At 35.8% G+C, this 121,032-nt stretch overlaps 1 protein-coding gene and 2 non-coding genes across 7 annotated transcripts; 1 reads left to right on the top strand and 2 right to left on the bottom strand.

The window, feature by feature from the left end:
• Window positions 1–599: 599 nt before the first annotated feature.
• On the bottom strand, window positions 600–8,273 carry LOC113185976 (uncharacterized). The gene is made up of 3 exons (XR_013343338.1): window positions 8,090–8,273; window positions 7,212–7,320; window positions 600–818 (listed from the first exon to the last, which is right to left on the bottom strand). It is a non-coding gene; the product is annotated as an uncharacterized LOC113185976 (transcript).
• Window positions 8,274–12,885: 4,612 nt separating this feature from the next.
• Window positions 12,886–113,451, top strand: Bdp1 (BDP1 general transcription factor IIIB subunit). 5 transcript variants are annotated; one of them, XM_026393231.2, is made up of 39 exons: window positions 12,886–13,277; window positions 17,383–17,659; window positions 19,033–19,142; window positions 20,610–20,669; window positions 23,265–23,393; window positions 26,245–26,378; window positions 27,838–27,932; window positions 32,663–32,717; window positions 34,676–34,819; window positions 39,215–39,484; window positions 41,615–41,762; window positions 47,179–47,334; window positions 48,531–48,690; window positions 51,451–51,542; window positions 52,496–52,697; window positions 53,479–53,618; window positions 59,950–61,393; window positions 62,401–62,579; window positions 63,227–63,449; window positions 66,068–66,246; window positions 67,178–67,388; window positions 69,049–69,188; window positions 73,520–73,718; window positions 74,771–74,964; window positions 75,935–76,310; window positions 80,839–80,961; window positions 86,424–86,460; window positions 88,708–88,800; window positions 90,588–90,816; window positions 91,220–91,380; window positions 93,459–93,609; window positions 93,830–94,010; window positions 96,983–97,046; window positions 97,457–97,637; window positions 98,556–98,760; window positions 102,989–103,025; window positions 104,597–104,864; window positions 106,340–106,589; window positions 110,543–113,451. In XM_026393231.2, the coding sequence occupies exons 1-39, from the start codon at window positions 13,066–13,068 to the stop codon at window positions 110,672–110,674; spliced, it is 7,641 nt and encodes a 2,546-aa protein (XP_026249016.2). In that variant the 5' UTR covers window positions 12,886–13,065; the 3' UTR covers window positions 110,675–113,451. The 5 variants fall into 5 exon arrangements, with proteins under 5 accessions (XP_026249016.2, XP_026249017.2, XP_026249018.2 ...); XM_026393232.2 differs by having other exon boundaries at window positions 23,262–23,393; window positions 63,230–63,449; XM_026393233.2 differs by having other exon boundaries at window positions 23,262–23,393; window positions 90,651–90,816.
• Window positions 40,079–40,186, bottom strand: LOC113185984 (U6 spliceosomal RNA). Its single transcript, XR_003301203.1, has one exon. It is a non-coding gene; the product is annotated as a U6 spliceosomal RNA (small nuclear RNA).
• Window positions 113,452–121,032: the final 7,581 nt, after the last annotated feature.

Raw genomic sequence — 121,032 nt, 5'->3', positions numbered from 1 at the left:
GAATATAAACGAGAGGCCTCAGCATGAGTTCTACTTATGGCTTTAAATTTTTTTATGAATTGTAACTTATTCATACAAAAACCAGTTGATTACTAAGCAAAATTATTAGTATTGTTTTTTGGTAATGGGATTAAACCCAGGGGCACTTAACCAATGAGCTGCATGCCCAGCCGCCCCCACCCCCCCCTTTTATGTTTTATTTAGAGACAGGGTCTCACTAAGTTGCTAAGACTGGCTTTGAACTCACGATCATCCTGCCTTAGCCTCCTGAGTAGCTGGAATTACAGGCATGTGCCACCATGTCCAGTACAAAGGAATCTTAAATTCAAATTATACAATCAATATTTCTGTGTGGATTTGGGGGTGGAACCCAGGGCCTTGTGCGTGCTAGGAAAGCACTCTACCACTGAGCTATATCTCCAGCCCTATACAATAAAATTAAATTTACAGATCTAATTTTAGAGTTATATAAGGGATGCAACTGAGTCACATTACTTAGCTACTAAATTACATAAATTTCATGGCTGATAAAAAAATAATGTTCACCAATATGTTACATGCATGGTTAGTACTTTATTCTTTGAAGAACAGTGCTAAAACATCACACCAAGGCTGAAAAGTAAAGTTTAAAATAGACAGTTTTATAAAGATAAGTTATATGTAATGAATGTTCACTCTTAAGAAATCTTAGAGCGTATGATGCACCCAGTTGGCTGTAGCACCCAGGTCTTCCAAAGGCCATTCATCATTTTTCTCTTGTTTGCATAGACTTCTTCTCATTAGCTGCCTTCTGCTTTTGTTGCATGATCTCAGAGTCCCTATAATGGGAGAAAAGGCTGTTAATTTGTCACAGAAAAACTAATTTTTGTTTTCTATACATAACTCATTCAGTACTTTAGAAGACTATTTATTTTGGGGACTAGGGATTAAATCCAGGAGTGCTTAACCACTGAGCCACATCCCCCATCCTTACCAGGGAATGAACTCAGGAGCACTCGACCACTGAGCTACATCCCAACCTTGTTTTGTATTTTATTTAGAGACAGGGTTTGAGTTGCTTAGCACCTATTTTTGTTGAGGCTGACTTTGAACTCTCGATCCTCCTGCCTCAGCCTATTGAGCTGCTGGGATAACAGTCATGCACCACTGTGCCCAGCAGAAGACAATTTTAAAAAGTAGATATAAATATGCATGGTTTTGTTTTTTATAGATGATAACAGAATGGAAAGGCAAAGACTAGAAAGCCTTTGCAGTCAGATCTTATTTTGAATACCAGTCCTACTGTTATCATAACCTTGAGCAAATAATCTCAAAGTTCTTTCAGAATTGGAGAAATTTTGTATACAAAGGTTGTTCTGAGAAACAGTTATGAATATATTTAAAAGTGTCTGATGTTAGACAGTTATATGCAGAAATAATGGCAATTACTCTAGGTTGTTAAGATTAATTCACTCTAATTTTCTTCCTGAAAGAGGAACTCAGGAAGTCTCCTAGACATCTTAACTAGTACCTAGGATCTGTACACAGATGTTATGAAACAATTCAGTTTCTTACAAGCCAGGAGCCCAATAGCTAGTAATTAAAACTGGCTTACTCTTAAGAAAAGCCAGATATTCAGGGTGCTTTCTTAACCCTTTATCTCTAACTGAACTTCCATATGTTATATTAACTGTGAACTCTAACCAGACTATCTGGACTAGGTGATTCATGAGTTCATGGGATCCTTATTTTACTTTTAAAAAAATTTATGGGCTGGTGCTGTAGTTCAGTGTTACGGAGTTTGCCTAGCATGTGCAAGGCCTGGGTTCAATCCCCAGTACTATAAGAAAAAACAAAAAGAAAAAAATTTTGCATTTTGGCACTGGACATTTAATTTAGGGCCTTGCACATGCTAATCAAAGTCTCCACCACTAAGCTACACCCCTAGCTGCATATTGTAAAAATATACTAATGACTATATATTTAACACCCACTATGTGTCAAGCACTACTGGCTCGGCCTAAATCTGAGTTATTGTCTCCATGTTTCAGATATTTTTTTTTTTTTTTTGAGAGAGAGAGAGAGAGAGAGAGAGAGAGAGAGAGAATTTTAATATTTATTTTTTAGTTATCGGCAGACACAACATCTTTGTTGGTATGTGTTGCTGAGGATCGAACCCAGGCCGCACGCATGCCAGGCGAGCGCGCTACCGCTTGAGCCACATCCCCAGCCCATGTTTCAGATATTTTAAAAAAAAGCTTAGCACTGGGCTGGAGATGTGGCTCAGCGGTAGCGGGCTCGCCTGGCATGCGTGCGGCCTGGGTTTGATCCTCAGCACCACATACCAACAAAGATGTTGTGTCCGCCGAGAACTAAAAAATAAATATTAAAAATTCTCTCTCTCTCTCTCTCTCTCTCCTCTCTCACTCTCTCTTTAAAAAAAAAAAGCTTAGCACTGAATGATTTTTCTTCAAATCATATAAATACCAATGTCTGTCCAATTTCAAAGTCTAGGCTTTTCTTTGTTATTGCAAAGATTTAGAATTACATTTTAATTGAGGATTGAATACCCTTGTCTATGACTAAGACATTTATGCAAAGCCAACAGTAAAAATAAAGAAGGAAAAACAAGACAGCTACAAAGAAAAAAATATAGAACAACAGAACAGTCATATAGTTACTTTTGTTTGAAACTGAGCTCTGTTGTGCTTGCTATATAACCTTAGTAATGTTACTGCAGTCCAAAGCTTTAGTTTCCTATCCTACACACTGGTGTGAATACTATTTTTCTGGTTGGGTCCTTTAGTCACAGCAATGAAAAAGCTGACTAAAACATAAATTGGTACCAAGAAGTGGGATTGTTTTGTGACTATCCTGACTATGCGGTTCAGAAGCTTTTGGGATCTTTTTGAAATTGGCGGGAGGAATTTTGAGATGTTTGGTAGTGCAAGCTGGAAATGCTTTAGATTGTTGTAAATGGAGCTTAGTGGCCAATTCTGGTGGGAGCTCAGAAGACAATGCCAATAGGACCATGGGCTCAAGAGGATTCAGAAGAGGACTCTATTGGAATCTGGAGTAGAGGCCATTCTGACTGAGAAGTTATCTGCATTTTGCCCATGTCCTGAGACTTTGAGACTGATTTTTTAGAAGTAATGGACTTCTTAATCTGGTGGAAGAAATGTCTAGACACCATAGCATTCAGGAGGTGGCATGGATATTACTGGTGGCTTTTAGCCAAATTTATTGTGATAATCAGGAGCAGAAAGCAGAGAAGAAAGATTTGAAACACTTGGACTTGAAAGGCAGGAGTAAAACCTGGGCTAAGGAAGTTGCAGTTGTTAAAGACATTGCTGCTACTAAAGAAATCCTGAAGACTTTGCCCAGAGACAATAAGAAAGAATGCTTGAGAGAATCTCAGGACCTGGTAAGACCACACCCACATATCCCAAAGCCACACCCCCAATGCCCACCTCCTCCAGACATACCCTACCACCTTCAGTTACTCCTCACATAGGGATTAATTCACTAATTGAGTTAAGGCTCTCACAACCCAGTCATTTCTCCTCTGAACCTTCTTGCACTGTCTCACATGTGAGCTTTTGGGCTCAAGAGAATAAAAGTGAAAATTCTCTTGAGAAAAGAGCAGTGGGGTTCTTTCTTGCACAAAGAGGCCTAAGAAGTTTTTTTCAACATGCTCAAGTCTCCTCTGAGACTCAGGGCAAGCTTGCATTGTGCGTTCCTGTAAAATTAAAATCAATTTACAAATATCCAATATATAAAGGTACAGAGGCTACCCAGGCACTCAGAGGCTGCTAAAGCTGTGGTCCCTGGAGGCTTTATTACTGCTTAAGATGCAGCAGAACTTGGCATCAACCATGTGGTGCTGATTCTACATGAATGCAAGATGCTGGAGTTATAAGGTCTTGAGGCTTCCACCAAGATTTCAAAGGAAAGCCTGGGAGGTCAGGTAAGCTGCAGCAGGGTCAGAGTCCCTGCCAGCAGCCCTGAGAGGGCAAAGTGTGGAGAGGTGAGGAGGAAGCCTAAGCTGCAGTGGAGACCTCCAAGATTAAGAAATGCCAGTAAGGGGCTGGGGATGTGGCTCAGCGGTAGCGCGCTCGCCTGGCATGCGTGCGGCCCGGGTTCGATCCTCAGCACCACATACCAACAAAGATGTTGTGTCCGCCGAGAACTAAAAAATAAATATTAAAATTCTCTCTCTCTCTCTCTCTCTCTCACTCTCTCTTTAAAAAAAAAAAAGAAATGCCAGTAATGTGGGACATTGTCCTAGGAAAGCTGCAGGAATCAAATAGAGACAAGCCAAAAGAAAAGCCAGTTGGGCTGTAACCAACAAGGCCATGGGGCAGAGCTACAGAAGCCCGGTGAACAGAATATCACCATGTCATATGCCCCAGATGCTGGACATGGAGCTATAGGACTTGTTTTCCCAGCTGGACTTCAGTCTTGCTTTTGGTCCTAGCCCTTCTTTCTATATCTCCCCCTTTTTTAAAAAAATTAGATACTTGTAAAATTGCTGGTAATTTTATAGGAACTCACAATGCAAGTTTGCTCTGAGTCTCAAAGGAGACTTTGAACTTGAACTTTTGGAAAATCTTGGAATTGTTGAGACTATGGGGACTCTTGGGAATGGACAGAATGGAGCTTTTGTGGGCCAGGAGTGGAATGTTATGATTTGGATGTGAGGTGTCCCCCAAAAGCTTACATGTGAAACAATGCAAGAAGGTTCAGAGGAGCTGGGTATGGTGGCACATGCTTGTAATCCCAGCGACTTGGGAGGCTGACGCAGGAGGATCATGAGTTCAACATCAGCCTCAGCAAAAGCAAGGCACCAAGTGACTCAGTGAGACCCTGTTTCTCAATAAAATATACAAAATAGGGCTGGGGATGTGGTTTAGTGGCCATATGCTCCTGAGTTCAATCCCCGATACCCTAAAAATAAATATATAAAAATAAAAGGGAAAAAAAGGAAAGTTCAGAGAAATGATTGGGTTGTGAGAGTCTTAACTCAATCAGTGAATTGATCCCCTGATAGGGATTAACCCAAGGCAGGTAGGGTGTGGCTGGAGGAGGTAGGCATTGGCGGTGTGGCTTTGGGAAATATATTTGTATCTGACAAGTGGAGATCTCTCTCTGCTTTTCTTATTTTTTAAATATTTTTTAGTTGCTGATGGACCTTTATTTTATTTGTATGTGGTGCTGAGACTCAAACCCAGTGTGTCACAAATGCCAGGCAAGTGCTCCTCCACCAATCTACAACTCCAGCTGTCTCTCTGCTTCCTGATCATCACATGAGCCACTTCGCTCTGCCACACTCCTCTGCCATGATGTTCAGCCTTACCTCAAGCCCTGAGGAATGGAGCTGGCCTTCTATGGACTAAGACCTCTGAAACCATGAGCCCTCAAATAAAAGTTTTCCTCCTCTATAGTTGTTCTGTCAGATCTTTTAGTCACAGCAGTGAAAAAGCTGATTAAAACAATTATCTTGAAAAAGGCTATGATGCGGGGCTGGGGTTGTAGCTCAGCAGAATCGCACTTGCCTGGAATGTGTGAGGCACTGGGTTCAATTCTCAGCACCACATATAAATAAATGAAATAACCATCTATCAACAACTAAAAAATTTTTAAAAAAAGAAAAAGAAAAGAGTTATTATGAATAGAGATAACACATACAGAACAGCTAGCACAGAGCTTTATAAGGAGTAGCTTTATAAGTAGTTTTATAAGGAGTACTCAGTAAATAATTGCTATTTCTGAACCAAGCTCGAATAAGTTCTGCAGTAAAAAGACTATTTCAGGGTCACTTATGTATACCACTTTTACCCCAAAGTGGGTAAAAAGAAATTTAAGGCAAAGCTCATTGCTTAAATAACAATTGTCACTAGAAGAAAGTGTAAAGTGATAGTGAAGGATTTTGACCAACAATTGAATCTTAACTGCAGCTACACAATGGAACTATTTTTTAGTCAGGTTTAATTTATAACTTAGGTAAAATAAATATTACCAGCATGCTTTTAATGACCATCACCAGGCTAATTAAATCAGAATTGGGGCTGTTAATCCCAGTGGTGTGGGTGGCTGAGGCAAGATGATAGCAAGTTCAAGGCCAGCCTCAGTAACTTAGTGAGACCCTATCTCAAAATAAAAAACAATAAAAAGGGCTGGGGATGCGGCTCCGTGGTTAAGCGCATCAGTACCAAAAAGAAAAAAAATCAAACTGAATACAGGGGCAGCTGTGATGCCCATGTGCAGGACTGAGAACCACCCCAAGTCACAATGAAGCACATTTAGTCAGTTAGTCACTGACCTCCAAGTTCCATAGAAACAATAAAATTTGATTTTAGAATATGGGGTTGGGGGTATACCTCAGGGGTACTAAGAGACCTAATTTCAATCTTCAATCTTCTGCATGCACCAAGAAAAATAAAAAGATTTGAGAGTAAAATTAACCTTTGGTTAGTTTAGTTTTTTTTTCTTTTAAAAAACATGAATGCATTCATTTTTCACCTAACCTCTCACTAAAGTATTTCTGTGGCTATTCTGTATTACTTGCCATATAGTTTTTTTGCAGTGTTAGGAATTAGACCTTAGGGCCTCAAGCATACTAGGCAAGCGTTCTACCACAGAGCTACAGCTCCAGTACCCCTCACTTTTTTTTGGTGGTACAGTGGATGGAACCTAGGGTCTTACACATGCTAAACAGGTGATCTACCTCTGCGCTCTGTCCTCAGCACTATTTGTCATTAAAGGTCATATATCATCAAGCTGTTTACATGCATTCTCTTCAACCCAATGGCTCTTCAGGAGTCAGTGTAGCTACATGTACTTTTTTGTTACTGCCTCCAGGACAGTTATTACTGTAATCGAGTCACTTGTCACCCAGACTAGTCTGGATAGGCCCACTGCTTTAAAGATGTATCCCTAGCATTTAACTGCTTTGTGTATGGAAGATGTTCTATTATTTTGCTGAATAAAACTATTATAGTTGTGGAGAAGCTGTGTGAGATTCTCTTCAAATCAAATGAGAGCATCAGAGCTTTAAATTCTTTGTCCACAGGTGGGGATGATGATTACTCCACAAGGTTTCAATATGCTTGGCACAAAATGGATATTCATAACTGTTATCCCCTTCTGTGCTTAAAAAATGCTTTCCATTTCCTGAAATGTGGCTTTAATAAAAATTTCAGTGACTTGAAAACTCTATGAGTTCCACTCACCTCTGCTTTCTCTGAGAGGCAGTCAAGCTATCCTCTTTTCTTTTTCCCTTGCTAATTTCCTGGGTTTTCTTCATATTTTTCTGGCGGGCAAGTTCTCGCTGATTTCCACCTACAAAGATAAATAGTCATGCTCTTTTCCCATCTTCAAAATTATTAATAATTGCATTTAAGAGCTTTTATTTAAAGGAGTCGGAAGTTTGCTTTTTAATGAATAAGCAAGCAGAACACTGCACAGAGGTGCTCCCAGATTTGACGAGGAAGCTTAAACGTAAACACCTAACAACTTAAGAGTATTATCGTATCAGTCTAGGTGTTCACTAGCTATAAATACCCGAGCTTTTAAAACAGGCACTGCAATGGTATGTCTATACGGGCCAGAATTCCAAAATAAGTTCTAGCATCTGAAGGGTGTGGGTGGATAAAGACACACACGAGATCCCACCTAGCTCAAGTTTAGCCCGTCACAATTGGATTGTTAAAGCTAGCAAAGGCAGATGCTCATAAAACAGCACCTGTGAGGGCCAAACAAAAGAACTAGGGAGAACACCCAGTCCGGACTCCCACCCAATCCTCATCAGGCCTTCAGACTTCAGGTAGCAGCAGCTATGGACCGCCTCCAGACTAGCACCCTTCCTGGGGTGGCAGTCGCCCCACGCCTCCTGGAGGTGTGTTCTTTACCAGGCAAACTCGCAGCTGAGGGCAAGGCGCCGGTACCACCTGGAGCCAACTGACCATCCCTCTGCCGAGGGCAGCCCTAGTCCCCGTCCGCGTGAACCCAAGGGGATTCACTCGGCAGCCCCCGCTCCCCTCTGCCCCGGTGTCGGGCTAGGTACTGGGCTCCCTCGCCCGCCGCTTCCCTCACCCGTCTGCACACTTACGGGCCATGCCGACCACCGGACGGAACCTGGAAAAGAGCGACTCGGAAAAGCAACGGCTCCCTCGCACGCTCAGCTATCGTCGCCACCCGTGGATCTGAAAAACTGAGCCCGCGCCCGCCCTCCGCGGGGCAACGCCTCCGCTCAGTCCGCTAGCCGCCCAGCCCCGCTGAGCCCTGACAACAGCCGCCGGCGTGGCTGGCGAGCTACTGCGCGTGCGCGCCTGGGGGGTGGGCGGTCGCTCCCCGAGGGCGGGGTCGCAGCTCTGGAGCTTCCACTGCACCCGGCCCGGGGGCTCCTGGCGTTTGCAGGTGTCGGAGAAGCAGGTCCCGTGTCTAAGAGAGGCTTAGGTGTGTGTGGATTTCCCACGCACTGGGGCTTAATCAGCCGTTTTTGACAACAAGGGACAATAAACACTACAAAATCTTAATTTTCGACAAAGAAGGTTAGCTTTCATTCAGATCCCCTTGCAGAGGCGAAAAGGGGAGGAAGGCGATTGAACAATTAAAGGGTTAACTGCTGATGACAGTGTGGACCATTTCTGTTTTCCTTCCTTATTCTAGCAAGAACCCTGCAAAGTAGGCTTCATTGTTCTCATTTTACAGAACAGGCTGATTTAACAAGAAGGGATTTATAGAAGTGAGAATCAAATTTAACATGAACTCTAAACTCTGTACATTTCTCATTTTATCCCAGTGCCCTTGTCGCAGTCAATAGGGCTTTAGGAATTTTAGGTTACAGGCTCTCTGCTTGGATTGTGAGGTGGGAAGAAGAGGGCAGAATTTAGAATAGCTCAGAATAACCTCAGCCTACGCAAAAACTGGGGACCATCTGCCTTAGCTAGAAACAAACATGTAAGCCTTCCACAAGGCTGGGATGTAGCTTAGTGGTAGGATGCTTGCCTGGCATGTGTGAGAGACTGGGTTCAACTCCCAGCGACAGCCACACACAAAAAAGAAGAAATGTTTGTGTGTTTTGTTTGACTGATCCGTATTTTCTTACCTATTCCATTGTTACAAAAAGAGACTATCCGGACACCCTAAATCTGGTCAGTGTTTTTTAAAACGGTTTCATTTTGTACAATTATAATGTAGTTTCCCCCCCCCCCCATATGGAAAGAAAAAAGGGGTTTTAAAAATTTTTTGTTTTTATTTTTGGATGATTTCAAATATATACAGAAGCGTGGAAAATACTATAATGCACCCCCCAAGTACATTTGACCAAACTTCAACAATTGCTATCTTATAAAATTGCTTATGTTCTTTCTTTATTTTTTATTTATGGTACTGGGAATTTAACTCAGGGGCACTTTTTCACAGAGTCACATCTCCATCCCTTTTTGAGACAGGGTTTTTCTAAGGTCCTTAGAGTCATGTTAAGGTGCTGAGGCTGCCTGGAACTTGTCGTCCTCCTGCCTCCTCCAGAGTCACTGGAATCACAGGCATGCACTTCTGCACTTTACAAAATTGCCTATGTTAGAGAAGGCAGGAGAAAGTGGCTCTGGAAATGCAACCTCTGGGTTGAAAATCCAGCTTTGTCAGTTAGTAGCTCTGTTAACCTGGGAACTCATTGTGTTAAAGCGTCCTTTACCTGTAAAATGTAAGGTACAATGGTACCTCCCTCATTGATTGATTAATATTTTAAGTATTTGGTGAAGCATCAGCATATCGTAGCATTCAATATGTTAGCTATTTTTTCATTGTTCTGTCAACCTTAGCTTTGCATACTTATCACTGTTCCCATGCTCCTCCTGACCCTCTCCTTAATACTGCTTGTAGATCTATTTAGTGAATCTCCTCCTCCTCCTCCTTTTTTTGCATTTCTGGAGATGTGAACTTTTCTTGAGTAACTTAAGCAGAAGGAAAAGATTAACTTCGTGGCCCACCTATTATAAAGAGATCATCTAAAGAGGGAGGGATGGAATGAATTTTGGGTTGGAAAGTGGGAAAGAGTTGTTTTTGTACAGGGCATGGTGGTATAAGCCTGTAATCCCAGTGTGTTGGGAAATTGAGGCAGAAGGATTGAAAGCTCAATGGATTCAATACGCAATAATAGTTTAAAAAGCTTGTTTTTGTTTGTGTTTTCAATTTATAATGATTGATTTTTTTCTTTGCAGCTGAAATTATAGTATTTGAGTTGGAGGGGTATGCATGATGTACATCATATACACAAGATATGTGTGTCTTCCAGAGAAAACTGGAGATTCTTTCTTTCTTTCTTTCTTTCTTTCTTTCTTTCTTTCTTTCTTTCTTTCTTTCTTTCTTTCTTTTCTTTTCTTTTCTTTTTCTTTTTTGGTACTAGGGATTTAATTCAGGAGTTCTTTACTACTGAGATGCATCCCTAACCTTTTTTATTTTCTATTTTGAGACATGGTCTCACTAAGTTGCTGATGCTGGTCTTGAACTTGCGACCCTTCTGTCTCAACCTCCTGAGTCCCTGGGATTATAGGTGTAAGATTTTAAAATACTAATGACACTAAGAATTTACTCCACAAATTTGGGTGTGTTACAAATGTCTTATGACTGTGTTTAATAGTAAAAATTTAATCTGACTTTACTGCCATATCTTTACTAGTAGAAAACTAAATCTAAGTCATTATTGATTTCTTTACCTATAAAATTATTGGAATGCTCTAGATTCTTGGTGGAACATAACATTTGAAAGAAGGCCTTGTGTCTTCAGTTTGCATCAGAACATTCTGTCCAAATCTGTATAGTCCTACCAATGGCTCTAAGATCCCGAGACATCTTTTCTTTGGCAAGATTTTTTTTTTTTTGTACTGGGGACTGAACCCAGGGGTGCTTTACCACTGAGTTACACCCCAGCCCTTTATATTTTTTATTTTGGAACAGTGTCTCAATACATTGCTCAGGGCCTCACTAAATTGCTGAGGTTGACCTGGAACTTGCAATCCTCCTGCCTCAGCCTTCCAAGTTGCTGTGATTACAAATGTGGGCCACTATGTCCATCTGGCAAGGTATTCCTTTTCAATTTTTGGGCTTTTAAAAATTTTTTTGGTGCAGGCAACTGAACCCAGGGCCTTGTGCAGGCTAAGCACTGAGTTTCTTTAAATGCATCTTAGGGAGGGAAAAAAAGTACAAAAAAACCTCAAGAAAAACAAAAAACTAAAAAAAATCAATCTGAGATCATGGTTTTTATCTCCAGAGTACTGGAGAGGGCCCACAGAACTTACAGACCTCCACTTTCTTCCCATTCTTAAAGTAATCTCTTAGTTCATCTCTACTTTCAGCCTTGCCTTCATATTTTCAAAAGCACTTGCTTCTTTTCTTTCTCCCTCTGGATGACCTATTTTTTTCAGCCAGTACAGGATTTTGTTTCTTTGATGTTTTGTTACTAATGTCAGGGGATGTTCTAATGGAATTCCCCTCTCCTTTCAAGAAGGAATTAGGCTTTTGTTGTTTTCATAAGTCAGGGGATTTGTATCACAGGTTCAAACATTGCTTCATACCTACAGGGTGAGCCTTATCTCTGGTTATTTTGCCTCCTACCATAAAGGCCCCTCATTACTCTCTATTATTATTTAAATTTATTTCATGACATTGAATGTGAGTATACACATATATACCACACTTTGGCACCAGGGGTTGAACCCAGGGATGTTGAACCCAGGGGCACGGAACCACTAAGCCACATCACCAGCCCTTTTCTATATTTTATTTGACAGGGTCTTGATGAATTGCTGGGACTGGCTTTGAACTAGTGATTCTCCTGGGATTACAGGTGTGTGCCACAGCACTGGGCTAAGCAACCCAGTGATACTTTGGCTCTAAATAAAATATAGAATAGGTTTGGGGATGTGGCTTGTGGTTAAGTGCTCCTAGGTTCAATTCCTGGTACCAAAACAAAAACAAAAACAAAAACAACAAAAATTTTTTTTTGTTGTATTTCTTCCCCAGCCAAGAACATTTTATTACTGTATTGCTATCTCTTGAAGCAGATTAAGAATACTCATGCTGACTTGCAGAGTTTCGATTACAATAATTTTTGAATGGGCAATACATTCGAAAGTACACAAGGGAGTATAGTGAACTGTCTTCCCAGGATGCTTAGCAGAAACCTGGTTCCTCTCCTAGGGTGCAAGTGTAATCACGCCTTCACAACAGAATTTCTAATCTATATTCTATTCAATTTTGATTTTCTTGAAAGCTGGAAAACAATTTTTAAATTTTATTTACTTATGTTTTGGTATTGGGCTTTGAACCCAGCGGCCAATTTGCGATCCAGTTGCCTCAGCCTTGCCTCAGAGTTGCTGGGATTACAGGACTAAGCCACCGCGCCAGGCTTCAATTTAGAATTTCTGAGCCTTGGGGATCCCCATATACTGGTGTGCAGGCGCCGCTCTCATATGCTTAAGTGCTCTTGGAGACCCTTTAAAAATAAATTGGCCAGTTATTTTACTAGTTTCCATTAAGCCTTTCGTTGAGGGGGCTGAGGGGGTAGCCTAGCGGTAGATTGCATGTTCAGCAAGCGGAAAGCCCTGGGTTCGATTCCCAGCCCCGGGAGGGGAAAATTGAAGGCTTTGAGCTGTGGAGTCGACTCGGCCTCCTCTCTCTCTTTTCAACAACTCCTAAGGACGCCTGAAGAAGGAATAGCATACATCTTAGTTTCTCAAATTCCGGTTCACAGGTAACCCAAGCTGTCGGTAGTTGCCATGGCTCCCGGCGCCCTGAGTCTGACGTCAGTCAGCTGCGCTGCCTGGTGACGCAATCAGTTCCGGCGCCCTCTGAGGGCGGGGGAGCAGCGAGGAGGGAGAAACTTAGCTCTTAGTGTGGCAGGGTCATGAAGAAGAGGCGGTGGTGGGAGAGAGGTGGCGGCGGCGGGGGCGCGAAACTGCGGTAGCCGCCCGCGGGGCCGGTGGTGTGGCTTTGTGGGGAGGGCGTAGGTCCTCTCGGGCAGCGGCCGGGGCTCGGGGCTTAGCGCGGCCGTGGAGCCGCCTCCCCGGGCCCCCTGGCTCCGCCATGTTCCGCAGGGCACGCCTTAGCGTGAAGCCGAATGTCAGGCCTGGTGTAAGCGCCAGGGGCTCTACCGCTCCCAATCCCCAGCGCGGCCAGGAGTCTCCCAGGCCCTCGGAGCCTACGGCGGAGTCCGCTCCGAAGCCAGTGGAGCCCACAGATGTGCCCGCGGTGGATTCCGGGGCAGCAGAGCCCCAAGAAAAGGCTCCTAGGAGCAGGTAAGCGCTTGCAGAGGGAAAATGAAGCTGAGCACATGAACATTATTAGAGGAGTACTCCCTTGCTTTCAGAGTCTGGATGAACCCACTCTAAACTGCAGTTTGTCCCTCTGACCTTTCGTCAGGATCTGTATGTTCACGAGGAGACCTGGTCTTCCAGTTGGTGGTGATGGGAATCCAGTATAGCAATCTGAAGGGAGAATAGCCATGCTGTCACTTGAGAATTTAATTATCGTAGTTTTAAAGTTTTTTTTTTTTTTTTTGCAAGGAGAGTGGTTTAAAAATTTTTTAAAAATACTTATTTTTAAAAAGGAGATCGCCAGTATTGCTTTTTTGTTTCTCTCGGTGTTGGTGATCGAACTCAGGGCCTCGCACATGCTAGGCAAGCGCTCTGCCACTGAGCTATGTTCCCAGATTGTTCTGCTTCTGCTGACTTGTGTCAAGGAAAGAAGTTTCTGTTGCTTGCTTTGGGTTTGAGGGATGCACTTTATCAAGAATCATGGCTTTAGCGTCGTGTACCGCATTTGGATTAAGGACTCTTTTACTTAATTTAACAATTTAAGTAGACTTTTCCTAGACAAAATTTATTTTGCTAAATAAGGATAATATTATCTTCTTTGGGGGCGTTATTTTGGAGATTCGAGATAACTTACTTGCACAGCACAGGCCAGAATAGTTTCCCTACAAAAGTTCTTAAGTTTTGCTTTTTCGTTTTGTTTTTTTTCGTACCGGGGATAGAACTAGGCGGCACTGGATCACTGAGCCACATCCCCAGCCCTGTTTTGTGTCACTGAGTTGCCTAGTGCCTCACTTTTACTGAGGCTGGCTTTGAACTCGCTGTCCTCCTGATTGCAGGTGTGCCCAGGCACTGGCCAAAGTTCTTAGTTTTAAGAAAGGGTGACAGTGGAAAGTAATTAAATTAAAAACCTGCCAGGTTAATAAGGTGGTCTCTGTTTTTATATTGTATGTAGGAGGAAACAGTAAAAAACCAGCCCTGTTAAGTGCCAGTGAGTTGGTACAAATTTTGTTTATATTGTGACAAAAAGGTGAACATTTTCTTTTGTGGGAGCACAACTTACTCTAGTAAGCTGGTGCTAGTTATAGGGTGTTTATTTTGATAGTTCGTTGATGCTCAGTTATTTCCAAGTTTTTTTACATGAATCTGATTTAAAATTTCTCCTTAAAATGGAGATACAATACCTCTTACTGCTAAATTAATATTAAGTTTTGAGAGATTTGATTAACAGTGTAGGAATGCATGATGACTAATAATTTAATAAATTATTGTTATATGTCTCAGACTGTAGTCCTGAGACATTCATGCTCTAGAGTATTTAATTGATTTCTTAGAATTTAAATTAAGGAGTATATTTTGTTTTTGAACTGCATTTTTTTGTGTGTGGGCGTTTTTGCTAGATGTAAAAATTGATAGGGTGTATATGCATTCAACATAGTTGGGCAAAATGCACATGATGCATATATCATTTCTATAAGGGCTGAGATAAGATTTTTGGGGGGGAGTGGGCAGCAGTTGGGAGTGGGCACCAGGTCCTTGAACATGCTGGGCAGGCACTCTGCTACCAGTTACCTCTTCAGCCTGAGATAAGAATTTAAACTGGAAACTTTCTGGAAAGGTTATTCCATTGGTTAAGGCATTTTGCATTTTTATATAAAAACCAATTATAAAATATGAAAAAAGTTTTTTGTTTTTTTTCTTCTCTTATTTTGTGGTTGTGGGGATCAAGACCAGGGCCTCACATATGCTGGGGCAAGCACTCTTACCTGAGCTACATCCCTGGCCCCTTTTTTCTTTTTAATATTAAGAAATTAATTGTTACATAATAATTATACATATTTATAGGGTACAGTGTGATGTTTCAGTACATGTATACAATGTGTAATGATCAGATCAGGGAAATTGGTGTATCCATTACTTCAAAAGTGTTTCTTTGTCTTTGGAACATTTCAAATTCTCTCTACTAGCTATTTTGAGATATAAAATTATTTGTTATTAACCCTACAATTGTATTATCACCTGACTGTGTTATAGTATATTAGAAGTTATTCATTCTATCCAACTTTCACCCTGTTCTCTTTTCTTGATTTGATTTGTTTTTAGGCCATTCTTGAATTATTTATGTCTATCTGTACCATATCTAATATGTATTTTGAAGTGACTGAATATTTTGGCTGTGTAAGTAGAGTTGTACTTGAAAAAGAATAAATGATTCCTGCTCCAAATAGCATTTGGTTTGAGTCTGGTGCAGTGGCATACACCTGTAATCCTAGCAGCTCAGGAGGCTGAGGCAGGAGGATTGCAAGTTCAAGTCCAGCTTCAGCAACTTAGCAAGGCAATAAGCAACTTAATGAGATTCTGTCTCAAAAACATAAAAAGGACCAGAGATGTGGCTCAGTGGTTAAGCACCCCTGGGTTCAATCCCTGGTACAAAAAAAAAAAAAAAAACAAACAAACAAACAAAAAAAACTAACAAAAAAGGAATTTGGTTTGGCTAATGAGGTTAAATGTATGTCTTCAAATACTGCAATACAAATATTTTATAAGTTTGAAGTTTTGTGTATTTGCTTTGACTGATCTCATGTTGATATAGTGCCAATAATTTAGACCAATTTAGGGAGATGTCAAAGTGATGTATAGACTGTATTTGAAAAGAAACCTCTGTCTGCCATGCACGAGGCCTTGGGTTCCATCCCAGCATCATATGTAAAACAGAAACATAAAACAAAAAAGTTAAGTCTTAAAACAAAACCCTCAGTTATTCAAAGTAGGTTGATTAAGTTTGTTCTGTAAAAACTTAGGTTTTTGTTTGCTTTGAGGAAACTAGCATATAATTATGTTGTCTGCCGAGCTTAGGTACATAATATTTGAAAAGATTAACAGTATTCATTAGAATTTATATAAGTTAAAAAGATTTTAAACAAAACTTATAGTAATCAGCATAAATCTTAAGTCATTGGACATGCTAGTGTGAACCCAGGGTCTTGCACATTCACTGCCACTGAATTGTACCCCTAGACCCCCATTAATTCTTTTTTTTAAAATTATTGTTGGTTGTTCAAAACATTACATAGTTCTTGATATATCATATTTCACACTTTGATTCAAGTGGGTTATGAACTCCCATTTTTACCCCGTATACAGATTGCAGAATCACATCAGTTACACTTCCATTGATTTACATATTGCCATACTAGTGTCTGTTGTATTCTGCTGCCTTTCCTATCCTCTACCATCCCCCCTCCCCTCCCCTCCCCTCACCTCTTCTCTCTGTACCCCCTCTACTGTAATTCATTTCTCCCCTTTGTATTATTTTTCCCTTTCCCCTCACTTCCTCTTGTATGTAATTTTGTATAACCCTGAGGGTCTCCTTCCATTTCCATGCAATTTCCCTTCTCTCTCCCTTTCCCTCCCACCTCTCATCCCTGTTTAATGTTAATCTTCTTCTCATGCTCTTCGTCCCTACTCTGTTCTTAGTTACTCTCCTTATATCAAAGAAGACATTTGGCATTTGTTTTTTAGGGATTGGCTAGCTTCACTTAGCATAATCTGCTCTAATGCCATCCATTTCCCTGCAAATTCTATGATTTTGTCATTTTTTAATGCAGAGTAATACTCCATTGTGTATAAATGCCACATTTTTTTTATCCATTCGTCTATTGAAGGGCATCTAGGTTGGTTCCACAGTCTTGCTATTGTGAATTGTGCTGCTATGAACATCGATGTAGCAGTGTCCCTGTAGCATGCTCTTTTTAGGTCTTTAGGGAATAGACCAAGAAGGGGAATAGCTGGGTCAAATGGTGGTTCCATTCCCAGCTTTCCAAGAAATCTCCATACTGCTTTCCAAATTGGCTGCACCAATTTGCAGTCCCACCAACAATGAACAAGTGTACCCTTTTCCCCACATCCTCGCCAGCATTTGTTGTTGTTTGACTTCATAATGGCTGCCAATCTTTTTTTAATAATGAGACTTTAGTGTTTTGTCCTAGGTTTTAAAACTAGGACATACGAAAGAAGATTCATGGTGTTCGTTTTTCTTTTCTTTCTTTCTTTCTTTCTTTCTCTTTTTCTCTCTTTTAAATTTCAACAGTGATGAGAAGATTGGTGGTGAAAATAATGTTGAAGAATCCAGCAAATTGTTCTCTACCGTTTCACAGAGAAGAAAGCGAGTATCAAGTACTTCTAGTTTGGTTAAGCCTAGTGTCAGTGTTCCTTCACAGTCTCATCCCTTATCTACAGTTAATCAAGATGCTCCACAGCCAAACCCCATTCCAACAAAAGAGAAACAGCCATGCTCAGACAGATACCGAATATATAAAGCCCAGAAACTGAGGGAAATGTTAAAAGAAGAATTGAGAAAAGAGAAGGTAAGGGAGGAAAATCCCAATTTCAATGTTGCTTGCTAGATTTCTGTTTTTAGGTTAGTATGGCATCATTTGGAAGAAAAATAAGCATCTCTAGTAAAACCAAAATAACATCCCTTATGCGTCTGTAGCAAAACCAAAATAACATCTCCCTTTGTTAATAGATGATTGAGAAGTATGTTGAACTTCATAGTCAACTAATAAAAATTTTTATGTACTTCATTTAATTATGTTTTTTATTTTTTTCCATTTTTTTATTGGTGCATTATAGTTGTATGTAATGATAGGATTTGTTATATATCTATATATGTACAACATAATTTGGCCAGTATCATTCCTCTTTGTTTTTAGTGAGGGCAACAAGTAAAACTTTTATAAGAACATATATAGATACATAGGCATATTTGTAAAATAAACCTTGAATCGGATTTTTCATATAAAGATATCCATGTGACATGCTGTATATTTATTTTTGTTAAGACAAAGGTATTTGAATTAAGATAAACATGGTTGAGCAATATGAATTGGTAATTTTCTGTGTGGAAAATTACAAATGGGAAATATTTGTGCAATGCATATAGTAGAGTCCATGTTCTTTATAATCTTGAAAACTAATTTTTTTTTTTTTTTCCCTTGGAAGGACATGGTAATAGTGGTGAAGCATGCTGGCTCTGGAGTTAGATACTTAGGCTTTGAGTCTTAGCTATGTGATGTTGGGCAGTTTAATTGATCTTTCTATGTCTATTTCCTCATCTGTAAAATAGGACCAATAATAGCATCTACCTCATTGAAGGATTGTGAACATTAAATGAATTAATACATGTGAAACATATTTAAACTTAAGTCTAGAAAATAGTAAGTGCTGGTATGGTGGTGCATGCCTGTAATCCCAGCTATTTGGAAGGCCGAGGTGGGAGGATTGTGAGTTTGAGTCCAACCTGGGCATCACAGTGAGACCCCATCTTTTAAAAAAAAAAAATTCTGTTGAAAATATTAAATGTCCACCAAATGTCAGCATTTTTTTTTTTCCCCCCTCTGTACTAGAGATTGAATCCAGGGCCTCATGCATGATAGATAGGCAAGCATTCTACTGCAAAGCTACACCCAGCTCCAGTGAGCAGGATTTTGTACATTGAACTTTCATCCAGTCCCAATCACTTTAGATTTTAAAAACTAAAAACTATTATGGGTAATGTGCTACAATTTTTTTAATATTCAGCTCATAATTTTTCCCTAAAATTAGATATAATCAGAATAGGAATAATATTAAAACTCTTGGAATGAATGTAATAGTGGTCCATATATTTGAGTGTAGTACATTTGAAATTCTTCTATATTTATAAAATAAAAGTGGATCTGTGTGTTTGTATATATAGAAACAATGGAAAAACAAATATGCTATAAATGAAAGTCAGAGACCAGCAGATCGTTCAAAAATGACTATGAGAGACTTCATATATTACCTGCCAGATAATAATCCAATGACGTAAGTAAAATTTATTTGTTTTAGTTTCTTTGTAGTGATTTAAGTACCACATTTAGAGTATAATTTCTTGTTTTCTAAAAGCATGTTGAAAAAATTTGTAGCACATATGTTATACTGTGACTGAAGATTTTATGATAACTATCAGTGATCTTTTTTTCTTTTTGTGGCACTGGAGATTGAACTCTTGACTTCACACTTAAGCATCACTGAGCTACATCCCCAACCCTTTTTTTTGTTTGGAGACAGGGTCTTGGAAAAGTTGCCCACGTTGGCCTTGAACTTGATATCCTCCTGTGTCAGCCTTTAGAGTCACTGGGATTATAGTCCCATACCTCTTGCCTGTTTTATTTCTTTCCTCCCCTCCCCTCCCCTCATGCTGGGAAAAATCTATATAAAAAATCTGTATCTCAACCATAAGAGTAAAGATCCTAAAAGAAAGTTTTCTGATATACAAAAAAAAAGAAATCAAAGTAGTTGAAGTTAAATCTGAAAAATCTTTGAATGTATAAATAATGACAAAGAAGACACCCTTCCCTTCCCCTCCCCTTTCCTTGTGTGGGGATTGAATCCAGGGCCTTGCTTGTATATACTGCTGAGCTATACCCCCAGCTGTGATTGCAATTAACTGTTTTCTGGGGATGGCAAATGATACTTTTTATCGATGATATGAAAAATAAGTTTCCTTTGTTATATTAATTAACAGGATGTAGTAAAACCAGTTAGGCAACTTTTCTATAATCAAGGTTGCAATTTCTCTTTATTATGTACTATAACCTAATCTAAAGGAGCTATCTAAGATTTTAAGCAGTACATTGATTAAATTCAATGGTAGTTTGATTAGCAAATCTTTCAAGAATAAGGCTTCAAAATCTTGGTTGGGGTTGGGGACAGAAGTCTTCTAAATAAATCTGGTCATTGTTGTTGATAGTTTAGCTGATAGAGGTAGCATATTTTTTAGTAGGACCTTTTGGGGTTCACCAGGTGTTTGATCCAGTTGAAGGAAGGACCGGAAACCTGGATTTTGAGTTGCTTGACATACACACATTGAAGACAAACTATGTAGGTATTTTTATGTCTTGGGATTGGGAGCCTCCCTTTATTAAGGAATCAGGAATTACTAAGAGCATGAACCTAACAGATTATTTGTACTTGATTACAAATTTTTGACTGAAAAATTTTTTTTCTCCCTCCGTTCCTCCCTCTTTCCCTTTTCTTAATTTTCCTTCTTTTCCCTTTCCTGTTTTCTGTGTTGAGGATTGAACTCAGGGATTTAAGCATACTAAATACACACTGAGCTAAAACCCCAGCTGTGACTGAAAAATTGTTAAACTGTGCCATTATTAATGAAGTACTATGGTTTATTATATCTTTGAAAAAACACATAGAAGTTAATTTTCTTCTTGCTTACAGATAGAATTGGCAAGACAAATTCAGTCATTAAAAAGTATTGTTATTTGTGTTTAATAGTTCTTCACTAGAACAAGAAAAGAAAACTGAAAAGTCATTGACTCCCATCCAGTCAAGAGAGTAAGTATTCCATCTTATTCTTTTTTGAATGTATTCTATTATGGGAATATCTTTTCAAAAAAATGAAATGATTTTGAGGTCTGTGTCCAGATTTTTCTTTTCAGTCTTCTAATTAAATAAGCAGTTAATACAAAAATAGAGAAAGTTCTCTAAAGGAAAGTTTTTTTAAAAAGAAATGATTGAACCCAGGGGCACTTTACTACTGGGCTAAATCCCCAGCCCTTTTTTAATTTTTATTTTGAGATAGGGTCTCCCTAAGTTGCTTAGGGGCTTGCTAAATCGCTGAGGCTAGCCTTAAACTTGAAATCCTCCCACCTCAGCTTCCCGAGATGCTGGGATTATAGATGTGCATCACCATGCCTGGCTCCAGCCCTTTTTGTTTTTTATTTTGAGATAGGGTCTTGCTGAGTTGTTTAGGACCTTGCTAAGTTGCTGAAGTTGGCCTCAAACTTGTGATACTCCTCCCTCAGCCTTCCTATGCTTGGCTTGACTGGATCTTTGTATTTATTTTTTGTGGTGCAGGGGATGGAACCCAGGGCCATGTGTGTTCTGGGCAGATGCTTTGCTACTGAACTATACTACTAGCCTTGTTTGAATTTTTAAAATAGACTCACCTATGAATAAAAGTAACTTTTATTTAAATGAGCTTGAAAATCCCACACTATTTGTGTAATACATATATAACTGGTCAGTTATGCACATATAACTGACCAGTATTATGATGTTCAGTTAAAGCTGTTAGAATAAGAAAGCTTTTTTTTTATTGTTGTTTTAGAAAAATAGTTTTTGCATGATACAGAACTCAAAAGGAACAAAAGTGAATATTGTAAAAATTCTTCTACCTCTGATCAAGCCTAGCTTCTTTTTCTTTTATTTTTTTTTAATATTTATTTTTTAGTTTTCGGCGGACACAACATCTTTGTTTGTATGTGGTGCTGAGGATTGAATCCGGGCCGCACGCATGCCAGGCGAGCTTGCTACCGCTTGAGCCACATCCCCAGCCCCTTTTTAAATTTTTTTTATACATCAAAGTTAGCATTCTATATACACTGTCCTGCAGTAGGTTTAGTTTGATTTTTTTTTTTTTTTTTTTTGTACCAGGGATTGAACTCAGGAGCACTTGACCATTGAGCCACATCCCCATTCCTATTTTGTATTTTATTTAGAGACAGGGTCTCACTGAATTGCTTAGCGCCTTGCTTTTGCTGAGGCTAGCTTTGAACTAGTGATCTTCCTGTCTCAGCCTCCCAAGCTGCTAGGATTACAGGAGTGTGCCACCATGCCTGGCAATAGGTTTAGTTTTGATGACACTATATGTAGTCTGTATAAGCACAAGCTCCCTATGCTTTTTACATTCAAAACTATCATGTTAGTTTATTCTGAAGAAATTCCACCAAAAGACCTTTTTAGGAAGTTATTGGTATTTTCTTTCTTTCTTTCTTTTTTTTTTTTGTGGGGCTGGGGATCAAACACAAGGCCTAATCACATGTTATGCCAAGCACTCTGCTACTGAGCTACCTCCCAGCCCAAGTAGCTGTATATTTTAAAGTGAAGGATTGTTGAAATTTAGCAGAAACATTAAAACAGTTTCAGAGCTATCATTTCAAGGGTTAAGTAAGCTTATTATTTTGCCTAGGATGCATACTGTTTTAAAGCACATTTCTGAAGCTTTAAAAATAGTTTATGCTTCACAGGTTTATAATTTATGTTGACTTCAATAAAACATATCCAATAGTGTAGTAGATTGGAAAGTGTGTGGAATTTGGAATCCTTATTTGAAAAACTAAAAGTTAGAAGGAAGGTAATCTGCTGTGCTATTGCACAGTAGGGTAGCTATAGAAAACTAATAGTCATGTACTGTATATTTCAAAAAGCTTTAAGAAGGATTCTTTTTTTTGAGATAAGGTTTTGCCATGTTGCCCTGGCTGGCCTTGAACTCTTCATCCTTCTATCTGAGCCTCCTGAGTAGATGGGATTATAAGCATATGCCACCTATCACACTTGCCTAGAAGGATTTGAAATTTTTCAACATAAAGAAATGATAAATGTTTTTGTTTAACCTGATTTAGACATTGCATATACACATATTGAAACATTATGTAGATGGTACCCCATTAAGATGTACAATTTTCATGTTTTTCTGTATCAGCTAAAATTAAAATCTAATAAAAATATATACATACACATAGCTTTCTAAAAAAAAAAAAAAAGCCTATTTGGCTTTTTGTTCTATCCTTACTGTCCTTACTGTTGTGTAATCTAGAGCGTAAGTTTTCTATTTTCTCTAAGGCTTAAGTGAGTATGAAAATACTAAAGAGTTAATTAAATGTTCTGGAACCAAGTGCTAAGTAACTGTAAGGATTATTATTGTTAATTCCATAATAACCGGATGGTTTGTGTTAATACTGTGTTGAAGTTGAAAAGATGAGCATTTATTTCTCTTTAATTAATCAATTAATGTATTTAATTTTGTTGCTGGGAATTAAACCCAGAGCCCTGGGCCTGCTAAGCATGTGTACTACTACTGAGTCACACTTCTGTCCCAGGAAATACTTCTCTAAGCTATGTGAATTAACTTATCTTTACATTTAGTAGGCAGGAAAATAAGAGCACGCTTGATGTTGAAGATAATGAAGAAATGCAAGAAGAGACAGATGATGGGCCATTGCTGGTTCCTCGAGTAAAAGTGGCAGAGGATGGTTCTATTATTTTGGATGAAGAAAGGTAAGTTGAGATTTGTTGTGGTTTCACCAGAAAAAAGCATGCTTTATTTAAGGAGAGGGATCCTATTTCTGAATCTGTCATTATCACTTATACCGCAGTGTTTATACTTATATCCTGAATGCTATAATCAGAAAAGTGGGTTACATTAATTCAAAACTTGTAGCTTTTTTTGTTTGTTTCTTTTGTTTTGAGAGGAGGGCCTTCTAAATTGCTCAGGTTGACCTCAAACTCGGAATCCTCCTGCCCCAGCTTGCTCAGTAGCTGGGATTATAGGCATGTGCACCCTGCCCAGTTCATTTTTAGCAATTTTTATGTGTTTTGTATGAGATGATACTGTTGTTCTGTCATACATTAGTCTTAACACCATTGTTTTACTATCCTTACTGGTAATTGAGCTGAGCTGCTAAACTAATTATATGCTGTTCTCCACTGAGAATAGATTTCTAGAATTAACTTAATCTTGAAGTCAGTATTCAAGTTTTCATGTAATTAATTAATACCATATTCTGGTATACGATGATAAATAATGGATATACAATGAGACAGGTTTGACATTTTGGGAGTTTTGTTAAGGTGAGATTTTGTTTACTCTCCACTTTCACAGTTATAAAATTAAATTTCTCAGTTTGGCATTGCAGGATTCAGCTTTCTTTCTAAAGTGTATTTTTTAAAGAGGATATGCTATATTAATAAGTTAGTAAATATGAAAAAATGAAAAGTTTCTTGCCTAATTTATAAAAATAATTTTTTTCCCTCTCCCCGGTATTGGGAATTTAACCCAGATACCTTCTACCACTGAGCTCTTTTTAAATTTTTTATTGTTTTTGGTACTGGGGATTGAATGCAGTATATCTACCACTGAGCTATGTTCCCAGTCCTTTTTATTTTTGAAACAGGGTCTTGCTTAGTTGTGTAGGGCTTTGTTAAGTTGCTGAGGCTGACTGTGAACTTGCATCTTCCTGTTTCAGTTTCCCAAATAGCTGAAATTATAGGCTTGCGTTATTGCTTTTGGTTTAGTAAAAAATTTTATAGCATTTAAATTTGGGTGGTGTGATGGTTTTTGTAATCCCAGCAACTCTGGAAACTAAGGCAGGAGGATCACAAGTTTGAACCCAACCTCAGTAACTTAGTGAGACCCTGTCTCAAAAAATAAAAAGGCCCAGCCATGTTCCTAGGTGCATGTTTGTAATCCCAGCATCTCAGGAGGCTGAGACAGGAGGATCGTGAATTCAAAGCCAGCCTCAGCAATGGTGAGTCACTAACCAACTCAGTAAGACCCTGTCTTGAAATAAAATACAAAATAGGGCTGGGGATGTGCCTCAGTGGTTGAGTGCCCCTGAGTTCAATCCCCAGTACCAAAAAAAAAAAAAAAAAAAAAGAAAGAAAGGCCCAGCAGCTTGGGAGGCTGAGTCAGGAGGATCAAAACCAGCCTCAACAAATTAGTGTGGCCCTAATCAACTCAGCGAGACCCTGTGCAAATAAAATACAAAATAGGGCTGGGGATGTGGCTCAGGGGTTGAGTGCCTCTGAGTTCAATACTGGGTACCCTCTGAAAAAAATTTAAAAAAATAAAAAGGACCAGAGTGTGCATGTGTGAATATGTAACAACAAGTCCCATCACTATGTATAGCTATAATGCACCAGTGAAAAAGTGTGGGGGGAAAAATGGCTCGAAATGTAGCTCAGTAGTAAAGCATCCCAGATTTAATCCCCACTACTTTAAAAAAAAAAAACAAACCAAAACAAAACCCCAACCAAAAAACACCAATAATAAAACTATGATGATGATGGGGCCAGGGTATCGGCTCAGTGGTAGAACACTTGCCCAGCATGTGTGAGGCCTTGGGTTCCATCCCTAACATCATATAAAAATAAACAGATAAAATAAAGGTATTTTATCCATCTATAAGTAAAAAATACTAATAATAGTAAAAAAAAAAAAAGGAGTGGATTGTCTAAAAAAAAAAACTGTGCTGATGAAACATGAATGTAATAGTGCTAGTAATAATAGTAATAATTTTGTTTGCTTTTTTCCATTAGTTTGTGATGGTGAGTTTACTGGTTGATAAAGAGTTAACTGCTTTGTATTTAACTGCTTTGTTTGCACGCATGTAAAATATAAAATGCTTGTATTTATCAATATTCTCATAATGCCTAGCATAATAAATATGTATAGCCTATAAGAGGCATACAGAAGGCAACAAAAAATATTTTTTAGGTGCCTCAAAAATACTGAGCCACATCTCCAGCCCTTTTTATTTTTTTCTTTTGAGATATCGTCTTGCTAAATTGCTTGGGCATTGCTAAGTTGCTGAAGCTAGTTTTTAACTGATGATCCTCCTGCCTCAGCCTCCCAAGCCATTGGGATTACAGGTGTGTGACCCTATAGCTAGCCTTTTTTATTTTTTTCCTTCTCTGATACTGGAGATTGAATCCAGGGTTACTCTGCCATGGGATATATCCCTAGTTATTTTATATTGGAATAGGATCTCACTAAATTGTGGCCTCGAAGTAGTGATCCTTTTACTTTAGGTTACTGAGTTGTTGGAATTACAGGTGTGTGCTACCATGCCTAGCTTAGTTGCCCCAAAGTTATTTTCTCAATTTTATATTATTATTGTGGATTTTGAAAACAGATCGGTACTTATTTATACTTCTTGGTAATCACATTATAAATAACAATTCGTTAGTCGGTAAGTATGTGTGTCTGAATATCTATGTATTTCAAATTATTGTCATTTTTGTTCAAATGCATAGTATACTTCTAAAGTATAGCTGTTTAAATCTCATCTACTATTTGTCTTTTTACTTGTTTTTATTTTGACTCTGTTTGAAAATGTGTTTCTTTCAGTTTAACTGTAGAAGTTTTAAGGACAAAAGGCCCCTGTGTTGTTGAGGAAAATGATCCTATATTTGAGCGTGGTTCTACAACTACATATTCCAGCTTTAGAAAAAATTATTATTCTAAGCCATGGTCCAATAAAGGTAACAAATTTTCATTAAAAATTGTTTAAGTTACTTACTTGAAATAAACTATATTTCTGGCTTAAATCAAATCTCTCTCTTAAGCGAAGTGAAATGTAAACTACCATGTTGTTTTCTGTCTAGCAAATTTTATTGACACCTCCCACCTGCTCCTACTGTGGAACAACATCCCTGGGTTTGTTTTTTTAATATGTTTATTTTTGAGTTGTAGTTGGACACAATACCTTTATTTCACTTATTTATTTTTATGTGGTGCTGAGGATTGAACCCAGGGTCTCGCACATTCGAGGCCAGTGCTCTACCGTTGAGCAACAATCCCAACCCTTCCTGATTTTAAATTAGAAATCTTTTGAAGAATTAGTTCTTTGGTCATTTTGTCTGAAATCTTCCTGTGTCAAATTCTACTACAAAGAAATACCATTATCAACATTTCTAATGGTCATGATATCCTACTTAAGATAAGTTATCTAGTAAAGATTCTATTTTTTTCCCCCTCCTGTGTGCTAGGGAGTTGAACCAAGGACTTCATGCGTGCTAGGCATGCTACCACTGAACTATATCCCCAGCCCCCTAAAGTTATTATAGATAAAAATTAGGCTGTTAAAGTATATAGTACCTATTGCATGGTGATGCTTATTATTTACTTTTTATTATATAAACAATAGAGTTTTGGGAAGAAATTCAAACATGACAGAAGGTTATAGAGCAGAAGGAAAGAGTCTTTACTTCCTTTCTCTGACTACCTTATTCCTATTCTCCTGAGATGACTTGTATCAAGTTTCTCATGTATTTTTTTTTTTTTTAAGTTACTTTTTTATGTAGGACTTAGGACATCTTAGTTGCACACATACCCATTTCTGGCTATGACTTGACAGTTTTCTTCAAGGTGTTTTGAATGAGACCAGAGAACAATGTCTTATTAAAAAATTCTGGCTGGGTGCAGTGGAGCATGACTATACTTCCAGAGACTTGGGAAGCTGAAATGGGAGGATTGCAAATTCAAGGCCAGCCTCAGCAACCTAGCAAGGCCCTAAGCAACTTAGGGAGACCCTGTCTCAAAATAAAAAATAAGGGCTGGAGTTGTAGCTCAGTGGTAGAACGTTTGCTTAGCATGTGTGATGAACTGGGTTTGAGCCTCAATACCACATAAAAATAAATAAAGTCACTGTAAAACAAAATAAAAAAGGCTGGGAATGTGGCTCAGTGTTAAAGCACCCATGGATTCAAGCCTCTGTGCCAAAAAAAAAAAAAAAAAAAATTCTGGCTGGTTTGGTATGAGCATAAAAATTTCTTATTCTACCCCCCATTTTAATGTTTCAAGATATTTGTTTAGATATTCTATGACTCTTTTTTCAATAAGAAAGTACTGTGGAATTTATTTTTAACTCATAATATGTGCTATGTAAGATTTCTTTCCTCTGAAAATACTTTTTAATGATTCTCTATCTAATTTTTACAGAAACAGATATGTTCTTTTTAGCCATCAGCATGGTAGGAACTGACTTTTCGATGATTGGACAACTGTTTCCTCACAGAGCAAGGATAGAAATTAAGGTAAAGTAAACTCATAATATTTGTTGATTAGAAAAACTCAAAAATTGCTAAATTTTTTTTAACTTTGATTTTATTCATAATTCTTGATTTTCACAGTGATGTTTATGTTACATTTTCCCTTTATCGCCTGAGAAGTAAAGCAATATTTCTCAATTCTATCATTGGTAAAATCTTTTTTTAATATTACTCTACTTAATTTGATCAAGTCTCTCATGTATTTGATCAAGTTTCTCATGGACTTGAGGGTGTACCAGTAAAGTTACTGAAATTAATTAAGAGTTGGACAGTGAATGAAAAGAGAAGATAAATATATAAGAACACCATTTTGGGGGGTAATGGAAGGGATTTAATTTAACACCTTGTGCATACTGGGCAAGAGCTCTACCATTGAGCTCTATCCCTATCCTTAAGAGTAGCCTTTGGAACACAAAATATATTACTAAATTTTCTAAGACAGCATAAAGAAAAGAATGGCATTGTTAGCAGTAGCAGTGATGTCAATTATAGCTGTAACATTCCTGGGAGGACTTTTTCTTCATACATGTTTCCTGAATTGGAGAGCCTCTGCATGCTATTACTCTGTTGCTGTAGTACATTACCCAGTCATAGTCTTTGACCTTCATTTCCCACCCTATTATATTCATTACATTAATAAAAAATTGCCAATAGGAAAGATCATTTTTCCCTCTAGAACCAGATTAGACATTGATTGGTTGCCTGGGCACATTATGTAAAGTGCATTGTACAATATGATGAAATATCCTTCCTCGCTGCATTACTGCATTTCTTCAAGAGATCAGAAACTGCTTATTCTGTTTTTTTTTTTGTATCAGAAATTGAAGCCAGTGGTACTTAACCACTGAGCCATATGCCCACCCCTTTTTATTCTTTATTTTGAGACAGGATCTCAGTAGGTTGCTTATGACCTTGCTAAATTGCTAAATTACAATTGAACTTGTAATCCTCCTGTCTCAGGCTCCCAAGTCCCTGGGATTACAGGCATGTGCCACCATGCCCAGCTCATTTTGAGATTTTTTTCAAATTTTGTTCATGAGAAGAATATTGGTTAATGGTTTGTCTTTTTTTTTTTGTTTGTTTGTTTGTTTGTTTCTTTTTTTTTCTGAAATGCTGGGGATTGAATTCAGGGCCTTCTACATGCTAAGTGTGTGCTCTACTTCTGAGTCATATCTCTAGCCCTTGTAATTTTTTTTATATATATATTTTTCAGTTGTAGTTGAACACAGTACTTTATTTATTTACTTGCTTACTTATTTATGTGGTGCTGAGGATCGAACCCAGGGCTTCACCTGTGCTAGGCGAGCACTCTATTGCTGAGCCACAACCCCATTCCCCCTTGTAATTTTTTTTTTAATGTCTTTGTTTTATTTTGGTATAAGGATTATAGAAAATGTGTTGGAAAATGTTCCCTTGTCTGCTTTCTGAAAGAATTTAAGATTAATATTATTTCTCCTTTAACATTTGATAGAATTCACTAGTAAAATCATCTAATCAGGTGATTTTCTTTGGAGGAAGACTTTAGATTATAAATTCAATTTTTAAAGTATCATTTAGGGCATTCCGATTTTCAGTTTCAACTGGGCACAATGGCATGTGCCTGTCTTCCCATATTTAGGAGACTGAGGCAGGAGAATTGATTTTGCCTAGGAGTTTACAATTAGACCCTATCCTTAAAAAAAAGAAAAGTTTCAATTTCTTGTAACAGTTTTAATGCTACAGGCATCAGATTTCATGCTATCTCATTACTTATTTATCTTTATTTTTCCTTTTAGTACTGGGGATTGAACCCAGAGTCACTTAATCACTGAGCCATATCCTCAGCCCTTTTTTATTTTTTATTTTAAGATAAGATCTTGCTAAGTTTCTTAGGGCTTTGTTAAGTTGCCAGGGTTGGCTTTGAACTTGAAATCCTTGGTTCATCCTCTTGAGCTGCTGGGATTACAGGTGTGCACCACTAGGCCTGGCTCATTATCATTTTTAATGTTTGTAGGATCTATGGTAATAACCTTGTTTGAAAGTTTGTTTTCTCTCCCTCCTCCCCCTTATCCATATTATAAGTCTTTGCAATCAGTCTATTTGTGTTAATGTCAGGGTTAACTTTTTCTTTCCTTTGATGGTACTGGGGTTTGAAACTTGGATCTCCAACATGTGAGGCAAGTGCTTTGCCACTGAGCTATATCCTGGCTTTTTTTTTTTATTACAAGAAATTTAACTCCAGTGCACTCAACCACTGAGCCACATCCCCAGCCCTATTTTATATTTTATTTAGAGACAGGGTCTCACTGAATTGTTAAGTGCCTCACTTTTGTTGAGGCTGGCTTTGAACTCATGATCCTCCTGCCTCAGCTTCCCATGCTACTGGGATTACAGGCATGCATCACCATGCCCAGCTTCTATCTCAGTTTTTAAATTCCTTTTTTCTATTTTCTTTTGGGTTAATCAAATCTATTTTATCTGTTATATCATTTTTCTCTTTTTACTTTATACTTCACAGATAATAACCTTTTTTTGTACAAGGTATTGAATTCAGGGGTGCTTAGTCACTGAGCTAGAATCCCAACCCTTTTTATTTTTTATTTTTGAAACAGGGTTTTAAGGCTTACCTTAGCTTGCCATCCTTCTGTCTCAGCCTCAGCCTCCTGAGTCTCTGGGATTACTAGTGTGTGCTACCATGCCCAACAACTTTTTAATTTTTTTTTAATCAGAGCATTATAGTTATACATAGTAGTTGAGTTCATTCTGACAAAAATTGTATATACATAGAATTTGTTTTTAGTTCCTGTTCTCTTTCTTCTCCTGTTCCCTCCCCCTATCCTCCTTCCTGTAGTCTGCAGGTCTTCCTTTTGCTTATCTATTTTATTTAGTTTTAACTGGTTCTTTCTACTTAAATATAAGGGTGAAATTCCCTTGGTATATGTTCACATAGTACTATTTTTTAAAGTTCCTTCCACATTTCCTCCCTCTTCCCCTCACTTCTCCCTCCCTCTTTCCTTCTTCTACTCTACTGATCATCTTTAAATCTTTATGATATTTGATCTTCCTCTCCTTCATTCTCTTCTTTTGCTCTAGCTTGCACATATGATAGAAACATTTGATCTTTGATTTTCTGAGGTTGGCTTACACAAATAATAACCTCTTGCTGGGTGCTGTAGCACATACCTCTAATCCTAGTTATTTTGGAGGCTGAAGCAGGGGTTTACAAGTTTGAGACTATCCTGGATAACTTAGTGAGACCCTATTTCAAAGTAAAATAATAATTTAAAAAAGGACTGGAATACAGCTCAGTGATAAAGCCTTCTTGCCTTTAATCTCCAGTACCAAAAAACAAAAACAAAAAACCCTCTCACAAATGTACTTTTATTTGTTGCCAATCCCTGTACTATGATCTTTAAAGTCCTTTTTTACTTCTACATGCCTTATAAACCCCATCTTATAATGAATTTAATGATTCTACAGTATACTTTTTGTTGGGTGTGTTGAACCCTAATGCTTTAGGAGGCTACAATAAGAGGATTGCAACTGGGTTGTTTGGGCAGGTTAGCAGGACCCTGTCTCAAAATAAAAAAAAGGACAGAGGATGTACTCAATGTTAATAGAGCACTTGCCCGGCATGTGGCATGTGTGAGGTCCTGGCTTCTGTTCCTAGTACTGCCAAAAAAAAAAAAAAAAAAGGGAGTCTTTAGTTTTTAAGAAATTTGAATAGAAAAACTAACTTTGTCTTCAATATATTGAGTACATATTTACCTTTCCTAGTGCTTTTCTTTTTCTTTGTTTTGGTATTAGGGATTAATCCTGCTCCCAGGGGAGCAGGATTAAACTCAGGGGTACTTGACCACTTAGCTATATCCCCAGCCCTTTTTATTTTGAGACAGAGTCTCACTAAGTTTCTTAGGGCCTCAATAAATTTCAGAGGCTGGCTTTGAACTTGTAATCCTCCTGTCACAACCTCCCTAGTTGCTGGGATTACAATCATGCTCCTGCCTGGCTCTGGTGATTTTCATTTTTTCCTGTAGTTCTGAATGAATACTCTGCCTTTTTTTTTTTTTTTAATATTTCTAGTTGTAGCTGGACACAATACCTTTATTTTCTTTCTTTATTTTTCATGTGGTGCTGAGGATTGAACCCAGTGCCTCACACATGCTAAGCAAGTGCTCTACCACTGAGTTACAATCCCGGCCCAGTACTCTGCTATTGAAAAAATTTCTCTGCTTTCAGTTACCAAAATGTTCTTATTTCAACCCTGTTGGTTTTTGTCTTGTTTTTTTTTTTTTTTTTGTGATGCTAGGGATAAAAGCCTGAGTCTTGAGCATTCTAGATAAGCACTCTGCCCTGAGCTATATTCTAAGCTCTGCCTCAGCCTCCTCTTCCTCCTCTCTTTCTCCTCTTCCTCCTTACTATTATTATTACTATTATTTTACTATTGGGGATTTAACCCAGGGACACTCAGCTCCTGATCCATATCCCTCATTCTTTTATTTTTTAATTTGAGAAATAACAATAAGGAGGAGGAGCAGGATCAGAAACTTAGTATAAACCTTTCATCCTCATTTTAAAAAAGTGAACCTTAACTTGCCTTTTAGTGAAGGCATATTCAATTAGTAGAGAATAGTATGTTATTCATAACAGTTTTATTTTAATGTTTGCTAATTTTCAAAATAACCTTTACTCATTTAATGGGTGAAAATTACTGTAAGTTTTGTTTCTCTTAACAGAATAAATTTAAACGTGAAGAAAAGACAAATGGATGGAGAATAGACAAAGCATTTCGTAAGTATTTCTGACCTCTTTTACAAAATATCATTTGAAGAGGCTAAAAAATAATCCTCTTTGGCTGTAGGTATAATCAAAATTACTCTAAGATTTCATCTCACTTCTGTCAGAATGGCAATCATCAAGAATATAAGCAACAATAAATGTTGGTGAGGGCTGGGATTGTGGCTTAGCCTTAGAGTGCTTGCCTAGCACATAGAAGGCCCTGGGTTCGACCCTCAGCACCCCATAAAAATAAATAAATAAAGATATTAAAAAAAATGTTGTTGAGGATGTGGTGAAAAAGGTACACTCATACATTGCTGGTGGGATTGCAGATTGGTGCAACCACTATGGAAAGCAGTATGAAGATTCCTTAGAAAACTGGGAATGGAACCACCATTTGACCCAGCTATCCCACTTCTTGGTTTATACCCAAAGGACTTAAAATCAGCATACTATAGTGATGAAGTTATATCAATGTTTATAGCAGCTCAATTCACAATAGCTAGAACCAACCTAGGTGTCCCTCAATAGATGAATAAAGAAAATGTGGTGTATATACTCAATAGAATATTACTCAGCTTTAAAGAAGAGTGAAATTATGGCATTTGCCAGTAAATGGTTAGATTTGGAGAATATCATGCTAAATGAAATAAGCCAATCTCACAAAACGAAAGGCTGAATGTTTTCTCTAATATGCAGATGCTAATTCACAATAGGGTGGGGACACTAAGGAAGAATAGTATTACCTTAGATTAAGTAAAGGGAAGTGATGGGAGGGGAGAGGAGAGGATGTGAGGATAGGAAAAATAGTAGAATGAAATAGATATTATTACTGTATGTATATATGTGACTGCAACCAATATGATTCTGCAACGTGTACACTCAGAAAAATGAGAAATCATATCCCATCTATGTATGATAAATCCAAGTGCATAAATACATTCTAATGTCATGTATAATTAATTAAAACAAATTAAAAAATTAAAAATCAATTTATAGCTGGGTTGTTGGCACAAGCCTGTAATCCCAGAGGTTTGGGAATCTGAGGCAGGAAGATTGTGAGTTTAAAGCCAGCCTCAGCAAAAGCAAGGTGCTAAGCAACTCAGTGAGACCCTGTCTCTAAATTAAAAAAATTCAAAATAGGGCAGGGGATGTGACTCATTGGTTGAGTGCCCCTGAGTTCAATCCCTGGTTATCCTCCCCGTCCCCCCAAAAATGTCAATTTATAGCTGGGCATGGTGGCACATGCCTGTAATTCCAGTGGCTGGGGCGGCGAATGAAGGGGGGCTGAGGCAGGAGGATGGCAAGTTTGAGTCCAGTCTCAGCAACTGAGCAAGGCTCTAAGCCACTTAGTGAGACCTGTCTCAAAATTAACAATAAAAGAACTGGGATGTGGCTCAGTGGTTAGATGCTACTGGGTTCAGTTTCTGCTGTCCAAAAAAAGAAGAACCAGACATGTTTACACATAGTTAAAAGTGTAGTCCAAATTTTGACAAATAATATGTATGTAATCACCATCCCAAACATGTATGGACCTTTTTTTTTTTTTTTAAGATGGAACTTTTTATTGCTTAACAAGGTCAGTTGGTTCCCTTTCAATCAATTGAATTCTGTCCTTGACCACAAGTAACCACTCTTCATTTGAATCACCATGGGTTAGTTTAGAATGTTCCAGAATATTTTATTCATGGAATCCTACAGTATGTACTGTTTTGTGCTTGGTTTCTTTTACTCCCTGTTTTTGAAATTAACTCATTTTGTTGCTTATATTACTAATTCTTTTTTTAAATTTTTAAACTAATAGTTTTTCCTTTCTACATGGTCTGTTATGTACTTGTTTATCCATTATTTTTCTGGTAAATAAACTTGCTTTTGCTAATGTGCTATTTTAAAAACCAGAAATTCTTCTTCTTTTTTTTTAAAAATAAATACTTGAAAGTTCTTTTCCATTTTTTTTTTTTTTTAAACAGAGGAAAAGCGTCCTTTTGACTTCGATTTTTTTGCTCATTTGCTTCAGAAAGTTCTTGCTGAGGAAGAGAAAAGAAAACAAAAATCCAGTAAAAGTCAGAATTTAAAGGAGAAGAAATCCTCCAAACCACGGAAAAATGTAAAAGGTATTAACTTTATAAGAAAGTGTTCAGTTTTACTTATTAATAATGAACTTTCAATATTGTCTCTCAGGAATTGAGAATTTAGGTATAGCTCAGGTAGTTGAGATCATGAGGGAATCCAGTTGGACAGACTTAGTTTTTCTTTACTCAGCCAGTTGAGTGGGTCAAAACAGCAGTTCCTTATAAAATTTTATAATTGTCATGATTGGGCTATTTGACATCATTCTGGCAGTTAACAAATTTTTCTGGTTAATCAAAGAGCATCAGAGATTTTTAAGTGTCATGTTCTGTGTTTGGTTATTTATTATTATTGTTCTGCAAAACAAATATGTTATAAAATTATGATATTTAAAAGGTGGAACTCAGGGCTGGGGTTGTGTCTCAGTGTAGAGCATTTGCCTGGAATGTGTGAGGCCCTGGGTTTGCTCCTTAGCACCATAAATAAATAAATAAATAAAGGTTAATTGACAACTAAAAATATATATATATATATATAAAAAAGGTAGAACTCTAATATTTTGGGGGTTGTGACTATCTTGTATTCTTTGAGCATAGTTTAATTTCTGAAGGTTGACAGTGACTTGTACCAGGAAGAAAATTGCATTTGTGTGGGTATTTCTATTTTTAGGCTTTTATTTTATTAAACCTTTCAACTCTGGACTCTTAAGAATGATGTTCAGCGATAATCACATAATTTAAAAAAGCTTGAAACACATCCCAGGCCCCTTTCCATTGTTTTAATCACTGAAAAACAGCTCCAAAGATCCTACATAACTTTTTCCTATGCTTTCAGAATTTAAGATGGGGCAGAGGTAGGATTCAAGGTAGAATTGTGAGAGCCTGTGGTGGAGGTCTGCAAGACCACCACCACATTTTGTTATTGGTTATGAGGACAAACAGTTTTCAGCACCCTATGTCTGACATATACCAAAATTCCAGACTACCAAAAGGAAGAGAGTTCATCATAAACCATATTATTTGTACAAACAGTTTAGGCACAGCAAGCCACTCTTATCAGTTAGAGTAATAGAAACCTTCCCCAAACCATCGTCCTGGACATGGCCCAATAGCCAACTCCTAAGCAGACCTTTCAGAAGATGACAGTGAAACCTGTTGTATTAACTCTTCTCTGTACAAAGCCAATCTACAGTTTCTTTTTCTAGAGTATGGTACCTCTATCTTTGATAACTGAAGTTACTTTATTCTTCTGGTAGCACTAAGGTTGAATGTAAGGTCTTGTGCATGCTAGGCAAGTGCTCTACCACTGAGGCATACCCTCAAGACTTTTTTTTTTTTTTTTTTAAGTTTATTTTGAGACAGGGTCTTGCTTAGTTTCCCAGGCTGACCTTTGAATTTGTGATCTCCTCCTGCCTCAGTCTCCTAAGTAGCTGGGGTTACAGGTGTATGCCACTGTGCCCAGCTCATATTTCATTTATTAGCCAAAGAAATGTTTTTAAACTTACTATATTTAGCTTTAGGAGATTAAGATGTATTAATTCTTCTTTGATTTTCATGTAAATAGCACGCATAACTCACTATATCTTATTTAATGTAAGAATTTTAAAGATACATTATTATAACTCAAAATTTAAAAATTTGTGGTTATTTTGACTGAATAAATCAAGTGAATCAATCAAGTGTTTTTTCTCAATTTTGAAATCTTCTTTTCACTTTTTTTTTCTTTTTTACAGTCTGGGTTTTTTTCTTTTTTTTTTTTTTGGTACCAGAGAATTAACCCAGAGGCGCTTTACCACTGAGCCATATCTCCCACTCTTTTTTTTTTCTTTAAATATTTATTTTTTAGTTTCAGGTGGACACAATATCTTTATTTTATTTTAATGTGGTGCTGAGAATCGAACCCAGTGCCTCACACATGCTAGGTGAGCACACTGCCACTTGAGCCATATCCCCAGCCCCTCTCCCACTCTTTTTCTTTTCTTTTTCTTTTTTTTTTTTTAGACAGTGTCTTGCTAAATTGCTTAGGGCCTTGCTAAGTTGTTGAAGCTGGCTTTGAATTTGCAATTATTCTGCCTCAGCCTTCCGAGTCTGTGGGATTATAGGCATACACCACCATGCCTGTTTTATTTTCACTTTTTTAAAAATGTAAGTGTATGAAATTGAACTTTATTATATTTTGGGATTGGATATTTTTAAAGAAAATATCTGATCAACCATGGTTTTGAAGTTAAATTTGCTCTTGGTTTGGGTATCTGTTTTGTGCTGCTGTAACAGAATACCTGAGTCTGAGTAATTCATAGAGAACCGAAATATATTTCTCATAGCTCAAGAGGCTGAGAAGCTCAAGATTAAGGCACCTGTCATCTGGCAAGGGCCTTCTTGCTCCTTCATCACATGGTAGAAGGTCAAAGAGAGAAAGCAAGAGGGGAATGAACTTGGCTCCTCTCAATACTGGTTATTAATTTTTCTGTGAGGACAGCACTCTTGGTCTAATCACCTCATAAAGATGCCAACTCATGAATTGTTACAGTGACAATTAAATTTCAACTTGAGTTTTTTGAGGATATTTAAACCAAACATACTATTTTCATGGTGATCTCTATTATTTTTTTCATTTTAATCTTTTGAAATAATTAAATAATTCATGTTTTCACATATTTTATGCAGTTGACTATTAATATGTCTACTGCATAAAATTACTAGTAGGTAGGGTACTAGCAATTATTTTCAAATATTTGTTAAAAATATTTTTCTTTGAATTGGGGGTAGTGGCACACTCCTATATCCCAATGGCTTGGGAGACTGAGGCAGGAGGATTGCAAGTTCAAAGCCAGTTTTAGCAACTTAGTAAGGCCCTAAGCAACTTTAAAAGACCCTAATCTCAAAAAAATAAATAAATAAATAAAAGGTGTGCATGTGGGGGACCTTGTGTTATTTACACACAGACACACACACATATGCACACATATTTGTTGTTGTTTGTTGAAAAACAGAGAAAAAGGAAAAAATATGTGGAGGATTGGTCTCACAAAAATCAAAGTAATATCAGCTATAGAGTATAGGAAAGCGATCTGGAAGAGGGAGGGGAGGAGGGAAAGAGAAAATACTGGGTAATGATATTGGCCAAATTATATTTTTATTTTGTGTGTATGAATATGTAACAACAAATTCAACCATTCTATACAATCAATACACTAATAAAAAATATGAAAAAAGCACAAATGAGTGAAGATTAAATTCTTTTTTAATTTAAAACACCTGCCTACTACCATGGGCAAGATTCTAGTTCAATCCCTAGCATTACAAAAGCAAAAAATACTCCCCCCTTCAAAAGAAAAATCCATATAGATTTTTCCAGGCATGGTGGCACACTTGGACCTGTAGTCCAAGCAATATGTAAGGCTAAAGCAGGAGGCTCCCAAGTTTGAGAATTATCTCAGCAATTTAGCAAGACCCTGTCCCAAAATTAAAAATAAAAAAGGCTAGGAATGTAGTTGAGTGGTAGAGTTTGATTGAACTAGGGGGATTGAACTAAGGGGCACTCAACCACTGAGCCACATCCCCTGCTCCATTTTGTATTTTATTTAGAGACAGGGTCTCACTGAGTTGCTTAGTGCCCTGCCACTGCTGAGGCTGGCTTTGAACTTGTGATCTTCCTGTCTCAGCTTCCTAAGCCACTAGGATTACAGGTGTGCACCAGCCTACCTCGCTGAATTTTAAATTTTTAACACTCTCTCCCACCTGTTATAAACATTTTTCTGTTCATATGTATGTGCTTATCTAAAGATGTATTTTTATTAATAAAAATGGAATTAGAAATATACACATATTTCTGTCATTTGTTTTTTTTTAAATACAACAGTATGTTTTGAAATCTTTCACTTTACTGTATATGAACCCATCTTGTTATTGCTTTTGTGGATTATTTCGTGTTTATGTGGTGCTAGGGTTTGAACCCAGGGCCTTGTGCATGCTGAGTATGTACTTTATCATTGAGCTACATTCTACATGGATTTTTTTTTTTTTTGGTAGTGGGGATTGAATCCAGTGGTACTATACCACTGAACTGCATTCCTAGCCTTTTTTATTTTTAATTTTGGGAACCGGGTCTTACTAAATTACTGAGATTATTCTCAAACTTGGGATCTTCCTGCTTCAGCTTTCCCTATTGCTTGGACTACAGGTATCTGCCACCATGTCTGGCCGTATTCTACCTGTGTTCTTTTACTGAACTATGCCCCCAGCCCATCTCTGCATGGATTTTTAAATCATGAATGTATTGTAACTTATTGATTATTCCCTTTTGAATATTTTAGTTTTGTTCAATGTTTTGTTCATAAATAGTATTATAGAGGATATCCTTGAGTATTTATTTTCTCTACCTTTAATATTTTTTTTGTAGGTTGTTTATATATTTATCACTGTTTCACTTATTTTCAGTGAGAAAAGTTATTAGTGAAGGAGTAAATGATGATCCCGATGAGTCTGGGAGTACTAAAATTTCAGATACTCAGGAGGATGCTCAGACAGTTGAAGAAGAGTCTCTGACTTTATCAGGACAAGATTTAGAACAAGTTGTATTAGAACAAGACCGAAATGAAAAGAAAAAGAGAAGGAAGAATCAAGATGATGCTAATGAACAGGAAGTAAAAACTCTTTTAGGAAATGTCAGTGTTCATTCAGTCCCTTTTAAAGAAGAAAAACACAAGAGTAAGTTTCTTATGCATTTTAATAGCCTTATATTACTTTAAGATGTACAATAATGTGGTATATAACAAGTACTTTTCTTTTGGATAGATTGAACAATGCTATTTATGTGTGTATGTATGTATGTATTTATTTGGTACTGGGAATTGAAGCCAGAGGCCCTTTATCACTGACCCATGTCCTTAGTCTCTCTTATTGAGACAGGGTCTCACTAAGTGTCCTAGGGCCTCACTAAGTTGCTGAGATTAGCCTTGAATTCATAATTCTTCTTCTTCAGCCTCCCTAATTGCTGGGATTGTAGGTATATGCTATTGTACCTGGTTTGTTAACTGATCTGTACTGATAGTACTGTGTTAGGTATTTTTTTTTAAGTTGTAGATGAACACAATATCTTCATTTTTATTTATTTATTTTTATGTGGTGCTGAGGATGGAACCCAGGGCCTCACACATACAAGGTAAGCACTCTTGCCACTGAGCTACAACTCCAGCCCCCAGCCTTTTGTAATATATATATATATTTTTTTTTGAGTGCTCTATTGCTAAGCCACAACCCCAGCCCCTGTGTTAAGCATTTTTATCTTTTAAAATTTATTTTTCAAATACAGAATGCTTTACAAATTTGCATGTCATTCATGTGTAGGGATGATGATAATATTCTTTATATTGTTCCTGTTTTTAGTATATGTGCTATCAAAGCAAGCACCCTTTTATTTTTAATTAAATGAAAAAAATTTATTGTTTAAAAAAAAAAAAAGAGAAAAGCAGTCAGGCATGGTGGCACATACCTGTAATCCAGAGACTCAGGAGATTGTGCTTAGCATCTGGAGGCTCTGGGTTTAATCCCCAACATGAAAAAATAAAAGCACATAATCAAGTAAAGACAGGAAGAAAAAGTTGTAGCAGACCAGAACAACGTTTTATAGAATTTAAATATCATGCAGTTCATCTTCACTAATATGATTTTAATAAATTAATTCTGGTAGTTAAAGTAGTATGATTTTATAAGCCTAACAACATTATGCTTTTTTGTTGATGTTACAAGAGACATTGCTTATAAAGCAGGAAAGATTACTGATTAAGAAATCAGATTTTAGAAGTTAAACAGACTGTTTTTTAATGCTAATTCTTGTATTTTTATTTTAGCTCTTGACATTGGACTATCATTAATATATCTGAACTCAGTTCAACAATGATACCTTTTAATAGGATTTTTGAGTATTCAGTGAGATAATACATCTGATAGACTTGCGTTCTTGCTTTTTAGTAAGTAAATGGTAGCTGTTACCTTATTATTAATTATTACACTTCTGAAGGAACAAAAGAACAACCAAGTCCACTTTTAGCTTCCCAACAAGACATAATAAAGCAAGTCACTAACCACTTAAAATTTAAGAAAGATGCTGGGTATAGTGGTGTATGCCTGTAATCCCAGTAACTCAGGAGGCTGAGGTAGGAAGATCCCAGGTTTAAGGCCAGAGGCTGAGGTAGGAAGATCCCAGGTTTAAGGCCAGCAGCAGCAATTTGACAAGGCCATAAGATACTTGAAACGCAGTCCTTTTTATCTGATTTTGTGTCTCAAAAAAAAAAAAAATATATATATATATATATAAAATTGGCTGGAAATATGGCTCAGTGGTTAAGAGGTCCTGGGTTTAGGCCCTGGTACAAAAAAAAAAAAAATTCCCAGAAAGATAAGGGAAAATGCTACAAACTTCCCAGGAACTTGGGCTGATATTCAAAACACAAACCATTGTAAGTGGATTAAATTTTCATTATGTTCTAAAATAAGATCGTGTCTTACAAATAAGAAGTTGAATGTTGATTGAATTGTTTTATGGGTAAAAAAGAGTCTTACATGTAAATATTTTTGTAGTTTTAAAAAGGAAGGTGTTTGGGCTGGCGTTATGGCTCAGTGGTGGAATGCTTACCTATCATGCATGAAGCACTGAGTTCTATCCTCAGCACCACATAAAAATAAAATAAAGGTATTATTGTGTCTACCTATAACTAAAATATATATGTATGTATATTAATACCTCTGTATATTAATATTTATATATATATATATGAAAGAAGGTGTTTGTGTTTTTGCTGTAATTTTTTTAGAATATCATGCACTTTATATTCATAGATAAAAGTCCATCTTCAAGGCCTGAAGTAAATGAAGGTGAAAGCAATAAGGAACAGAAGCTTCCCTGTGCACAGAACAGAGATGACATTGTGAGTTTAGCGTCTGGTGAAAAAGTTGAGAAGAGAGCTGACCCTGTCCTTTCAGAAAGGTATTTTCTATATCGTCACTGGCTTTATCTCATCTTTTGATGAGAGAGTAGTGTTGAATTCTCTAACTGTAATTGGAGATTTGTATTTCTCTTTTTCATTCATTCATTCATTCATTCATTCATTCATTCATTTATTTATTAATTAAAATGGTATTGGGAATTGAATCTGGAGGCACTCTACCAGTGAACTGTGTGAACTATATCCCCAGCCCTTTTTATCTGATTGATTGATTGATTTTTAGAGAGAGAGAGATAATTTTTTCTTTTAGTTTTCGGTGGACACAACATCTTTATTTTATTTTTATGTGGTGCTGAGGATTGAACCCAGCGCCCCGCGCATGCCAGGCTAGCACACTACCGCTTGAGCCATATCCCCAGCCCCACTTTTTATCGGATTTTCACACAGGGTCTGGCTGGTCTGAGAAAGATTCTGAGGCTGTTCTCAAATTACAGTCCTCCCTCAGCTTCCCAAGTTGCTTCGATTACAGATGTGTGCCAGTGTACCCAGCATAGTTCTGTTTGTTTTTATGTCATTTATTTGAAGCTTTGTTGTTAGTTGCATAAATACTGTATCATCTTGCTGAAATCTCTTATTATATACTGTCTTCTGCTGCCCCGCCCCCCTTTCCTCTCTCTTTTTCAGTACTAGGGGATTGAACTAAGGGATATTCTACCACTGAACTACACCTCCAGCCTCCCCGACTTTTTTTTTTTCCCCAGGAGGTAGCCAGAAGTTGCTGTTTTATTTTCCTAGGTTAAAGACATTTACTTAGAATGAAATGGGTTTCTAAATAAACACTTTCATTCTAAATGAGTGTACCTAGGAAGAAAAAGCTATTAAGTCATCAATGTACCTTCCCCACTCCCTTTTTTTTTTCCTTTTCTTTCTTTCTTTCTTTTTTTTTAAAGAGAGAGAGAGAGGATTTTTTTTTAATATTTATATTTTAGTTCTTGGTGGACACAACATCTTTATTTTATTTTTATGTGGTGCTGAGGATTGAACCCAGCACCCTGCGCATGCCAGGCAAGCAAGCTACCACTTGAGCCACATCCCCGGCCCATTTTTTTTTTCTTTTTATGAAATCATTTATTCTAATTTGTTACACACAATGGCAGAATGCAATTCATTTCATATTACACATATAGAGCACAATTTTTCAAGTCACTGATTATACACAAAGTGTTTTCACACCATTTGTGTCTACCTACATGTACTTAGGGTAATGATGTCTAAGTCATTATACCATCATTCCTACCTTCTTTCCTCCTCCCTTCTCCTCCCTCCCCTTGTCCTTTTCTTTTTTCTTATTTTTTTTTCAATTGTACATGGACACAATACCTTTGATTATTTATCTTACGTGGTGTTGAGGATCTAACCCAGGGTGTCACACATGCTAGTCGAGCGCTGTACCACTGAGCCACAACCCCAGCCCACCTCAGCTCTTTTTATTTAATTTTTTAAACATTTTGAGACATGCTCATATGAAGTTGCCAAAGTTAACTTTGAACTTGTGATCCTCCTTCCTCAGCCTCAAGAGTAGTGAATTATAGGCATGCAGCACTGTGCCTGGTATCGGCTGATTCAGATCTTTTTTCTGACAATACTTTTGCCTTCTTTTGGTTAGTGTCTGCATGGGTTTATACGTGTGTGTGTGTGTGTGTGTGTGTGTGTGTGTGTGTGTGTGTGTGTACACGCTGGGGATCAAACCCAGGGCCCTACGCTCTCTTATTGTTTTCTATAAAGATTTTCTTTTTGGGACTGGGGATACAGATCATTGGCATTGGTAGAAGATTTTCTCTTTAGTTTCATCAGACTGAATGTGATGTTTCCTATCTTGTGTGTTCTAAAATGTAGTTTATTTTTGAGGGGGTGGGTGTCAAACCTACAGCCTTGTACAGTCTGGGCAAGTGCTGTTACCACTAAGTTACATCCCTTGCCCCTCTTAAGAAATTTTTAAGTGTATAATGCAGTACTGTTAATTATAAGAACAGTATAGTATAGCAGACTTATGACATTTTTTTCATCTTGCATTCTTGAAACTCGATTCATTGGATGGCAACTCCCTGTTTTCTCCTCATCCCAGCCTTGGGCAACCACCAATCTATTTTGTTTCCATGAGTTTGATTGCTTTAGAGACCTAATAAAAGTGGAATTATGGTGTGATTTTAACTTCTATGATTGCCTTATTTCACTTAGTTTACAAGCTTACTTTACTTAGTTTTCAAGGTTTATCTGTGTTGTGCATATGGCAGAATTTTCTTTTTATGCCTGAATAATATTCAGTTGTATGTATGTACCAACATTTTCTTTATCCACTTATTAGTTAATAAATATTTTGGGTTGTTTCCATCTCTTAACTAGTGAGTTATGCAGTGAAAATAAAAGTGCAAAAAAGTTTGTCTTTTTTTTTTTTGAGATCCTGATTTAATTAAAAGAACTCCAGAACTGGGATTGATGGATCATATGGTAATTCTCCTTTTTTTTTTTTTTTTTTTTTTTTATTGGTCTCAGGGATGCTTAAACACTGAGCCACATCCCTAGCCCTTTTTGGTTTTGTATTTTGAGACAATGTCTTGCTAAGTTACTTAGGGGTTTGCTAAGTTTCTGGGCCTGGCCTCAAACTTGTGAACCTCCTGTCTCAACCTCCTGAGTCACTGGGATTATAGGCATGTGCCATTGAGCCTGATTAATTTTAGTGTTTTGAAGAACTCTCCATACTGTTTCCAGTACCTGGTATTCCAGTTTATGTTCCTACCAACACTTTTATTATTAAGGGTTCATTTTTATATATCCTGTGACTATTTTTTTAAAATCTTTTATTGAGTTTTTTTTGTAAATAGCGTCCTAACAGGTAGCCAGTGATACCTTGTTTTGATTTTCATTTTTCTGATGATTAGTAATATTGTACCCCTTTTCATATACCTTTTAGCTATTGGTGTTCTTCTTTGGATAAATGTCTGTTAAATTCTTTGCCCATTTTAAAATTTGATTATTTTTAGCTTTGTTCTTTTTCAAGATTTCTTTTTTAAAAAATGTATTCTGCTTGGATTCTCTGATCTTTTTGGAATTGTGATTTGAGTTCTTTTCATATTCTTAGTTATTATCTTTTTCTCTGCTGTGGTTTAAAAATATATATACACACATATGTATATACTAATTTATTTATATATATATAATATGTATATATGTATATATGTGTGTGTATGTATATGTGTGTGTGTATATATTAGATATATTAACCTTTTTTTGTTGTTGTACCAGGATTGAACCCAGGGCATTTAATCATTGAGGCATATCCCCAGTCCTTTTTTATATTTTATTTAGAGACAGGGTCTCACTGAATTGCTTAGGGCCTTGCTAAGTTGCTGAGACTGGCTTTGAATTCATGATCCTCCTGCCTCAGCCTCCCAAGCCCCTGGGATTATCATTAAGAGTTCTCCCTCTCTCTCTATATATATTTTTTTTTGCCAGCTATTATACTTAAACCTCCCAGTCAATAGCTTGCCTTTTACTTTACTTATAGAGTCTTTGTTAACAGAAGTTATTTTTTTCCAAGTGTTAAGAAACCCTTAACATCACAAAGATATTTTCCCACACTACTTTTCCTGGCTGTGTGAACCCATTTTTAAACATATAGTTCAGTAGCATTAATTACACTTACATTTTTGTGTACCAATCACCATTTCTAAAACCTTTTTGTATTTTCAAACCAAAATTCTAAGTTGTGCAGTAATTTCCATCTACCCTAAACCCTAGTAATCTCTAATCTGCTTTTCCTCTTTATGAATCTACCTGTTCTAGAAACTTCTACACTACATTTCAGTGTAATCATACACTATTTCTCAGTTGTTTGTTGTTGGTTGACAGTTTATACCTCATTTTTTTTTTTTTTGAGGTATTGGGGATTGAACCCTAGGTTTCGAATATGCTAAGAAAGCACTTTACCAGTGAGCTATACCCCTAGCTCTCAGTTTATAATTTAAAGTGTGACTTCAAAGATAAAACTAATTTCAGAAATTATGCACAAAACCATACCTATGACTTATTCTGTTATAGAACAAAACAACAATCTTGTAATAACTGTTAAAATCCCAACAAGTTTTGGAAAACAGTAAATTGATTGAAAAATTGTCTGCAAAAGCTATGAGTTATGAATGGTAAAGAAAGTTTTGAAAAACAGCTGTGGAGAGGGAATATATTAAGGCTTATTCTAAAGCTAGAGTAAAGCACTGTGATACTAATAACAGGCATAGACAGATTTACTCAGTGGAACTGAATGTCTAATGTAGGAAAAGACATTTGGGAATCTTTTATGGCAGAGGTTGCTTTAGAAATGAGTGGGCAAAGATTAAACTAACTATTCATTAGGTGGTGCTGAGATATGAAAAAGATAATATTATATCCCTATTTTGCCCTGTCAGATTTTAACTTCCTGATGAGTTAAGGACTACACATATAAGAAAATATCTTTAAAGGTTTTAGAAGAAATGTGGGAAATATCTTTGCGATGTTAAGGATTCCTTAACACTTGGGAAAGAATAACTTCTATTAACAAAGACTCCATAAGTAAAGTAAAAGGCAAGCTATTGATTGGGATGTTTAGGTATAATAACTGGCCAATAAAAATATATAGAGAACTCTTATTTATTTTTTTTAAAGATTGATGTGATTTTTTTATACTTTTATTTTAGATAAAAATATTTATTTTTATGTGGTGCTGAGGATCAAACGCAGCACCTCGCACATGCTAGGCAAGTGCTCTACCACTGAGCCACAGCCTCAGCCCCTTTAGAGAACCCTTAATGAACTCTTAATAATACATCAGGAAAAGAGAAACATCTAGTAGAAAAAATAAGCAAAAAAATAAATAAAAAGACTAAATATGTGTTGAAACAGTGCTAGGTAATATGTGACTATCAGTTATATTATTGTTAGTTGATATATTTCATAATAAAAAATAATCTTTGCTTTCCATAGTAGTGTTAACTGCAATTTGTGCTTATGGAAACTGTGTCCTCCTTTTATATGACTTTTGGTTAACAGTACCATGCAAAGCAAGGACTGCCTATATAAAATTTTAATGAAAACTAATTCCTAAATATCATTATAATTTTACACACACATTTGATTTGTGAATCCCTTTGAATTATAGTTTTTGATTTTGACACTTCTTGAGTTCTCCCAAGCCTATTGGTGGTATGTGGTGGTTACTTTCTCTGAAGGTACAGGTCTTTATAACATTATTCAAGAAGTATCATAGAAAAGCCAGCATAGCTTGTGCTTATTCCATAATGAGGGATAATTTCCCAAAGTATTGGTGTTATCTATTAAAAAATTTTTAAATAGTATGAAATAATGTATTACTAGAATTTTTTTTTTTTTTTTTTTTTTGCTAATGTGTCTTCATTTCCTTAGTAATCAACAAGATACCATGCCAGTAGCAACTGAGTTTTCAGAATTAAGCACTTCAGATTTGCCTCCATCAGAAGTTGGAATTAGAACATCATGTGAGGTGAATAATGCTGAGAGTAGTACAGGAGAAAGAAATGTTGACCTGAAGAATAAATCACTGTAAGTATTTTATATGATAGGATTTTTCTTTTCTTCATATTTTAATAAGGTTCTCAAGTTTTAAAATTTTTTTTCCTGTCTTAGTAATTGAATCCAGGGCTTACAAGTGCTAGGCAAAGCTCTACTATTGAGCCAACCCCCAACCCTTAATAGCATTCTTAAATTATAGCATCATTTTATTTAGGAATTACAAGGGATCATTAACATAGACCATTTATTTTATAATTTAACTGTGGTCTTGTTAGTGCTATATCAGGGTTTTTTACTTTACATTCCATTATACAAATTTTCATATTTGATGTGTGAGCTTTCAGCAAGGTGGTAATTTAGCAGTGAACTTCTAAAATAGTTCAGAGGATTAAATATTTGCTATGAGATTTTACTTGTAGTGGTTTGAGTTATTTTTATTTTTTTCAAAAATAGTAGCTTTGTTTTTTAAATCAGAAGTTGAACCCAGGACAATCTACTTCTGAGGTAAGTCTCCACCCTTTTTATTTTGAGACAAGCTCTGGCTAAGTTTCCCAGACTAGCTTTAAACTTGGAAACTTCCTGCCTAACATCTCCAATTGCTGGTGTTACAGGCATGGACCACAATGCAATAGGTACATTCATATGGTTCAGACATTAACTGCTATGAAATGGCTGGGCCGTGGTGATGGCACATGCCTATAATCTTACTAGCTCCAGAGTTTGAGGCAGGAGGATTGCAAGTTCAAAGTCAGCCTTAGCAACTCATCCATATTACTTCTATGGTTTAATTTAAATCTTTGATCTACTTCGCATATATTGTCAGCACAGTATAAGAGATGATGCTTGTTTTATTTTTTTTCCTCAATGTTATTCAGTTTTTTCATCATTTATTTAATTTTATCTAGTATATTTTTTAAACACTGTATTTTGTATTTCATTTTTTCCTCACTGTTTTGAGATGCTACCTTTATTATGTGTTAAAATATACATTTTAGAATCAGTGTTTGGAATTTGTTTCATTTATCTGTTTATTCATATGTTAATACCACTACCTGCATTAATTATTGATGCTCAGCAGTATGTTTGTCACATCTAATAGAACAAGTTAGTCTCTCAATTTTCTTTGCCATTTCTATAGTAAGTAAACTTTCAAAGAAATTCTTTCTGGTTCAGAATTTTACTTGAACATAACTGCGTGTTGCTTACAGTTTAAGTAATTTTTTTAGGGAGACGGATCCGGCAGAAAACGTAAAACCAATTTTGAGAGGTCGACTCCAGAAACCTAAACCGAATCTATCAAGAGCAGTTGGGAAGAAATCAACTCGTTCACAAAACAAAACAGATGCAGAGAGCAAGAGTTCATGTTCAGAAACTTCAGTCGAGAAGGTATGACATAGGAGACATACTGGAATTAAAATTATAAAATAAAATTTTTTCCTAAGAAATTGGTAATAAAAATATTCACCTTGTGGGCTGGGATGTAGCTCAGTGGCAAAGTGTCTGCCTTGCATTCTCAAAGCCCTGGGTTCGACCCCCAGTTCCAAAAAAGACAAAAAAAAAAAAATCACCCTGTAATTACAGATGACTGTTACTGATATTAAAACCAATAAAATAACTTACACATCAACATTAGTTAGGTTTGTTTCTATCTTATTAGTCTCCAGTTTACATATTTTTTTAATTATATATTTTTTAGTTGTTGATGGAGCTTGCTTTATTTATTTATTTATAGGTAAGCACACTACCACTGAGCTACAACAGCAGCCCTTTGATATATTTTCTTTTTTAAAAAATTCTTTTTAGTTGTTGATAGAACTTTATTTATTGACATGTGGTGCTGAGACTTGAACTCAGTGCCTCACACATGCTAGGCAAGTGCTCCACCACTGAGCTACAACCCCAACCCCTCTTTTATATATTTTCTTTAGAGCTAGGGGACTTATCATTTGAAACATCCTCAGTAATGATAAATCTTTTGTTTACTTACATAAAAACTTTAAAAAAAATATTTCTTAAACCATCTATACATTATACCCATAGTACTTTTATCTGAATATAGGCAGTCACATTCCTATTTGTACTTTATGAACTTTCTCTGTGTATGAAAACATTTCTCTAGTGCCTAGCCATGATATGTACAATAGTTAAAACATTTTTTCTCTGGAGCTATTCATATATATATTCTTGGGTCTGATTGAAATAATGTATTGGGCTGAATATGGTAGCACACTCCTATAATCCCAATGAAGGCTGAGGCTGGAGGATTGTGAGTTCAAAGCCAGCCTCAGCAACTGAGCAAGGCTCTAAGCAACTGAGTGAGACTCTGTCTTTAAATAAAATATAAAAAGAGCTGGAATGTGCCTCAGTGGTTAGGTGCTCCTAGGTTCAATCCCCGGTACCACAAAAATAAATAAATAACCAAAAATGCATTGGATTAACATTATTGAGTTACCTGATCATTTCTCTAATGGATTATATGATTGTTTTGTTTTACTTTAATTTTTAAAAATAAAAGTAAGCAATTTTGTAAGTAGGGTTTTCTCTTCTTCTTCCTTCTTCCTTCTTCCTTCTTTCTTCTTTCTTCTTCTTCTTCCTTTTTGTTTTTGGTACCAGGTATTGAACCCAGGGGCACTTAAGCACTGAGCCACATCCCCAGCCCTATTTTGTGTTTTATTTAGAGACAGGGTCTCACTGAGTTGCTTAGCGCCTTGCCATTGCTGAGGCTGGTTTTTACCTTGTGATCCTCCTGCCTCAAGCTCTGAGCCGCTGGGATTGCAGGCATGGTGCTACTGCACCCAGCGTAAGTAGAGTTTTCTTAAAGAAACGATATTTTTATGGGTCATGGGGATTATATTATTGGTTCAAATTAAAATATTTTTATGGTTCTTATGCATTGTCAAAGAATCTATTTACATTGCTGTTAGCATTGAGTGAATGTTCCTGTTTCCTTCTGTCTGAGAATTATATTAGAAAAATTTAATTTTGGCTAAATCGCTTTTTAAAACATTGGCCAGCTTTCTTTCTTCAGTACTGGGAATTAAATCCAGGGCCTTGAACCACCAAGCTACATTCCCAGCCCTTTTTATTTTGAGACAGGTTTTTTGTAAGTTATACAGGCTGGCTTCAAACTTGTAATCCTTCTACCTAGCTTCCCAAGTAGCTGAGGTCGTAGGTGTGTGCCACCATGCCTGGCCATTGATCAGTTTTGATTAGTTATTTTCTTTCTTAAGTGAAGTATCTTTCTTAGCTTTTTTGTGGGGGGAGGGGAGATGTGTGTTTTTTGTACAGCTATCTTATCCTAATCTTAATAATAGGATTTTATTCTAGAAAATTTGGAAAATACAGGTTGATTTAAAAATCAAAACAAAAATAAGTTGTAATTTCATTATCCAGATGCAACCAGTCTTTTCACAATTATCATCCTAGGTTTTCTTTTATAAAATTGAGTAGTGATATGAGTTTAATTTTATATCTTTTGGTATTTTAACATTTCACAAATGTTTTTTTTTTTTTTCATATCATTAAACTTCTGAAAAACATGTTTTTGCTGGGCATGGTGGCACACACCTGTAATCTCAGCTACTTGGGAGGCTGAGGCAGGAGGATTGGAGGTTCAAGGACAGCCTCCCTAAGCAGCTGATGGAGACCCTATCTCAAAATAAAAAATAAAAAAAGGGCTAGGGAAGTGGTTCAGTGGTAATATTCCCTGGGTTCAAACCTCGGTACAAGGCAAAAATGAAAACATGGTTTTTAGTGATACTCTTACAGTGGTGTGTAACCGAACTTATTTAATTATTTTCTCATTTTTGGAAAATTTGTCTGTCTGCAGTGTTTGCTATTTTATTTAATGTTCCATTGAACAATCTAGTTTGTAGATATTTTTCCATTTATTTTCTTAAAAGTCTTCACAAGATATTACTGAGTCAAAGAATATGAACATTTTTAGGACTCTTCAAATTGAAAAGGGCTATTAATGAATGAGATTATTTGTTTTATAATATTCTCATTTGCATTTAGGATTATTAGAAAATCTTTCCTGGTGTAAATACAAAAAATGCAATTTCATTGTTTTAATTTTCATTTGTTTCTAACACAGTTTGAACTTTTTAATAATAAGTAGATTAACTGTAAAAATTAAATTCACAGAATCACATGGAAAAAAATGAAGTGAATACAGGTGACTGTTTTGAAATGGAGAATACAGAAAGAGAGAACCTAGAAGCTGAAACTGTATCTAAGTAAGTACTTAGAAAGTAATATAAAAGTAGTTAACTTTTAGGAATGATTCTAATCACTTGTTTTCTGCTTGATAAACTCTATTAGTATTTTCATCTAATTTAAGTCTATTTTCAACTGTAGGTGGTGATGAAACATTTTAATAATGTTTTCTATGCTTCACATCATAAATACAAATTATGGCTTGGACCCATTGAATTAGCAATTACATTTGTAATTTTCACAATGTATTGTTAAATATAGGAATGGTTAAGATAATACTTCTGGAAAATTTTATAGTAAGGGATTTCAGAAGGGAATATTTAACTTAATGTGGAGAACCATAACAACTCCACTCCAATGTGACTTTAACCAGTAGATTCTGGGCTATTTCAGGTGGTCCAATTTATACTATAATTTGGGACTAATATCCTGGAATTGTATAATATATAGTAGTATTCTGTATGAGGCATACTATTATCACTTCCTTGATTGATGTAGATTTTTCCAGTTTTTTTTTTTTTTCCTTCTTTTTTTGTGATGCTGGAGATTGAATCCAGGACCTGACGTAAGCTTCAAAAGTGCTCAACCACTGGGCTACCTCTCCATCCCTTTTTTATTTGATTTTGAGACAGCGTTTTACCAAGTTGCCCATGCTACCCTTGAAGTTGCCATCCTTCCTTCTGCTTCACCTTTCCAAGTAGTGAGGATTACAGGTGTACACTACCATACCTGGCTGACCAATTTTGTAATGAAAAATTGAATTAAAAATCTTTTTTGTAGTCAGGCTTCCAGGATTATATCTGTTCAAAAGAGTAGGGAGTAGATGTATGAATAACCTTGAAGATATTCTTGAGGATACCTGTGAATTATTTTATATTCTGAATGGTTTTCTCATTAATATCATGGAAAAGGAAATACTAAAAAACAAGCAGTTTGTGACTTCAAAATAAACATTGATTTTATTTTTTTGTAGTTCTAGTTTGAGTGACAAATCTTGTCTGCATGAAGATAATCAACCAAAGGCTTTTAGACCTACACGACCAATAAGGGGCCGATTACCAAGGCCAAAGCCAAATATAGGGAAAGCTGCAGAAAGAAAAGAAATTCTTGGATCACAGGAAAAAGTTGGGGCTGATAGGGAGAATAATGAAAATGAGTCCTGTGTTGATAGAGAAGTAAGTACTTTGATTTTTTTTTCATATTGTGTTAAGTAAGTACATAGTCTTAACATAAATCTCTCATTCCTTTTAAAAACAACAAATGGCTAAATAGTTTGTGTTGCATTGATTATTAAGTTTATCGTCAAAATTTCATAGATACCAGTTTTGCTAACTGTAAAGCCATTTTAGATTTTGATCATTGACATGATTTGTAATTTGCTTTCACATTCCCTCATATTTGGACTTGCTTTTTCCCTATTACTCAACGAATTTCTGAATTACCCTTTCCATTTGAAAAGATAGTTGAATGAGTAACTTTTAGTATTGGCTCAAATAGAATAAGATGTTGAAAGTTTCCCTCAAAACCATAATTCCAGGAACAAAGATCATGAATTTTAGATTATTTACATAGTCTTTATAAGAAGGTTGGTATAATGTAAGATTTGGATTTCATCTGTTGTAATTTATCTGGTTGTAATGCAATTATAATAAATATAAAGATTCAGAAAGAGAGACACCATGAAATAATTCTCACAGATCAGTCTAAAATAGTTACTTGCTTTATGATTTGGCAGAAAAGAATGGGAGCTTTGAGATAAGGTAAAAGTTGTGGCTTATGAAATTTTTCTGAGATACCTAAAGAAAATACATTTAAAAAGAACCCTTTGAATTTCATTTTATAGTTTTGAAGTTTTTTTCATTTTTCTCATATAACACAAAATATTCAGTGCAATTTTTAAAAATTATCTTTGATTGTGAAAACTAAAATGTTAAAAAATTTTTCTTTGTTATTAAGATTCCTCAACAAATAGAAGATCAGTCATGTAAAAATTTCAATAGGGAAATGTCACATGTCATATCACAAACTGAGAGAAAAGATTCTTCTTTTCAAAAAGTGGAACCAGATGAGCCCAAGACTCTTAGTGAATGTCTAAGGTAAGCATCATTTTATTGATGATGTAATTTTTGAATTTTGTATAGTTTTTTTTTTTTTTTTTTTTTTTGGTACTAGAGAATTAACCCAGGAGCATTTTGCCACTGAGCTACATCGTACCCAGCTCATTTTTTTTTTTTTTTAGTATATATTTTTAGTCGTTGATGGACCTTTATTTTCCATTCATTTATTTATATATGGTGCTGAGAATTGAACCCAGTGCCTCACACATGCAAGGCAAGTGCTCTTCCTCTGAGCTACAACCCCATCTCCCCATTTATTTTCTATTTTGAGACAGCCTCCCTAAGGACCTGTGGCTGCCCTTTCATTTCAATCCTCTTATCCCAGCCTTCTGAGTTTCTGGGATTACCAGTGTGCACCACTGTGCCAAGCTTAATTTTGTATGGTTTTAGAACTTAATCAGTTCTTTTAGACCAAATCAGATTGGATTTATTTTCTGTGTGATAAATACAAGTCATAAAATGTTCAGAGATATTTCAAAGTACAACTTGATCTCCAAGGAACTTTATGTCATAGCTTTTATTTTGACTTCTTAGTTATTGGTGGCTTGAAAAGAGTTACTTACCATAAATTAGAATTTGTATTAACTTGAGTAGCTTATCACTTAATATGCATATTAAGTTAAATGCCTGTATCTAAATATGTAAATGCTATTTTTTTAGTTATAGATAAACACAATACCTTTATTTATTTTATGTGTTGCTGATATCAAACCCAGTACCTCAAATGTGCGAGGCAAGCACTCTACCACTGAGCCACAACCCCAGCCTACAAATGCTATTTCTTTCTTTTTTTAAAAAAAAAATTATTTATTTATTTTTAGTTTTCGGCGGACACAACATCTTTGTTTGTATGTGGTGCTGAGGATCGAACCCAGGCCGCATGCATGTCAGGCGAGCGCGTTACCGCTTGAGCCACATCCCCAGCCCCTACAAATGCTATTTCTTTTTTTTTTTGGTATTAGATTGATCACATATTGCTTTTATTAAGATTGATATAGGGCTGGGGCTATAGCTCAGTGGCAGAATGCTTGCTTTGCACGTGTGAAGCACTGGGTTCAATCCTTAGCACCACACAAAAATAAACAAAATAAAGTCATTCTATCCATATACAACTACAAAAAAGTTTTTTTAAAAGATTGATATAAATTTTATGTAGAACTTATTAATGAAAACCCATCTGTTTTTTAAAAAGTATTTATTTGTTAGTTTTAGGTGGACACAATATCTTTATTTCATTTTTATGTGGTGCTGAGGATCGAACCCAGTGCCTCTTGCATGCTAGACAAGTGTTCTACCTCTGAGCTACAACACCAGCCCCAAACCCATACTATTTTGTAGCCAAAGTTTTTATTTCCCCTCAGAGGGTACTAAACCAGAGTGATGGATTTATTAGTATACCTTGAAAATTTTTATTTTGGGAATGGTTAATGCACACAGATGCAGAGAGAACAATAATGGACTTCCATGTATACACTGTCCAAGGAGATAGGGTCTCATCAAGTTGCTTAGGGCCTCACTAAGTTGCTGAGGCTGGCTTTGAATTTGTGATCCTCCTGCCTTCACTTCCCAGGTAGCTGGGATCATATGTGTGCACCACCATATCCAGCTGCTGTGCTTTGTTACACCAATTTAAATGTATTTAAACCTTTATTAAAACAGAAAAATTTCTGTATTTCTTGCTTCCTCTACTATTTTTGCTTCACCCCTCAACTCTTTCGCTACCAATGTGCCACAGAATTTTTTGAGTAGGAACCTGTCCAATTATATTACTTGTTATGTATCAGATTTTATTTCTAGGAGACTGACAGGTTGGAGCCTGCATTCAACTGAAAAAAATGTAAATGAAAAAAAAAAACATTTAAAAATTAATGTGGGGCTGGAGATATAGCTCAATTGGTAGAGTGCTTGCCGCATGCAAAAGGCCCTGGGTTCAATCCCTAGCACCACACATAATAATAATGTGGCTTAGTAGAAAATTAGATTTTCTTTGGGTGCCTCTGAGTTTCAGAAAACTGGTAGATATTGTTAACACCAGTACACAATTTGATCTCAGCAACTTCCCTCTCCACAGGTAGCTTTATCATGTGACTTTTTTGACTTTCTGGATGTCCAGGATCATTAAAAAAAATTCTAAAATTCTGTGTTTTGTCAAATCATATATCTCTTTGTATTTACTAGGCAGTTTTCCCTTTCTCCTACTTTGAACACTTTGGCTTGTTCAAGATGCTGTGTAAGAGAAATGGATAATGTATTAAAAAATTCTTCGCTAGATAAATTAGTGAATGTTTTTTTCAAACAATCTTCTAGACAATTATGTATCTTTTATATAAATATTGGGGCTTGTGTCATGATTGATGATTTAGGAGGCATGCAAATGTTTTGTAGATTCTTAACTCTACATTTTAGAAAAACACAATGTGGACCTGGAAGTAGATGTATAATTTTGTGCCTATCCTTTCTTTAGTCATGATCTCCTTTGTTTGCTTTTCTTCTTAAATTCTATGATCTGTGGAGAGAATACAATATCCATTGTATATTTTAAGTTGAGAAATATTCTGAATTAACTACATAACTGAATTCCAGTCTCAAAAACTGCCCTTCAGTTAATTATGCAGCTGATATGAATTCTATGTGAAAAGGTCTGTGTTGCTCATCATTGTATTCCCAGTTCATAGGTACTTTCTGGCATATAATAGGACTTAGAAATATTTGTTGACTTATCATTCATGAACTCAGTGAGTTATCATATATCATATTTTTTATCCATAAAAATAAACTTATGAAAGTCCTTTTATTATATAAAAACAACTTCAGGTATTTAAGCACAATTATAACATTTCATGTTTGTATCTTACAATTTGAATTGATACTGAAATAAGGAAACTTCCAATAAAGTATTTGCTTATTAATGCATTTATATGTTTAAAGGATAAACCAGTGTTGAAAATAAGACTTTATAAAAATTCTCTTTTCTCATGATTCTCAAATCATATTCCTAGCAAAGTAACCTCAATAAAAGCTAGATGTTTTTGGATGAAGATAATCAAAGAATGCAGTAAGGGCCTGCAGTTTTGGCTCAGAGGAAGAATGCTTGCCTAGTGTGCTTGAGGCACTGGGTTCAATCCTCAGCACCACATTAAAATAACATAAAGGTATTGTGTTGCCTTACAACTAAAAAAATATTTATCTATCTATCTATTTATTTATTTATTTTGTGGTGCTGGGGATTGAACCCAGGGTCTTGTGCATGTGAGGCAAGCTGAGCTACCAACTGAGCTATATCCCCAGCCCTTAAAAAGTAAATATTTAATAATTTAAAAAAAAAAAAGGAATGGAGTGAAATCCATCCAGGATTAACCACGTTAAATTTCCTTTGTCAGTTTATATTAATTTTGCATTTATTGTTCACTAAAGTTAGTGATAGATATAAATACCTCAGTTATATAAACAAGTACAATTTAAAAATCAGTCTATTTCCTAGAGACTTTTTTAAGTAAAAAATCACATTATAAAAAAACAGATATTTTAGTGAAGAAAGTTTAGATCCTACAAAAATTCATGCAAGTAATAGCTTCCTTTTCATTATTTTTGTTATTTTTTTTATCTGAGATAGTATCTTTTTCAAATCTCAAAATGTTTATGGTCTGAGATGGCCTATACTGTACTGCCCACTGACTTTGGGCTCATGTTGGTAGAAGGGAGTTTTGCACTTGGGTGGGCCTTGCATTTATTTTCTTTCATTGGTCATCCTTCCTTCTAAAGTTGGCAACCTGACATTGTGGCCCTTTTCTGTGTTTACTTACCCCAGGAGAATGGTGCAGTTTCTGTTGTTTTTGGGTATGAAAGGAGCAAGATCCTGAAAATCCTGTCATTTAACTTTAGTCTTTTTTTTTTTTTTTTTTAATACTGGGGATTTAACCCAGAAGCACTTTAGCACTGAGTGACAGACCTGGGTATCCTCCCCAATGTGTCCCCTCCGCCCTGCTGTTTTTAAATTTTGAGATATGGTCTCACTAAGTTTCTTAGGGCCTTGCTAAGTTGCTGAGGCTGTGATTACAGGTATACGCCATTATGCTTAGCTTTAGTTCTTTTCAAAAAAATAAAATAATTTTTCTTAATTACAAGAAGTGCTTGTCTGTTAGCTCCTCTATTTTAAAAATGTTTTAAAATATTTAATTGACACATAGTAATTACATATATTTATGGAGCATAGTGGGATATTTCAGTACTTATATTCAGTGTATAATTATCAAGGTAATTGGCAAATTTGTTGTCTCAACATTTGTCATTTCTTTGAATTAGGAACAGTCAAAATTCTCTCTACGGGCTAGGGTTGTAGCTCAGTGTTGGAGCACTTGCCTAGCATGTGTGAGACATTGGGTAGGATCCTCAGCACCACATAAAAATAAATAAATAAAATAAAAGTATTGTGTCCATCTACAAAAACAATTTTTTAAAAATCATCTCTACTAGCTATTTTGAATATCTAATTAATTATTGTCAATCATAGTTATCCTTCTGTGACATTATTTCTCCTTCATATTTATACCCTCATACATGTTAACCATCCTCTGTTCATCTCCTCCTTCTGCAGTCATAATTTTTAATATATTTTTTTAAAGTTCGTGAATTTTAAGGATAATTCACACACACATTCTTTAAATTTATTTTTTATTTTTTTAATACCTTTATTTTATTTATTTATATGTGGTGCTGAGGATCAAACCCAGTGCCTCACTTGTGCTAGGTGAGCACTCTAACGCTGAGCCACAACCCCAGCCCCTAATAAATCTTTTTTTAAAGCTGTTAAATGTGCAATTATATACTTGTTCAGCCTGACATGGCTGAATAAATCTTTTTTGTTTCTTTTGATCTAGCTTTTGCCTAAGATTAATGACCTAACTAAGCTCAATACTAACTAAGCTCCTTCATTTGTGTATGTATTTCAATTGGTTTTACTAGCTATAATGGAAAATACAAAGCAAAAGAATGCTGCTGCTTTCTGGAGAACAAAGTGCTTGTTGTGGATAGTGATTGTAAAAAAAATGTCCAATAGTGTTCAGCAAAATATAGTGCATTGTGGGCTGGGATTGAGGCTCAGAGGTAGAGCGCTCGCCTAGCACATTCGAGGCCCTCATAAAAATAAGTAAAATAAAGGTATTGTGTCCAACCAACTACAACTAAAAATAAAAAAATATATATTTAGTGCATTGTGTCATTTAAAATTTTTTTAAAAATGTTTGGGGGCTGGGGTTGTGGCTTAGTGGTAGAGCACTTGTCTAGTACATGTGAGAAACTGGGTCTGATCTTCAGCACCAAATAAATAAAAGTATTGTGACCATATACAACTAAAAAAACTTTGGTGATAAGCAAAGTGAGCAATCCCAAAAAAACCAAAGGCCAAATGTTTTCTCTGATTAATGGATGCTGATCCATAATGAGGGCGGGGGAGAGAAGAATGGAGAAATTTTGGATTGGGCAGAGGGGAATTGGAGTGTGCATATGGGAAAGATGGTGGAATGAGATGGACATTATTACCCTAGGTATGTGTATTATTACATGAATGATATGACTCTGCATTGTGTACAACCAGAGAAATGAGAACTTGTGCTCCATTTGCGTACAATGAGTTGAAATGCATCCTTCTGTCATGTATGACTAATTAGAACTAATAAAAAATGTTTGGAAGGCAACCTAGTTCCTTAGAAGACTTTCTTATTCAAATCATATTTTCATCTAACTGTTTGAGATGGTTGAGTCTGTCATTGCAAAATGTATGTCTGGGTAGAAGAAAATTGGAGCAAAGAGAGGGAAATACAGAAAAAAAAACATCATGAAGTAATGCCAACATAGATTATCAGAGCTTTTCCTAACTAGTATTTGCATGGAATGGTGAGAATGACAATTGGAAAGGGACTATTCAGGGACAATTAGTGGCTACTGTGATTGATCTCATTAATATATGACCTTTCTATATGTGTCTTGTATAAGTAGGTACAGTTATTACTTTAAAATTTACTATAATTTAAAAAGATAATTTTTTTCTCCTTTGATTTTAAAATTTTCTCCAGTGATCCTGGGGGCTTCCTTGATTGTTTTTATTTTTACTTCATTCTAATTTTTATTGCTGGAAATTGAATCCAGGGCCATACAAGAACATGCCCTAACATTGAGCTATGCCCAGCCTCTTAATATTTTAAAATTTGAGCATGTCTGGTGTTTTCATAATGATTTCTTGATTATCATTTCTTCCGCTACCATTCTTGTTTAAAATTTGATTGTCTCCTTTTTTTTTTTTTTTTTTTAATAGCATTCAAGAAGATAAACAAGCAAATGTTGTTAAACAAGTCCCTGTTTCAAGGACCCGATTTCAGAAACCAAAGCCAAATATAGGAAGAGGAAATGGAAGAAGAGAGAGATCCTCTAAGGAAGAAGTACCAGAGGAGATTCTTGCCTCTGGGGAAATGACAGTGGCTTTGAGAGAAATTGTAAAACTAGACACCCTACCGAGGGAGAAGGTACCAGTGACAACCACTACTGCTAAAGAAACTAAGTCATATTTAAAAGAAACTGGAAGAGACATTTCTCTTATGGAGAAGATGCCAGAAATAACTGATAATACTCTGGAAATGCAGGCAGGTTTGAAAGCAATTGGAAGAGAAATTTGCCCAAGGGAGATGCTATCAGAAATGACTGAGAGTACTGTGCAGAGGGAGACAGATTTGAAAACACCTGGAAGAGTGTTTTCCCCAAGGAAGAAGGTGCAGGAATTGATTGATGCCATTCAGGAAATAGACAAAAATTTGGAAGAAACTGGAATAAGAGAAATATCCCCACAGGAAAATGTCCAAGAGATCAAGTCTATAGGTGAGATGGAAACAAATTTGAAAGAAACTGGAAGAGAGATGCCCATAAGAGACAGGACTCCACAAAAGATTGATGTCACTCAGGAAAGAAAGACAGATTTGGAAGAAACTGAAGGAAGAGAAATATCTGCGTTAGTTAAGGCTCCAGAGGAAGTCACAACTATAGATGAAATGAAAACAGATCTGAAAGAAAGTACAGGAGATATTTCCCAAAGGGAAAAGGTTCTAGTGACGGTCAGTGACCTAGAGGAAAGGGAGGTTGATTTGAAAGAAACTGGAAGAGACATTTCTCTGATGGAGACCATAGCAGGAGAGATGACTGCCATTGAGGAAATGGAGGCAGATTTGAAAGATACTGGAATAGACATTTCCCTTACGGAAACTGTGTCAGGAGAGATGACTGCTGTTGAGGGAATGGAGACAGATTTGAAAGATACTGGAAGAGACATTTCCCCCATGAAGACCATATCAGGAGAGATGACTGCCATTGAGGGAATAGAGGCAGATTTGAAAGAAATTGAAACAGACATTTCCCTGACAGAGACCATATCAGGAAAGATAACTGCTATTGCGGGAATGGAGGCAGATTTGAAAGATACTGGAAGAGACATTTCCCAGATGGAGACCATATCAGAAGAGATGATTGCCACTGAAGGAATGGAGGCAGATTTGAAAGATACTGGAAGAAAAAATTCCTTGGGGAAGAGAGGATCTGAAAAGATGGGTGTTACTGAGGAAATGGTGGCAGATTTGGAAAAAACTGGAAAAACAGACATTTCTCCAAGGGAAAATGAATCAGAGGAATCCAGTACTTCAAAGCAAACTGAAGCAAATGTAATACAGAGCAGTAGTGGTGACACCAGTACCGTACCTTCACTAGATATGAAAGTATGTATTTTTTGTCCTTTAAGTTTTTTAAAAATAATTTTTTCAGGTCAAAGTTACCAAAATAATTCCATGATTATTGACTTTAAAAATCCAACAACACTTTAAATCTCTAAAAGTTGCAAGTCTTTCCCAGTCTTAAAATTTTATATTTTGGACCTTAAAAAACTGTGTTCTTTAAAAAACAAAACAAACAAACAAAAACTTTAGATACTGGGGATTGAAACCAGACACACTTTATCTCTGAGACACATCCTCTTCTCCTTTTTAATTTTTTATTTTGGGATAGGGTTTCACTAAGTTGTTGAGGCTGGCCTCAAACTTGAGATCTTCCACTTCTAGTCTCAGCCTCTGTAGTCATAGTCACTGTTTTTATAGGCATATGGCACCATGCCAAACAAATTTTTAATAACTATTTGAAGGGTTTTTTTTTTGATAAAAGGAGTGTGAACATATGCTGGCATTTTTATTTTGACCATATTTGTGTCTATATTTCTCTTTATTTACTGCTCTACCTGATTTACTTTACTTCTAAGTTTCTTTTGTTGAAAATTTCATCTTGTTCATGTTATTTGAAGTTCATCCTTTTTTTAAAGAATTTTTTTTCTGACTTTTTTTTTAAATACACATTTAAAAAAAATTTTTTTTAGTTGTCGATAGACTTTTATATTATTTATTTATATATGATACTGAGGATCAAACCTGGTGTCTCACACATGCCAGGCAAGTATGCTACTGCTGAGCCCCAGCTGCAACCCCAGCCTCTTTTTCTGACCTTTTTTTGGTTAGATAATGGCACTTGTGGTTTGGAAAAATCCTAATGCACAATATAAAAAGAAAACTTTTTCCTTGGTTCTGGGTTTTAACATTTGTATGTTAAATTTTATTTAGAAATTAAGAACGAAAGTTTTAAAGGAAAGTGTCTAGAAGACAATAGACACTTGAAGTTTGTAATGTATGAAATGCTTGTAGAATGTGTATGTGCTCATTTACTGTAACTATTTCTTTAGAATATTAGCAGTGAAGTATTATCAGTGATGCATATACCTACAGAAGAAAACAGAAATTCTGAAAAGGAGGTATCCTGTCATTTGAAGACTTCTTCACAAACTTCTGAAATTGGTGAAATAGAAGACCAGGAGATAAGACCTCCAGATGTTCCAGAACAGTTTTCAGATATTAATTTAAGGTATAAGTTTATAAAGGTCGAAGTGTTTTTAAAGAAAAAGCATATAAAGTTTTATTTATAGATTATGTCAAACTAAGGTTTCAAGGCATAACATACGGGATAGTGTTAGAGATTTTTAAATAGTTTTTGGAAGACTAGGAGACGGGATTGAGGTCATTCTGACACTGGCTTGTAAGAATCACTATCATGTATAAAATTGACAGACCACCTACTCCTAAGTCAACATAGGTTTTACAAACTGCTTTCTTTGTATAATGATAATGTAATTCCCTAGATTCATGCCTGGATTGTACTACTCTTGGTTTTTGGAATCTACCAAATAAGTTGATTTGTTTTACTGTTAAGAATTAGGATTTGAAAGACAGTGGAGTGAGTTAGACATCATTAGCCTAAGTACATGTATGAAGACACAAATGGTCTGAAAATACTTGTGTACAACTAGTGACTTGAAAAATTGTGCTCTATATGTGTAATATGAAATGAATTGCATTCTGCCATTATATATAACAAATTAGAATAAATAAATAATTTAATAAAAAAAAGAATTAGGTTTTAATGTTTACTGCTAATTGCTAAGTTTGTCCTTCAGCCCCACTTGCACTGCCCCTTCAGTTCATTCTAAAGTTTGATAATCCTTGTTTCCAAAGCAGATCTCTTCTTCAAGAACAGAAGGCACTTGAAGTTAAACCAGCACCTTTTGTGAGAAGCCTATTAAAAAGACCAAAACCAAATTTAACAAGAGCAGCTTTAAAGAAAGAGACTGCAGAAGCACAAAAATATGTACATGGGAAGAAGTTGGAAACTGATGAAGTAGAGACCACTGTGATACAGCAGGACAGTGAACAAGCTAGTACTCTCCCTTCTCAACATGTGAGTGATTAAGATGGAGGTTGTGGGAGCTGGGTGCAGTGGCACGAGCCTGTAATCTCAGCAACTCAGGAGGCTGACGCAAGTTTGAGGCCACCCTCAGCAAATTAGCAGGTCCTAATCAACTTAGTGAGACCTTGCCTCAAAATAAAAATTGCCAGGAATATAGCTCCATGGTTAAGTGACTTTGAGTTCAATCCCTGGTAGAAAAGAAGAGATGATGCTTGTGTATGTGGGTTGGGGGTTAGTTACTATAGTTGTAAATTTCTTCATATAATTTTTATTTTGTATGATTACGTTCCCACACTTAATGTGCCTCATTATTCTGCAGAGTTTGTGTAGGAATCTTAATGTGTCATAGGAAGTTGAGGTTCTGGCTATGTTTTAGTTAGCTCTCCACCCCCACCCCCACTTCTGTGCTGGGGATTGAACCTAGGGCCTTGTGCATGCACTATACCACTGAACCATATCCCTAGCCCTTAGCTTTTTGTCACTGACCAAAAGACCTGACATGAATAACATAGAAGAGGATAAAGTTTATTTTGGCTCATGGTTTCAGAGATTCAGTCCTTGGTTGGCCAGATCCTTAGCTTTGTAGGACATTATAGAAGAATGACATGGTGGGGGGAATCAATTCAGGACATGGCAATCAGGAAGCAGAGACAGTGTGCTGCTCTCTAGGGACAAAATGTAAACCCCAGGGTATGCACCCAGTGACCTCCTACCTCTCAGTCATACCATACCTGTCTACTGTTTTGACCCAGATAATACTTAGAATCGATTAATCCATTGATTAGGCTACACTTCTAACTCTTTTTACCTAAAAAATTCTTGCATTGTCTCACACATGAACTTTTGAGGGATGCCTCATATCTAAACCAAAACAGGCTTTGCAACTGTAGCCAAATGATGTAACAGATTTCTTCTAGGAAAATGGGAATTATAGTGCTTTATTTTACTCTGTTGTGAAGGTGAAATGAAAAATTAAAAACTTGGTATGAATTTGAGTATCAGTATATGGTCCATAACAAGAATTAAAATTCTTACATGGCATCTTAAAGTACTTTAGTTCTTTATTATGCATCAGTATTTATATTTTTCCTGACCTTATGTTTATAAAAGATAAACTACTTTTTTATTAATTATTTTTTCTGATTATAAGAATTTTAACTTGGAAAAAAATACCTATGTTCTAAAAAGTGAGAGTCCTTTATAATGTCTCATCCCTCCATCCCAATTAATCATATAGCAGCTTTGCATTTTTGTTCCTAGACTTTTCTGTGTAGCTATTTATAAAGTAATATACAAGTATTTTTATTATTTTCAAAAATGGCGTCATTCTTGCCTTCTGATTTTTCTACTTAACACGATACTGTGAACATTTTCTTTGGATCAGTACAGAGAAATGTCTTTGTTTGAGGTACTGAGGATTGAACCTAGGTCTTTGTGCATGTTAGACAAGTGCTGTACCATTGAGCTACATCCTCAGACCTTTATTGAAATTTTTATTTTGAGACAAGGTCTTGATAAGTTTCCCTATGTTGCCCTGGAGCTTGCCATCCTTCTGACTCGGCCTCACACGTAGCTGAGATTATACGTGTGTTCCATCATGTCTGGTAAAATTTGTCTTTTAAATGTCTATGTCATATTGCATTGTAAAGAAATTAAAGTTTATATAGTCTCCCACTCATAGATCTGTTGTATGTCCAATATCTTGTTTGTTTGGGGGTGGGTGGGGGCTATTAAATTATTCTAAGAAGTATCTTTGTATATTTGCTCATAGGTACTTTGTTGGAAGGGAATACTGAGGATGGAACCCAGGGGTGCTTTACACACTGAGCTACATGTCTGGTCTTTTTTATGTTCTGGAGTCTTGCTAAGTTGTTGAGGCTAGCCTCAAACTTGGATCCTTCTGCTTCAGCCACCCAGGTTGCTGGGATGATTATAGGGTACATCAATAAGCCCAGCTATTTGAGTATTTTCACATTTTATTTTATTTATATGTGGTGCTAAGGATTGAACCAGTGCCTCATGTGTTAGGCAAGCGGTCTACCACTGAGCTACAACCCAGCCCTATTTGAGTATTTTTATAAGATGAATTTCTTTCTTTCTTTTCTTTCTTTTTCTTTATATATATACACACATATATATATATATATATATATATATATATATATATATATATATATATTTTAAGTATAAATGGACACAATACTTTTATTTGTTTATTTTTTTGTGTGGTGTTGAGGATTGAACCCAGTGCCTCACACATGCTAGGTAAGTTCTCTACTACTGAGCCACATCCCCAGTTCCTAAGATGAATTTCTAGAGGTGGAATTGCTGGGACTTTAAATTTTTGATCAATAACTGCCCCATTGTCTTCTACTTCAAGTGGTGTATGAAAGTTTTTGTTTCACTGTACTTTTTAGCGGGAATGGATACTGGGAATTAAACCAGGAGCATTCTGCCTCTGATATACACAGCCCTTTTAAAAAATTTTATTTTGAGACAGAGTCTGGCTGAGTTACCCAGGCTGGCCTTGGACTTGAGATCCTTCTGTCTTGGCCTTATTTCCCTATACTTTTACCAACTCAGGATGATTTCTTTTTTCTGCCTTCCAGGATGTGGCTTCCCCAATAACATCAAGAGAAAAAGATAAATCGGGTCACAAGAAGGAGGAGACTGTCACATTACCATGTATACAGACTGAAAAAGACACTTCACCTTCAAATTCTCATGAACCTAAAGAGGAGTCTCAGTCAACACAAACACAGGAAAACGAATTAGTTGTTCCTACGGGGTAAACAGTGATATTTCCTTGAAAATCTAAGAGACATTTCTTTGAAAATTTTTTTATTATTATTTAAGTGTGCTAATGTTTTTTAAAAAGGAATATAAAGAATATTTGGTTTATTTTAATTGATATGGCAGACCGTCTACATAGAAAATAAAATTGAATTCAACTTGGTACTTTTTGGTACTGGGGATTGAAACCAGGGGCACTTAATCACTGAGCTCCATCTCCAGCCCTTTTTATTTTTTATTTTCAATAGGGTCTCACTAAGTTGCTTAGGGCCTTGGTAAGTTGCTGATCCTGGCCTCAAACTTGGGAATTCTCCTCCCTTAACCTCTGAGTCTCCTGGATAATAGGCATGCCCCATCGTGCCTGGCTCAGATTGACATTTTAATGCTTTACTGTTAACTACTTAAGATTTTTTTTAAAAAAATATATGGACAGCATGCCTTTATTTTATTTATTTATTTTTATGTGGTGCTAAGGATTGAATCCAGTGCCTCAGACATACTAGGCAAGCACTGTGCCACTGAGCCACAACCCCACCCCTACTTAAGATTCTCTACAAAGAAATTCATTTAAAAATACATGTATATATGCTATAAATTCATTACCATTTTCACCAATTTGAGGCATACATACCAGAGGCATTAAGTATGTTTACATTATTCTGCAGTCATTACTATCATCCATCTCTAGAACTTTTTTGTTTTTGTTTTTTTCCCCCTACAAACTGAAACTGTACCCATTAAGCATTAACTTCCCTTATCTTATAACTTTTCTAAAATATTTTTATAATCAAAAACGTCATTTTCCTTTAATAGTAAGAAGTATTTTTTTATAGAGGCTTTTAGAAGAGGTTTAAATTACATATTTTTACAATGGTTTTCAACTTTTTACTATCAGGCCTTCTCTCTTTCTTCCTATTCTTTTACAGGACTCCTGAAATTAAAGCTTTCCCACAAGAAGTGAAGGAAAGTGTTATCCAAAGTTCTGGACCAGTGAGGGGCCGACTTCAGAGACCTAAACCAAATATAAGAAAGGCTAGACACAGGCAAATAGTAGAAAATGATGAAGCCAAAGGCATAATTAAGGAAGAAAGATCATTACTACAAAAAAATGAAAGTAATAAGAAGTCCCTGACAATGGTGAGTTATCATATAACTAAATTGATCCTTTTAAATGCATATTAAAACATCAAGTCCGGTGTGGAAAGCCTATAATCCCAGCAGCTCAGAGATTGAGGCAGGATCAGGAATTCAAAGCCAGGTTCAGCAAAAGTGAAACCCTGTTTCTAAATAAATACAAAATAGGGCTGGGATATGTGGTCCAGGGCCCCCGAATTCAATCACTGGTACCTCCCAAAACAAAAAACATCAAGTGATAGCTCAGGCTTGAAGTAGAATATAGTCATCTCACCCTTATTCTCCCTAGTGAATACATAATGTGTCCCAATTTTGTTTGATTTACTATTTCAGGTTTTTTTTTTTTTTTAAACCGAAAAGACATTACCTGCCCAACTAATGACACTTGCGTGAAATGTTTAATCAAAACAAAGTAATACTGAACCTCACGTGTCAACACCTGAGATAACCACTGAGAATCTTTTGACCTGTCTTACCGAATTAATCTCCATGCACACTTACGCGCACACTTAATACTATAATTGGATTTTTATATCAGAAAATAGGATTTAAACCTTTTTTGCTATGTGACAATACTGTGGGTTTTTAAAATATTGTTTTAGTTGTTGATGAACCTTTATTTATTTATTACTTTATACGTGGTTCTGAGAATTGTATCCAATGCCTCACACATTCTAGGCAAGCGTTGTACCACTGAACCACAATCTCAGCCCACAATGCTATTTTGAATGATAATTTAAGAAATCTCTTAGTAAATCTTTTGATATTAGAAAAAAAACTAAGTAGTATAATGCCTAAAACTATTTCAGGTAGTCCTTATTTTTCCTGTAATAAGGGAAAACCTAGATTTAAAGTGATTATATGATTATAATAATCCTTATTTGAGCCAAAATACTTAAAAAAAATCTGTTAAACTTTTTTTTTTGTAGTTTTTCAAGCATTAAACATATTACTGTGGGCTGGGGATGTGGCTCAAGCGGTAGCGCGCTCCCCTGGCATGCGTGCGGCCCGGGTTCGATCCTCAGCACCACATACCAACAAAGGTGTTGTGTCCGCTGAGAACTAAAAAATAAATATTAAAAAAAATTCTCTCTCTCTCTCTCTCTCCTCTCTCACTCTCTCTTTAAAAAAAAAAAAAATATTACTGTGATAGTCATTGTAATTTTCTTTCTGACCTAGCCAGTCTTGTTTTCACAACAAAACATGAACATCACTTACCCAGTTTGAATCTTAATTTTATTTTTTACTGATTTTTTTGTAATATATTCTGCGTAATAAGTTTTTTGCCTGTTTTTGGGGTGGAGGGCTGCATTATTCAATCTTAATTTTACAAAACTACATACCCTGGCTTGGGGATATAACTTAGTGATAAAAGGCCCTGGGGTCAATTTCTAGTACCAAAAGCTAAAAACAAAAACTAGATACCTGGGGACTGGGGTTATAGCTCAGTGGTAGAGCACTTGCCTAGTACATGTGAGGCATTGGTGTGATCCTCAGCACCACATAAAAATAAATAAATAAAATAAAGGTATTGTGTCCACCTACAACTAAAAAAAAGAAAAAATTAAACTAGATAGCCTTTTTAATGATTGAAATATTTTGGGAGGTATGTTCTGCTGTAAAATAAACACATACATACATTAATATGGTTTTATCTTTTCAGTCAAATTCTCAACTTGAAACTGAAATTGAAGCTGTATCCTCCAAAGTTTCAGAATGCAGAATGGATGAAAATCAAAGTCATGTGGTTCTTGGAGAAAACCTTCATGTTAATGAAAGAAATATTTTAGATGAAAAGATGAGGTAAGTTTGCTTTTAATGAGAAAAGCATAAATGTTTTCATTTTTTGGATTTTTGCATAATTTTATATAACTTTGTATTCTGAAAATTTTATGAAAGGATAAAATAATAATTAAGTTAGAAGGTTTTTTATTTTTTGGTACTGGGGATTAAATCCAGGAGTACTTAGCCACTTAGCCACTTTCCCAGCCCTTTTTATTTTTTGAGACAGGCCTATTGCTCCACTAAATTGGAAAACTGGCTTTGAACTTGAATACTCTTAATCTCAGCCTCCTGAAATGCTAGGTTTATAGGTGTTGGCTGTCGTGCCTGGATGAACTAGAGTATTTTAAATTTAATTCTTTAAATATTTTTAAGAGTCACATTGCTGATAATCTGAATGTTTGGCAGCTATCCTTAGTTTTGTCATTAAAGTTAAACTGTTAAATTTTAAGGTTCTTTTCTCTTGCTTTATTTTTAAAAAATACTTAAAGGATTCCTTTGTGTCTTTAGAAATTTATAAGTAAAAATCAGACTTAATAAGTGCTATGAAGTACTTACTAGATACTCTATTTAGAGGTAACTACATCTAAGCCAAATGGTAAAATGAGTTTAAATAAGTTGCAGTTAGTAGACATTTTGTCATTAATGCTTTTACATATTTCTTGCAGTCTGCTTTATTACTAGTATTAAAGTAGGAGTATTAGCTTCTTTAGTAAAAAACACCTTTCCTTTCTGAATATAATTCATGATCCATATAATTTATGATGTTATCTTTATAACTAGAGTATATTTTAGTGAAATATTTATTCATTTTCTTCTAGGATGTCTTCAGCACCTATGGGTTTACTTTGACTGTCCAGTGTTCTTTAATTATGGAGTGATAGTGGTTTTGTGTGGGGGGTGGGGGTGGAGGTGGTGCAGAAGAGACATTATTATATCTTTTTACTCTCTAGTTAAGTGAAGTCATAGAAAAAAAATTTAACCATGTTATGTCATCTTTCTGAACACAGGGTGCTGTTGAGTTTAGGTTGTTTTAAACAGTTTGCTTTCATTGGAATAGGTTTCTAATGTAAAACATTTATTGGTTTAGTATGGATTCATTTTGTTTACTTTTTCTTTTCTTGATAGTCTTTTCATTTTATGATTAAGGTCAATTTTTACTTCCCATTAATTTCAAATTCTTAATGAAATGTCTAAGAAATGGGTAAGCCATTTCTTCATTTTTTAATAATTTGATGTTTAAATGAAGTCACTGATGCTTAGTAGTGTTTTTTTCACTAAAGTGTATTACAAATACACTTGTTTTAGAAATGCTATTGGATTAGGTTGATGACTGATTCCAAGGAGAATTGATAATTAATTTCCCTTAATGATTCTAGGAAACACTTTCTCCCAAACTTTAAAGATGAACCTGTTTACATTTTTGACTCTCCTAGTTACTAATTATGTTGTTCTTTTCTGTATATAATTTAATCTGGTTTTGATCTGACAGAATTTTATGACCTTATTCTTGTTCATTCATTTCACAAATATTTTAGTGTCCTCTTTGTGCCAGACATTGTTCTAAGTGGTGATAATAAGACACTGAAGAAACAAAAATTTTTGTCACTGTGAAGATTATTTTGAATAGAGGAGACAGATTACAAACAAGAGAAATAACTTGAATAAATAACTATAAATTAGAGAAAGACAAAAAGTGCTGGAGAAGGAGTACCATTGGAGACAAAAGTTAAAAGAAATGAAGGAACATGGGACTGAAGTTGGGGCTCAGCAGTAGTGCACTTGCCTGGCATGTATGAGGCACTGGGTTAGATTCTCAGCATCGCATATAAATAAATAAAATAAAGGTCTACCAACAACTAAAACATTTAAAAATAAATAAATAAATAAAAGAAGTGAAGGAATAGGTTAAGAGAATGTCCAGGAAGTAGGAACAGCAATTCAGAAGTACTCAGAGTATGCCTGGCGTGTTTGTAGAAACAGCAGAAAGGCCAGTGTGGACCAGAGTGAGAGCAAGGAGTGGTAGACATAGGAGAGTTAAAGGCTGGACGATCAAGATAGGTTGTGTAGAGACACTGTGAGGATTTTGATATTTACTCTAGTGGGCTTTTACGTGTTAGTGACTTTCAAGGTCGGTTTCTCTTAATGTTCTCATCTATAATTGACTAAGTAGACCTGGAGGACTTAAATAGTTTAAAGTAATATTGGCAATTTAGAATTTAAATTTAATTTTTCAGGATTTATGACTTTCAGATTGGTAAGCTTCTACTATATATGAACAGTGTTTCCTGAAAGAAGCTTTTCATGATTCAAATATGCTTAGCCTTTTTTTTTTTTTTGGTACCAGGGATTGAACCCATGAGCATTTAACTCACTGAGCCACATCCCCAGCCCTTTTTAAATATTTTATTTAGAGTCAGGGTCTCGCCAAGTTCTTAAGTGCCTCGCTAAATTACAGTCAGGCTGGCTTTAAATTTGAAATCCTCCTGCTTCACCCTCCTGAGCTGCTGGGATTACAGTCATGCCCAGCTTAGCCTTTGTATTTTTTAATGAGAGAATTGTAACTATTAAGACTTCCTGTGTAGAAATCAATCCCGTGCCTTTTCTTTCTTTTTTTTAAAATATATTTTTTAAAGTGGTATATGGATACGATATCTTTATATTATTTATCATTAATATTAGTATTTCTTTTTGGGGGAGCGGGTGCCAGGGATTGAATTCAGGAGTCACATCCTCAGCCCTTTTTTTGTATTTCATTTAGAGACCATCTCACTGAGTTGCTTAGGCCTTGCTAAATTACTGAAGCTGTCTTCGAACTTGCAATCCTCCTGCCTCAGCCTTCCAAGCTGCTGGGATTACAGGCATGCACCTCCATGCCCGGCTATTTTATTTATTTTTATGTGGTGCTGGGGGTTGAACCCAGTGCCTCATGTGGGCTAGGCAAGCACTCTACCATTGAGCTACAACCCCAGTCCCCTGTCTTAATCTTTAACTTTTTCTAGATCATAAAGTTTATACCAACTGTTGCTGTGCTGTAGCCAAGCCATCTCAGCTTACTTGTAAAATTTGAAATTTTTTAGTTTTAAAATAGCTATTCTTATGTCTAATATTAGTTTTGTTGTTTCTTTTCATCTCAGAAGCACGTTGAATTTATGTGTGTATTTTTCTTCTTCAGTATCTTTGCAAAATCACAATTGATAAAGCTGTAGTATAACTTACAGTGTAACTTATTGAAGTTAACTTAAATATAACTTGTTTTCCCAAATACTTTATACTGGCATGCATTAGCCAGAATTGTATCTTTTTAAACATGATGTGAACTTTCTTGGTGTTTTACTACTAGAACTTTGTGAGATTGGTATATTTGGAAATGTCTATGTACTTTGTTTTCTAGATATTTTATTTAAATATGTTCTTAGGATTAGTTTTTTTTTAAATGTATCTTTTTTTAGTTATTGATGGGCCTTTATTTTATTTATTTATATATGGTGCTGAGAATCTAACCCAATGCCTTACACCTGCTAGGCAGGCACTCTACCACTGACCTACAATCCCAGCCCCAGATTAGTTTTTGAATAGAAATATTTTAGAGAACTCGTATAACAAAATTTATGTTAGGTTTTATATTTCTTAATTTAGTTCCTTGCCAGTTGCTTAAATATTTCTGGGAAACCATAAGATTGATATTTGGGTTGTCCTAAAAGCTGTGATTCTACTACTGTATGTTAAAACCTTGTCTGATATGGCATATACAAATGGATTAAGTTAAAAATCTTACAACATTGACTGTCAGTAAACCCTTTTCTGTGAGAGTTGTATTCTCCTTCCCACTCCATCCCTAGTGCTGGGAATTGAACCCAGGGCCTCATGTTTTCTGTGAGCCTTCAGAAATATGGTAGAAAAATAGATTCTTAACCTCAAGCCTGCTTTTGAGCCGAAGGCCCAGGTGGTTATTGTGTATTTGTGTAGGCTTTAGAATCTAATAGAAGGCATTTGCTTGATGTACCATTATGAAATCATTTTCAGCTACTGGTTTTGGGTATTTCAGTTATTTCTCTAAAAATTACTTAAAGCAGCATGAAACTACACATCAAAATCAATAATAAAGTAAAAACGATACATATTATAAAAATATTCCCAATATATACATAAAATGGAAGCTATAAAAGCTTATGTGCTTTTACTTTTATATCAGCAATGTAGGAGTTTATTTTACATACTTGGTATTATCTCCAATTTGTATATAATGCTTTGAATTTAGAATTGGTTTGTATCCAACTTCATTGAATAGCTGTTATATCAATAAGGAATTCTGATTTTATTTTTTCAATGTGATTTACACTTCCTTTCAGACATGAAAATAAACCATATGTTCCTACTCCAGCACAATTGATAAGAAGGAAATTCCAAAAGTCTAAGCCAAATTTGGGAAGGGCACACAGTAAGAAAGAGGAACCAGGTATAGAAAAAGGTACATATCAAAGTAAGACAAGCAAACAAGAAGATAATTTGCCACAGCAAGGAAATTCTGACATCCATTTCTTTCTAAAAGTAAGTTTTTGGGGAAAATTTCTTTTAGCACGCTCTCTTCTGTCAGAATTGTGAAGGAGAGTATTGGTGAAATACAGTTTTGACTTTTTATTTTATTTTGTTTTGTTTTGCAATACTGGGGATTGAACCTAGGGCCTTCCTCCTGGGCAAGTACTCTTACAATGGAGCTATTATCCCCAACCCCTTTTACAAAATTTGATTTTAGTACAGGGTCTCACTTGAATTTGTGAACCTTCTGCCTCAACCTTCCAAGTAGCTGGGAGTATAGGTGTGTACCACCACACCTTACTAGTTGAACTTTTTTTTGCGTGGTTCTAGAATTGAACCCAGAGCCTCATGCAGTGCAGGCAATTGTTCTGTCATGGAGCTACATCCCTAATCCTTTTTATTTTATTTTATTTTAATTTTTTTTTTTGAGAGAGAGAATTTTAATATTTATTTTTTAGTTTTCGGCAAACACAACCTCTTTGTTTGTATGTGGTGCTGAGGATCGAAAACGCATGCCAGGCGAGCGCGCTACCGCTTGAGTCACATCCCCAGCCCTATTTTATTTTATTTTGTTTGCAATACTGGGGATTGAATTCAGTGGCACTCTACTACTGAACTATATCTGCAGCCCTTTTTATTTTTTATTTCCAGATAAGGTCTTGCTAAGTTGCCCAGCCTGGCCTCAAACTTTTAATTCTCCTGCCTTAGCCTCCTGGGTAGCTGAGATCATTTTATTTTTTGAGACAGGATTTTGCTAAATTGCTAACCTGGTCTTGAACTTGTGATCCTTTTGTTTTACCCTTCTGAGTAGCTTCGATTATGGATGTGTGCCACCATGTCTTGAACTTGTGATCCTTTTACTTTATCCTTATGAGTAGTTGGGATCATAGGTGTGTGCCACGGTAACTGGCTAATTTTGACTTTTATACTATAACTGTTTTCATGAAACCTTTAGAAACTGATCACTATGTATCTGTGCAGTATTAGAGTTTTAGGCCAAACAGTTAAATTTACATAGAGATTCTTTCTGTGGTAATATTACCTTTTTTCATCTTAAATTTAAGGAAAAAGCGGAGAATCTGTCATCTATGGAGGTTTCAGCAAGAAAAGATTTTTTAGGCTCTAGAGAATTTAGTTTGGCCAAAAAAGATGCTCAATTAGAAGAAGTTGGACCATCTGGAAGTGTTGGAGAGGAAAATATAGGAACTAATTTTGTGTCTTCAATTGTAGAAGAACAATATCTCAGTAAAGTAACAAGGTAATATTTTCTTTAACAAATAGAGTAGGAAATAAAAATCATTTATTCTTTATAGGTGTCTTACCTTAAATTACTGTTAGAGCAAAAACATGGCTTATGAACAGAAGTGAGATTGTTTTTTATTTATAAGTTTGTCTGTTTCCTAATTTTAGTGTTTATTTACTACATTTTACTTTTTTCTGATTTTCAGATGTACACCCAGATATATAATTTGTGGGTGTCAAGTCTGTTAGATAATAGCAAATGCCTGATCAAAGAGTAATGTTTATTAGAGTACTAATTCATATGAGATTTTAAGCACGAATGAATGGTACCCTTCTCTAGGTGGTTGTTTTGCAGGGGTCGGGTGGGGTACTGGGGATTGAACTCAGGGTCACTCAACCACTGTGCTATATCCCCAGCCCTATTTTGTATTTTATTTAGAGGCAGGGTCTCACTGAGTTGCTTAGTGCCTCACCTTGCTAGCTTTGAACTCTCAGCCTCCTGAGCTGCTGGGATCACATGTAGGTGTTACCACACCCGGTTCTTTTCTAGTTTTTGAAGAAAGTGGGAAGGAACCTAAGTTCTAGAAAACAGCATTGCTCTGATAAATTTTTTTGTCTGCCCTTTTTCTTTTAACCTAAACTATTCACCCAGTAAGATAAATCAGTATCACTATTTGATCCCACAGTCTATAATTATTCCATGTATTTTATCCCTTTTTGTTCTAATAATTACAAGTTTTTTAAAATTTCATCTCTACCACCACTTATAATGGGGAAAAATAGCCCAGAATTTAAACATTACTGTGCAGAATTCTTAATGAGAAATAAGTAGTAGTTAATTATTATTTTCACGGCATAAGTCTTTAAAAGAATTGGTGGTGGGAGTTTTCGTTTTAATGACTGAACTGAGACTTCACTCTCAACACCTTGGTTTTCATTAAATTATTGCATATATGACCATATTGTTATTTTGATTATACATATAGCCGTCCACAATTGTTAAAAGAATCAGATTCCTCCAAAATTGCTCAGGATCGAAGTACTGCCTCTGTGTGTGAGACAGATCATAGTGAAAGGAGAACACATAGGAAGATCAAACCAAATGTCACTAAAGGGCGTGGATCAAAACGAACTCGGGGTAAAACCTCAAAGAAGGAACCTAGAGCTTCCAAGTCAACGCTGGTGACTCTTCGGGCTTCCCAGGAAGAAGATGAAGATGATACTGAAGATTTTGAATCTGACTATGAAGAAGAAAACTATCATCTTGCCCCAGAAGAATTAAGCAAGGCACCAGTGTTTGTTCCCATTGGTCTGAGATCCCCTGAGCCTGTTTCTGCTCAGATTGAGGAAACAATGGAAGAGGTAATAATTTTTGAATCTTTAACATTTCATCAACTTATACTTTTCTTCCTTTTTCTTTTAATGGTTCATTATTTCTTCTCTTAGTAGATATTAGGATTTGAAGAGTTCCTTTTCTAAATAAACTGCCACCAGATATAATCTGTTTAGGACCTAATGAATAGCTTAAGGAATCACTAAAAGTGGCCTTCTGTGACCTCCTCTGATTACTCAGCCCCTATGTCCAAGACTCAGCAAAGGAACTGGTAGAACAATAATGATAGAATTCTGCCTATACTTTTATGTAGAAGTGGCTTAATATACTTTTTTTATTAATTTTTAAAATGTTTGGGAAGATATTTCCTGTAACTTTTTATAATAGGGTCAGACTTAGTTCTGGTTGATATAGAAGGGACTTTTTTATTCTTTTTTGAAAAAAATTGATAAAATACACATTATATAAAATTTGCCATCTTAACATTTTTTTAACTGTACAGTTCAGTACTACCATTATCACCATCCTTTCATAAAACTCTTCATCTTGCAGAACTCTAATTCTATACCTGTTAGTCAATAATCCCTCATTTCTCCTACCTCTGAACCTTTGGCAACCACCATTCTAATTTTTGTCTCTGAATTTAACTCTGTAGGAACCTCGTGCAAATGGAATCATACAGTATTTGTCCTTATGTGACTGGCCTGTTTTACTTAGCATAATGTTTTCAAGGTTCATTTATAAAGTTGTAGCATATGTCAGAATATCCTTCCTAACTTCGGGGGTTTTTTTGGTGATGTTGGGGATTGAACCCAGACAGATTCTTGCACATATGAGGCAGGTGCTCTGACACTGGGCTATGTGGCTAGCCCAAAATGTCTTTCCTGTTTTAAAGGATAAATAATATTTTTGTGTCTGTCTCACCTTTTGTTCATCCATTTGTCCATCAATGAACACTTAAATTGTTTCAACATTTTGGCTATTCTAATTAGTCTTCCTGTGAACATGTAAGACAAATATCTGTTTGAATCTGTGCTTTCAGTTCTTTTGGGGGATGTATTCATAAGTAGAATTACTGGATTACAAAATAATTCTATATTGACTCTTTTTTAGTGACTGTCACTGTTTTAATAGTGGCTATATCATTTTACTACTAGCAGTGACAGGTATTCTAGTTTTTCATATCCTTACCCAACAGCTGTTATTTTCTAACTTTTTTTTTTTTTTTTTGCTATGCTGGTAATCAAACCCTGGTCCTCATGAATTCTAGATACTGCACTTTACCACTGAGCTGTACTCAGCTGTACACTTTTAATTAAAGTGGTAGTTATCTTAATGAGTTTGAGGTAGAACATATTTTGCTTCCTTAGTCTTTTTTTCCTCCTCTTGGTTTAGTATTCCAACTTTGTAAATTCAAAGTTTTTTGTTCTGTTAGTTTTAGCCAGTCATTTGACTAAAGAGAAGCATTTTGAATCAGTTTTGTCTAAGAATTCATAATAGTTTCTGAGTCATTTGAAGTAGAATCAAGAGTTAGCTAATTGTGGTAGGGATAATCAGTGGGAAACATAAACATAAAACAGTTCAAATAATGTTAAAGTTAACCTTAATGTTAAGATAGATCCTTTAAGAAGTAATGGATTGCCTGAATCTGTAGAGTCACACTTAAGAATGTAAATCAAAACTTAATTTTATTTTATTCACTATTAATCATAGCATACTATAGATTCTTGAAACTAACTGAAAATGACACAAAAACAGGTGGCTTTTTGTAATGAAAAATTTAAAGTAAAGATAATTAAAGATTTAGTTGAAATCAAACAGAAGAATAGTGAATTTTGTGGAAAGACAGCTGATTAGTATACTACATGATAGTTTAGTTATATATTTTGTATTTTTCTTTGCATGAAGCTAGATTGCTAGTGAAAACTGATATCAGAAATTAATTTCTTAAAAAAAATTAATTTCTGAAAGTCAGATTTCAATATGTATCCCTGAATTAACACAGAATATCTTCTTATTTAATAGCAGTAATAATAATAATTTAACAGGGAATACTTATATTCCTTTTAGTCAGCTTACTAAAATGAAAATTGTTTAAATGTTAACATTTGTTTACATGTCAACATTTGTTTATATGTTCTTTAAAAAACATTGAAATAAAATGAAATGATATAAGCTCTAATATTGATGAAACTTGAAAACATACTAAGTGAATGAAGCCAGTCACAGAAGATCACACACATGATTATTCTTATATCAAATGTCCAAAGTAGGAAAATCTATAGAAAAAATAGATTAGTGGGATTGGGAAATGAAGGGGAGAAGTTGGAAAAGTGATAGCTAAGAGGTATGGGATTTCTTTTTGAGGAGATGAAAATGTTCTAAAATTGAGTGTGATGATGTTTGCTCACATCTATAAGTATTCCAAAATATATTGAATTGTACACTTTGTGGGCGAATTGGGGTTGGGGGTAGCTCAGGTTTTGAACTCTTGCCTAGCATGCACAAGGTTCTGGGTTCCCTCCTCAGTACTATGAAAAAGGAAAAGGATGAATTTATGGTATGTAAATTATATCTTAGTATAGCTCTTATAAAAAAATACAGCATTGGTAAGCTGTATGAAGCCTGAAGAACCAACTTTTTAAAATTATCTAGAATATTCCCTTTCCCTACCCATTTCCAACTTTTCGGAATATATTTTATTTTCACAAATCTCTTGAAATTTTAAATTTATTCCAGACCTTTTGGATATTAATGAAGATTTTTATCTTAGTTTTGCATTTGAAGAAAGACAAAGAACTATAGTAACTATTTTTTTTAAATAAACATTTTTTATAACTTTATTTGCTTTTTTATTTTTTTATGTGGTGGTGAGGATTGAACACACAGTGCCTCACACATACTAGGCAAGCGCTCTACCACTGAGCCACAACCTCAGCCGTAGTAACTACATCTTGAAGACAGATTCTCAGACTTCATTCCTATACTCATACATTCTATTGAATCACATAGTGCTTTATACTTATCTTGGAGTCCAGCTCCAACAGGGGGTCTCAGGAGACGAACAGATGGTGAGGAGTCAGCGAAAGGGGGGTGGGGAAACAACACAGACACCAAAGTGAAGGTGCTGATCCCAGTCTTTACTTGTGAAGTTGATCATATATACTTTTCATTTTGGCAGGCTCACAGTACTTTGTGGTTACAAAACAGGAATCATTATTCAAAGAAACAAAATATTATGTATCGACAATTATAATAGAAGAATGTATCTTGACTTATGCATAAGCAAGCATTTTTCCTTTCAGTTCGTGTTTTGCTTTGAGCTGTTTCTGTTTAGTTAACTTTTAATAATAGTTAGAAATGTCCCAACTATTGGCCTATACCTTGACTATTCTTTCTTGACTTTCTGACTGGAACCGGTGCCATGGTTACGGCAAGTGGTTAACTTGTTATTAATTTTAATCAAACAAGAGTAAGAGCACAGGAACAAGAACAAGTTGCCCAGTACTAAGCACTAATCTGTCTTCTTAACATTAATTCTTCTTCTCTAGATTTAATTTAATTTCTCAAAAACTTCCTTGACAGGAATACAGGGAGTTTTCATTAGACATTAACAATTTATGCTCCACAGCTGAATCATTGTATTTAGAGCAAACAGATCTATTCTTAGAAGTAGTTGCATTAATTGGGAAAGTCATGTTTTTTCCTTCATACTTAATGGTCATATGAGAAATCACAGCTATACTTATTAAAGGAATACAAAAACAAACCAGCCCATTCCCAGAAACATACTGCACTCCTCCAGAAGATGGACGCCTTGCACCATCCACCTCAGTAGGGCCTTGCCATTGCCTGAGTCAGGGGAGGGGCGCAGCATTTATCTTTCTGTTAATAAGGGAATAGGAGCCATACTGTAGTGTATATATTTTAGGAGATTAAATTAGTGTCTTTTTAAACTCTGATCATAGGGGCTCTTTGACTAGTAGGGCTGCCACATGAGAATAACTGTGAGTGAACCCATTTCCATGGGTGTCAAGAATCGTGTAGGCTTTGGGACTTTGGGAAAAGATTGTTGTACTGGGGATGAGGTGATGATCAGTCTTGTAAAGCACTTTAAGTCCTCTCTATTATAGCATTTATGACACTGTATAGTTCATTTATTACTGTGTTTCTCGTATATTGTGAGTTATTGAAGGCAGGGACCAAATGTGCCTTATTTGGTTTGTGCCTCTATGCCCATATCCCTCTGGTTTTTAGGAAGCACTTCATAAATGTTAACGAATGGAAGAAATTGGGGAAAAATAAGGGCAGGGTGGGGAGGATGAGAAATGAAATGCCAGGCACTATGATTAAGCCTTACAATTTTTGGTTACTGGTTGTAATAGTCACAGTCCTCTCAAAAACTTTAAATGTTTTACTTTTGACAAATTGCTATCAATCAGTTTTTAGAATCACATTTCTTTTTTTAAATTTTGTGTGAATGTGAATTGTTTCCTTCATTTGAAATTTAATTTTATTTGTTCATGTGGAAAATAATAAAAACATTTATTTTTACAGCTTGAAATAACTGAGAATGTTGCAGATATAGGATGTGTAACTGTTGTTGAACATGAGCTTTCAAACACAGATGTATCTACTCAGGAAGTAAAAGTAGAAAAAAATTTGAATACATCATCATTTGTAAGTATCCATGTTAATGTTTTGTCTTTTGTCCTTTGTTTACTTTCAAAAGACTATATGGTTACTTTGATCGCTTTAAGTTTTCAGTTCTTTGCTTTTTCTCTCATGTATGGAGTTGTTAGTATAAATAGTAAAAGTTTGGGAATAGTCGTGGATTTTGTATTTGACTTGAAAAGCATTGGTTTTCGTGTGTGTGTGTGTGTGTGTGTGTGTGTGTGTGTGTGTAGAGCTTTTAATGTCCCTGTTGACTTTACATTTGATCTTAGCCAAAAGGCTGATAAGTGATAGACTTTTATATGAAAATTCTATTGCATTAAATCTATGTCAAATGTAAATTACTTAAAATATATTTAGTTTCATTTTGTTTGCCATTCTTCCATGTTTAGTATTAACCTTGTTTTTGCAAATGAACACTTGGAATTGTCCTTTTTTTTTGGCACTAGGGATTGAACCCGGGTGCTTTACCACTGAGTTACATCCAACTTTTTTTTTTTTTTTTAAACTGGGTCTTACTAAGTTGCTGAGGGCCTTGCTAAGTTGCTGAGGCTGGCCTCAAACTAGCAATCCTTCTGCTTCAGCCTCCCAAGGTGGTGGGATTACAGTGTGCCATCAGGCCCAGCACGGAATTGTAACTTCTTGAAAATGCTTTTAATGATATATAATATACACATTGTATGGTTCACCCATTGAAAGTGTTCTGTTCAGTGATTTTTTTTTAGTGTATTCACAGAGTTGTGCAAGTATGACAAATCAATTTTTAGAATATTTTTATCACCTCAAAAACAAATTCCATATCCATTTGTAGTCACTCCTTATTTCCCCTGCAAATCTCTATAGGCTTATGGAACAACTATTTTTTTGGTACTGGGAATTGAACCCAGGGCACTTTACCCTAGAGCTATATTCCCAGCCCTTTTTTATATTTTATTTTGAGATAGAATCTCAAAAAGAACTTGCTGAACTCGAACTTGTAATCCTCTTCTTTTGCCGCAGCCTCCCCAAGTAGTTAGATGTGCATCACTGTGCCAGCCAATTATCTGCTTTTTACCTATAGATTTTCTTATTCTGGACATTTTATAGAAATAGTATAATATTGTATAATGATCAGCAGTATTTAAAGGTCCCCGTTTATTCACATTTTGCCAACACTTATTTGACTTCTTTTGATCTGTGCTTGGGAGTGTATTGTCTCATTATGGTTTTGATTTGCATTTCCCTAATGACTAATGATGTTGAGTACCTTTTATGTGTTTATTGCCCATCAGTTTTTTTTTTTTTGGAGAAAATGTTGATTTAGATCTTTTATATTTTTATTTTTTAATTTTTAGTTGTAAATACATAAATAATTTACTTATTTACGTATTTATATGTGGTGCTAAGGATTGAACCTAGTGCCTCATACATGTGAGGCAAGTACTTGCTCTACCATTGAGCTACAACCCCAGCTCCCAGATCTTTTTTAATTGGTTGTAAGGGTTTTTTTTTGTGTGTGTGGGTTGTTTTTTTTTTTTTTTTTTTTTTTTGTGTGTGTGTGTGTGTGTGTGATACTGGGGATTAAACCAGGGACCTTACACATGCTAGGCAGTTGCTCTACCACTGAGTTACATCCCCATCCCATAGAATTCTTTATATAGTCTAGGTACAATTCCATTGTCAGATGTATGATTAATAGATATTTTCTTCCATTCTATGAGCTATCTTTTCATGTTCTTGATTATTTGCCTTAAAGCACAAAAATTTCTACTTTGGATGAAAGTCTAATTGATTTTTTCTTCTTTTTGGTACCAGGGATTGAACCCAGGGGCTCTTAACCTCTGAGCCACATACCCAACCCTTTTTATGTTTTATTTAGGGACAGGATCTTGCTCAGTTATTTAGGGTCTCACTTTGTTGCTGAGGCTGGCTTTGAACTTATGATCCTCCTGCCTCCGCCTCTCAAGTCACTGGGATTATAGGTGGGCACCACTGTGCCTGGCTCCTGATTGATTTTGTTGTTGTTGTTGTTGCTTTTGCTTTTGGTGTCATATCAAGAATCCTTTGCCAAATCCAAAGTCATAAAAGTTTACCACTATTTTTCTTCTAAAAGTTTTATAGTTTAAGTCTTTGATCTATCTTGAGTTAATTTTTGTAATTATTGTGATAATCTTTTTATCCAACTTCCTTCTTGTATGTGACTATTCAGTTGCCCTAGCACCATTTGTTTGAAGAGACTTCATTGAATGGTCCCAGCATCCTTATCAAAAATCAGTTTATAATAGATATATGGGTTTATTTTGGGACTGTTAATTCTTTTCCATTGACCCATAGCTATCCTTAGGTTAGTGATGCTACATTGATTATTGTTGCTTTGTACTAAGTTTTGTAGTTGAGAAGTGCAATAATAAATACAATAAATATTTTATTATTGTCAGAATTATTTTGGCTGAGTCCCTTTAATTCCATATGAATTTTAAAATTAACTTGTTAGTTTCTACAAAGAAGTCAGGTGGGATTATGTTTGGAATTTCATTGTATTTATAGATCTTTGGGAAAAAGTTGCAGCCTTAACTATGTTGACTCTCAGTCCATGGACATGGGGTGCCGGGGTCCTGCTGCATCAAAATAACCGGGGGGGTGATGAATAACTTGTGCACATTGATACAGCAGGAATGGGAGCCATTTATTGTAGGGCAACAGAGCTATTTATACATTTTGCACAGCTTATCTTAATTAGCATAAACTAGATACATCAGTCAACCAATAAGGAATCTCCACACTTAATGGCTCGCTTTTGTTACTTCTCAAACCACTCCCTTGGACATTTTGCCAGGCACCATCCAGACTTGTTTACGAACTCTAACATTTCTCTGGCAAAATACCAGGTGTTATTTTTGACTTATTTACAGACCTTAACAATGGGGTATATTCCTTTTTTGGAAGATTGAATCCAGGACTTCATGCATACTACAAGCATTCCACCCACCATTGTAGCTCTACCACTGAGCTACACCCATAGTCCTCCTATTTATTTAGAACTTCTTTGATTTCTTTCAAAAATGGCTTGTAGTTTTAGAATGTGAGCTTTGCACTTCCTTGCTAAATTTATTTCCAAGTGTGCTATTATTTTTACCATTATTGTGATTGGAACTGTGTTCTTAATTTCGCTTTTGGATTGTTGCAAGTATATTGAAACATAATTGATTTTTATATATTGATCTTGTATCCTGCAACTTTGCTAAACTCATTTTTCAGTGGATGCCTTAGTATCTTCTCTGTACAAAATCAAATAATCTGCAAATACAGATTATTATTTACTTCATGCTTTCTATACTAGTTTTCTAGGCAACTGTAACAAAGCACCACAAACTGAAGTGGCTCAAAGCCACAGAAATTTTTTCTCTCAAGGTTCTGAAGTTTAGAAGGAAGCCCCAAATCACATCACAGTGTATTGATTCTTTCTGGAGGCTCTGAGGGGGAAATCATTTCATGATTTCCATGGTGTTTTTTTTTTGTTGTTGTTGTTGTTTTTTTAAGAGAGAGCGAGAGATAGAGTGGTAGAGAGAGAGAGAATTTTTAATATTTATTTTTTAGTTTTTGGCGGACACAACAACATCTTTGTTTGTATGTGGTGCCGAGGATCGAACCCGGGCCGCACGCATGCCAGGCGAGCGCGCTACCGCTTGAGCCACATCCCCAGGTTGTTATTGGCAGTGCTTGTCGTTTCATGATTTGAGCAGCATAATTCCGTTCTCTGCCTCCAATACCACACGGCATTTTCCCTTTTTATGTGTCTGTGTCTTTTCTCATCTTCTTATAAGGACACCAGATATATTGGAATAAGGGTGACATATTTTTGTGGGGAACACAATTCAGTCTGCAACACTCTTTGATCTGAATGCTGTTTCTTTTTCTTGCCTAATTTCCCTGAGTAGAACCTCTAGTTAAATGTTTCTTAGAGAGTGGACATTCTTTTTTTTTTAAGTCTGTACTTGGGATTTAAGCTGGGGGTCCTTTACCACTAAGCTACATCCTCACTCCTTTTTATTTGTCGAGGAGGGTCTCACTAAGTTGCTGAGGCTGGCCTCAAATTTGTGATCCTCCTGTCTCAGCTTCCCACATCCCTGGGATTATAGGTAGATGTCACTATACCTGGCTTAAGAGTGGACATTCTTGACTTGGTCTTGGTTTTTGGGGAAAGCATCCAGTTTTTCACTGAAGAATAATGTTAGCTGTGGGTTTTCCTAGATGCCCTTTATTAGGTTGAGGAAATTCCCTTCTTCTATTTCTAGCTTTTTGTGTGTTTTATCATGGAAAGGATGGTAAAATTTATCATATATTTTATTCTGTTATCCATTGAGATGATTGTATGATTTTTCTTTTATTATATTGATAAGTTGTATTACATTGATTTTGGGATGTTAAGTCAACCTAAATTTCCTGGGATAAAACATGTTTAGTTATGATGTGTCATTTTTATTTGTTGCTGGATTCAGTTTATTATTTTATTGAAGGTTTCTATGTCCATATTTATGTGGTTGTCTTGTAATGTTGGAAGTCCTGCTCCCCTTGGGAAGAAAGCTTTCCAGCTGGGACCAATGGGAGAGGGGCCCTGTTTTCTTGGCTGTAGCAGTCTGAGGTGCCATCTCTATCGTGAGAACTGTGAAAAGGAGGAGAGAGCACCCAAGGTTCACATAAATGCTTGCCTTTATTTATAAATAAATTTTTATAGATCTTGAATCGATGTTTCTTCACATTCACCTTTTGTTTTTAGGGCCATTCAGAGGCTTTAAATGCGTTGCTTTTTTATGTTATTTTCACCAGTTTTACTGGGGAATGGATCAATGGAGCTCTTCATGGTATTGCTCTTAAAATGGATCCTGTAATTTCTCAATTTATTAATTTCTTCTTTTTTTTATGGTACTGAGGATTGAACTTTTTTGCATGCTAAACACAAGTTGTTTTTCACAATTAGTTGACAAGTATGTTATGAAGGTCAATTGCATTCATTGCAGTAATTTAGTTTAAACTGTTCCAATGGTTTGGACAAAGCCAAAAGAAATGCCAAACTAGATTTTTAATATATTAGGCTTTTCCATCCACTGAGCTTTATGCCATCTATATCCAAGTTTTAAGCCACCTAGTAGTGTAAAAAATTTGTGATGTTCTTCAGATTTCAGTAAAAGCTAGTAACAGATTTGACTGGACTTGAAGGATTATAAAAGTAAAAAAGTAGAAATGGTTAGGTGTACATAGCAGTATGATTAGAGTTAAAACTTACATTTAAGAAGAGGTAAAATTAGAAGCAAGAGAGAAAAGAATTTGCTATTATTTTCTTCTTGTTTATGAAATATTATGAATAATCATAAATTTAAAATATTATAACTAAGGGTATAGAAAGATCTATAAAATGTAGTACTTCTTGAGAGACAGTGCATGTGTTTGGGGGAAATACTTCAGATGTTCCCTATCTTTTCCTCTTTCAGGAAATAACCACAGGTGAACAGACCCAAGATGAACCAGGTAACTGTTAAGGAAACTGCTAAAACTACTTGATTAGCACTAGCACAGTGATTTAGCACTGGTCATAGTGAATGAGTCACTGTGCTGAAGAATTGAACAAAAATGTTCAGGTGTTGTATGTTATCTTTATTATAAACTTAAATCCTTGGGATACTACTTTTAAAAGGTGAGCTGAAAGTTCAGAAAAGTATTTGTTGAGCGTTTCCTCTTGATTTGCACAGATGAGGACATTTTCTTTGAATATATTATTTATGGGAGAAAATGGTTTAGTAAATAAGAGCCACCAGTTTATGATTTTTTAAATTTGTAGTGTATAAACTGAACAAAACACAGCACTAGTAAGGGAATAACAGAGGATATTGAAACTAACATCATCAAAATGGCGATATTACCAAAAGTTCTCTATAGGTTCAGTGCAATGCCAATCAAAATCCCAACAGCATTTCTTGTAGAAATAGGTAAAGCAATCATGAAATTCATATGAAAAAATAAAAGACCCAGAATAGCAAAAGCAATTCTAAGTAGGAAGTGTGAATCAGGAGGTGTAGCGATACCAGATTTCAAACTGTACTACAAAGCAATAGTAACAAAAACAGCATGGTACTGGTACCAAAACAGGCGGGTGGACCAATGGTATAGAATAGAGGACACAGAAACCAATCCACAAAATTACAACTATCTTATATTCGATAAAGGGGCTAAAAGCATGCAATGGAGGAAGGATAGCATCTTCAACAAATGGTGCTGGGGAAACTGGAAATCCATATGCAACAAAATGAAACTGAATCCCCTCCTCTCGCCATGCACAAAAGTCAACTCAAAATGGATCAAGGACCTTGATATCAAATCAGAGACTATGTGTCTGATAGAAGAAAAGGTTGGCTCCGATCTACATATTGTGGGGTCGGGCTCCAAATTCCTTAATAGGACACCCATAGCACAAGAGTTAATAACAAGAATCAACAAATGGGACTTAATTAAACTAAAAAGTTTTTTCTCAGCAAGAGAAACAATAAGAGAGGTAAACAGGGAGCCTACATCATGGGAACAAATTTTTACTCCTCACACTTCAGATAGAGCCCTAATATCCAGAGTATACAAAGAACTCAAAAAATTAAACAATAAGAAAACAAATAACCCAGTCAACAAATGGGCCAAAGACCTGAACAGACACTTCTCAGAGGAGGACATACAATCAATCAACAAGTACATGAAAAAATGCTCACCATCTCTAGCAGTCAGAGAAATGCAAATCAAAACCACCCTAAGATACCATCTCACTCCAGTAAGATTGGCAGCCATTATGAAGTCAAACAACAACAAGTGCTGGCGAGGATGTGGGGAAAAGGATACTCTTGTACATTGCTGGTGGGACTGCAAATTGGTGCAACCAATATGGAAAGCAGTATGGAGATTCCTGGGAAAGTTGGGAATGGAACCACCATTTGACCCAGCTGTTGCCCTTCTCGGACTATTCCCTGAAGACCTTAAAAGAGCATACTACAGGGATACTGCCACATCGATATTCATAGCAGCACAATTCACAATAGCTAGACTGTGGAACCAACCCCGATGCCCCTCAATAGATGAATGGATAAAAAAAATGTGGCATTTATACATAATGGAGTACTACGCAGCACTAAGAAATGACAAAATCATGGAATTTGCAGGGAAATGGATGGCATTAGAGCAGATTATGCTAAGTGAAGCTAGCCAATCCCTAAAAAACAAATGCCAAACGTCTTCTTTGATATAATGAGAGCAACTAAGAGCAGAGCAGGGAGGAAGAGCAGGAGGAAAAGATTAACATTAAACAGAGTCATGAGGTGGGAGGGAAAGGGAGAGAAAAGGGAAATTGCATGGAAATGGAAGGAGACCCTCATTGTTATACAAAATTACATATAAGAGGTTGTGAGGGGAATGGGAAAAAATAAGGAGAGAAATGAATTACAGTAGATGGGATAGAGAGAGAAGATGGGAGGGGAGGGGAGGGGGGATGGTAGAAGATAGGAAAGGTAGCAGAATACAACAGTTACTATTATGGCATTATGTAAAAATGTGGATGTGTAACCGATGTGATTCTGCAATCTTTGTAATGTTTTGAATAACCAATAAAAAAAATTAAAATAAACAGAAAAAAAAGAAACCCATTGCTAGAAAATAAACAACGGAGCTAACAGTCTTTTTAAAGTAAATTAATTGCCAGATTTGTTTTTCTGTTTTAATTTTGCTATATTTCCTCACAAGGCACCAATGATGGAAGTACTGAAGCTGCCATAACTTTACTAACAATGGGAGATCTAGTATTGCAGTCAGAGATCAGCACTGAACAGGGTGATGGTAAGAGTGAAAGCTAAGTCCTACCAATGAGAAAAAAAACTTAAAATCTGTTAAGAAATTACACCCATGATTTGAATAAATAAGCCTTTTACATTTGAAATTGTCATCAGTGTTGTTTTCTAGAAATGGTAATACTTATGTGTTGATCCATCCTCCCCCTCTTGCTATCTTTTCTTTTTAGATTGTACTGGAAATTGAAACCAGGGGCACATTACCATGAGCCACATACCCAAGCTTTTCTATTTTTTATTTTGAGACAAGGTAATGCTAAGTTGCTTGGGGCTTTGCTTAATTGCGGAATCTGCCCTCAAACTTGAGATCTTCCTGCCTCAGCCTCCCTACCACTGTGCCTGTCCTCATCCACTGTCAGCCCATTTAGGTGTGGTGAAAACCATTTTGAGATAGTGCATTTAGTTTATTAAGAATAATTTGAAGCTGGGTGTGGTGATACAGGCCTGTAATCCCAGCAACTTGGGAGGCTAAAAGGATCAAAAGTTCAAGGCCAGCCTCAACAGCTTAGTGAGACCTTAAGCAATTTAGCGAGACCTTGTCTCAAAAAATTAAAAGGGCTGGGGATGTGGCTTAGTGGTTAAGCATCCCTAGCTAGGTTCAATCCTTGGTACCAAAAAGAAAAGAATAATTTGGATTCATTGAATAGTTGCTCTAATGGCTTATGTTTATCATCATAAGCATCATTGGTTAATTGAGGTTATTTTGTCACTTTATACTCGTTTCGTTAGCAAAGGATTTGCTGCTTGAAAAGATTTTCACAATCATTGAGAGAATTTAAACTGTTGTGATAGTTTTTGGGTTTTTTTTTTTTAGAGAGAGAGAGAGAATCTTTTAATATTTATTTTTTAGTATTTGGCAGACACAACATCTTTGTTTATATGTGGTGCTGAGGATCGAACCAGGGCCGCACGCATGCCAGGCGAGTGCGCTACTGCTTGAGCCACATCTCCAGCCCTGTGATAGTTTGGACAGAAGCCAAAAGACAATGCCAATCTAGATTTTTTTAATATATTGAGCTGGACTTACAAGTTATGGTCTTTGCCATTGATTATCTTTAACTACATTAAGTGAAAAATCATGCTAATTGTGTTTCTGGTAATTACTTTGTTAATGACTTATCTGCCATTCATTTTAGTTGTTAGATGTTTATGCTTGTTACACTATATTTATTAGGAAAGTATGATTTGTGTTCCCTATACTATAGAGCTTCATTCTCAGTGACAGAGTATTATAGTAACGCTTGTCACAAATCTTGAAGACATAAAATATAGATCTTAAAAGCTAATAAATGAAGGCAGTCCTGTCTTGAAATCCATTCGGCATTATGCAATCATTGGAAGTAATTAAAAAAAGAGATCAGGGCTGGGATTGTGGCTCAGTGGTAGGGCTCTTGTCTAGCACATGTGAGGCGCTGGGTTCAATCCTCAGCATCACATAAAAATAAATAAATAAAATAAAGGTATTGAGTCTAACTACAACTAAAAAAGAAAATTAAAAAATAATAATTTCAAGTATATAGGCCATTAATTTTATAAAAAAGGCGGGGGGATGCATTACTTTCAGTAGCACAAAATTTTAGTCATAAGAATTATTAAGCTCATTACAGGTCAAATCCCCAAAATGAAATATGGGATCATGAGTTTAAGTTTGGATCCAAAAAGAGCAATCTTTAATAATAACGTAGAATTTTATAATTATTAAATGTTGAAGAATTAATTTTCACTTGGATATCTATTTATACTGGGTCAATTTTAATTTCCTATTTTTTTCTGCAGTAGGAGTATGTGTGTTTCCTGATGTTCATTCAAAGGATAAAAGTCATATCCCTTTTATCCCAGATAATGTAAATCACAAAATTGTTCATGAATATCAGGAGGTTTTTTCACCTGTCATTAGTACATCTCCTGCATCATTTGAAGAAAACAAGATTGAACTGGAGGAACAAAGTACTAGAGAAGAAGTTGGTTTAATGGAAGAAGTCAAGAAGAATGCTACATTGACCAGGTTTATTTTATATTCAATTATTAAATGTTATTAAACCCATCATAAATTTAGTTAATAGATTTGAGTAATGCTTGTAACAATGTTAATTTCTCACCAATTAAATTACAAATTGGTTGATCTAGAGTTTAATGATTTACTTATTAAAGTTATAACAGTGTTATCTGTCTTTAAAGATTTAATTTAAAAGATTTATGTAAATGTATTCTCTGTTTTACAGATATGTTCTACAGGTTTTCTTCTCAAGACCTCCAGTAAATGTAGTAATTAGTAACTTTAGAATTAAGAAATGAACACTTAAATATGCCATGATACCTGAAAGGTATTGCGTTAACTGCAATCAGTGTGAGAGAGTAAGAGAATTCTTTAGTAATTCATAAATTTCTATTATCTTTGTACATTTTAGGAATACAACTTCTAAAGTGACCAATAATTTGAGAATGAGAAGTAGATTTGTCAAGCCAAAGCCAAATCTTGAGAAGGTTTTACGGACCAACAGGTTTCATGCTCATCAGAAAGTTCCCGGTTTTTGTGTTTTAAAGGGGGAAGAAGTAGAAATTCAAAGAGGTAAATTTATTTTTCACTTACAAACTATAAAATTGCTTTGACACAGAAATCATATTAGTATTTCAAAGGGATGATTTGTTAAAATTATTTTGACTTTGTTTTTAAATACAAAATATCACATGAGCTATAAAATAAATCTGCCAACTGGTTTCGGTAATTGGTATCATTTTGCTGTATTTGCCTAATCACGTTTTTTCTTTTTTTGGTGTGTGTGTGTGTGTGTGTGTGTGTGTGTATGTACCTGTGTGTGTAGGAATACTCAAACGTCTCTTAGAAAGATATACATGACTAAGGATATAACTCGGCGGCAGAGTACTTGCCTAGCACGTGTGAGGCACTGGGTTCGATCTTCAATACCACATAAAAATAAATAAATAGAATAAAGATATTGTGTCTAAGAGATGTGTTTATCTACAAATGAATAAATAAAGCCATGTTGTTCATCTGTAAGTACAATAAATAAATAAATAAATAAATAAGATTTTAAAAATGGGAGGGGTATAAACAGAAGACACGTGGCAAAAAATTCTATATTGCACCCAAAGCTTAATGGGCAGTGGCCCATGCCTGAAATCCTAGCAGCTTGTGGGGGCTGAGCAGAAGGATCAGGAATTCAAAGCCAGTCTCAGCAACTTATCAAGACCCTATGTAACTTAGCAAGACCCTGTGTCTGAATAAAAATTTTGAAAAGGGGTGGGGATGTGGTTCAGTAGTTAAGGGCCCCCAGGTTCAATCTCTAGTGCTGCAGTCTGGCTGGACCCAAAATAACCGAGCCGCCATGAGGTACTTGTAGATTCAAAACAGGAACTGGGGACTATGGGTGCACTATCGAATTTTTTGCCACGTGTCTTCTGTGTATACCCCTCCCATTTTTAAAATCTTATTTATTTATTTATTGTAGTTACAGATGAACAGCATGGCTTTATTTATTTTTATTCATTTGTAGATAAACACAATATTTTTATTCTATTTATTTTTATGTGGTGTTGAAGATCCAACCCAGTGCCTCACACGTGCTAGGCAAGTGCTCTGCCACCAGGTTATATCCTTAGTCAGGTATATCTTTCTAAGAGATGTTCTCTGCTTATTTTTAAATTGAGTATTTGTCTTTTTATTATTAAGACTTCTTGGTCTGTGTGTATACCCCAAGGGTAGAGAACATATTTAACACCCACAAGGCCCTGAATTTGATTTCCCAAGTCTTAAAAAAAAAAAAAAATTCTTTGTGTTTCAGTATCTTTTATTTTTCAGGCTTAATATATTGAAAAGATCTTTTGATATAATCACACACCACCCTATTTAATTTTTTAATTTTTATTTTTTAAGTGACCTTATTATATTGTGATGTACCTGTTGACAGCTTGTCCACTTCCTTTTCTGTCTCCCTTCCTTTCCAATGGCCCACCCCCTATGGCAATACTAGACCATGGAAAGTAGTGCAAACAATAGGCTACCTATATTATATTGATCTCAGGTTTAGAAGATCTGGATGTTAGCGTTATCTTTTACCTATTTCGCACTCACTGATTTCTGGGATTTCCTTTCATCCAGCAATGCCTGTGGTGCAGTGTTCTTATGCACTTAGTTAATTCATTCTTATTCTATCTTGAGCAGTATCCAGAAATTTTCACTCTGTTGAACCAAATTGTTCTATTTATCTAGAAATATTTTCTTCTCCTTTATGACATCTTTGTCATACAACTCCCTTCCCAAAATCTCCCCTAAGGTAGACCTAGCCAGACTTCATCTATACTCTGTACCTCTTTTGGGTGGGAGTTTTTAACAACACTACTATTTTTGATGATAGTACTAGAGTACTGTTACCATAAAGTAGGGACACAATTGCTGTGGCAGCCAGGAGTGAAATGTATTACAGTACAAGATTCATTAAACATCTGTTTACTATTCAGAAATCTCATTGGCCAGAACCATTCTGCTGCCATGTTGATTTTTGGATTAAGAAGAGTTTGGAGGAGTTACTACATAGTGGTCTATTGTTTAAGAGAGAATGTTTCTAATATGGAGATTTTTAGCTGTTCTGTTTTGAACTGTATCTTACGTGTGTTTTTTTATTTAAGAAACTGAGAAAAATGCTTCCAACGCAACAGAATTGGGAGAGAAAAGCCTTGGGCAAGTTACAACAACAGAGAGTAAGGAGCAGAACAAATTGGCATCTGTATATGATATCAAAGGGACCAGTATTTCACAAGAAGCAAACTTAACAGAAAGGTAAAAGAGGAAATAGAGTCTGAAATTCAGTTCATATTCTCTTTCAGCTGTAACCAAAGGCTATAACTGTAAGAATTTGCTTGAGGAGTTCTGTTGCATCAAATATATTTTAAAATCTTGAAAATCATTAAATTGGATGATCTAATTACACCAATCTCTAAAAATAATCCCATGATGGTTTGCCTGATTTCAGGTAACATATACTACAACTCTCTTTCAGAAATGAAGATCAAGAGGAGAGATCTCAAGAGGTTGAGATAGTGTCAGTTACTCCAGTTGTTTCCTCTGAGCAAGGACCCCATACCCTTGATTCGGCTAGGGATCTTGGTGAGAGTTCTTTTGAAGAGCCCCTGAGAAAGAACACAGAAGGAGACAGTGTGCTCAAACATCATGTGCCAGAGGTAAAAGAACAGATTATAAGAAGGGGTAGGAGGGGTTTTTCCCATTTGAAAAATTGAAGTATAATTTGCATGTAATAAACTTTAACCTTTTTAGTTTTAGAAGTTCTCATATAACCAGTATGTGAACAGTTCCATCATCCTTATTCCCCACTTGTCTTTTATAGTCACCCTTCTCCTTCCCTACCAGCTCTTGATAGTCACTGATTCATTTTCCCTATAGTTTTACTTTCGTAAACTCTACTGTGGTAGAATTTCAATAGAGTGTATTTAGTCTCTGGAGCATAGAGGTAATAGAGCTGTTACTCAGGCTTGTTGTGAAGAAAAAATTAAATAAACATATACAGAGAATTCATTTCTTGTTTCTTAGCTCCTGGATCTGAGGAGTTTATTAACAGAGCAAGTATGATTGAGGTACTGTGAGGTATTGGAAGATAAATCTTCAGGAAACTGCTGACTAAATGAATGATTAAGCTTGGTTTGAAAGATACTTTGTTGGAAATTTGAACAGGACTCTGTACCAGTTGTCCTCCACCCAGTCAAACCAATCTCATTTCTGGGAATGAGGCCCAGACAATAAGATTTTCTTTTAAAAGTTCCCTAAGTGCGAGAATGCTTGATCTCGAAGAATGAGTATAATGGTCAATAAAAGGGTGAAGAACACGTGTAAAAAAAATAAGATGTGAAACAGTATGACATGTTCAAGGATTATAAATCACTGAGTTGGGTTGGCACCATGGTATGTTTCTGTAATCCCAGGGACTTGGGAGGTAGAGGCAAGAGGATCACAAGTTTGAGGCCAGCCGCAACAATTCAGTGAGAATCTGTGTCAAAATAAAAATTATAAAGATCCAGGGAAATAACTCAGTGGTGATAAAGCACCCCTGAGTATAATCCACAGCACCATGCTCCCCAACCCATAAAATCAACTTGAGGCTGGGTATGGTGGCACACTTTTGTAATTCTAGCATCTTGGGGGGCTGAAGCAGGATTGTAAGTTCGAGATCAGCCTCAGCAATTTAGCAAGACCCTACCTTAAAATAAAAAAATAAAAAGGACTGGGGATGTAGCTCAGTGGTAAGATGCCCCTAAGTTCAATCCCCAGTGTCCCCCCTAACCACCCCCCAAATCACTGAGTGAATATAAATGAAGAAAGTGGTTAGAGAGGAAGTTAGGAAGGCAGCCTACAGGCAAATCATAAAAGGAGTTTGATGACTCCCTAAGGAATTTGGCTCCTTCCATAGTTGAGATTCCTGCCCACCTCCAATTTTTAAATTGTAGCCTTTTATTTTGAAATAACTTGAAACTAAGAAAAGTTACAAGAATCTTACAAAGAACTCATACTTTTCCCTTGGATTCATTAATTATTAACACTTGGCTTCATTTGTTACTCTGTCTTGCTATCCATCTCTATAGATAAATACTTTAAAAAACTGAAGCTTTTGAACCAGGGTTGGTGGCAGAAGCCTATGAGTGACTAGGGAGCCTGAGGCAGGAGGATCGCAAAATCAAGGGCAGCCCCAGCAGTTTAGCATGACACTCAGCAACTTAGTAAGATTTACTTTCAAAATAAAAAATAAAAAGGTCTAAGGATATGCTCAGTGGTAGAGCACTTGGTCTAGCATGCACCAGGCCCCTGGGTTCAAGCCCTAGTACTTTAAAAAACAAAAAAAGCAGCATGTAAGTTGCAAACACAAGCTGTCACCCCTAAATAGTGTGTTTGTATCTTCTATCTATTAATAAAAGCAAGGATATTCTCTTACAGAGAAGTAAGAGTACTCTTCTCACAATTAGTATTATCATACTATTTAACATTGATTCGATAATATTACTTAATATATAGTTCGTTTTCAGGTTTCACCCTTGTCCCAATGATGTCCATTAGAGCTTTTTTGTTTTTAACTGAATACCCAATCAAGATTGTCACACTGCATTTCATTGTCATTTCTTCTTACTCTCCTTAATCTAGAGTAGCTCTCTTTTGTTTGTGAACTTAAAATTTTAAACAATTTTAGTTGGCTCCACAGTATGAATTTATTTTTAATATATATATATTTTTTAATATATATATATATATATTTATTTAGTTGTTGATCGACCTTTATTTTATTTGTTTCTATGTGGTGCTGAGAATTGAACCCAGTGCCTCACATGTGCTAGGCAAGTGTATTACCACTGAGCCACAACCCCAGCCTTTGATTTTATTTTTGATTTTTGGTACCAGGAATTAAACCCAGGGGTACTTAACCATTGAGCCACATCCCCATCCCTTTTTTATATTTTATTTAGAGGTAGTTCCTCACTAAGTTGCTGAGGCTGGCTTTGAACTCACATCCTTCTGCCTTAGCCTCCCAAGCTGCTGGGATTACAGGCATATACACCACACCTGGCTCCTGATATTGTTATTGGATTCAGTGTTTAGGCAAGATCACTATGTAGGTGATTTTGTCATCTTTTGTATTACATGTCAGACTGAGCATTTGGATAGAATGGTACTTGACAGATTTCTTCATTATAAAAGCATCTTTTCTACTTTGTAGTAGTAAGTTATCTGGAGAGATCTTGCAACCTGTTACCCAATAATTTTGGCATCCCTTGGTGAATCTTCCCTGAATTAATTATTGACAGTTTGCAAAATGAAAGTGTTATGATTTTAAGTACTGGAGAATTACAATCAGGGTTGCATTTTAAAATGGTGTTAGCAGTTCTGTGGAAAACAAATTGGAGGAAGCCACTCTGGAGACGAGGAGAGCAGTTTGCCTCCACTCATATGTCACTTACATATGGCTTGTGTGATCAGAGAGGTTGAGGGATTTGAGTCTCCCTATTATGTCACTTCAAAAATTATCTCAATTGGAAAAATTGTATATGTTTAAGATAAGTCATTGCATTTTGAAGTTATCTCTTCACTGTGTATCACATTGTCAGGGAAACTTTTTAAAACCTAACTCTTTCATTTTATTTTTTTATGGCAGTGTATACCAACCAGTATTCCAGAAGTCCAACAAGAGAGTGTAATCAATTCTGAAGACCTAACAGGTATAATAATCTGCTTCAGTGAGGTATCATAGTATTAATTAATATGATTTTTAAATTTAACTATGGAAAACACAAATTCTTTTTTGTTTATAGTGTTTATAGTTAGGCAACAAATAAACTATTTTGTATATCACTTTTGTTATTCAGAATTATGAATTCTTCTGGCTGTGCCCTTTGTGAAATTATTCTTTTGGTTAGTAAGTAATTTATCCAGAAAGATCCAGCAACCTGTTACCCAATAGTTTGGTACTATTCACGTCAATTTTTTGTAGTGATGCTTGGGGGGTATAATTTAGTTTTTTAGTCTTGATGACAAGTTGACATGAGGCTCTCTTTTTAGAGATGAAATAAATGATTTTTTTGTTATTTCATGGTTTAGATTTTCATTAATAACATTTCAACTTCGATAGTGAATCTGTTTGCTGATGTACAAGATGGAGAGGATGAACAAGCATTCATTTTAACTCTGGTAGAAATCCCAACCAATGCTGCAGAAGAATTTACGGATGCTGCTCAATTAATGCCAAACCCTTTACTACCAGCACCCATATTGGTCAAATCCATTAATACTGAAGAAATAGGCGATATGAGGTAAGAAATGAGTTAACTCTTTCTTCTAGGGGGAAAGATGCTTTATGAATCTGATAGTATTGATTGAATGAACTTGTCCCTGCCAGTAATTTGTATTGACTATGTAGATCTTAAATTATGTGGTAACTTAGAGAGAAAAAAAAAAAAAGTAATGTGGTTGATGAAGGTTGAAGGTACCATTTAAATGAAAACTAATATTTTGTTTTGACAATCGAAAAATTTAGTAGCCTAGATTATAGTGACATCTATTACAAACATAGTTATATACACATAACTGAATACACATTCACAGAAAGTTGGGAAAAAAATAGTACAGAGAAGTAATACTTTTGATTTTTAAATTTTTTGTGGTCCTGGGGATTGAACCCAGGGCCCCCACACATTAGAGTAGTGCTGTGTCACTGAGCTACACCCGTAGGAATACCCTTTACCCTTTTTTTGAAACACAGACTCACTAATTTTCCCAGGCAAATTTGCCTTAAATTTGTGATCATCATGTCCCAGCCTCCCAAGTAGTTTGGATCATAGGTGCCTGCTGCCATGCCCATCTCAATTTCATATATTCTTGATACTCTTAATTCTTTCATGTAGAACTGTTAAGCTGTATTTTGATTACCATTGGAAAACTTATGAAGTAGCATTAGAAATTGAAGCCTTTTATATTAGGAAGGGACATTTTAGATTAAAAGTTTAAAGACATGAACACATATACTTCAGATTTAATTCAATATTGGGAGATTAGGTTGTGAGCCTTTAAGTATGAATGCAGCTCAGAACTAGAATCTTAATGACCGTGATCTTGAATTTATTTATTTGGAATTTGGTTTCATTAGAAATTTAATTGGAATAGCTCAGTCTTTAACATTATTAAATAACTTTTGATTCATTGATTTTTCTCTGCATTTTTTTTCTATGCAGTAAGCGTTTACCACTAACTTCAGTTGGTCAAGATGCCATGTGTTTATCTAATTCTGCAAGAGATGCTTCTGAACAGCCTCTTGCTAATTTGGATCTTATATCTAGGAAGAGATCTCATTGCACTCTTGATGAAAGCAACCATGTTTCTCCTGCCAAAAAAAGGTCTCTCACTTCAGGAGATGGTTGTCAACAATATACTTCTGAGGTAAGATAGACTCTTTAGGTAAGTGCGATGGCCATAGTGGAAGAGACATGTTTCTATTTTTTCCTTCTGGCTCTTAAAACTTTTATAGATACATAAACTTAGTTCAGACACTTATCATCATAAATAATAGATAAGGCCTGTTTGGGATTATCACTTTTTTATTAGTTCAGTGTAAAAATCAGTTGACCTAATCGGGAAAACTACTCTCAGTTCTGTGATGTAGGCTGAAAATAAGGCCAAAAGTATTATGTAGACCTGGATCTTAGCTCTGCCACCCAACAGCTATAGAACTGTAAATAAGATACTTTACCTCTCAGGATTGAGTTTCTGATGTATAAAATAATAGTAATATCATCATAATGTGTAAAGTTTTCCATTGCTCTTAGAATAAAACCAGAGCGTCTGAGCCCCTGTAGATAGTTTTACCCATTTCTGTCTCTAGTCTGATTTTGTGCTAGTTTTCATCTCACTTTCTAGCCACATTGGCCATCTTTCAATTCCTTTAAATGCGCTATAATCCTTCATGTCCCAAGGCATTTTGTTTGCTGTCCCTTCTATATGAAACATTACCTTGTAAAACATTGCAGACTGCTCTAGCTCAGTTATCAGTGCCTCAAGAAAGTCAAACTCCATGATGTAGATTTAATCACTAGTCATCATGTTGTAGGTTTCCTAGTATCCTCTTGTTTTATTTCTAATACTATTCATAATTTGTAACTATACTATGGCAAATCAGTTGAAATTCTATTTCTTCAAAGGGAGAGCTGAAGAATAGTTCTTAGATGAGATACAGAGGAAGTATACTTTCATGTTTATGATAGGTAAAAAAAATTGTTTCACAGAATAGTTTTAGTTTCTCTTGTAATGAGTAAGATTGAACATCGTTTTATATGATTTAGAGCCATTTATGTTTCTTTGACTATGAAATGAATTTATATTCTTTACACATTTTTTTAAAAGAGTGTTGCTATTTTCTTAGAGATCTGGAAAAATTCTGTGAGATAGATATGGTAATGAACAGCAAATTTTTACCTCCAGTTTGTCACTTATCTTTTATTTTAAATTTTTTTTAGTTGTAGGTGTACACAATACCTTTATTTTTATTTATTTATTTTTATGTGGTGTTGAGGATCAAACCCAGGGCTTCATATATGTGAAGCAATCGCTCTACCACTGAGCTACAACCCTAGCCCTCATTTATCTTTTGACTCTGTGTTCTTAGGCAGATTTATTTAACTTTTTACAGTACTAAAGGTAACTCTTTTTTTTTTTTTAATGAAAAAGATTTTGTTTTAGTTGTATATGAACAGCATGCCATCTGCATTTTATTTGTTTATTTTTATGTGGTGCTAAGGATCAAACCCAAACCCAGTGCCTCTCAAATGCTAGGCAAATGCTCTACCACTGAGTCACAACCCAGTCCTGCCAAGGTTAACTGTTTTTTGTTTTCTTGTACCAGGGATTGCACTCAGGGATACTCAACCACTGAATTGCATCCCCAGCCCTATTTTGTATTTTATTTAGAGACAGGGTCTTACTGAGTTGCTTAACTCCTTGCTTTTGTTGAAGCTGGCTTTGAACTCAGGATCTTCCTGCCTCAGCCTCCCGAGCTGCTGGGATTATAGGCATTTGCCATCACACTTGGCTCAAGGTTAACTTTTTGATGGAAGAGTTTTCAAACCTAGACAGTAGAATATAATGTATTCCCATGTACTAGTCACCAGTTTCAGCAATTTATTAGCATTCCCTGCAGAGACTGTTTTGATTTTAAAAGTATAGTTAGTGACATATGAAAAAGATCATAGTATATTATCAAATACAAAACATTATGAAATAACATTACCAGATTATAATAGGTCTAAAATATGATAACTGTACATTTATGAATATATAAGAAATAGTCTATTGGCTTACTTGTGATTTTTGTTTTCTAACTTTTGTTTTCAGTACTTTAACAATTAAAAGAATTTCTTATGCAGAATTCTAGAATAATACATAGAGTGCATTAAAAAAGACATCCTAGAATAATACATAGAGTGCATTCAAAAAGACATGCAGCTAGATGTGATGGCGCACAGATGTAATCCCAGTAGCTCGGGAGCCTGAGGCAGGAGGATTGTGAGTTCAAAGCCAGCCTCAACGAAAGTGAGACGCTAAGCAACTCAGTGAGACCCTCTCTCTAATAAAATACAAAACAGAGCTGGAGATGCAGCTCAGTGGTAGAGCACTTACCTAATATGTGTGAGGCACTGGGTTTGATCCTCAATACCACATAAAAATTATAAATAAAATAAAGTTATTTTTAAAAAATAAAGAATAAAAAAGAGCTGGGGATGTGGCTCAGTGGTTAAGCACCCCTAGGTTTAATCACTGTTCCACCCCCCTCCAAAAAAAAAAAAAAAGACATGCAAACATCAATCTTTTCATGTGTGGCTTCTGGGAAATCCTTCGAGTCTTAAAATTTCTAGCTAATATTACTGACTTATGTAGAGTTTATTTTGGTGTAAAGAATGGAGCTTTCAATTGTTCTAACACCATATGTTGAATAATTCATCTTTTTTCCATTGATGAAAACTATACTTTTTTCAGTTATCATCTCCATATATATTTGTATATCTTCCTGGACTTTTTTAATGTGGATTTACCTGATCTTCCAGGGACAATCTCATACTATTTTAAGTATTGTAACTTTGTGCTTTAATATTTTATAGGAATAGTCTCTCCTCTAATAACATATATTTTTATTCTTTTTTCAGACTTCTCATTACTGCTTGTGTTCTTAAATTTATATGGATTTTAGTATTAGTTTGTTGAAGTCTTTAAAATTTGCATTGATTTTATTCAGAAAGTTCTCTTAATTAATTATTAATTAATTCATCAGATGAACATAAGGAAAATTGACAATATAATTATAATAATGAATCTTCCAATCCAAAAACATAATGTCTTTCCATTTAAGTGTTGCTATGTGTCTTTTCAATTTTATTTTAAGCTCTTATAGAATTCATACATTTCTTATTATGTTATCCTTGAGAACTTAATCATATTGTTTTTATCATTGAGCTCAATCACTCTCTTTTCTCTCTAATTAAGAGAACTTTCTGAATTTCCTCATGTGCATTCAGTTGATTTGAGGTTTTGTAGGTTAACAGGCATCTCATCTGCAATTGGAATTTCAATTCTACTTTTTATACTCCTAATTTTTTTGTTTTATTTATAATGACTGATGTAAGTAAAAAATAATGTTAAAAAAGTAATCCCAAAGTTGACATCTTTTTCTTATTCCTGATTAATGAGGATACTTCCTATTAAGTGGGATGCCAGCTTTCACCTTTCAATGGTTATATTTTATGGCATTAAGAAAATGTTACTAGGTGTGGTAGTGCATGCTTGTAATTCTAGCAGCTCAGGAGTCTGAGACAGGAGAATCTCAAGTTCAAAGCCAGCAATTTAGCAGGACTCTGTCTCAAAATAAAATAAGGAGCTAGGAATGTGGCTCAATGGTTAAGCGCTGTGGGTTCAATCCCCAGTACCAGAGAGAAAAGAAGGAAGGAAGGTTGAGGCAAAAGCATCATTTGAGCCCACAAGTTAGGACTAGCCTGGGCAACATAGCGAGACCCTATCTATATTTAAAAGAAAGAAAGAAAGAAAAAGAAAGGAAAAAAAAAGAAAACATATCTAGTACATTTTATTTACTTTTTTCAGGAATGAATAATACTGTTAATAAATGCTTTTTCTCCTTAGGTCTATTGAATTATATTAGATTTCTAATGTTGAATCATCTTTACATTCCTGAAACAAACTATTTGATTATTATATATTTGCTAGTCTATTGATGTGCTACTTGTAATATTTGATTTGAGGGGTTGGAGTGTAGCTCAGTGGTGGAACACCTGCTTAGCATGTACAAGGTCCTGGGTTCAACCTCCAGCACCACACACACACAATTGTACTATTGCACTTGACATTTAAGTGTGATGTTTGGTTGGTGTCGATATTATGCTTGAGATAAGAGGCATTTGGCAGCTTTCCCTCTCCTGTGTACCAGTTTAACAGTTGCCAAATCATTTCCAGAAATGTTTGCTAGAATTTCTATAAAACATTAGTGACTCTAGAGCTTCCTGGGAGATACATGCCTTCTTTATAGAAAGGAAAGAAGGGAATGGAGGGAGGGAATTTTATTTGACAAATAGATTTCTAAATTTTTTTGTAAATTTTCTTAAAACAGGTGTGTTCAGAGAAATTAAATGTTTTTGAGGAAACAGGTGAGTGAAATAAATTTTAACATGATCACATTGCTAAGTACCCCTGATTATTTCCCACACATTTTGAGCTTGAAGCACTCTTGCTCACTTTTTTTTTTAAAGAACCTTAATTTTATTGTCAGTATTTACTCTCCTATTAAGACATTGGATTTGGCATATTGATAGTCAAAATAAGCTCCTTTCATCCTGTAATTAATGGAAAAACATAATGACTGTACAAAGATTTTTTGTAAAAGCTCAGTAACTACATTTTAGGAATTAACTGAGTAGTATGAAGGCAGTTGTTCTTATAGCTCCTTAACTTTGCCCTGAATTTTTATTATTCCTCATTTCTTTGAGACTTACCATTTCTTAGGCCTGTTAAGCCATTGCTGAACTATGGTAATGGTTAAGAACTTTTTTAAAAATTTAATTCTCAAGAATTAAAAAAAAATTATTAATGGTGGCATCTTTGTAGAGTTAGAATTCGAAAAGAAGGGTTTAATGATTTGAGGTTTTTGTTTGTTTGTTGTATGGTGCTGGGGATCAAAATCAAGGCCTCATTCATGCTAACTAAGTGCTCTACTACTGGGCTGCTCCCCAAGACCTGGTTCTGGCTTTTTAAAGACACTTACAAGATAATAACAATGTCATTGGCTTAATCTTAATTGTCCAACTTTAATTGTGAAACTGTAATCTGGTTACGGTTTCCAGCTTTTAGAAATGTTCTAATATCTGTTTCATTTATTTCCTCCTCTCTGATAAAAGTGTTAACAGATCACAACACTCTGAAGTATTAATGATATAGTGATATATCATATGCCATCCTTTTAAAAAAATTTTTTTAAGTTATAGGTGGATACAATATCTTTATTTTATTTTTTATGTGGTGCTGAGGATCGAACCCAGTGCCTTACGAATGCGAGGTGAACGCTCTCCCTCTGAGCCACAATCCCAGCCCCTCATATGCCATCCTTAATCATGTTTTGTTTTGTTTTTTAAAGGTAGGTATACTTACCAACTTCATTCTTTTTTCAGGGAGCCTAGGACATTCTCACTGGGAACTGAGCCTTAGAAATAGCTATCTAAAGGGAAATTTATTTTTTTTTTTGTTGTTGTTGTTTAACAAGAAATTTCTCATTTCTAACTAACTGCTGCTTTGGGTTTTATCTACTATTTAGGAAAATAAAACTATTTAAAGCTAACCTGAGTGTTTAAGAACCTGTGGGGTTTTCTTTTCCACTAGACTACAGATACCCAAGTGACCACCTATATTTTGGGTTGGTTTAGCTTCTATAGTTTAAAGAATCTTAGATTATTTTAAAGTGATCATCCTTTCATTTTGATAGTTCAAGATATATTTTTGGAAAAAAACTTTTTATAGTAATACCACTATTTTTGTCAAAGGTGTTACTATAACTTTTACTCAGTTATTTTTAATTTTCCAAGTAACTCCACTAATTATAATTTAGGCTTCTCTTATTAGATGAGGTTTGTTATAAGATACCATGGTTTTCCCCTCAAATATTGCAATTAAAATATAAGTATTAATTTTAATATACATACTTACCATTTGTTCTCTTTTTTTGAAGGGGACTCTTACAAGGAACGAGGTATTTTCCCTACCTCAGGATGCACACGAGCAACTCCAGAACCTCAAAAAGAGAAACTTGAAACAACTTCTCAGAATATAGGGTCTAGGTCTGTTGGTAGAATAAGAGATATGTGTATAGAAAAGAATATGCCTCAGTTGCCTCAGGATGAGATGGTTGTATCTGATAAAGAAAAAGGAACAGATTCTGCTTCTACATCTGAACAAATGGGTAGCAGAGTGGCACCTTCAAAAACTCCACTGTCCAGGTATCATGTGTAAATCTTTAATAAATATTCCATTACCCCTCTGAAAAAATATAACCTATAGCTATAACACGAATATAGAGAAGAAATTCAATACAAAAGTTGATGTTTTTAAAACATGTTCTCTATCAGTAATATAAAGAAGAGCATCTTTGACTTTTTTTAGATATATGGCACACATTTTTCCCCCCGATTGTGGTTATTGTTTAGGTCATTGTGCATTCTGCCATATGTAGTTGCTAATGCACACATTGATGATAAGAGACATAGAATTGGTACAGAGGTATTGCTGGAAGTTGTTTTATTGAATTCCCAAATAATGTTTCATTTTCTTTCCTTATCTCATTTTTCTTATCTCATATTAAACCATGGCTTGCTTTCTATAAGACTAAGAGTTAAATTTAAGCCCAAAGCCAACTTCTCCCACATTGTTTTTTCTCATACTCTAGAAGTGAGTCTTCTAGGTTATCAACAATTATTGGTTTGTCAGCAGCATTCAAAACATTTATATGGGGCTGGGGATGTAGCTCAGTGGTAGAGTGCTTCCTAGCATCCATGAGGACCTGCATTTAATCCTCACTATTGCCAAAAAAAAGGAGAAAAAAATTACATGGTGAGTGGAAGGGAGGCATATACTAGCCTCCACTAAGGGGAAAGGACATGTCTTTATAATGATTATTTAATAAATCTGTTGTCTGTATTATCTAAACTATATAGAAAGTAAAGCTCAGTGATATATTTTCTGTCTTTAGAGTGGTACTGAAAATAGAATGGGGGGTTTGGATTAAAACAAGCTGAGAGAAGCAGTGTTCTAGAACAGAGGGCAGCAAGCTTGTTATATAAAAGGTCATATAGTACATATTCTAGGCTTTGTGGACGATATGGTTTCTCTTGAAGCTACTCAGCTTAGCTTTGCAGTTACAATACAAAAGCAACCATATGGGGCTGTAGCTCAGTGGCAAAGCACTTGCCTAGCACATATAAGGCACTGGATTTGACCCCCAGCCCCACATAAAAATAAGTATACAAACTAACTAAAGTTACTGTATCCATCTACAACTAAATATATTTTTTAAAACCCCAAAAGCAACCATAGACACATGCACATGGCTGTTTCAGTAAAACTTACTTACACAATCGTATGATTGGACCATCATTTGCTCTGACTCCTGTTCCAGAGCCTTGCTTCTCTTAAGTGTGGTCATATTTGAGAACTTGTTAGAAATGCAGGACTCAGGTCACACTAGCATTTCAGTCAGAATTTTCACTTTAATTATGTTGCCAGGTGATTGATATGAACTTTTCAACATGGGAAGCTCTACTCTAGAGTAAGCCTTGATCCTGTCAGAGATGTATGTTATGGCTTAGTGACACCAGTACATAGTGAGTGTGCCATTTTAGCATTAGTAGAAAGAAGATAGCATTAAGAATATGTCTTCCTTGGATATTCATGAATATCTTTACATTTGCATTTCTAGGCGTGGCAGAAGACCCCTGGGATTTTTATCTTTAATATGCTCAAAGAATAATTTGGAATCTGATGAACCTACTCACGTCCATAGTAAGAAGCGCGTAAAACCTCTTATACCTGTATCGAGGAGGAATTTGAAACGATCTAATCCACTTAGTGAAGGCGAGAAAAAAAATCAAGAGTCCTCTGATCTGCTTCCATCTCCAAGTGTTGCTACTAATACTCAATCAGAGAATATTGACAGTTCATCAGCTCAGGTATGTGATAACTATCATATTTTATTGTTTGTATAATAAAATGAGTTGAATATTAGACTCGGGAAAAATATGGTACTTTTGTTTTCATTTGGATATCAAAAATTATTTCAGAACAATTCACATCTGTTTTCTCCCCTATCAAACCCTCTATCCTGGAAAAAATAAGGTATTGGATTACGAAGTTATACCTAGTTTAGTTCAGAACCATAAATAGACAGTTAATTGCCATTTCTTTTATCCAGTTGCTTCTGATTTGTGGAAGCAAAATGAAGCAGTGCTTGCATTTTGTTTGCCTTAGGACAAATGTCCTGACACCCACAAGGATAAACTAGAACCTTAAAACTAGAATTAGTGTTTCATTTATTTGTATCCTGTAACTGTCTAATGGCAAAAATTTGTGAACCTTGTGAATCTTGATTATCATTGCCAAATTATTTTATAGAACAGCTATAATTATTAGCAGTAAGGCAGTGCCAGTTTAATCATATCCTTGCCAGTGTTAGATATTAAAAACACTTCAAAATTTTTTTTCTATTAAATATAATGATGGAGAGGTGAAAATGTAATTTTCACTGTTTTATTGTTTTAAGTGGCATTTCTTTAGTTACTAATGACTTGATTTTTTTCCCCATATATTTACTAGAATTTTCTTTTGTATTTTTTGTTGATTTTTTTTTTGCTGCGTATAGCTTATTATTTAAGAAATATTTCTCCAGAGCTTTAAATTTTTCAGTAATCAGTTTTAAAATTTTGACTGTGTTCATCCAGGCCCAGTGGTACATTCCTGTAATCCCAGCTACATGGGAGGCTGAGGCAGAATTGCAAGTTCAAGGACAGCCTAGGCAACTTAGTATATAATATGAGGCAAGAATCTCAATTACATTTTGTTTTGAATTAAGTAATATTTTATCCATGTTTCAAGATTTACACATGTTTCAAGCACTCTACCATTGAGCCACAACCCCAGCCCCTGTTTGTTTATTTTTATGTGGTGCTAAGGATCAAACCCAGTGCCTTACACATGCTAGGCAAGTGCTCCATCACTGAGCCACAACCACAGCCCCCTTATTACCATTTTTTTCCCCCTTATTACTTTTTTTTTTTTTTTTAAAGAGAGAGTGAGAGAGGAGAGAGAGAGAGAGAATTTTATTTATTTTTTTTTAGTTCTCGGCGGACACAACATCTTTGTTGGTATGTGGTGCTGAGGATCGAACCCGGGTCGCACGCATGCCAGGCGAGCGCGCTACCGCTTGAGCCACATCCCCAGCCCCCCCTTATTACTTTTTATTTTGAGATAGAGTCTTGCTAAGTTGCTGAGGCTGGCCTCAAACTTTTGATCGTGCCTCAACCTCCCAAGTACCTTGGACTACCAACACATCTGTCTATATCCTACTTTTTTTAACGTAACAGTATGTCTTAGAAACCTTTGGAGAATAGTGAAGAGCTTCTTCTCTGTCTCTATCTTCCTTAATTTGAATTTTTCATTTTAAAATAATTGTAGTTTCACATGTAGTTAGTTGTAAATAATGCAGAGGAGTTCCATCTTCCTTTTATCTATTTTCCCCCATTGGTAATGTTTTGCAAAATATGTTCCAGTATTGCAACCAGGATATTGACATTGCTCCAGTCAGAATGCAGAACAGTTCTCTATCACTGCAAGTGTCCTTTGTATAATACCCCTTTAAGATGCACCCACTTCTTTTTCATTTCCACTCCCCACCCCACCCTTTTTTTTGTTGTTGTTGTTGCTGTTTGTTTGTTTTTTGTGCTGGGGATTGAACCCAGGGACTTGTGCATGGTAGGAAAGCACTCTACCAACTGAGCAGTATCCCCAGCCCTCCACTCCCTTCTTCTTTTTTTTTTTTTTATTAGTTGTTCAAAACATTACAAAGCTCTTGACATATCATATTTCATACATTTGATTCAAACGGATTATGAACTCCCATTTTTACACCGTATACATATTGCAGATTCACATCAGTTACACATCCACTCCCTTCTTAACTGCTGGCAAGTTGTTCACCATTGAATTTATCATTTCAAGAATGTTACATAAATGGGGCTGGGGTTGTGGCTCAGTGGTAGAGTGCTGGCCCAGCATGTGTGAAGCACTGGGTTCAATCCTCAGCACCACGTAAAAATGAAATAAAGATACTATATATTCACCTACAACTAAAATATATATATATATATTTAAACAAAAAAAAAGAATGTTACATAAATGGAATCATACATTCAAGATGGCTTTTTTTCATTTAGCAGTTTCCTGGAGATTCTTCCAAGTGGTTTTATGTATCAATATTTTGTTGATCTTTTTGTTGCTGAATAATATTCCCTACTATAAATGTACCACAGTTTTACTTGTTCATTCAGCCGTTAAAGGACATCTGAGTTGTTTCGAATTTTTGCTATTATGAGCAAAATTGTTATGATCATTCATGTGTATGTTCCATATAAACATTAATTTTTATTTTTCAGGGATAAGTGTCCAAGAGTACCCTCATTGTTTTTAATGACTATATGGTATTCCATTATTTGGTTGTATCTTATAATAATCATAGTCTAGTATTCTTAGACATTTAGATTGTTCTTAATTATTTGTTATTTTAAGCAATGTGGTAATAGCTTAACTTAAAAATGACTCATTTTTGCACATATACCCATTGGTTTAATTCCTAGCAATAGAATTGATTTAATATTAAAAGGAATGATTATTCCTTTGATAGGTACTGCCTGATTGTTCTCCATATGGTTTTTATTAGTTTCTATGTGATTTTTGTGTGTGTGTGTGTGGCATTGGGGATTGAACCTAGGGCCTTGTACGTATAGGCTAGTGCTCTACCACTAAGCTATATCCCCTGCCCCTTTTTATTTTATTTTGTTCAGGCTGACCCTAAACTTGTGATCCTCCAAGTAGCCTCAGTCTCCCAAGTAGCTAGGTTTATAAGTGTTTGCCACTATACCCCGCTCATGCTTTATTTTCAGTAACACATATATTGATATAATTTGACATTTAAAAAAATTATTTATCTTTTCATACTGATTTGTAGAAGTTCTTATTAGGGAGGAAAATGCCCTTTGGTGATATAGATTACATTTTTTTTTTTTGCACATGCCCTTTGTCTTTTATTCCCATCTGTTATCTTTTGTGTAGATGAATTTATCAATTGTTTCTTTTACGGCTTCTGACTTTCAGGTCATTTAAAAAGATATCACTCCCCTCCCAAACCAGGATTATAAGTATTTTACTATGGCATATTATAGTACATTTTTTTGTGGTTGTTTTAATTAATGTTTTTACATTTAGGTCTTTGGATTAATCTAGAATTTATGTTGATAAAATATAGGTCTGACTGGTTTTTCTTCCTGTAGTGGTTATACAGCTCTCCAAAATCAGCTCCTGAATAATCTTAACTTTTCTCATTTATTCTTCAAAATATAATTTTCATCAGATAATAAATTTCCATGTTATTTCTAATCTTCTGTTTTATTGATCTGTATGTATTCCTGTGCCAATACTATGCTATCTTAATTTTTTATAGATTTATAAGTGTTTGATAAGATCTCTGATTTGTGATGCCTTTGGGTGCTTTTCTGTTTTATGGGTCTATCTGTTGTTACATCAGTAATTGAAGTCATTTACTGATTCAACAATGTTATGTTTTTCTGTGTTATTACAACTTTTTCTTGAGAGTTAAGATGAAGAAATGGATCTTGAGCATCTTATAATTTGCCAAATCATGTCGAAGTGTTGTATATTTAGGATGCGTCCAATTTTATTGTTATAGCTGATATAACAAATTACCTTACTGTTAAAACTCTGTTGTGTTTAGAATTACTTCCCCCCCCCCCCATGCTGGAGATCAAACTCGGGGCCTTTGTGCACACTAGAGAAGTACTCACTAGAGATATGTAAATGTTGTATTGCGTATTTATTTTTATTACCTTTTTAGGTTTCTTGTGATCAGCCCTTACTGAAAGAAGAACATAAAAGTGGCCAACACCGGGCACCTGATCAGGAGCCAACCACAGTCTCTGAATATTTCTTCAGTGATATCTTCATTGAAGTAGATGAAACAGAATGAAACAGTCTTTTGGGTTTCTTCTTTTTTTCTTTTTTTAAGTATTGGAATTTCCAGAATCAATTACATCAGCAAAGCATCATTTAGAAAAAAGCATCACTGTTTATTTTTCTTTAGGTCAAGTTTGAACATCTAATGAGCTCAAGTTAAAGTTTTTATAATTAATGGAAAACATTGCTGAGGTTCCTTTGGTTCTGATTGATTCAGCATTTTGGAAATACCAAGCAATTAAGACTGCTTTCTCAGAAATAACAACTCTTGTTTACATTTTGACACTTCCTATTTTGAGCACACATGGACATTGGGAATATTGTGGATTAATGTCTGTATAAATCAGTGCCGACATTGGAGGTTGATTGTATTTAACATTCAGTGAACTTCTTTTGTAAAGGTTTTTGTTTTTATTTTCCTTTTGGGGGGGATGATGAAGGCCCTTTCAGTTACCTCCAAGTATATGAAAGCAAATTGTCCACTTGTATGGTAAAGTTAAAAAACTTTTCTATTATCAGTTGTGTATCTGACTCACTCAAAAATATGTATTTTTCTAATTCATGGTGATGTACCATTAGTCCTAATTGAAGAACTAGTATTTAAATTTACTATTTATAAAGTTGATACATCAAAGAGCTTATTTATTTTAAAATTTTTATTTAAAAGCATACTCAGTTTTAATTATATGCACCCCTCAGATTGTGGGTAAAGAAGGCATTAACAAATGTTATGTTTGTCTCCTTTCCCTCTTTATTTGTAGATTTTAAAATGATATAACTGAAAATGTTTGGGTAGTATGTATGGTTTAAATGCTTTTTTTCCTCATAGTTTAGTATATTGACTTTGTACTGTGAATTTTTATTTTTCTTATTTCATGGTAATCTCAGGATTTTCAGGGAGAGAAAAAACTCAACTTCACTTAGGAGACAAATTCTCACACAAAACTCAGTCTTCTGTGGGGCACGGTGGCACACGCCTATAATCCCAGCAGCTCAGGAGGCTGAGGCAGGAGGATCATTAGTTCAAAGCCAGTTTCTACAGTTTAGTGAGGCTCTAAGCAACTTAGTGAGACCCTGTCAAAAATTTTTAAAAAAGGGCTAGGGATGTGGCTCAGTGGTTAAGCACCTCTGGGTCCAATCCCTGGTATCAAAAAAACTCAGTCTCCTTTTACATACACTCCTTAAAAAAATGTTTCTTGATAGCTCCTCCCCTAACCCCTGTTTAAAGAACATGTACCACAGAACATAAATGTGATGTTAAAAACAAAATAAGAACAAGATTTTAAGATTTTATAAGGTCAGTAATTGTCATCAATATAAATGTAAGTATTTTTAATTTTGAGATTGATATTTCCATTCATTCTACCTGAACAAACCTTTCCTGTTTCAAATTAAATTTCTCAAAGAGCAGATTTATTCTGATTTTATTTGAAAAGCCTCCTAGCTGGACATTATGTATTAGCTCTGGAGTTATAAACTTCTGCAAAATATTTTTGAGTTTGCAGGCCAGCTGGTCTGTGTGGCAGCTATGCAACTCTGCCACAGACAGTACTTGAATGAAGGGCCATGGCTGGATTGTTTTTATTTTAACCCTACATTAAACAATAGTTTTCTTACCTTAAGGTGCTGATATCTGTATGTATAAGTTATTTGTCATTGGAGTTATGAGTTGTGCCTATAAGTTAAAACTGTGTTGATTGCATTATGAAATGATCAGTATTTCAATTGGGAAAATATTTTAAAGTCTAGATAATTTTAGGGTTTTGTATATTGAAAAAATGGTGGCCAGTTTTCAAGTTCCTTAAAAAGAGGATAATGGCTTAGCAAGTTTACAGTAATGCCAATTTATTGGAACTTGCTATTAGAGCATCTTCTATTTATTGCCTTACAGAGAAATTTACAATTTAACTTTTTCTCGTGAATGAAGATCTGTAAATCTGAGTGGAAATTCTCTATACAAGTATGCATTTATTTATTTTATTGATTAATGTCACAAAATCATGGTAGTAAATCTCATTGCTATTTTAATAACCTATTTATGTAAATTTTTAAAAATCTCATATTGTACTGAGTACAGTGACACATGTCTATAATCCCAGGTACTTGAGATGCTGAGGCAGGAGTATGGTGAATTTGATCCCATCAGGGGCAACATGGTGAGAACCTATCTCAAAAACCAAACCAAACAAAACTCATTCTGAAATTCTTAATTAGTGTTAGTTTGGGTATTAGATTGCCATGACTAAATTATAATTTATCCCTGTATAATATTTATTTTTTAACTTTGCTAACATCTACAATAAACTAGTTTTATGGATGATAAATTCTTATTATATAACAATAACAAATATAGGGCATTCATTGTATAGAGAATCAAGTCAGTTAACAAATTATCCTACTGTTATAGTCTTAAAACTTATCTTGATAAAGAGAAGTTTAATCACTGTACTTACCTTACAAGATGGAATGATCTGTGTTGTCTGACTGATGTAAAGGTATTGCAAAGAATTTATTTTATAAATCTTGAAGGAGATGTGATTAAAAGCCTTTTCTTTTCTTTTTTTGACTTTTCCTCCTAAACACTTACATCTTAGCATGTGATCAACATGATGGCTTCAAAGCCTAATTGTTGGTAAATGATTGAGGCACCGATAAAAATATTAATATCCATTGTTTACCACCATATTATTTTAAAAAGACGCAACCATGTATACTACCGCTTGAAGAAGTTGTTGATAAAAAAGCAATATCTGTCATATGTAAATTTTCTTGTTCTAAAGAAAGCAGTTATGTTCTATAGATATAAATTATGTAAATAAAAGTTATTTTATATCATTTGTGTTGTATTCTTTTCAAACAGAAAGATCTTTATTTCAGTTAACTGAAACTAGTTGCTGTTTTCAAGTTTTTTTTCCATAAAAATGAAGTATAACTGAAAGAATAAATTTTTGTTTTTATATATTCATTATGAAGGAATTTTTTTGATCTTGTAAGTATAGAGAACAGATGCCCCTGCCACCTCCAAACACACACATGTGCGCGCATACACACACACACACACACACACACACACACACACACACACACAAAATATGCTCTTGAGGCCGATTGGCTGGGTCACGTGGGCAGAGCCAAAAAAGTCCCCCAATGAGTAGCTCCTTGGTCTGAAAGGGCGGGGAAACAGCCCAATGAGCATCACAGCAGAGGAGCCAATCAGTTGGCAGCTAGAAGTTTGCTGGGGCCCGCTGTGAGCCAATCATCATCTGGCAGCTGGAAGTTTGCTGGGGCCCCTTCGGCTGTGGCTCTCAACAATGTGTGGTAACTTTCCTAAAGGCTAAGTTGTCTTAGATTCTATTACACCATCAAAGATACATACATGGACTACATTGTCTTATTTGCTCACTTTTAGAAACATTGTGAAATTGTACAAAAGCCTAAAAATATTTTTACTACAAAAATATGGACTTTATTGTATTACCCCAAATCTTTCTTATGGAAATCTATAGGAGATATTTCTCTTTGGTCTCAGTGCCAGAAATAATTGTGCTTCTATTCAACTGGTCTGGTTGTTTGTTTGTTTGCTTATATGACTATGTGAATTCTTTGTTTTTGGTAATGGGGATTGAACACAAGGATGCTTTTTTAATTTTTTCTTTTGAGACAGGGTTTTGCTAAATTGCTTAGGGCCTTGCTAAGTTGCTGAGTCTGGCCTCCTGTGTTACTGGGATTGTAAGTGTATGCCACTGTGCCTGGCTGGGCTATGTGAATTCTTATGTTATTTTCTTTTGCACTGCAAAACCGAATTTGGAAACATCCTCTAGCAAAATAGAATACTTTATGTCACGCATTTTGTGTTCTAAACTCAAATTAACTCTGATTTATATAGCCTCATTTCCCCCTGCGTAGATTTTTAAAAATCTGTAACTTTTTAAAAATAACTAGCTACTTTGGGGTGTGGTAGAGCACGCCTGTAATCCCAGCAACACACAAGGCTGAGGCAGGAGGAGTGCAAATTCAAAATCAGCCTTAGGAATTTAGAGAGAGGCCCTAAGCTACTTAGACCCTGTCTTAAAAACTAAAAAGGGCTGGGGATGTGGCTCAATGGTAAAGCACCTCTGAGTGCAATCCCTGGGATCAATGAATGAATGAAATGACAAGCTACCATTTAATACGGTGGACACTGTGCTTACCTCTTCCCATCCCCCCCCCCCTCTGTTTTGGTGATGGTAGGTATTGAACCCTGTTGAGAGCCACAGCCGAAGGGGCCCCAGCAAACTTTCAGACTGCCAGCTGATGATTGGCTCACAGTGGCCCCATAACTTCTAGCTGATTGGCTCCTCTGCAGTGATGCTCATTGGGCTGTTTCCCTGCCCTTTCAGACTACCGGAGCTGCTCATTGGGGGACTTTTTTGGCTCCGCCCATGCAACCCAGACAATCAGCCTCAAGAGCAGGAGGAGTGGGGGAGGTAGAGAGGCTTGTGGGAAGCCGGTGGTGGCAGTTGGGCTCTGAAGGTTTTTCCTGAGGAGCTGTTTTGTTTGGCGTGTGTTGTTCTAAAAATAAAGTTCGTTTCTTTTGACAAGTGGCTCCTGAATTGTGCCCAGCCAGACTGTGGCAGAACCCAGGGCCTTGTACATGCTAGACAAGTGCTAGGTACATTCCAGCCTCAATGCTGTCCACTCAAATGATGGGGTCCCCTACAAAACTCATGCTGAAACTCAGTTTCCACTGCAACAGTATTAAGATGTGCAGTCTTTACAGGGGGATTCATTCATGAGGCCTCTGCCCTTATGAATTGTATTAGGTACTCTCATAAAGGGCTTGATATTATTTCTAATTACTTTTTAAAATATTTTCGGTTTTTTATTTATATGTAGTGCTGAGAATCAAACCCAGTGCTCACATGTGGCAAATGCTATACTAATGAGCCACAACCCCAGCTCCTCTAATTATTTTTTGGGGGGGGTATGGGGATTGAACTCAGGGGCACTGAACCACTGAGCCACATCCCCAGCCCTATTTTGAATTTTATTTAGAGATAGGGTCTTGCTGAGTTGCTTAGAGCCTCGTTTTTGCTGAGGCTGGTTTTGAACTCTTGGTCCTCCTGTTTCAGTCTCCTGAGTCACTGGGATTAAAGGTGTGACCGCTGTGCTTAGCCCCCTCTAATTAATTAATTTTTAATGGCAAATTATATATTTGTCATGTACTACATGATGCTTTGATATATGTGTACATTTTAGAATGGCTAAATCAAGCTAATTAGCATATACATTATTTCACTCTTTTAATGGTAAGAACACTTAAAACCTCAGTCCTTGATCCCCCTGCTTCCCACAATGCTGCTTTCTTTTTTTCATCCAGGAATACTCTACTCCTGAGTTACATTCCCAGCTCCTTATTTTGAGACAGGGTCTAGATTATTTGCCAACCTGGCCTTGATTGGCCATCCTTAGGTAGTTAAGATTGCAGGTGTGTGCCACTTTGTATGGCTACAATCTTAGTGCTTTTCAAGGATACATTGTTAATAACTAGTCACCATCCTTTCTAACTGAAATTTTATAGCCTTTGACCAACATCTCCAGAGCCCGTGGTTGGGGTTTTTAGATTCCACATGTAAGGGAGAATGTGGTTTTTTCTTCAGTGCCTGGCTTATTTTCACTTCATCATTATCCAGGTTCATCCATGTAGTCACAAAAAAACAGGTTTGTTGCCTTTTTTGAAGCTAAATAATGTGTGTGTGTGATGTACACAAACTATTTTCTTTGTTCATCTGTTGATGGACACTTAGGATTTTGTGAATATGGGAATACAGATATTTCTTCAACATACTGACTTCAGTTCCTTTGGATAAGTACATATCCTGAAGTAGAATTGCTGGATCCTACAGTTCTGTTAATTGGGTTCATTTTCTCAGGTAAGTTGTCCCATTCTCAAGCTGTTGGTTTAGCAAAATGAAGAGCCTGAAATAGCCTTTATGTTCCCTGTTGAGGTTGAGAGCATCCTCTACTAGGCACCAGGACCTCCAAATGCCCAAGGGTATTGAGAGGGGAGCAAACATTCTCCAAATGAGCCATAGATACGTGTGATAGTGAGGGACACCTCCCTCCTATACTTCTTAGTTCCAAGACCCATGGATTCTGACTAAGGAGAATGGCAGCTTGTATTGGCTGCTGATTTAAGGTATATACTGTATCCCGAGCTTTTCCTGATTGGAACTATAGCAGCCAATTTTGTTCTATCACACCAACTATTTCTGGGTGGGTGATAAGATACATACAGTAGTGAATTCTAAGTGCTTGAGACCACTGCTGTAAAATGTATTCTCTGGTCTAAAACAATTTTGTGTGTGTGTTTGTGTGGATATACAATGATGATAACACATTCTATGAGACCAACAATGGTTGCTGGCAGAAATGTTGTCAATAGAGCAGACAATTCCATACCTAGCATATATGTGTATGCCTATTAAAACAAAGGACTGTTTCCTTTGTGATGATGGGAGGAACCTTATGTAACCACCCTGCCACCAGATCTCCCTGATAAATGGTGCCATATCGGGAGCTCAGTATTGGTGCTTGCTATTGGCAGGTTGGGCCCTCAGTAATGGTGGGAACCAGATCATTTTTGGTAAGGAGAAGACCTTGTTATGAAATCCATCCATGCATAAGCCCATTTAGCAAGTCCTGGGAGGCAGGCAAGAGACTGACATCAAAAAGATGAGTGAGCAAGTAATCCCAGCAGCTTGGGAGACTGAGGCAGGAGAATCATGAGTTCAAAGCCAGCGTCAAGTACTTAGCAAGGTCCTGAACAACTCAGCAAGACCCTGTCTTTAAACAAAATACAAAAAGGGGTAAGGATATGGCTCAGTGGTTAAGCAACCCTAGGTTCAATTCCCAGTACCAAAAAAGGGGGGGGGCGTTATCTTATCCATTTGAATGTTGAGAAATGTCTACTCCTGTGGACATTTATTTTCAGCCTCATATTTTGAGAGATTCAGCCTCATATTTTGCCCTAGATTTCCTGGTCACCAATTTTTGTTTTCTCCAAATTTATCAATAGTCTGTCGATCTTTAGTCACTGCTTCTGAACTGATGTAGATCATACCTCAGGCTATCTCTTCTCCCACTTCAAAGGAACTACCAAATATGCTGCCCAGTTTTTTACTCTGTAAGTTTCCCTTTAGTATTGCTTTCTAGGGCCAACAGAGAGTGGGCTGTTTTACAGTGACCAGTCTCAGTAGCCAGTGTTGTGGATTCATCTTTAAACCAAGCCCGTACTTCCTCCACCCCTTACTTGGGAACTTTCCATACACCCATAACTATAAATTGAGGGTGAGCAAATGGAGTTTGGGCCTCCAAAATTCCATTAGTGCGTTCTAGACCTCCCTGAGCCTGGTTTTCTATATATTACTTCCATTTTACACTGGAATTTTTTTTAAAAAGTATTGCTGCATTATATTTATACACAATAATGGAATTTGTTGTAACAGATTCACACATATACACAGCGTAATTTGGTCAGTTTCATTCCCCAGTACCTCCTGTTTCCCTCTCCTTCCTCCCCTTCCTCTACTCTACTGGTTTCCCTTTTATTTCCATGAGATTCTCTCCAGCTTCCATGTAATGGGAGAAAACACATGACTTTTGGGGTCTGACTTATTTTGCTTAACATAATGCTTTCAAGTTCCATCCATTTTCCTGTACACTGCAATTCTTTTGTGCATGTCCCATTTTATAGTTCATTGGATCAAATAGCACTGCTGTATGATGGGCAATGCACTAGGTCAAGCATTTAGTTTCTAGCAGTATTAAGTCAGTAACTGCTTTTCAAAGGTAGAATACTTTTTGTATATTTTGAATCCAGGGCATTGCACGTTAGGCAAGTGCTTTACCTCGAGTTAACATCCACAGCCCCAAAGGAAAAATAGTTCTTGACAGAGGGCTTGTCCTTACTCCAAATCTAGGAGTCTGCAATGTGATTGTCCTAATAGTTCTTAGGCGACATTCCATAGAGCATCTTTCCCACATCCAGAATCTTCTGCAGAGCCTCTTTCTCACTTTGGAGCCTTTGGTTATCGCAGGCCATGGGTTATCCTGTCAGAAGGTTGGAGCAGCCGACCCAAACATATGTTACCTCAAAAATTCTAAGAGGCCCTCCAAACGTGGTTGCCTATTGAAATCACCTGGCAAGTTTAAAAATGACTGATGCTTAGATTCTAGCATCAGAGATTATCAATTAAGTGATATAAGGTACTATGCCTGGATTTTCTATAAACAGCCTTGGCACTATTTGACATACAATAAACTGCATATGTTAAGTATATAATTAAGTTTTGATATATGTATACCCATAAACCATCACCACAATAAAGATAGATCTTTACCACTCCCCTTGTCCCTCTCCCCTTGCTTCTTGCTCCTCTCTGTCTCCCAAACCTCTCCCAGGTCTCCAGGTAACCATTAATTTACTTTTAGTCATGATGAATTGTCTAGAACTTTGTGTGTTGTGTGTGTGTGTGTGTGTGTGTGTGTGTGTGTGTGTGTGTGTATGGTACTAGGAATTGTACCCAGGAGCACTTTACCACTGAGGTATATCCTTAGCCCTTTTTATTTTATTTTTTTAAATTTTGAGGGTCTTTCTAAATTGCCTAGGCTGACCTTGAACTTGCAATTCTCACTCCCAAGTAGTTGAGATTACAGGAGTTCACTACCACCCTTAGCCAGATTTTTCTTCTTTTCCTTCTTCCCACCCCCACCAAAGAATCTTTCTGAGGGAACCAAGAAACATCTCTTTAACATGAAACCAAGGGAGATATTGTCCCTATTTCTCAGTTCTGTGGAAAAGCAGGAGCCCAACTTCAGCTGGCACCCAGTAAATTGCAACCTACATTCTATCATTAAGATGATGAATTTAATTTTCCTTTGGATCAAGGCAATTACCAAACACAAGTAACTACCCCATTTCACCTGGTGGTGAATTTAGTATGAACTGTGTGATGGTGCTGCCAAATCCCCTTACTTGAGGATTAGTTTTTATCTTGTAAACATGTATGATATAGAGCACATCTGCATGGCTATATAAAAGGATGAGATTTATTTCTGTTTTTGTAGTCTCTTAAGCACATTGCCTGGGATGTACATCACATATTAGATCTTATTCAGACTGTCATTTTTACAGGTACTTGTGTGTATATACAATTCTATGAAATTTTATCTTTTATCTCATGTGGTAGATTCATAACTTCACTATAATCAGGGTACATAACTGTTCCATCACCTCCCCCAATCTTCCTTATGCTGTTCTTCTGGGCATTCCCTCCTTCAACCCTAATACCTGTACGACTTGTTCTCCATCATTACAATTTTTCATTTGAGAGTAGAGTACAAATAGAATCTTACAGTGCAATCTGTGCAGTACAGGTTTAATTAATAGGCTTAGGACGTTCAAGCCCTTGGAACATCCTGCCTAAAAGTGTTTTTGAATACCTGGTGCCTTGGGCTAACAATTTTAAAGTTATTTATTTTAATCTGTAACTGTCAGCTTTTTTGAGTTCTGTGATTCCTTCCAGTTAATTGTTAAATTTGATGTGGTCTTGTGTAACCTTTTTAAAAAATGCATTTTGTCATGCTGGGGATTGAACCCAGGGCCTCATGCATGGTAAGCAAGTACTTTACCACTGAGTTACATCCCAAGCCCTTGTTGACTAATCTTTTGAGGTGGTCTTTTACATAAATTATTTTTCCCACAAGCAGTATTTATCTTATGTATTTTAAATTCATAAAGAATAGAGGGCTGGGGAGAAGCTCAGTGGTAGAGTGTGTGCCTAGCATGCAGAAAGTCCTGGGTTCTATCCCCAGTACTGAAAAAGAAAATAGAGAGGTTTATTTAGCTCACAGGTCTGGAGAACAAGAAGTCCAAGAGAATGGCCCTGGCATCTGAATGTCATCAAGAGGAGTACATCAATCATAGTTTGTTCATCCATTGACCTGTTAATGGTCATTTGGGTTGTTTAGAGTTTTTGTATATTACAAATAAAGTTACTAACAATATTTTTGCACAACTTTTTGTATGCATGTTTACTTTTCTCTTGAGTAGATTTCTATGATGGGGTGAAACCTCAGAAAGCCTCCATCACAGCTTTGAGCGTATTGTCTTCTATAGATGCCAGGGCACTTTGGCTTAGGATAAGGCCAGGGTATGACAGAATGGATACAGAGTTGAGGTGCCAACTAAAGGCACAATATAGATGATAAAGACCCTATATACATGCCAGCTATGTAGAGAGACTCTGTCTTGAAATAAAAAATAAAAAGGACTGGGGATGTGCTCTCCCTGATCTCTACCCCCCCACCCCAAAGGGACCATATATAGGA

Source organism: Urocitellus parryii, chromosome 1, assembly GCF_045843805.1.
Source record: "Urocitellus parryii isolate mUroPar1 chromosome 1, mUroPar1.hap1, whole genome shotgun sequence".
NCBI classification, from domain to species: domain Eukaryota; kingdom Metazoa; phylum Chordata; class Mammalia; order Rodentia; family Sciuridae; genus Urocitellus; species Urocitellus parryii.
This window is presented reverse-complemented; position numbering and strand designations above follow the sequence as displayed.

Coding starts and splice junctions, on each gene's coding strand:
- Bdp1 (XM_026393230.2), top strand. CDS start 13,066: ATGTTCCGCAGGGCACGCCTTAGCGTGAAGCCGAATGTCAGGCCTGGT. Junction 63,450..66,067: donor GTACTCTCCCTTCTCAACAT/GTGAGTGATTAA, acceptor TCTGCCTTCCAG/GATGTGGCTTCCCCAATAAC. Junction 97,638..98,555: donor GAAGAAATAGGCGATATGAG/GTAAGAAATGAG, acceptor TTTTCTATGCAG/TAAGCGTTTACCACTAACTT.